Source organism: Cetorhinus maximus, chromosome 34 (genome assembly GCF_964194155.1).
Source record: "Cetorhinus maximus chromosome 34, sCetMax3.hap1.1, whole genome shotgun sequence".
NCBI lineage: Eukaryota > Metazoa > Chordata > Chondrichthyes > Lamniformes > Cetorhinidae > Cetorhinus > Cetorhinus maximus.
This window is the reverse complement of record NC_135912.1, coordinates 10,379,586-10,520,207: the sequence shown is the minus strand read 5'-3', so window position 1 is coordinate 10,520,207 and position 140,622 is coordinate 10,379,586. Positions and strand designations below refer to the sequence as shown.

Here is a 140,622-nt window from a genome sequence, read left to right as displayed (position 1 = left end):
CTCAGGGGGCGGGGGCAAGGAGCCGGGCACCGCCCACACTGAGGGAGAGGGAGCGGGACCCAGCTACTGTCAATCAACCCCCTGGGGGGAGGGACCCAACTACTGTCAATCAACTCCCTGGGGGGAGGGACCCAGCTACTGTCAATCAACCCCCACAGTGGGGAGGGACCCAGCTCCTGTAAATCAACTCCCCCCGGTGGGAGGGACCCAGCTACTGTCAATCAACCCCACAGGGGGAGGGACCCAGCTACTGTCAATCAATCCCACAGGGGGAGGGACCCAGCTACAGTCAATCAACCCCAGGGGGTGGGACCCAGCTACTGTCAATTAACCCCCTGGTCGGGAGGGACCCAGCTACTGTCAATCAAGCCCCGGGGGGGAGGGACCCAGCTACTGTCAATTAACCCCCCGGGGGAGGGACCCAGCTACTGTCAATTAACCCCCCCGGGGGAGAGACCCAGCTACTGTCAATCAACCCCCCCAAGGGGAGGGACCCAGCTACTGTCAATCAACCCCCCCAGGGGGAGGGACCCAGCTACTGTCAATCAACCCCCCCCAGGGGGAGGGACCCAGCTACTGTCAATCAACCCCCCCAGGGTGGAGGGACCCAGCTACTGTCAATCAACCCCCCCAGGGTGGAGGGGACCCAGCTACTGTCAATCAACTTGGGAGGGACCCAGTTACGGTCAATCAACTTGGGAGGGACCCAGCTACTGTCAATCAGCCTCCGGGTGGAGGGACCCAGCTACTGTCAATCAACTTGGGAGGGACCCAGTTACGGTCAATCAGCCTCCGGGTGGAGGGACCCAGTTACGGTCAATCAGCCTCCGGGGGGAGGGACCCAGCTACTGTCAATCAACTTGGGAGGGACCCAGTTACGGTCAATCAGCCTCCGGGGGGAGGGACCTAGCTACTGTCAATCAACCGGCCCGTCGCCAGGCAACCATCCTTCCGCGTCCTGATGTCTTCCCAACCGTCCCAGGGACCACTCACTCACTCACTACCTCACTCACTCACTACCTCACTCACACTACCTCACTCACTCACTATCTCTCTCACTCACCCACTCACTCACTCACTACCTCACTCACTATCTCACTCACTCACCCACTCACTACCTCACTCACTCACTACCTCACTCATTAACTCACTCTCTCACCCACCCACTCACTCACTCACTACCTCACTAACTACCTCATTCACTATCTCACTACCTCACTCACTCTACCTCACTCTCTAACTACCTCACTCACTATCTCACTCGCTACCTCACTCACCCACTCACTCACTACCTCATTCACTCACTACCTCACTCACCCACTCACTCACTACCTTACTCACTTACTCACTACCTCACTCACTCACCCACTCACTACCTCACTCACTACCACACTCACTCACTACCTCACTCACTCACTAACTACCTCAGTCACTACCTCACTCACTAACTCACTACCACACTCACTACCTCACTCACTACCGCCCTCAATCACCCACTCATTCACTACCTTACTCATTAACTCACTCATTACCTCACTAACTACCTCACTCACCACCTCACTCACTATCTCACTCACTACCTCACTAACTACCTCACTCACCACCTCACTCACTATCTCACTCACTACCTCACTCACTACTTCACTCACTATCTCACTCACTCTAACTACCTCACTCATTATCTCACTCACTCACTACCTCACTCACTACTGCACTCAATCACCCACTCACTCACTCACTACCTTACTCTAACTCACTGACTCACCCACCCACTCACTCACTCACTACCTCACTCACTCACTACCTCACTAACTACCTCACTCACTCACTACCTCACTCACTCACTACCTCACTCACTCACTATCTCACTCACTATTTCACTCACTCACTAACTACCTCATTCACTACCTCACTCACCCACTCACTAACCCACTCAGTAACTCACTCACTACCTCATTCACTACCTCACTCACTACCTCACTCACCCACTCGCTACCTCACTCACTACCTCACTCACCCACTCACTACCTCACTCACTACCCCACTCACTACCTCACTCACTCACCCACTCACTACCTCACTCACTACCTCACCCACTCACTACCTCACACTCCCTCACTCACTCACCCACTCACTACCTCACTCACTGCCTCACTCACTCACCCACTCACTCACCCACTCACTCACCCACTCTACCTCACTCACTCACCCACTCACTACCTCACTCTACCTCACTTACTCACCCACTCACTCGCTTAGCACTCACTCTCTCATTCACTTAATCACGCTCTCATTTATTCACTCGCTCACTTATTCATTCACTTATAAACTTATTAGTCAGTCATTCACTCACTTAGCCAGTCACTCAGTCACTCATTCACTCATTCCCTTATTCATTCACTCACTCATTCATTCACTCACTCACACTCACTCATTCATTCACTCACTCACTCACTCACTTATTCACTTATTCACTCACTCATTCATTCATTCAGTTACTCACTCACTCAGTCACACTCTTTCATTCACTCGCTCATTAATTCACTCACTCACTCATTCACTCATTCGTTCACTATTCGCTCAGTCACTCACTCACTTATTCATTCATTCACTCACATAATCACTCTCATCCAATCATTCATTCACTCTCACTCACTCATTCACTCACTCATTCACTATTTATTCACTCACTCACTTACTCACTCACTCACAGTCACTCACTCATTCACTTACACTCCCACATTTATTCACTCACTCATTCAATCACTCACACACTCAATTATTCATTCACTCATTCATTCACCCATTCACTCATTCACTCACTCACTCACTCACTCACTCACTCACTCACTCACTCACTCACTCACTCATTCATTCATTCACTCACTCACTTATTCACTCACTCAGTCACACACTCACTCATTCATTCACTTAATCACTTATTTGTTCACGCACTCACTCGCTCAGTAACGCAATCACTTATTCACTCACTCACTCACTCACTCACTCACTCATTCGCTATTTCAGTTATTAATTCATTCACTCACTCATTCATTCACTTATTCATTCATTCATTCATCAATCTCTCACTCACTCAGTCACTCTCCTATATTCATTGATTCTCATTCACTCACTCACTCACTCACTCACTCACTCACTCACTCACTCGCTCACTCACGCACTCACTTAGTCACTTATTCACTCACTTACTTACTCACTCACTTATTCACCTACTCACACTGACTCTCTCACTCACTCTCACTCACTGACTGATTTATTCACTCACTCACTTATTCATTCGCTCACTCATTCACTTACTCCTTCAGTCACTCACTCACTCATTCATTCACTCATTCACTTATTAATTCACTTACTCATTCACTCAGTCACTCACTCATTCACTAACTCGTTCACTTACATTCCCTCACTTATTCACTCGTTCACTCATTTACTCACTCACATTCACTCAGTCACTCACTCGTTCTTTCATTCACTCACTCATTAACTCAGTCATTCACTCTCTTATTCACTCAGTCACTCACTCACTCAATCGTTCATTCACTCATTGACTCACTCACTCAATCGTTCATTCACTCATTGACTCACTCACTGAATCGTTCATTCACTCATTGACTCACTCACTAATTCACTCAGTCACTCTCTCACTTATTCACTCACTCAGTCACTCACTCATTCACTCACAGTCACTAACCCGTTCACTTACACTCCCTCATTTATTCACTTGTTCACTCATTTACTCACTCACTTATTCACTCACTCAGTCAATCACTCACTCATTCATTCACTCACTCAGTCACTCACTCATTCTCTTTCACTTATTCATCTATTCATTCATCACTTATTCACTCACTCAATCACTCACTCGGTCAATCTCGTCCTTTCATTCATTCACTCTCACTTACTTATTCAGTCACCCACTCTTTCACTCACTCACTCACTCGGTTACTCTTGTCCACTCAGTCATTCGCTCTCACTTTCTCAGTCACTCACTCACTCAGTCACTCAATCATTCACTTACACTCACTCGCTTATTCACTCACTCGGTCGCTCTCATCCATTCATTCATTCACTGTCATTTACTCATTCACTCACAGTCACTCACTCTTTCACCTACACTCACTTATTCACTCATTCACTTATTCAATCACTCATTTACTCACTCATTCATTTACTCACTCTGTCACTCACTTATTCACTCACAGTCACTCACTCATCCACTTGTTCACTTATTCATTTGCACTCCTCACTCATTCACTCACTCATTCACTTATTCATTCATTCACTCGGTCACTCTCATCCATTTATTCAGTCACTCTCAGTCACTCACTTGCTCACTCACTCACACATTCACTCACTCACATTCACTCTCATTCACTCATTCACTCACTCACTCATTCATTCATTCACTCACCCACTCATTCAGTCACTCATTCACCATTTCACTCACTCATTCACCCTCTCATCCACTCACTCGCCCAGTCACACATTCACCTACTCACTCATACATCCATTCACTCACTCACTCACTCACTCACTCATTCACACATTCACTTACTCATTCACTCATGCACACATTCACTCACTTTTTCATTCACTTATTCATTCACGACGGGATTTTCTGTGCCCGCTGGCATTGGGAGTGTTTGGTGGTGTGAGCGGGCACCATGGTGTGATCAGTTTCACGATGGCGTGAAACCAGTTTGCGCTCGTCCGTTCAGCCGGCCAATGGCAGGCTGCTTTCCCCACCATCAGACATTGGGAACCTCGTTGTATTACAGCAGCAAATCAGTATAAGGCCAGCCCACCGGACTCATCCCCCCTCCCCCCTCCCGTCTAATCGTCCGCCCACGTCAGCGGGAAAACACACCAACGTGTTTCACAACAGCATATATAAGGCGTACTCCTGGCAGGCTGCACTTCACTCAGGACTTCAATGTTTGTTTCCCTACCTCGCTTCGGGCAGCACTCGCAGTCATCAGCGCCAGGCTTCACCGACAGCACCACATCACTTTTAGGGGGAGCTCACGGGCAGGTCTCTACCTACCAGATCAGCCATATGTGGGTGGCTTTCCAATGACTGCAGGGCAAGGTCTTGCTTGGGGAAGGGGGAGAAGTGGCCTTGGGCAAGGGAAGAGGCTGCAGGACGAGGGCTGTACAGGGTGAGGGGGGTATCTCATGGTGTGCTTGGGGGACACATGTTAACCTGTGCAAGTGGCCTCAAGATGGAGAGGGCTGAGGAGGCAGTCTCCAGAGGAGATGAGGCCAGATGGAGATGTGAGGGTGTGTGTGTGAGAATGGGTGGTGATGTCCCTTGAGCTGACAGTGAGTGAGATGCCAGTGAATGTGTGATGGGTTTGAGTGTATGAGTTTAGAGTGATGAGATGGTTGCCATATCATGGCTGCATGGATGAGATAATTCATCCTGTATCACCATTGGATGGCCAACCTCCTCTGTGCAGCATTGGCACTGACCACCACTGCCATTGCCTCCCAACCCGGAGTTGCAATGTAGCTGCCCCTCCTGCGGCCAGAGCGGGGCCTGCATGGCATCCAAAGGTGCTCGAGGGCTGCAGTCAGCTTGCCTTTCGGGGCCATGTCTTCTTTGCTGCAGTCCAGGGCTAGAAGCACTGAGCACGGTTGTACTTTAAATGTGATGCCTGGCGTGATGATGTGGTAAGGTGACTGCGTGGCAGGCGAATGAAATACCTTGGAAATGGTGTGTGTGCACTATACATAATGCAGCGGGCTTGGGGTGTCACAGCACTCACTCATTCATTCACTGACTGACTCATTCATTCACTCACTCACTCATTCACTCACTGACTGACTCATTCATTCACTCACTCACTCATTCATTCACTGACTGACTCATTCATTCACTCACTCACTCATTCACTCACTGACTGACTCATTCATTCACTCACTCACTCATTCACTCACTGACTGACTCATTCATTCACTCACTCACTTATTCTAAACCCTGGAACTCCCTCCCTAACAGCACTGTGGGTGTACCTACACCACAGGGACTGCAGCGGTTCAAAAGGCAGCTCACCTCCACCTTCTCAAGGGGCAATTAGGGATGGGCAATAAATGCTGGGCCCAGCCAGCGATGCTCACAATCCATGAACAAATAAAATTAAAAGGTCCCTCAGCCCTTCCTAACTTAGGAACAGGAGGAGGCCATTCAGCCCCTCAGCCACTTCCATCATTCGATTAGACAGGGGCTGTTCGGGATCTTCATTCCATTTACCCCAACTTCGTTGTTTAACCCTGAGTACACTTGCCTAACAAAAATCTATCAATTTCATTCTTGAAATTTGCAACTGACACCCCAAGCTGAGCAGATTTATTGGGGTGGTGGGGCGCTGGAGAGTTCCAGATTTCCACTCCCCATTGTTTGAACGAGTGCTTCATGACACTACCCCAGCTAAACAACCCTTGAGTTGGGAGGAGAACACTGCACTGCTCTCCCATCATAGCATCGAGCTACCTCTTTATTCAGCTCCTGGGCTCTGACCTCTGCCTGGGCCCTCTCTCCTGGATCCAAGGCTCTTTGTAGACAAATCTTTTTCAATAACAATCTCCCATTTGCCTTCTATCAGGTTGAACTTATCCCCGTATATCCCACTTCACTAAGCCCTGCCACAACGCGGAAAACCCATCTCCACTGTGCTGTTTCTTATCGTCATTAGAATGGTGCAGCAAGGAGGAGACCACTCGGCCCATTGTGCCTGTGCTGGCTCTTTCAAAGAGCTCCCCAATTAGCCCCACACCCTCCCTGCCCTTTCCCCTATTGCCCTGCTCGCTTCTCCCCTTTAGCTATTCCTCCAATTCCCCCCTTTTGAAAGTTCCTATTGAATCTGCTCCCACCGCCCCTTCAGGCAGCGCCTTCCAGATCACAACAACTCCCTGTGTGAAAAAAAAATTTTCCTCATCTCCCCCTCTGGTTCTTTTCCCGATTCTCTTCAACCTGTGTCCCTCTGGTTACCGACCCTCCTGCCACTGGAATTATTCACCCTATCAGATCACTTAGAATACCCCAATATACCAATGATTTCTTTACCATTCCTTCACCATGAGCCATCTCTTCAGTGGTCAAGGTCTGCAAAGCCAGAAACACCCTCAATCCCCTTCAGCTTGCTGTGTCCGACCACTTACCCTGCTACTTCTGCATTACCTTGCCCCTTTGCAGATGTTACCAAGATCCTACTTTCTGCACCAGTAGCACTGGAGAAGTACCACCAGCCAGATTGGGGGGTGGGCAAGGAAGGCGGTCCTCCAGACAACCCACCTACCCCAACCCTCCCATCACCACCTGACCCACACGTGGCAGAGTCTGCAGATCGCACATCGGGGCTGATCAGCCCACACCTCAGGACCCATCGAACCCGGAGTGGAAGTGAGGGGTCCTCGATCCCGAGGGACTGCCTAGCGAGAGACTGGGAGACGGGAAAGAACCTAGGGGCGAGGGTAATAGAATTGAGGGATATGGGGAGTGGGCAGGAAAGTGGGGCAGAAGATCGTCCATGATCTTATTGAATGTTGGCGTAGGTTCAAGGGGCTGAATGGCCTCCTCCTGCTCCTGTTTCTGACATTCACAATCACACCACATGTTAATAAAACCGTGAAACACCAAATGGTTCATTTCCAAGGGGATTGGAATTAAAAAGCAGAGAGATTAAGTTAAACTCGTATCGGACCTTAGTTAAAACACACTCAGGAGTTACTGGTTGGAAGTTTTGTCCCTGTTGGTGTCCGGCGCTATGGCAGGAATGAGTGAACAATATGACGGGAAGGCTGAGAGTTGGTTTCTCCTCATCATTTACAATCCGTTTACAATCGTCCGCTCCGCCTGTCAATGACGGGCCATGTTTCCCATTGCCGGACGTTGGGAACATCATTGTAATACACCTGCATATCAGTATAGGCCCAGCTCACTGGATTAACCTCCCCCAACGCCACCCCCCCCAGGACAAATTTACCACCCACATTGGCAGGAAAACACGCTGGTGCAGAACACGTCTGACCAACTGTGACGTGCAGAAGTCAGGACTTACTCACTTAGGGCCTTGCTCAGATTGTGGGCACCCAAGGAGCAGAAGATGATAAGTCCATTAGACTATAAGACATAGGAGCAGAAGTATGCCATTCGGCCCATCGAGCCTACTCTGCTTTTCAATGAGATCATGACTCATCTGTTAATCAACTCCACTTTCCTGCCTTTTCCCCATAACCCTCGGTTCCCTTACTGATTAAAAATCTGTCTATCTCAGCCTTGAATATACTTAATGACCCAGCCTCTCCAGCCCTCTGTGGTAAAAAATTCCACAGATTCACCACCCTCTGAGAGAAGAAATTCCTCCTCAACACAGTTTTAAATGAGTGCCCCCTTACTCTCAGATTATGCCCTCTGGTCCTAGACTCTCCCACAAGGGGAAACAACCTCTCAGCATCTACCCTGTCAAGCCCCCTGAGAATCTTATATGTTTCAATAAGGTCGCCTCTCATTCTCCTAAACTCCAATGAGTACAAGCCCAACCTGCTCAACCTCTCCTCATAAGAAAATTCCTCCATACCCAGGATCAACCTAGTGAACCTTCTCTGGACTGCATCCAATGCCAGTGTATCTTTCCTTAGATAAGGGGACCAAAACTGTTCACAGTATTCTAGGTGTGGTCTAACTAGTGCCTTGTATAGTTTTAGCAAGACTTCCCTATTTTTACACTCCATTCCCATTGAAATAAAGGCCAACATTCCATTTGCCTTCCCTATTATCTGCTGAACTTGTCTATGAGCTTTTTGAGATTCATGCACAAGGACTCCAAAATCCCTCTGTGCTGCAGCTTTCTGCAGCCTTTCTCCATTTAAATAATATTCAGCTCCTCTATTCTTCCTGCCAAAGTGTATAACCTCACACTTTCCCACATTATATCCCATCTGCCAAGCTTTTGCCCACTCACTTAACCTGTCTATATCCCTCTGTAGTCTCTTTGTGTCATCCTCACCACTTGCCTTCCCACCTATTTTTGTGTTATCCACAAACTTGGTGATAGTACATTCACTTCCCTCATTCAAGTCATTAATATATGTTGTAAATAATTGTGGCCCCAGCACTGATCCCTGTGGCATTCCACTAGTTACAAGTTGCCATCCTGAAAATGCCCCCCTTATCCCAACTCTCTGTCTTCTATTAGTTAGCCAGTCCTCTGTCCATGCTAATATACTACCCCCAACACCATGGACTCTTACCTTATTAAGTAGCCTTATGTGTGTTACCACATTGAAAGCCTTTTGGAAATCCAAATATATTACATCTACTGGTTCCCCTTTATCTTTCCTGCTTGTTACCTCTGTCACGACTCGCTAGGGATGGTGCAGTGTAATATCAAGCTGCACTGTTCCCAGAGCCACAACAAATCTGAAAAGTTTGACCAAACAACCAGGTTGCCCCAATTCTACCTGGCTGTTTAATCTAGGTTAACAGAGTATGAGCACCAGGTTTATAATCTTAATAAGTAAATAACTGTTTATTGAACAAATTGTCTTTAACTAGTGACAAAATAAAGAAATGTGAACTGCTAATTTCTAACTCTATATCCTAAACTCTATCCCTTCTTAAATCCCTATACACACACATTCAAGATACATAAAAACATGGGTTTTAAGGGTGGGATAAAACAGTTCAATAGCACCAATCCCAGAGTACAGGATTCGATGGTTTGATTTTGATCGATGTCTTCCAAAATTCCTTTCAGTTCTTGTTGATGACACAAGGTGGTCTTCCAGCACTTTCACTGTTTAGTTCATTAGTTGAGCTCTTGCCTTTCAATGTCTCTGACAGTGATTTTCCCCTTTGCCTCTTGATAGGGGTTTTCAGAGAGACAGCAGATTATAGAGATATGAGAAGAAAAAGCCAGCGAGCTATTATTGTAGGATTACTGGAACCTTCCACATGCAGGAGAAATTTTTGAGGTTTTAGGTCTTGTTCCTTTCAGGCTAGAAGCTATTCAGCTGCACTGCCCTCACATAAAACCAGGTCATCTGGTCAGGAGCCAATTAAAACGTCGTTGCCAGGCAGCTCCCTTGGTCCAGGACTCCTTTCTGGCATCATCCTGTCTTTCATGGCACACTCTGTTCCAGGATTGCAACATTGTATATATATCTCTCACCTGTTCCAGTGGACATGTCTTTCAATCTACAGCCATTGTAATGTTAATCCCCAGTCCAACAGAAAATAAAGATATATGTTCTTTACACCTCCTCAAAGAATTCTAATACATTTGTCAGGCATGATTTCCCCTTCATGAAGCCATGCTGACTCTGCTTGATTAGATTATGCATTTCTAAATGCTCTGCTATTACATCCTTTACAATAGACTCTAACAATCTCCCAAAGATAGATGTTAAGCTAACTGGCCTATAATCACCTGTTTTTTGTCTCCCTCTCTCTTTTTGAATAAGGGTGTTACATTGGCCGTTCTCCAATCCTCTGGGACTTTTTCCAGAAACTAAGGATTCTTGGAAGATTACTACCAGTGCATCCATTATCTCTGCAGCTAATTCCTTTAATATCCTAGGATGCAATCAATCCGGTCCAGGGGACTTATCGGCCTTTAGCCCCATTAGTTTCCCTAGTACTTTTTTTCTAGTGACAGTTATTGTATTTATTTCCTCCCCTGCTTTTGCCCCTTGATTATTTAGTATTTTTGGAATGCTATTAGTGTCTTCTACCGTGAAAACTGAAGCAAAGTATTTATTCAACTCCTCTGCCATTTCCTGGTTCCCCATTATTATTTCCCCAGCCTCATTCTCTAAGGCACCTATGTTTCTTCCTTTTTATATATTAAAAGAAGCTCTTACAGTCCGTTTTTATATTACTTGCTAGTTTACCCTCAAAGTTTATTTTCTCCCTCTTTATTGTTTTTTAGTTATCTTTTGTCGGTTTTTAAAACTTTCCCAATCCTCTGGCTTACCACTAATCTTTGCCACATTGTATGTCTTTTCTTTCACTTTGATACTATCCTTAACTTCCTTGGTTAACCACGGTTGGTTTATCCCCTTCCTAGAATCCTTCTTCCTCACTGGGATATACCTTTGTTGTGAGTCATGAACTATTTTCTTAAATATTTGCCATTGCTCATCAACTGTCTTTTCTGTTAAAATCCTTTCCCAGTCCACTCCAGCCAACCCTGCCCTCATTCCTTTGTAATTACCCTTATTTAAGTTTAGCGCAGTTGTTTCCAACCCAAGTTTCTCACTCTGAAACTGAATGATAAATTCTACCATGTTATGGTCACTGTTTCCTAGGGGATCTTTTACTCTAAGATCATTTATTAAACCTGCCTCATTACACATTACCAGATCCAAAATAGCCTGAACCCAGGTTGGATCAACAACATATTGTTCTAGGAAACTGTCCTGAATATGCTCTATGAATTCTTCCTTGTGGCCAATTTGATTTTCCCAATCTACATGATTAATGTACTGCCTTTTTTACATGCCCTCATTATCTCCTGATTTATTCTCTGTTCTACAGTATACTGTTAGGGGGCCTATAGACAGAGTGTACAAACATATAAAAAAACAGCAGCAAATAGGGTCAAAGGAGGAAAATGGTAAAAAGGCAAAATTAATGGCCCTTTACTTAAAGGCACGTAGTATTCGTAACGAAATAAATGAATTAACGGCATAAACAGAGGTTAATGGACTACTACCATTATTACTACTGCTATAGACTACTCCACCAGTGTCATCTTCCCCTTGTTATTTCTTACCTCCACCCGTATGGATTCTACATCTTCCGATCCAAGATCATTTCTTGCTATGGCACTTATTCCATCTCGTAACAAAGCTACCGCACCACCTTTTCCTTCCTGCCTGTCCTTTTGAAAAGTTACATAGCCCTGAATATTTAGTTCCCAGCTTTGATCTCCTTGCAACCATGTCTCCGTAATGGGTATAAGATCATGCCCATTAGCCTCCGTAATCAGCTCAGATGGACAAAGTATAGACAATTAGTGCATGGCAGCAGAATCAAAAGCAGGAGAGAGAGCACTCGCAGTTGCATTGAGAGGAATGATATGGTGCAGGATCTTCACAAGGGTGTTCGCCGCTGACCTCACCATCACCACAGGCACAGTCCACATCCTGAATGTCTTGAACATACTCAATGACTGAGCCTCCACAACCCTTTGGGGTAGAGAATTCCAAAGATTCACCACCCTCTGAGTGAAGAAGGTTCTCCTCATCTCAGTCCTAAATAGCCTACCCCCTATCCTGAGACTGTGCCCTCGGTTCTAGACTCACCAGCCGGGAGAAACATCCTATCCACACCTACCCTGTCAGGCTCTGTAAAAATCCTGTAAGTTTCAATGAGATCATCTCTCATTCTTCAAAACTCTAGTCACCTCAATGCCTCCTCATAAGACAATCCCGCCATCGCAGGGATGAGTCTGGTGAACCTCGGTTACAATCCCGCTATAGCAAGTATATGCTTCCTTAGATAAGGAGACCAAAACTGCACACCAGTCTCCAGGTGCAGTCTCACCAAGGCTCTGTACAATTGCAGCAAGACATCTTTCCTCCTGTACTCAAATCCCTTTGCAATGAAAGACATCATACCATTTGCTTTCCTAGTTGCCTCCTGCACCTGCATGTCAGCTTTTAGTGACTCATGAGGACCCCAGATCTCTCTGGGCATTAACACTTCCCAGTCTCTCACCATTTAAGAAACACTCTGCATTTCTGTTCTTTCAATCATAGTTTTTTAAAAATCATTTATGGGATGTGGGTGTCACTGGCTGGGCCAGCATTTATTACCCATTCCTAATTGCCCTTGAGAAGGTAGGGGTGAGCTGCCTTCTTGAACCGCTGCAGTCCATGTGGTGTAGGTACACCAACAGTGCTGTTGGGGAGGGAGCTCCAGGATTTTGACCCAGCGACTGTGAAGGAACGGCGATATATTTCCAAGTCAGGATGGAGAATGACTTGGAGAGGAACTTCCAGGTGGTGGTGTTCCCATGTATCTGCTGCCCTTGTCCTTCTAGGTGGTAGCGGTCGTGTGTTTGGAAGGTGCTGTCGAAGGAGCCTTGGTGAATTCCTGCAGTGCATCTTGTAGATGGTACACACACTGCTGCTACCGTGTGTCGGTGGTGGAGGGAGTGAATGTTTGTGGATGTGGTGCCAATCAAGTGGGCTGCTTTGTCCTGGATGGTGTCGAGCTTCTTGTTGTGAGAGCTGCACTCATCCAGGCAAGTGGGGAGTATTCCATCACACTCCTGACTTGTGCCTTGTAGATGGTGGACAGGTTTTGGGGAGTCAGGAAGTGAGTTACTCGTTGCAGGATTCCCAGCCTCTGCTCTTGTAGCCACAATAGTTATATGGCTAGTCCAGTTCAGTTTCTGATCAATGGTAACCCCCAGGATGTTGATAGTGGGGCATTCAGCGATGGTAATGCCATTGAACATGAAGGGGCGATGGTTGGATTCTCTCTTGTTGGGGATGGTCATTGCCTGGTACTTGTGTGGCATGAATGTTACTTGCCACTTGTCAGCCCAAGCCTGGATATTGTCCAGGTCTTGGTGCATTTGGACAGGGACTGCTTCAGTATCTGAGGAGTCGCGAATGGTGCTGAACATTGTGCAATCATCAGTGAACATCCCCACTTCTGACCTTATGATGGAAGGAAGGTCATTGATGAAGCAGCTGAAGATAGTTGGGCAGAGGACACTACCCTGAGGAACTCCTGCAGTGATGTCCCGGGGCTGAGATGATCGACCTCCAACAACCACAACCATCTTCCTTTGTGCTAGGTATGACTCCAACCAGTGGAGAGTTTCCCCCCTGATTCCCATTGACTCCAGTTTTGCTCGGGCTCCTTGACGCCACACTCAGTCAAATGCGGCCTTGATGTCAAGGGCAGTCACTCTCACCTCACCTCGGGAGTTCAGCTCTTTTGTCCATGTTTGAACCAAGGCTGTAATGAGGTCAGGAGCTGATTGGCCCTGGCGGAACCCAAACTGGGCATCAGTGAGCAGGTTATTGCTAAGCAAGTGCCACTTGATAGCACCGTTGATGACCCCTTCCATTACTTTACTGGTGATTGATAGTATTCTGATGGGGCGGTAATTGGCCGGGTTGGATTTGTCCTTTTTGTGTACAGGACATACCTGGGCAATTTTCCACATAGCTGAGTAGATGGCAGTGTTGTAGCTGTACTGGAACAGCTTGGCTAGGGGCATGGCAAGTTCTGGAGCACAAGTCTTCAGTACTATTGCTGGAATGTTGTCAGGGCCCATAGCCTTTGCAGTGTCCAATGCCTTCAGCTGTTTCTTGATATCACGTGGAGTGAATCGAATTGGCTGAAGACTGGCATCTGTGATGCTGGGGACCTCCGGAGGAGGTCGAGCTGGATCATCCACTTGGCACTTCTGGCTGAAGATTGTTGCAAATGCTTCAGCCTTATCTTTTGCACTGATGTGCTGGGCTCCTCCATCATTGAGGAGGGGGATATTTGTGGAGCCTCCTCCTCCAGTGAGTTGTTTAATTGTCCACCACCATTCACGACTGGATGTGGCAGGACTGCAGAGCTTAGATCTGATCTGGTGGTGGTGGAATCGCTTAGCTCTGTCTATCACTTGCTGCTTAAGCTGTTTGGCACACAAGTAGTCCTGTGTTATAGCTTCACCAGGTTGACACCACATTTTGAGGTATGCCTGGTGCTGCTCCTGGCATGCCCTCCTGCACTCTTCACTGAACCAGGGTTGATCGCTGGCTTGATGGTAATGGTAGAGTGGGGGATATGCCGGACCATGAGGTTACAAATTGTGTTCGAGTACAATTCTGCTGCTGCTGATGGCCCACAGCGCCTCATGGATGCCCAGTCTTGAGTTGCTAGATATGTTCAAAATATATCCCATTTAGCACGGTGGTAGCACCACACAACACGATGGACGGTGTCCTCAATGTGAAGGTGGGAATTCATCCCCACAATGACTGTGCGGTGGTCACTCCTACCGATACTGTCGTGGACAGATGCATCTGCAGCAGGCAGGTTGGTGAGGATGAGGTCAAGTACGTTTTTCCCTCTTGTTGGTTCCCTCACCATCTGCCGCAGACCCAGTCTAGCAGCTATGTCCTTTAGGACTCGGCCAGCTCGGTCAGTAGTGGTGCTACCGAGCCACTACATGGACATTGAAGTCCCCCCACCCAGAGTACATTCTGCGCCCTTGCCACCCTCAGTGCTTCCTCCAAGTGGTGTTCAACATGGAGGAGCACTGATTCATCAGCTGAGGGAGGGCGGTACGTGGTAATCAGCAGGAGGTTTCCTTGTCCATGTTTGACCTGATGCCACGAGGCTTCATGGGGTCCGGAGTCGATGTTGAGGACTCCCAGAGTAATTCCCTTCTTACTCTATACAACTGAGCCGCCACCTTTGCTGGGTCTTTCCTACCTACATACCGGTGGGACAGGATATACCCAGGGATGGTGATTGTGGAGTCTGGGATATTATCTGTAAGGTACGGGTATAACTACTTCAGGCTGTTGCTTGACTAGCCTGTGAGACAGCTCTCCCAATTTTGGCACATCCTCCTCACAGCTTAGTCCCTACCCAGCCTGGTGTCATCAGCAAATTTGGAAATATTACATTTGGTCCCGACATCCAAATCACTTATCTAGATTGTGAACAGCTGTGGCCCAGCACTGATCCTTGTGGTACCCCACTAGTAACAGCCTGTCATCCTGAGAATGATCCGTTTATTCCTACTCTCTGCTTTCTGTCTGTTAACCAATTCTCAATCCATACTAGTATATCTTCCCCAATCCCCATGTGCTCTAATTTTATTCGCTAACCTCCTGTGTGGGACCTTGTCAAAAGCCTTCTGAAAATCCAAATACACCACATCTACTGGTTCTCCTTTATCTATGGTACGAGTAACATCCTCAAAAAACTCCAAAACATTTGTCAATGCTTTCCCTTTCAGGAACCCATGTTGACTCAGCCCAATTTTACCACTCTTTTCTAAATATCCAGTTATCACATCCTTTAAAATATATTCTAACATTTTCCCGACTATTGATGTTAAACTAACAGGTCTGCGGTTTTCCATTCCCCCTCTTCCTCCATTCTTAAATAGTGGCGTTACATTTGCTACTTTCCAGTCCGCAGGAACCTTTCCAGAATCTATAGAATTTTGAAAGATAATCACCAATGGATCCATTATCTCACTAGCCATCTCCTTCAACGCTCTGGGATAAAGCTCATCTGGTCCCGGGGGTCTATCAGCCTTCAATCCAGTTAACCTTTCAAGTACTAACTCTTTACTAATATTAATTCTTTCAGTGCCTCTGTTTCACAAGTCTCTTGGTCACCTAGTGTTTTTGGGAGATTTTCTGTATGTTCTTCCATGAAGACAGACACAAAGTAACTTTAATTTCTCTGCCACTTCCCTGTTCTCCATTATAAATACCCCTGTCTCTACCTGCTGTGATACGGGGTGATTTTCATATGTAAATGAAGGATTGACACCTCTGACCGAGGAGGCTAATTTCTTTATCGTTCCTGTCAAACCAGTGTTGGTGCCCAAGATCTGAGGCATGTCTCTTGGATTGTAGCTTTGATCTTGCCCCGAAGCCTTTCACATGGGGCATCATTGGAGCCTGGGAGAGGAAGGCGGGAAGAAAGTGGCACCTGGAATTGTTCCCTTCTTTTGATATCCTGGAGAATGTGGGTGTTAAATCTTCTCCCGGACTTTTGGTGGCGTTTTGGTCTTTGGCTGCCAGGCTTATGTTCATGTCGGACCATCCAAGTCAGCGGTCTGCCCGGCAATTGGTTGCACCCCACATGACATGGGTGATGGGCACATCCTTCCCCTCCTGTACCGGGACACTGACATAGTCCAGGAGGTGCCAATGCTTGGATTGGCAGTGTTTCCATGTTGTCTTATATTTATCTTTCTGTTGACAGGGTGTCTTTGTGAGGGTGAAACCAGGTTCTGAAGGAGGAGACCATTGGCATTTGATTTCCTCACCCCTTCTTTCCCGGTGGTACTCTTCCTTATGGTGTGGTTTAATGCCAACCCTGACATTAAAATCTCTCAGTAGCATCAGTCTGCCTTGTTTTAGGATGGTCACAGAATCCAGATCTGTGTAAAAGAACTCCTTGGTTTCTTCAGTAGAATCGAGTGTGGGACTATATTAACACCGATAGTCGTGGCCCATTGGTTACCTTTACGCTGTAGGTGTAAGGTGGTGGGAAGGATACTCTCTACTCAAATCCAAAGATTAAATCAGAGAATGATACGTGTCATCATGAAGAAGTGGGAGATAGAGAAGGGCCAATGGAATTCAGCAGGCAGGCACGCCATGCACAGCTCCTTCCAGGCCATCAAGACCATTCATGGCCCAAAGACAAACAGTCCCTTCCCCCCTCCGAGCTGAAGACAGCAATACTCTTCTCAAAGAGGATTCAGCCATCCAAGACTGTTGGAGCAATTCTCAATCGAGAGTCAACTAAACCATGAAAACAATCTCTCAATAGCTTAAGTAATACCAAATTTGGGTACGCTGCCAATAGTTGCTGAGATACAAAAAGCTATTCAAGTGATGAAGAATAACAAGGCATGTGTGGTCCGGACAACATTCCTGTAGAGATCTATAAAGGAGGCACTCATGGACTCTACTCAAACTCTCAGACCTTTTCATAAAAGGCCTCCCTCAATGCCATCATTATTTCACTCTTCAGGAACTGTGAAAAATCAATTTGTGGGAATTATAGAAGCATGTCCTTTCTTTTTCCAATGTGGGAAAATTCTCACATAAATCTTCCTGGACAATGTCCTTCTGTCAGTGAAGACATCCTCCCAGAGACCCGTGGTGGTTTCTGGCCACTCAGAGGAACCACAGACGTCATTGTCCATTGACAAATCCAAGAAAGGTACCTGGAACTACACAAAGAGCTTTACATGGTCTTCACTGATCTGTCAAAGGCCTTTGACTCCACCAGCTGTGAGGCTCCTTGGAAAGTCCTCCAGAGATTTGGAAATCCAGCAAAATTTGTTACTGTCCTGCGACTCCTGTGTGGCAGTATGTCCTTTGCTATGGATTGGAGACCTAGCCTTTTCATATCTGGATGGGTGTCAAGCAAGGCTGTGTGATTGTGCCATTCTCTTCACTGTCTGCCTCAGGCTGCTCATGGGACTCATTCGTGACCAACTTCCACCAGTCATGATTGACTTTCAACTCGTCAGGAAGCTTTTCAACCACAAGAGGCTGACAGCCAAGACTAAGGTGGCCCCCCAGCACATACATGACTGATGATATGCCAACGACTGTGCAGTTGTGGCCTACACTGCCAGCAACGTTCAGACTAGCCCCAAACTCTTCAACTCCGCATACAAAAAGGTTTGGTCTCTCACTCAGCATCAGCAAGGACAAAGTCCTTCTCCAGCCCCCACCCACGCCCCTATCCCGTCAACACCAGACCAGCACCCACGTCTCCAGCCATCCCTGCAATTGACCGGGGAGACTCTAGAAGCCGTTGATCTCTTCCCATGTCTCAGTAGCCACATTTCTCAAAAGGTCACCATCGAAGAGGAGATCCAGCATCCAAAAGGCTGTGCCAGTGCAGCCTTCCAAACATTGTGCAACTGGTTCTTCAACAACAGAGATCTCCGTAAGAGGACAAAGGGTTCAGGCTGCAACACTGTTGTTCTCACTGCCCTTCCACATGGGTTTCTGCCAGTGGTGTCTCTGTGGGATACTCCAAGTCAAGTGGGAAGACAGGCAAATAAACTCCAGCATCCTCACTGAGCCCAATTCCCCCAGCAGCACATCCATGTGTAACCAAACCACTGGCCTGGTCACTGCACCCAGACACCAAATAATCGGCTTCCGAAGCAGATCCTCCTTTCCCAACTTAGGTATGTTACCCGATCTCAAGGAGGACAGAGAAGATGTTTTAAGGACACTCTGAAGGTGCCATTGTCATTGGTGCATGGGGGGAACTTGCCGTTAACAGTGGCATGTGGTGGCACCTTACCCAACAAGCTGCAGTCAGAGACTGACCACATAAACTCTGCTGTGGAGAAGGGGCAAAAGCGGAAGAAGAGAGAACAGAACCCTGACTCCAGAAGCTCTCCCCCACCCCCTCCGTCCTCATGGAAACCCTCGTCCTCTCTGTGGCTGCAGGATTGACCTGCTGACTCATCTGAGGACACACAAATCATGAAGCCTGGCAGACGTCATTCTCATTTCGAGGGACTGACAACGATGAAGTCAACTCTCTCCATAGTCCTTCACCATCACTCTCTTCCTATCCTTCTCCTTAGGCAGTCCCTCGGGACCGAGGATGACTTGCTTCCACTCCGGTTCGATGGGTTCTGAGGTGGCTGATCAACCCGATATGCGATCTGCAGACTCTGCCACATGTGGAGGAGGTGGTGCTGGAAGGGTTGGGTAGCTGAGGTATTTGGAGGTTCATGCGCACCCTCTGACACCTCGATATCACCCCTGCGATCACGATGAAGGCTCTCGATGTGTTCAGTGCCTTCCCGAATGAACCTTCTCCATTTCGGTCAGTCACAGGCCAGGGACTCCCGTGAGTCAGCGGATGTTTGACCTCGTCACAGATGATTTGAGGACATCCCTGAAGCGTTTCCGCTGTCCTCCTGGGAGTCTCCTGCTGTGACTGAGCTCTGAGAAGAGCAGATGCCTCGAGAATCTGGTGTCAGGGATGAGAACAACATGTACAGCATTCTGACTCTCTCTGTCGGCCATCCATGTCACTCATTCTCCGTGGTCCTTATCCTGCTCTCTCTATAGCCTTCTTCACTTTTCATTTTTATTAATTTGTGGGTTGATGGTGTTGCTGGTCAGGTCAGCATCTATTGCTCATCTCTATTTGCCATTGACTCCATTAACTGAGTGTCTTGCTCGGCCATTTCAGAGGACAGTTGCTGTGGGTCTGGAGTCACACATAGACCAGACTGACTAAGGACGGCAGATTCCCTTCCCTGAAGGGCATTAGGATATTAGGTGGATTTTTACAATAATCTGGTAGTTTCGTGGTCAATATCACTGAGGCCAGAATAATGAACAATTCCCTAGCTGGTGGGCTATCTCTGGATTCCACAATCACAACGCTACTGTTCTCTGTGCATTCCCCCCCCACCTCTCTCTTTCGCTACCCTCTCCCCCTCTCTTTCTCTCCCTCTCCCTCTCTTCCTCTGAAAGAGATAATCTCTTCCTTTTTCCAATCTGTGAACAATACAAAAAGAAAGAAAATAAACTGTATTTATACAACATCTTAGCGGCTGATAAAGAACCTTTTTGAAGAGGTGTCACTGTTGTAGTGTTGGCAGCCAATTTGCATGCGGCAAGATCCCAGGAGCAAGAATGGGATAAACGACCATGGTTTCAGCTGTTGGTTGAGGGATAAATGTTGATCCAGGATTCCAGAACCTCAGAATTCCTGATTAAATGAGTCCAGTGACGGTAATAATATAAAAACAATAGCGTCTTGTCCCTGAGACATGAAAGGGATCACAAACTGTTTAAATCAAACCTTGCTTTTTTGCTTATTTGAAAAGTGGACCTTGCTGAACCAAAAGATGGCTGCTACAGGTCACATGATTCACAAATTGGCTACAGTTTCTGGAAATTTCCAACAGCGGTTACAGCATAAAAGCTCAACCCTCATCCTTCTGGAATCTCACACCTTTCATCGTGAGGACACATTACAATCAATGAAACCAGGGACCTGCAGGCAATCTGTCCCCCTGGCCTGGTCCAGGGAGAACCATCAAAACTCGTTATACTTGCAGAGGCGCTAAAAGCCACCATCTATCTCCTTAGGTGAACAATGGATTTTGACAAGAGGCATAGAAACTGCTTGTTAGCCTGCAACTGACTCATTAATGGGCAACAACACATGACCTAAGCTTTCTGGCCTTTGGAAAGTTTTAGTGTTACATTTCCAGACTCACAACTCAGTCTGTTGTTTAACCTCCAGCCTGAAAACACCACAGCAGGACTCCAGGCTGACCAACAGCCTGCATCAAGTCAAAGTCTCCTCAACGTCTGTTTCTCTGGGATGATTCCTGCTATCACCTGCTGAACAGCCTAGTCTCCGTATACCAACCTCCAGTGAGAAATGAGCCCCTCTGAGGGTATTTCCCCCTCAGTGGTGATGTTGGAGAGAAATATAAAGCTCCCTGAATTGCCAAGGCACTGTCGAGTGGAGTGAGAGGAGGATACATGACTGTCCCCCTCCATCAGGTCCCCCTACAATGTGACCTAGTCTCGGGTCACTTAAGTGACTTGGGCCGGAAGACTCAAGTGCCCAGTTAACACACCTAACCAAAGAACAGTGGGAGGATGTGACCACCCTGCTCAGACAGTGTAAAGAACTCTCTAAGCCCAGAAGAAGAAAACAGTTTGGACCAGTTGAAACCTCAACTGGTTGAACTGGCGCCCATTGGTAACTAGCTGGTCTCAACTGGATTGTAATGGAAGTGACGAATGAGGTGGCAATTCTATTGGACTCTGGAAGTCCAGTAGGAGTTTCCAGTTTTTGAGTGGTGACCAGTCTAGACACCAGTACTCTGAGCCAGCTTAAGCTGGTATTGCACTCGTTGTCAATTTTACGAAAGTGAACATATGTTTCTCTCTCATCCCTCTTTATCCCCCCACTACCCAGCACCTCCCACAAACCAGCACCCCCAACCCCACACCTTCCCCACCACTTCCCACCCCCCCGCCACTCCCACCTTCCACCTCCCACACCCACCCCCCCTACTTCCCACCCCGAACCCCCCACTCCTAGTCCACAATGTGGGGGGGCACCGCACTAATTAAACAAAGCCCCCACTGGCTGAGCCCCAACAAGCTGGGTCAGGTCAGGCAGGAGACCCAGTACATGCTGGATGATGATATAATTGAGCCTAGCCAGAGTAATAGGAGCTCGCCCATTGTATTGGTCCAGAAGCCAGACGGGTCAAAACTGTTCTACACTGATGACTGGAGAGTAAATACACGATCCAGGGCCGACTCCTACCCAAATGCATGCCTGGAGGATTGTATAACCAAGGTGGGCCACAAGGCCTACCTCAGCTAAACCGACCTTTGAAAAGGGCACTGGCAAGTTCCCATGATGTCCAGGGCGAGAGGAATCTCAGCCTTTGTCACTCCGGGTGGCCTATAGCGATGAAAGGTCATGACCTTTGGCTTTAAAAATGCCCTTTCCGAGGTTGACCAGCCAGCTAGGAGCTGGACCCAGCAATTGTGCAGTGCACCTGGATGACTTGACCACTTACAGCAACACCTGGAATGACCTCTTTGACCACCTGGAGGCAGCGTTCCAGAGTCTGAAAAGGGCAAACCTGGTAATGAGCTTGGCGAACGGTGAGTTCACAAAGGCCAAGGTGACGTACCTGGGACAGGTAGTGGGACAGGGGGAAACGTGCTACCCCACGAAGCCAAAGCATGTGCCTTCGTTGGTTTCCCTGCGCCCAAAAACCCAGAGGGAAACCAAGTGTTATCTAGGGATGTGTGAGTTCTACAGAAAGTTTGTGGCATCCTGGTTGCCCCAGTAACAGAAGCACTAAAACATTTCTCAGAGATGGTGCGGACAGAGGTGGCTCGGTGCCTTTTGAAAAATTGAAAGCCTTCCTGTTAAACAATCCCACCCAACCTGCCTCAGACTTCAGTAAACCTCCCAGAGTGCCCATCGACACCAGTGATCGAAGGGTAGGAGCATCCTACTCCAGGGAGATGTTTCCGGACTTGAATGTCCCATCGGCTATTTTTCTAGAAAGCTCAACCAACGCCAGAAAAGGTACTCCCCGGCCAAGAGAGGAGCCTTGTGTCCCCTTCTAGCTCTCCTTGGTTCACCACGGGCACTGAGAGACCCCGCCCCAGCGCACACAGGCCACAATCCTTTGAAATCCCTAGAGCAGTGACCAATGCCAGTCAGTTCCGCTGGAGTTCACTCTCACACCCCTTTAACCTAAACATTACCCACGTCATGGGAAAGGACCATATCAGCACTGACTTCCTATCCCGAGTTTAAACAGTCAGAATGCAGCAAGGAACTGGCATTGCACTTGAGTGTTTGACTTTCAAGTGTGAATGGCACAATGAATGTACGCCTCTTCACTCTTTTTTTTTCCTTTTGCAAGACCACATATTAAAAAAAAATGAAATAGAATTCATTGTTTTCTCAGAGAGAGGAAGGACTGACATGTTCCTAAGACGTGAAAGAGATCATAAACTGTTTAAATTAAACTCACCTTGTTTGCTTATTTAAAAAGTGGACCTTGCTGAACCAAAAGATGGCTGTGACAGGTCACATGACTCACAGGTTGGCCATAATTCCTTGAAATTTCCAACAGCACTTACAGGACAAAGGTTCAACCCTTGTGGAATCTCACGCCTCTCATTGTGAGGACACTTTACAATCGATGAAACCAGGGACCTGCAGGCAATTTGCCTCCCCAGCCTGGCCCTCTAATAAACGGAGAGCCATTGAAACTCGTTATACCTGCAGGGGCGCTAAAAGCCATCATCTATCTCCCAAGATGAACAGTGGATTTTGACCAGAGGCATAGAAACTGCTTGTTAGCCTGCAACTGACTCATTAATGGGCAACAACACATGACCTAAGTTTCTGGCCTTTGGAAAGTTTTAATGTTACATTTCCAGACTCGCAACTCAGTCTGTTGTTTAACCTTCAGTCTGAAAACACCACAGCAGGACTCCAGGCTGACCAACAGACTGCATCATGTCAAAGCCTCCTCAGCGTCTGTTTCTCTGGGATGATTCCTGCTATCACCTGCTGAACAGCCTAGTCTCTGTATACCAACCTCCAGTGAGAAATGAGCCCCTCTGAGGGTATTTCCCCCTCAGTGGTGATGTTGGAGAGAAATATAAAGCTCCCTGAATTGCCAAGGCACTGTCGAGTGGAGTGAGAGGAGGATACATGTCTGTCCCCCTCCATCAGGTCCTCCTACAATGTGACCTAGTCTTGGGTCACTTAAGTGACTTGGGCCGGAAGACTCAAGTGCCCAGTTAACATACGTAACCAAAGAACAGTGGGAGGATGTGACCACCCTGCTCAGACAGTGTAAAGAACTCTCTAAGCCCAGAAGGAGAAAACAGTTCGGACCAGTTGAAACCTGAACTGGTCTGAACTGGCGCCCATTGGTAACTAGCTGGTCTCAACTGGATTATAATGGAAGTGACGAATGAGGTGGCAATTCTATTGGACTCTGGAAGTCCAGTAGGAGTTTCCAGTTTTTGAGTGGTGACCAGTCTAGACACCAGTAGTCAGATCCAGCTTAAGCTGGTATTGCACTCTTTGTCAATTTTACGAAAGTGAACATATGCTTATCTGTCATCCCTCTTTATCCCCCCACTACCCACCACCTCCCACAACCCAGCACCCCCAACCCCACAACTTCCCCAACACTTCCCACCCCCCCGCCACTCCCACCTCCCACTCCCACACCCACCCCCCAACTTCCCACCCCGACCCCCCCACTCCTAGTCCACGACATGGGGGGGCACCGCACTAATTAAACAAAGCCCCCACTGGCTGAGCCCCAACAAGCTGGGTCAGGTCAGGCAGGAGACCCAGTACACGCTGGATGAAGATATAATTGAGCCTAGCCAGAGTAGTAGGAGCTCACCCATTGTATTGGTCCAGAAGCCAGACTGTTCGACACTGATGACCGGAGAGTAAATACACAAACCAGGGTTGACTCCTACCCAATCCCATGCCTGGAGGATTGTATAACCAAGGTGGGCCACAGGGCCTACCTCAGCTAAACCGACCTTTGAAAAGGGCACTGGCAAGTCCCCATGATGCCCAGGGCGAGAGGAATCTCAGCCTTTGTCACTCCGGGTGGCCTATAGCGATGTAAGGTCATGACCTTTGGCTTTAAAAATGCCCTTTCCGAGGTTGACCAGCCAGCTAGGAGCTGGACCCAGCAATGGTGCAGTGCACCTGGCTGACTTGACCACTTACAGCGACGCCTGGAATGACCACTTTGACCTCCTGGAGGCAGTGTTCCAGAGTCTGAAAAAGGCAAACCTGGTAGTGAACTTGGCGAACGATGAGTTCGCAAAGGCCAAGGTGACGTACCTGGGACAGGTAGTGGGACAGGGGGAAACGTGCTACCCCACGAAGCCAAAGCATGTGCCTTCGTTGGTTTCCCTGCTCCCAAAAACCCAGAGGGAAACCAAGTGTTATCTAGGGATGTGTGAGTTCTACAGAAAGTTTGTGGCATCCTGGTTGCCCCAGTAACAGAAGCACTAAAAAATTTCTCAGAGATGGTGCGGACAGAAGCGGCTCGCTGCCTTTTGAAAAATTGAAAGCCTTCCTGGTGAACAAACCCGCCCATCCTGCCCCAGACTTCAGTAAACCTCCCAGAGTGCCCATCGACACCAGCGATCCAAGGGTAGGAGCATCCTGCTCCAGGGAGATGTTTCCGGGCTCGAATGTCCCATCGGCTATTTTCTAGAAAGCTCAACCAATGCCAGAATAGGTACTACCCGGCCAAGAGAGGAGCCTTGTGTCCCCTTCTAGCCTTCCTTGGTTCACCACGGGCACTGAGAGACCCCCCCAGTGCACACAGGCCACAATCCTTTGAAATCCCTAGAGCAGTGACCAAGGCCAGGCTGTTCCGCTGGAGTTCACTCTCACACCCCTTTAACCTAAACATTACCCACGTCGTGGGAAAGGACCATGTCAACACTGACTTCCTATCCCGAGTTTAAACAGTCAGAATGCAGCAAGGAACTGGCATTGCACTTGAGTGTTTGACTTTCAAGTGTGAATGGCACAATGAATGTACGCCTCTTCACTCTTTTTTTTTCCTTTTGCAAGACCACATATTAAAAAAAAATGAAATAGAATTCATTGTTTTCTCAGAGAGAGGAAGGACTGACATGTTCCTAAGACGTGAAAGAGATCATAAACTGTTTAAATCAAACTCACCTTGTTTGCTTATTTAAAAAGTGGACCTTGCTGAACCAAAAGATGGCTGTGACAGGTCACATGACTCACAGGTTGGCCACAATTCCTTGAAATTACCAACAGCACTTACAGGACAAAGGTTCAACCCTTGTGGAACCTCACGCCTCTCATTGTGAGGACACATTACAATTGATGAAACCAGGAACCTGCAGGCAATTTGCCTCCCCAGCCTGGCCCCCTAACAAACGGAGAGCCATCGAAACTCGTTATACCTGCAGGGGCGCTAATAGCCACCATCTATTTCCTAAGATGAACAGTGGATTTTGACCAGAGGCATAGAAACTGCTTGTTAGCCTGCAACTGACTCATTAATGGGCAACAACACATGACCTAAGCTTCTGGCTTTTGGAAAGTTTTAATGTTACATTTCCAGACTCGCAACTCGGTCTGCTGTTTAAGCACCAGCCTGAAAACACCACAGCAGGACTCCAGGCTGACCAACAGCCTGCATCAAGTTAAAGCCTCCTCAAAGCCTGTTTCTCTGGATGATTCTTGCCATCACCTGATGAACAGGCCAAGTCTCTGTATACCAACCTCACCTCACCATCAACTTTAAAGGAATCCTTGAACTCCTGCTTCAGCTAACTGAACCCTCCTGAACTGTAGCTCCTTCGTGAAGGACCCCTCACTGGACTCTGACTTTCCAGACTCTGGCAATCGTGTAAACTGATATCTGTATCTGTGGTGCTTTTTCTTTTAAGTTACTTATAGTTGTAAAAACTCCTCTTTCCTATCTTCTTATTGTGTGTGTGTGTGTGTGTGTGTGTGTGTGAAGTTGCAACCATCCCCCGGGTTTGAATGCGTGAATAAACTATACTTCTGATATAACCCTAAAGAGAGTTTGCTGCAAGTCACTTTACAAATTAACCTCACAAACACGCCACAGCCTATTTCAAAAATTAGAACACCTCTGCTTACGGACAGAAAATAAAGGAGTTCAGTTTTGCTTCCCTTGTCCATAACAATATGCTGGTTAAAAAAAGGAAAATGAATCAAATTTAAATGCACTAATTACACTTGTTGTGGTTAAAATGTTTGAGTTGAGTTTGAAATGGGCTTTTCCCATTTGCTTGTCTTTTTCGCCCTCTAGTGGTACCACAGAGTCACGCCCAAATCATATTCTTCCAAACTACCCCTGCTTTCGCCCATTCGCAGGAGCACAAACCTCCATCAAATCTCTCCTCAATCTCCTTTGCCCCAGGAAGTACAACCGCAGATTCTCCAACCTACCCTCGTAGCTAAATCCCCTCCTCTGCACCTTCTCAAGGACCCTGACATCTTGACCGGAATTGGATGTGATACCCTATTTGTGCCCTGACCAAAGCTTTTGTAAACCTTCAGCGTGACTTCCCTGCTTTTGTACTCCAATTACGAAGTCCAAGATCCCATATGCTTTGCTAACCGCGCTCTCAATGTGTCCTGCGATTTTTAGAGGTGTAAACATCTTCATGTATGAAATTGTTGTGTCAGAATGTCAGTAAAACCAATCGGAAAGGCATTTCAGTCTACGAGCATGAGGACAATGGCGGACAGGGGAAACACCGTGTGCCTCATCCACCATACGATGGGCGTTGCCCAGTGTATCACAGCATGGAAACTCTCCCATCTGACCCAGAACCAGATAACCTCCCAGAAGAGGTGAAAAACACAGGTTAAAATTAGAACGAGAGGCCATAGCTTTAGGCTATGGAGGCGGTAGATTTAAATCGGAGATGAGGAGGAATTACTTTTCTCAAAGGGTCGTGAATCTGTGGAATCCACTACCTCAGGGTGCAGTGGGTGCCGGGACGCTGAATAAGTTTAAGGACAGATTTTTAATTAGTAACGGGTTGAAAGGTTATGGGGAGAGGGCGGGAAATTGGAGTTGAGGCCGAAGTGAGATCAGCCATGATTGTATTGAATGGCGGGGCAGGCTCGAGGGGCTGAATTGCCTCCTCCTGCTCCTAGTTCTTATGTTCTTAAAATCCCAGGCTAACGTTGGGCCAAAAATCTGAGAAATTATTCTCCAGCTGCAAACCTTAAGCATTGAAACCAGTCCCGGGAGGTATACCCATTGTCCCCATGAAACAATCAGGCTCTTGCTTGAAGGGTTAAGTTGATTGTCTACATTTCACATCCAATATCCACGGTTACATATTCGCCCCATTTAAAGATTGTTGCAAAAAGTAGGTTGTGTTGACCTCATTTCCATACAGTGGGCTATCTAAGCCCAGGCCCATTATTTTGAAGAGAGAGAAACAGAGTTAATGTTTTGAGTCCATATGACTCTTTTTCAGTCATACGGACTCGAAACGTTAACTCTGTCTCTCTCTCTCTCTCCACAAGACACTGTCAGACCTGCTGAGTGTTTCCAGCAGTTTCTGTTTTTATTTCAGATTTCCAGCATCCGCGGTATTGGATTTTTAATCCCGTTATTTTGAATAAGGCCAGGGTACAAGAGAAGCTTGCCCAGAGAGATTAATGTGGCTAAACACACTTGACTAAGGATTGAGGGAGGCAGCAGCTTTTAAAGGGCTGCCGCTCACTCTCAACAAGCGCGTTCTCAACAGTGCAGCAATGGGTAAGCCTCTCGTCTTGCGTTTTCTAACGGCCAGCCAGGAAGGACAAGGAAAAACTTCCATGTATACAGAGCCTTTCATGCCTGCAGGATGTCGCAAAGCGTTTTGTAGCCACTGAAATAATTTTGGAACGCAGTCACTGTTGGAAGAAACACAGCTGCCAATTTGCGCACAGCAAGAACCCACATATAGCCATGTGACGATGACCCAAATCGTCATTTTTTTTTGCTTTTCGTGGTTTATTTATGGGATAAATTTTGGCCAGGGCATTGGAAAGAGTTCCCCCCTGCTCTTCTTCCAATAGCAGCCATGGGAGCTTTTGTGCCATCTTAGGTGAATGTCTCAGCCAAAAAGACAGTTCAGCGCTCTCTGTCTGGCGCTGGGAGTGTCGGACTAGATTCTGGGCTCAAGTCTCTGGTTTCTGGGGGTTCAAAACGCTCCACCTTCTGACTCAAAAGGTGAGAGAGGGCACTACCCACTGAGCCACGGCTAGCCCCAAATTTTGCTTTCTGTTTGTGGGATCTCGCTGTGCGCGAATTGGCTGTTACGACTGACTTACAAAACTGAGATATGCGCACCTCAAAGAGCACTGCATTGCGGGCAGGACCCCGTTTGGGATGTAGAAGGTGCCACCTAAATGTAATTTCGTCAACGCCGATAAGCTAATGCTGATGAATGTAGTTTCTGAGCTGGTTCGCAGGCGAAAGACGGGGTTAACGAGCTTTCTCCCTGCTCCCAGCCTCGAATGATGGGAAACCTAAATAAATATCCTTCTTTCCCAGTGGGAACCTGTGCGTTAAACTCCAATTTTATTTTAAAGTCAAAATTTATGTAATCTTTTAAAAATTTCAAAAAAATACACGAAGGTTAAAAATGCTATTGCTGGAATAGATTTAAGTTTAAAATGTGATAAATGAGTTTTGGTAAATTAAAGGTTTAAAATGCTACAGAGATGCTTATTTATAATAAATTAAAGTTTAACATGCATTAAATGAACATGTTAAAACAAATTGAGTTTAGAAATGCAATAAATAAACTTTTCGAGAAACAGATTTACTTGGGGTTTAAAAATTCTATTCAATTAAGGGTTAAGAATGTGACACATGAACTTTTATTGAACAAATTAAGGGTTTATTGTGGGAACTAATGTTAAAACCTCTTGGGAGGTGCATAGGTTTTGAATTTGCGGTCGCGCTTTTTTTATGGACCCGGAGGGCATCCGTCCACCCGCAGGCCCGCCCCTATCCCCATTAGCTCCGCCCCCGCATGTCCCGCTGACCGAGCCCCGCGCCTGCGCACTGAACACAGCAACCACGCTGGCTCCGCCCCCCCCACCCACCGACCGAATCCTGTGGCCCATCCGCCCCATTGCACACGCCCCCACTCCTCCAGCCCCACAAGCTCCTCCGGCCCCGCCCACAATGGGAGAAATGGCATTCCCCAGTGGCTCCACTGTCCCGGCCCCTCCCCGTCTGGCCACGCCTCCTCTGCTCCAGCCCCGCCCTCTCCATTCCAGCCCCCTCGCCACCAAACCCGCCCCGTCTCCACCAAACCCGCCCTATCGCCTCTCGTCCCGCCCCCTGTGCTCCAGAACCGGCCATTCCATCCAGCCCCGCCCCCTATCCTAAAGTCAGGCCCCCTCACTGCGACGGCCACTTTCCTCCAGCCCCGCCCCATGCCCTCGGCCCCGCCCTGTCCTCTCGGCCCCGCCCTATCAACTCAGCCCCGCCCCATCCTTTCAGCCGCGCCCACTCTCCACCTTCAGGCCTGGTACAACTCCAAAGGTCCCGCCCACTAACTCCAGCACCGCCACCTTGCCTCCCAGACACACCCACTCCCCACCAGCTCCGCCCTCTTTCCTCCAGCCCCACCTTCTGCAACGATGCCCTCCCCATCCACACACGCCCCATGCCCTCCAGCCGCGCCCCCTCTCCTCCAGCCCCGCCCCTCTACTTCCGCCCAGGCACATCTCTCCCAGCCACGCCCTCCAGTCCAGCCCTGCCCCCTTATTCCTGCCCCAACCCCTATACCCCAGTCCGGCCCTCTCTCCACCAAACCCGCCCGATCGCCTCTCGCCCCGCCCCCTATGCTTCAGACTCAGCCATTCCATCAATCTCGCTGTCTCCCCTCCAGCCCCGCCCCCTCTCTTACTGCGACGGCCAATTTCCTCCAGCCCCGCCCCCTCTCCTCCAGCCCCTCTCCCCTAGCCCCGCCCCCTCTATTCCAGCTCTGCCCCTCCCTACCAGCCCCGCCCCCTCACCTCCAGCCCTGCCCCTCTCTACCAGCCCCGCCCCCTCTCACCCAGCCCCGCTCCCTCACCTCCAGCCCCGCCCCCTCTCCTCCAGCCCCGCCCCTCTCCTCCAGCCCCGCCCCCTCTCCTCCAGCCCCGCCCCCTCTCCTCCAGCCCCGCCCCCTGTCTTCCAGAACAAAAACAAAAGTACCTGGAAAAACTCAGCAGGTCTGGCAGTATCTGCGGAGAGGAACACAGTTAACGTTTCGAGTCCGTATGACCCTTCAACAGAACTAAGTAAAAATAGAAGAGAGGTGAAATATAAGCTGGTTTAAGGGGGGTGGGACAAGAAGAGCTGGATAGAGGGCCAGTGATAGAGATAAAAACAAAATACTACTGCGGATGCTGGAAATCCAAAACAAAAACAGAATTACCTGGAAAAACTCAGCAGGTCTGGCAGCATCGCCCGTCCCCTCCAGCCCCGCCCCTTCACCTCCAGCCCCGCCCCCTCTCCTCCAGCCCCGCCCCCATCCCCCAGCCCTTCTCCACCTCTTCCAGTCCCGCCCCATCCGCTCCAGCTCCGCCCCCTCTCCTCCGGTCCCGCCCCCACCCCTCCAGCCCCGCCTCCACACCTCCAGCCCCGCCCCCACACCTCCAGTCCCGCCCCCTCCTCCCTAGCCCCCGCCACCTCTCCACCAACCCCGCCCGACCACATCCAGACCCGCCCCCTTCCACTCCAGCCCCGCCTGCTCCGCTGAAGCCCCGCCTCTACAGGCCCCGCCCCCACCTCCCCCGCTGATTGACAGGGTAATGGCGGCGCGGCGGCGCCGGCTGTGAGGGAGAGAGAGAGAGAGAGAGTGAGAGACACCCGGAGAATCGAGCCGCCGCCCGCCCGCCCCCCCCCCCCCCTCACCACCGGCATGTCGGCCACGGCGCGCCGCAAGCAGGAGGAGAAGCACCTGAAGCTGGTGCGGGAGCTGGGATCCCGGCCCCACAACCGGCAATGCTTCGAGTGCGAGCAGCGGGGCCCGACTTACATCGACATCACCGTCGGCAGCTTCGTCTGTACCTCCTGCTCCGGTATCCTGTGAGTAATCTAGCCCGGGGATTGGGGCCTAGTGACTGTACAGGATAGAGTCTGTACCCCCTGCTCCAGTATCCTGTGTGTAATCTAGCCCGGGGATTGGGGCCTAGTGACTGTACAGGATAGAGTGTACCCCCTGCTCCGGTATCCTGTGTGTAATCTAGCCCGGGGACTGGGGCCTAGTGACTGTACAGGATAGAGTCTGTACCCCCTGCTCCCCTGCCTTAAATGCCTGTTGTATGTGGAACGAAATAAACGCATTAGCTGCACTGCTTGAGGTTACTGGGTATGACCTTATAGCCATTGTTGGGACTTGGTTACCAGGAGGTCAGGGCTGAATATTCAGCAGAGTGTGATTTTAGGAAAGGACAGACAGGAAGGACAAGTTGGCGGGGCAGCTCTGTTAGCCCCGGGTGGATTAAGTACGATGGCGAGAAACGGCCTTGGATCGGATTGGATCCTGGGGTGGCGGTGGCAAAGTGGCATTCCCACGATACCAGCTTCCCGTAGACCCCGGGGGGGGGGTGGGTTTACTCCTCTTGGGACCCGGGGGGGTTACTCCTCTTGGGACCCGGGGGGGTTACTCCTCTTGGGACCCGGGGGGGTTACTCCTCTTGGGACCCGGGGGGGTTACTCCTCTTGGGACCCGGGGGGGTTACTCCTCTTGGGACCCGGGGGGGTTACTCCTCTTGGGACCCGGGGGGGTTACTCCTCTTGGGACCCGGGGGGGTTACTCCTCTTGGGACCCGGGGGGGTTACTCCTCTTGGGACCCGGGGGGGTTACTCCTCTTGGGACCCGGGGGGGTTACTCCTCTTGGGACCCGGGGGGGTTACTCCTCTTGGGACCCGGGGGGGTTACTCCTCTTGGGACCCGGGGGGGTTACTCCTCTTGGGACCCGGGGGGGGTTACTCCTCTTGGGACCCGGGGGGGTTACTCCTCTTGGGACCCGGGGGGGTTACTCCTCTTGGGACCCGGGGGGGGTTACTCCTCTTGGGACCCGGGGGGGTTACTCCTCTTGGGACCCGGGGGGGTTACTCCTCTTGGGACCCGGGGGGGTTACTCCTCTTGGGACCCGGGGGGGTTACTCCTCTTGGGACCCGGGGGGGGTTACTCCTCTTGGGACCCGGGGGGGTTACTCCTCTTGGGACCCGGGGGGGTTACTCCTCTTGGGACCCGGGGGGGGTTACTCCTCTTGGGACCCGGGGGGGTTACTCCTCTTGGGACCCGGGGGGGTTACTCCTCTTGGGACCCGGGGGGTTCAGGTCCCACCACTAGCAGATGATGAAATTTGAATGGGGTGAAAATCTGGCATTAACAGTGAAACCATGAAACTGTTGCCAATGGTTGTAAAAACCCAACCAGGTTCACTAACGTAATTTAGGGAATGAAATCTGAGTAATAAGGGATGGGCTATCAATGCCAGCAATGACTGCATCTCATGTGTGAATAAAAACATGTCATTTCTATGTGGGTGGAGGTGAGAAATGACAAGGGGAAGATGAAACTGGTTGGAGTAGTCTATAGGCCCCCTAACAGTAGCTATAATGTAGGATGTAGAATAAATCAGGAGATAATGAGGGCATGTAAAAAAGGCAGTACATTAATCATGGGTGACTTTAATCTTCATGTCGATTTGGAAAATCAAATTGGCAGAGACAGCCACGAGCAAGAATTCATAGAGCGCATTCAGGACAGTTTCCTAGAACAATATGTTGTGGATCCAAACAGGGATCAGGCTATTTTGGATCTGGTAATGTGTAATGAGGCAGGTTGAATAATAAATGATCTCAGAGCGAAAGACCCCCATGGTAGAATTTATCATTTCAGTTTGAGAGTGATAAACTTGGGTCGGAAACAACTGCGCTAAACTTAAATCAGGGTGATTACAAAGGAATGAGGGCAGAGTCGGATGGAGTGGACTGGGAAAGGAGTTTAGCACAAAAGACGGCTGACGGACAATGGCAGACGTTTAAGAAAATAGTTCATGACTCACAAGGAACATATATCCCAGTCAGGAAGAAGGATTGTAGGAAGGGCGTAAGTAAACCAACCGTGGTTAACCAAGGAAGCTCAGGATAGCATCAAATTGATAGAAAAAGCATACAATGCAGCAAAGATTAGTGGTAAGACAGAGGATTGGGAAAGTTTTAAAAACCAACAAAGGATAACTAAATAAACAATAAAGAGGGCCTAGTGACAGTCTGTATGTACCTGATAAAGAGTGAACCCCCTGCTCCGGTATCCTGTGTGTAATCTAACCCGGGGATTGGGGCCTAGTGACAGTCTGTATGTACCTGATAGAGAGTGTACCCCCTGCTCTGGTATCCTGTGTGTAATCTAACCCAGGGATTGGGGCCTAGTGACAGTCTGTATATACAGGATAGAGAGTGTACCCCCTGCTCCGGTATCCTGTGTGTAATCTAACCCGGGGATTGGGGCCTAGTGACAGTCTGTATGTACCTGATAGAGAGTGTACCCCCTGCTCCGGTATCCTGTGTGTAATCTAACCCGGGGATTGGGGCCTATACAGGATAGAGAGTGTACCCCCTGCTCCGGTATCCTGTGTGTAATCTAACCCGGGGATTGGGGCCTAGTGACAGACTGTATATACCTGATAGAGAGTGTACCCCCTGCTCCGGTATCCTGTGTGTAATCTAACCCGGGGATTGGGGCCTATACAGGATAGAGAGTGTACCCCCTGCTCCGGTATCCTGTGTGTAATCTAACCCGGGGATTGGGGCCTAGTGACAGACTGTATATACCTGGTAGAGAGTGTACCCCCTACTCTGGTATCCTGTGTGTAATCTAACCCGGGGATTGGGGCCTATACAGGATAGAGAGTGTACCCCCTGCTCCGGTATCCTGTGAGTAATCTAACCCGGGGATTAGGGCCTAGACCTCAGCATATACATTATCCAGCCAACGCGTATGCTCCTGTGAGTAAACAGGGCCAGGACTGGGCTTTGAGTCTGGAAAACCTATTTACTCTGGGCCTGGGGACTGAGCCAGTTAATGTGGACAGTGAACTTATAGATTCTATATGCAATATATCCTGAGGATACTCATTATGTACATTATATAGTATATATACTATACATTGCACAGTCATTATCCTCTGTGTGATGGTCATATATACAGTGTACCATGTACAGGATGTGTGCACAGTGTGCAATGTATACAGGGGATATGTTCGGTATACTGAGTTGCATGCCAGACCATATCCACTAAATTAAGTCTAGCATGTATATGCTGTATACTCAGTTATACAGAGCCGTGAGAATGTAGCAAACACACAGGCATGAGTTTTCTGAAGTTAGCACATATACAAGGAATATACTGTGCGTACAATGATTATAGTACATATACAGGGATAATATACAATATATTATATATATATCATATTGCGAATATGTACTGGACTGAAAATATAGTGAAAATGTACATTATACTGAGAATCAGACATTTACAACATCTAGCATTTGTATAGTGTCTTTAACACACTGGAACCTCCCAAGCAGCTTCACAGCCATTATCCAACAAAATTTGATACCAAGGTATGGAATTATTAGGACAAATGCTTGCCCAGGGAGGAGGGTTTTGAAGAACATCTTGAGGGGGTGAGGGGCGGCGGCGGGTGGGGGGGGCATAAGGGGTGGTAGATGATGGTGTGGTCACCAATGCTTTGGAGTGATGGAAAATCGGGGGATGTTCAAGAGGCCAGAGTTAGCAGAGCACAGAGATCTCAGAGATCTCAGAGGTCTGTGAGGCTGGTGGAGATTACAGAGATAGGGAGAGGATGAAGCCACGGAGAATTTTAAAGTCGAGATGTTCCTTAATAGGTAGCACACGCAGGTCATTGAGCACAGGGGTGATGGCTGAGTGGGACTTGGTGTGAGTAAGGACCATTTGTCCAGAAAAATGACGTGGAAATGAAATGGGACAAAAAATTGATTCAGTTGGGATGCTGAAGTTTATAGGAAGTTGAAGGATGTACAGATATTGCACTGCCCTGTCATTACTTACAGTGCTGTCACCGCCATTTTCATGAAATCTCGTGGAGTATGAAATTTTCATTCTGTGTCCACTCAAACTCACAGCAAGAGCCAGGTGGTGTCTGGAGAGGGTGCATTGAGCCAGGGTGGAACACTGGTGAGTATGGCTCTCGCACCAGCAATGTGACCTGACAGAGTGTGGCTAGAAGTAGACATTATCTCCGTAGCTTCACATCCATTCAGGCCAGCAGTTCTTTCTTTAGAGGAGTACAGAGCTGCTGTTCCGATTCTTGACATTGATGTGATTGGGCATAAGGGCTGAATGTGTGATAACGCTATCGGGGGAAGTTGCAGAAGCACTTGCTTTGAACCAAGATACATCTGGTTCTGAACACAGGAGCAGCACGTGAACTAGGGCAGTGGGACATTGGTGTATGCAGGAGGGCAGGATCTCCAGGCATATGTAAATGAAACCATGAAATCACTTTCACCTGGATGTGTCAGAGTGACATTGAATGCAGTTTGTCACCAGGAATAGGTCATAACTACATAGTATGTGATCTACAGTCAGAGAGAGAGAGAGGGCGGGGGAGAAGAGAGAGGGCGGGGGAGAAGAGAGAGGGCGGGGGAGAAGAGAGAGGGCGGGGGAGAAGAGAGAGGGCGGGGGAGAAGAGAGAGGGCGGGGGAGAAGAGAGAGGGCGGGGGAGAAGAGAGAGGGCGGGGGAGAAGAGAGAGGGCGGGGGAGAAGAGAGAGGGCGGGGGAGAAGAGAGAGGGCGGGGGAGAAGAGAGAGGGCGGGGGAGAAGAGAGAGGGCGGGGGAGAAGAGAGAGGGCGGGGGAAGGAGGTGCAGAGAGAGAGAGCGCGCGTGTGTGTGTCTAGAAGGAGAGAGGGGGACAGAGTGTGTGAGAGAGACAGAGAGTGAGTGACAGGGAGTAATAGAGAAAGATAGAAGCGGGGGGGAGAGAGGGCGTGCGTGAGAGAGAGAGTGACAGTCAGGGAGTAAGAGAGAGATGGAAGCAGGGAGAGAGAGAGAGAGTGTGAGGGAGAGAGTGAGTGACAGGGAGCAATGGAGAGAGATAGAGGCAGGGAGATGCGACAGGACAGATTGAGGAGGGAAAAATAATGACTTCAGATAAATGTAAATCCTCCTTGATGTTGTTTGTGTTCAATAGCAGAAACTTGCATTTCTACATTTAACATAAAACTTCCCAAGGAGCTTCATAGGAGCGATTATCATCCAGAATTTGACACTGAGCCATATTACATCTGAACATACAAACGAGCAGGAGGAGGCCATTCGGCCCCTCGAGCCTGCTCCGCCATTCAATAAGATCATGGCTGATCTGAATGGAACCTCAACCCCACATTCCTGCCTACCTTTCACTCCCTCCCCCTTGCTTATCAAGAATCTATCTACCTCTGTCTTAAAAGTATCCAAAGGCTCTGCTTCCACCCACCCTTTGAGGAAGAGAGTTCCAAAGATTCGTGATCCTCTGAGAGAGAAAAAAATTCTCCTCCTTTCTGTCCTAAATAAGCGACCCATTATTTTTAAACAGTGGCCCGAGTACTACGTTCTCCCACGAGAGGAGACATCCTCTCCACTTCCACCCTGTCAAGACCCCTCAGGATCTTATATGTTTCAATCAAGTCGCCTCTCACTCTTCTAAACTCCAGTGGATACAAGACTAGTCTGTCCACCGTTTCCTCATAAGACAACCCACCCATTCCAGGTATTAGTCTGGTAAACCTTCTCTGAACTGCTTCTAACACAAATAGATCCTTCCTTAAATAAGGTGACCAGTACTGTACACAGTACTCCAAATGTGGTCTCACTAGTGCCCTGTATAACTGAAGCATAACCTCCCTATTATATTCAATTCCCCTCGCAATAAATGATAACATTCTATTACCTTTCCTAATTACCTGTTGTACCTGCACACTAGTCTTTTGCGATTCATGCACTAGGACACCCAGATCCCTCTGCATCTCAGAGCTCTGCAAACTTACCATTTAGATCATATGCTTCTTTTTTATTTTTTAAGCTAAATGGACAACACCACATTATACTCCATTTGGCAGATATTTGCCCACTCACTTAACTTATCTATATCCCTTTGTAGCTTCCTTATGACCTCTTTACAACTTATTTTCCTACCTATCTTTCAGTCATCAGCAAATTTAGCAACCACTTCACCCAAGTCATTTATATAAATTGTAAAAAGTTGAGGTCCCAGCACTGATCCCTGTGGCACACCACTCGTTACATCCTGCCAACCAGAAAAAAACCCCATTTATGCCAACTCTCTGTTTCCTATTAGCTAGCCAATCTTCTATCCATGCCAATATGTTACCCCCGACTCCACGAGCTTTTATTTTCCACAATAACTTTGATGTTGCACCTTATCAAATGCCTTCGGGAAATCTTAATATAGTACATCCACTGGTTCCACTTTATCCACAGCACATGTTACTTCTTCAAAGAACGCCAATAAATTGATTAAACATGGCTTCCCTTTCACAAAACCATGCTGTCTCTGCCTGATTATCCTGAATTTTTCTAAGTGCCCTGCTATAACATCCCATTGCTATTTGCTACTTGCTATTAGCTATGGGCCCTGACAATATTCCAGCAATAGTACTGATGACTTGTGCTCCAGAACTTGCCATGCCCCTAGCCAAGCTGTTCCAGTACAGCTACAACACTGGCATCTACCCGGCTATGTGGAAAATTGCCCAGGTATGTCCTGTACACAAAAAGCAGGACAAATCCAACCCGGCCAATTACTGCCCCATCAGTCTACTCTCCATCATCAGTAAAGTAATAGACATCAACAGTGCTATCAAGCGGCACTTGCTTAGCAATAACCTGCTCACTAACACTCAGTTTGGGTTCCGCCAGGGTCACTCGGCTCCTGACCTCATTACAACCTGGTTCACACATGAACAAAAGAGCTGAACTCCCGAGGTGAGATGAGAGTGACTGGCCTTGACATCAAGGCCGCATTTGACTGAGTGTGGCATCAAGGAGCCCTAGCAAAACTGGAGTCAATGGGGATCAGGGGGGGAAACTCTCCTGATGCCACACACTGGTTGGGGCCGTACCTAGCACAAAGGAGGTGGTTGTTGGAGGTCAGTCATCTTGGTTCCAGGACATCACTGCAGGAGTTCCTCAGGGTAGTGTCCTCGGCCCAACCATCTTCAGCTGCTTCATCAATGACCTTCCGTCTATCATAAGGTCAGAAGTGGGGATGTTCGCTGATGATTGCACAATGTTCAGCACAATTCGCAACTCCTCAGATACTGAAGCAGCCCATGTCCAAATGCAGCAAGACCTGGACAATATCCAGGCTTGGGCTGACAAGTGGCAAGCAACATTCATGTCACACATGTGCCAGGCAATGACCATCTCCAACGAGAGAGAATCCAGCCATCGCCACTTGACCTTCAATGGCATTACCATCACTGAATCCCCCACTGTCAACATCCTTGGGGTTACCATTGACCAGAAACTGAACTGGACTAGTCATATAAATACTGTGGCTACAGAGCAGGTCAGGGGCTAGGAATCCTGCGACGTGTAACTCACCTCCCAACTCCCCAAAGCCTGTCCACCATCTACAAGGCACAAGTCAGGAGTGTGATTGAATACTCCCCACTTGCCTGGATGAGTGCAGCTCCCACAACAATCAAGAAGCTTGACACCATCTTGGACAAAGCAGCCCACTTGATTGGCACCCCATCTACAAACTATCACTCCCTCCGCCACCGACGCACAGTAGCAGCAGTGTGTACCATCTACAAGATGCACTGCAGGAATTCACCAAGGCTCCTTAGGCAGCACCTTCCAAACCCAGGACCACTACCATCTAGAAGGACAAGGGCAGCAGACACATGGGAATAGCATCACTTGGAAGTTCTCCTCCAAGCCACTCACCATCCTGACTTGGAAATATATCGGCCGTTGCTTCACTGTCGCTGGATCAAAATCCTGAAACTCCCTCCCTTACAGCACTGTGGGTGTACCTACACCACATGGACTGCAGCGGTTCAAGAAGGCAGCAATTAGGGAAGGGCAATAAATGCTGGCCCAGCCAGTGAAGCCCACATCCCATGAATGGTTAAAAAAAAATTCCAATCTATTGAAACCTTCCTTGAATCTAGGGAATTTTGGAAAATTAAAACCAACTCATCAACTATCTCACTAGCCACTTCTTTTATACCCTAGGTTGAAGTCTGTCTGGACCCGGGGATTGTCAGTCCGCAGCTCCAACAATTTACTCAGTACCACTTCCCTGGTGATTGTCGTTTTCCCGAGTTCCTCCCTCCCTTCCATTTCCTGACTTACAGCTATTTCCGGGATGTTACTTGTGCCCTCCAGAGTGAAGACTGATGCAAAATACCTGTTCAATTCATCTGCCATCTCCCTACTTTCCATTATTAATTCCCCAGTCTGACTTTTTATAGGACAATGTTCACTTTGTTAACTCTTCTTTTTTAAATAGCCATAGAAACTCTTACTATCTGTCTTTATATTTCTAGCTAGCTTTCTCTCGTGCTCTAATTTTCCCCTCCTTATCAATCTTTTGGTCATTTTTTTACTGTTTTTTTAATATTCTGTCCAATCTTCTGACCTGCCACCTGTCTTTGTGCGATCATATGCTTTTTCTTTCAGTTTAATAATCTTAATTTTTTTAGTTAACCACGGATGGTGGGCACTCCCCTTAGAATTTTTCTTTTTATTTGGAGTGTAACTATTCTGTGTATTTTGAAATATCCCCTTAAATGTTCATCACTGCATCTATTGACCTGTTCCTTAACTTAATTTGCCAGTTCACTTTAGCTAGCTGTGCTTTCATGCCCTTATAATTGCCCTTATTTAAGTTTAAAAGACTAGTCTTGGAACCAGTCTTCTCTCCCTCAAACTGAATGGAAAATTCAATCATATTATGATCACTGTTACCTAGCTTCACTTTCAGGTCATTAATTAATCTTGTCTCTTTGCACAATACCAGGTCCAGTATAGCCTGTTCTCGGGTTGGTGCTGGACCATGCTATTCTAAGAAGCTCCCTCAAAACATTCTACGAATTCCGCATCTACTCTACCTTTGCCCATCTGATTTCTAGATTAAAATCCCCCATGATTATTGCCACACCATTCTGACAAGCACCCATTATTTCTTCCCTTATACCCCGCCCTACCGTGTGGTTATTGTTAGGGGGCCTGTACACCACTCCCACAAACGACTTCTTGCCTTTTATCATTTCTCATCTCTACCCAAACTGTTCCCACATCTCAGTTTCCTGAACTTGGGTCATCCCTCTCTAATGTGCTAATACTATCATTAATCAACAGAGCTACCCCTCCACCTTTTCCTAGCTTCCTGTCCTTTCTAACTGACACGTACCCTTCAATACTCAGGTCCTGATCTATGCCATCCTATACTCGGGCAGGTTACAGAAAGCTTGGCCGAAGAGGTAGGTAGGAGATGGCAGATGAATTGAACAGGTATTTTGCATCGGTCTTCACTATAGACGATACAAGTAACATCCAGAGAGAGAACAGAGGTTTGTGGGGGGAATCCCAGGCCTAGACCCCAGGCCCCAGGCCACCAATTCTGCCCTCTTGAGCATCCCTGATTTTAAAGTTAAAGAATTGAAGGAGTGTGGTGATCGCGAGGGACAGTAATGCTGGCAGAATTGTCAGAGATGGGAAGGGTGAGACCATGGAGGGATTTAAAAACCAGGATGAGAAGTTTAAAACAGAGCGGAGACGGACAATGTCACAGAGGTGGAAGCAATCAGTCTTGTTGATGGAGAGAGTACAGGGTCAGAAACTCAGCTCAGGGCCCAAGAGGACACACGAGCTGTGGGACAGTTCGGTTCACCCTCAGGCAGCGGAGAGAGAGAGGCAAGGCACGGTGTCTTGAGACTGAGTGATGTTTAAGTTGGCCTGTCCCTTTAAAGCCCCACGGTGAGTTCACTGACGTTAACTGTCATTCGGTGAGGAATTTCAAGGTCACAAATTTCCTGTTCCAGATCTGGTAAAGTGCATAGGAAGCAAAAACCTACAGAGAATCTGACTATACGCACGCAGCTCCCACATGAAGAGTTGTCAGTCTTTCAAGTTTCGATAAATACCTCTGACACTTTAAGTGGAACGCGTGAAGCGTGACAGAATTTCCGAATGTGATCTAGACTGAAGATTGTGTCTGAAACTACTGACGGAAGTGATAGAACAGTGCAAAGAAGGAGGCTGTCAGCCCACCGAGTCTGCGCCAGCCCTTTCCCCATAACCCCTGCAATGTTTTTTCTCCGCTAAATGTTTATCCAGCTCCCTTTGGAAAGCTAGCATTGAATCTGTATTCATCAGCCTGTCAGGCAGCGAATTCCAGATCCCGGCCATTTGGATCTTTCCTCGTGTTCCTTTGCCAGTCATCTCAAACCTGTGCCCTCTGGTTATCAGCTATTGGAAATGATTTCTCTTTACTTTCTCTTTATCTCGAGGCGTTGTGATTTTAAACACCTTTCAGAAAAGTCCTGCTTTCCTGTGTGCACACTGCTCTCAATGGGAGGTGAGGAGACTTACACAGGCGCCACCACTGGCATCTGTGGAGATACCCCCTTATCGCTGTGAAGGGCCAAACTTGCATTTGTTTCACATTCTCACATCCCAAAACTCTTTGCAGCCAATAAAGTTAAGTCTGAGATCGATGAGCTTTTTATCAGAAGGTTTGAAGGGATATGGGGCAAAGGCGGGTATATGGAAATGCTTAACATATGAGGAACGTTTGAGGACTTTGGGTCTATACTCGATGGAGTTTAGAAGGATGAGGGGGGGGATCTGATTGAAACTTACAGAATACTGAAAGGCCTGCATAAAGTGGACGTGGGGAAGATGTTTCCATTAGTAGGAGAGACTAGGACCCGAGGGCACAGCCTCAGAGTAAAGGGAAGACCTTTTAGAACAGAGATGAGGAGAAACTTCTTTAGCCAGAGAGTGGTGAATCTATGGAATTCATTGCCACAGAAGGCTGTGGAGACCAGGTCATTGAGTGTATTTAAGACCGAGATAGATAGGTTCTTGACTGGTAAGGGGATCAAAGGTTACGGGGAGAAGGCGGGAGAAAGGGGTTGAGAAACTTCTCAGCCATGATTGAATGGCGGAGCAGACTCGATGGGCCGAATGGCCTAATTTCTGCTCCTATGTCTTGTGGAGTTAGGTCACAGGTCAGCCACAATCTCTCGGACTGCCAGAACTGGCTCAAGGGGCCAAATGGCCTCTTCCAGTTCCTATTAAGTCCTTTGAAGCCCAGTCGCTGATGTTACGTAGAGGAAGACACAGCCCATTTGTGCATAGCAAGATCCCACAAGCAGTCAGTGAGGCACACGGGCAGCTGTTTAAGGGTGAAATGTTGGCCAGTGGCAACAGGACAGGTTTCCTTTGCTTCCAGTTCGTCTGATGGGCACTATCTCCAGCACGGCGGCACTCTCTACTGCAACAGACCTCGTACCCAAATTGGAAGCAGGATTCAAACCCCTCCTGACTCAAACTGACACAGTGGCGATGGGACTCATATCTGGTGCAGCTGAATCTATTAATACATTCAGCGCTAGCCTGTGATGCGCTGTTATCTTGAGAGCTAATTTATTTAGTCCACAATATGACTCATGCCATAGACCATTTATTTTTAATTGCATGACTTTCGGAAGCCATGAGCTGTTAACAATGTCAGGTGTGACGGTCCTGGATATCTATCCTGTTGCAAGATCAGGTGATAGGAACGTCTGTCTGGCGAGTTTCTAGCATTACTTGGAGTCCTTGGTTATATCTCTGTGGTTACGCACTTTAACCCATTTTATGTCTGTGTCAGTGGCTTTGTGTTATTTAGCTGTAGGCATTTATTTTTCAATGTATCTAACCATACCTTAAGAATTCTTGGAAAACAGAGAAAATACCATTTTACCTGACCAACCAATCTGTTTTTTCTGGTATTACTTGTAATGTTCTCCTCTGAAGGCCGTCTTTCCATCCTGGGATGCAGCCCCAGAGGTACTGAGTGCCCTCCTGTACCCATCTCCTAACTCACTGTAATCTCTGTTCACCCATCAATCTCCATGCTGTTGACCTACATTGGCTCCCAGTCTGGCCTTGCACAATTTTAGATTCTCATCCTTATGTTCAAATCTCTCCTGTGACCCTCCCTATCTCTGTAATCTCCTCCCAGCCCCTACAATCCTTTGTGATAACTCTGCGCTCCTCCAAGCCTGGCCTCTTCAGCATCCCCAATTTCCACCATTGGCGGCTGCTGCCTAGGGGCCTTGAGTTCTGGAATTTGCTCCCTAAACATCTCTGCCTCTCTCTCCTCCTTTAAGACCTACCCCTTTGGCTGTGTTTTGGTCACTTGTCCCTAACCTCTCCCTGTCTGGTTCAGTGTCAAAGCTTGTTTAATGATTGTTCCTGTGAAGCACCCTGGTACATATGTTAAAGGCAGGTTGTAGTGTGTGTGCGTGTCATAAGTGTGCATGTGGAAGTTTATATGTACATAAATCTGTGACAGTCTGTCCTAGTCTGTCCTCACCCATTGTGCAGATAAATAGCAGCCAGGAGCTAGGGGAACCTGGACTTATCCTTCTCTCCTCCTTAACCCACGGACACCAAGGCCAATCGTAGTTGACCGAGGTCAGACTTGGGAAGTCGAATCTTCGCCAGTCCCTGAGCCACACAGCTCAGTCATTCACTGTCTTCAGCAGCTGCGGCACGATAGAGGCTGTGGGTTTCCCGCTACTGTGTGGAGTAACTCAAAAGTGGAAGGGAATGTATAATGCCTAATGGGAGGGACCTGTTTTTTAATCCTTGGACACTAACATTGCATCAGTCACCTGTAAACTGTACCCCAGGACACTCAACTCTGCTGGGCGAATGAGGAATTAGTTAATCATCGATTTGCTGCTTTGGAAAGACCTGAGGGTCGATGGATTGGCTCTTGGAATTTATTCACCATTATTGTTTTTTTCCACTTCCCTTAAGCTGTCTTTCGCGTTGCATTGCTGCCTGGTAGATTAGGCAAAAGCCGTTTATGTTTTGACCACCAGCACCCTGCCCCTCCAGCCAGCCGCTGATGCAAGCGCAGCCCCTGGTCCAGGACGTTGTGGGTTCGAATCCTGCTCCAGAGCAACAGAATCTCAGCTGACACGCCCTGCGCAGTCCTGAGGGAGTGCTGCACTGACAAGGGGCTGTCTCTAGGACAAGACGTAAAACTGAAACCCCCGCCTGCCCTCTCAGGTGGATGGAAAAGCTCCCACTATTTTGAAGGAGAGCGGGGTTTATGTGAAGCATTAAGCGTGTTGGCCAACATTTATTCCTCCTCCAAAGCCTTGAGCAACCAAATGATCCTGGTCAGTATCACGTTGCTGTTTGTGGGAGCTTGCTGTGTGCAAATTAGTCACCACATTTCCTACATTTTCCAATGAAAGCTGGAGCGAGTCCCTGGGGACTCGGGCAGAGAGCATGGGCTGTTTTATTCAGTTTTATCTCTTCAATTCCCCTACCCACCATCTCCTTCGAAAGCTAAAACCTCTCAGCCAAAAAAGGCCAGACATTTGAGTGTGGACAGGCAATTAAGCTGTAGCTCTAGTTAATCTGTGCTCCTCCAATTCCGGCTTCTTGGTCATCCCCAATTTCCATTGCTTCACCATTGATGGCAGCTGGCTGGGCCCTAAGCTCTGGAATTCCTTCTGTGTACCTCCCCACCTCGCGCCCGTCCCCATCCCTGCCCTCGCCCCCGTCTGCTGTCCTTTCAGTTGTTCCCGAAAATGTACCTCTGTGAGCAAGCTTTTGGTCCCCCTGTTCTGATACCTCTCTGCGGCTGTGTGCCAAAATTAGTTTGATAGCGCTGCTGTGAAGCACTCGTGGAAGTCAAACTTTGTTTGCAAGCTCCCACTAACAGCAAACGCGATAGTAACAGCGGATCAAGAAGGCAGCTCACCACCACCTTCTCAAGGGCAACTAGGGATGGGCAATAAATGCTGGGCCCAGCCAGCGAAGCCCACATCCCCGTGAATGAATTAAAAAAAAAGATCGTTTAGTTGTTTAAAGTGTTGGGGGAGTAGAGGCCTATGACGATCCCCTACCCTGGTGCCCCCAACCCCCGACAGCATTCCCTCAGCACTGGAACTGAGAGCCAAGATTCTGGCGCTCCAGTTACTGATTTGAAGTTTGACTCCACGACCTTCTGACCCGGAGGTGAAAAGTGAAACCGTTGACCCAATGCGGCCACATCACCCATACTGACAAATCCAGGCCAAGACTGGACACGAAGAGGGTCCTGTCCTCATCTGCAAAGTCCTTCTGAAGGCACTACCCAAATTAACAGCAGTTTACACTGCCACCCATCCTGTCTGCTGAAGGCCCTGACTCTGGTTTGGGGGCTGAGGGATATTATTAATCTTTAATGCAGAGGTTTGTTTGGATCTGGGATACCCAGTGGGGATACCTCAAAGAGAGGTGGAAGCAGAATGCAGAACATCATTTAAAAACTGAAGTGCAGCAATTTGAAGAAGGAGAGGTTAATAATGAGGAGGAAAGGCCTCGATGGATAGCTCTTTGAAAGGGCCAGCAAAGGCACAGTGGGCTGAATGGCCCCCTTCGGTGCTGTAAAAGAATGTGTACACATTCTGAGCAATATATTCCAGTGCTTGATAAATGCTTTGCAAATATGCAAGGGGACTGTGTGGATTATAAAATGTTGTTGAAGGAGATTTTACAACAGCCTTTGTGGTCTGTCGTTCTGCGAGCTGATTACATAACACATTTCTTAAAAGGGGCTTTTTTTTCCCCCCTGTTTGCAGGAGAGGCCTCAATCCCCCACACCGAGTGAAGTCCATCTCCATGACAACATTCACTGAACAGGAAATTGAATTCCTTCAGTTGCATGGCAATGAGGTGAGTTCAGAACGTGGTGGGAGCTCTTTGTGTGTGGGTGGGGGAGGGAAGAGGAGGTGGAGAATTGGGGTCATTAAAGGCATTAAATTATTGAAGGACCTGGCCAGCAGCTTGTGTAATGCTTCCCAAGCTGTGCAAACCATTGTACAGTGCTGAACTTTGCTGCATGATCAGGAGTTATTAGCACCCCCCACCCACGGCCCACCCCCGAATATGGAAGGGGAGAAACTGTCACAGCTCTGACTCCTGATTAATGCCATTAAAATGCCACGATTGGACAGTGAGTGGATCATTCTTATCCAGGCGTGAGATCTGCCATGATTGCTCTATGAATTATGCTGTGTTAGTTACCCTAGATCAGGTTAAGATAGGACGAGTCTGGCTGTAACGTGCAGAATGATGCTGACAAGGTGTAGATGTGCATTTCTTTTCTCTCTCCTTTGCTAATGGTGGCAGACTTTTGATGGTGTACGGTTCCGCGGGTACTGGCACCCTCGGGTACCTCGCCCAAGATGTGAGGACAGGCACAGAGAAGGATAGGAAAAGGAGCAGGCCATTTAGCCCCATGGACCTGTTCCGCCATTCAATTTAGATCATGACTCTGACCTGTATCTGAACTGCATCTTACGTGCCTTGGTTCCATAACCCTTACATCCCCTTACCCAAGAAAAATCTATCAACTTCAGTTTTGAAATTTTCCATTCAACCCCAGTCTTAGCAGTTTTTTGAGGGGGGTGGAGGGGGGGAGAATGTTCCAGATTTCCCCTTCCCTTTGTGTGAGAAAGTGCTTCCTGACATCGCCCCTGAACGGCCTGGCTCGAATTTTAAGGTTCAGCCCCCACCAGAGGGAATAGTTTCTCTCTAACGGTCCTGTCAAATCCTTTAACCATCTTAAACCCTCTCGATTTGATCACCCCTTAACCTTCTACACTCAAGAGGCTACAAGCCTAGTCTGTGTAACCTGTCCTCGTCATTTAACTTTTTAGTCCTGGTGTCATTCTGGAATCTGCACTGCACCCCCTCTAAGGCCAGGATATCCTTCTGGAGGTGCAATGCCCAGAACTGAACCCAGCTCTCCAGATTGGGGTCTAACCCAGAACTTTATATAAGTGTGACTGTGAATACTGACAGACTTTGGCAGTGACTCTGATCAGCTGCTGTTCTTTCCATGTGACACCTTTTTGTCTTTTCATTTTCTGTTGTTTCATTTCCTTATTCCGCCTGGCACTAGTACTTCTTCAGCTTCACAGGGTGGATACAGAAAGATTTCAAGCCTAGATTGTGCTCGTAATTTAACCCTTTTAGCCCTGGTGTCATCCTGGTGAATCTGGACTGCACCCCTTCCAAAACCAGCATATCCTTCCTGAGGTGTGGTGCCCAGAACTGAATGGGCAGGCATTAATGCCCCTCTGATTTTTCCCACACAAACACCCGGCAGTCAGGCAGCCTTATTTGCTTTGGGAACAAGCACGTTCCTCTTTAAGTTTAGCATCTCTTGCATTTCCTTCTTAATGCGTTCCTGTAAACAACACTGGGTGTCTGAGCTGCCTGTAGCTTGCGAGCGTAGGCACGCAAACCCCTGAAGCCTGTGTGACCCAGTTCTACTTGTGCTTGTAGTTCCCACTTGCCAGTTTGTTCTGTTTGAGTTTCTTGGGCCTCATTTTGGTGCCGACTGGTTCTGAGTGCGATTGCTGAATAACCCCAAACCTCTCCTTCCTTGGCAGAGGTATAGAATATAAAAGTAAGGATATAATGTTGGAATTGTATAAAACACTGGTGAGGCCACAACTGGAGTATTGCGTGCAGTTCTGGTCACCACATTACAGGAAGGACGTAATAGCTCTGGAGAGAGTGCAGAGGAGGTTTACAAGAATGTCGCCAGGCGTAGAAAAGTGTAGCTACGAGGAGAGATTGGATAGGTTGCGGTTATTTTCCTTAGAACAAAGAAGGCTGAGAGGTGACTTGATTGAGGTGTACAAAATTATGAGGGGAATAGATAGAGTGGACAGGATAACATTGTTTCCCTGGATGGAGGATTCTAGAACCAGGGGACATAGATTCAAGATAAGTGGCAGAATGTGTAGGGGGGGACATGAGGAAGAACTTTTTTACGCAGAGGGTAGTGGGTGTCTGGAATTCGCTGCCCAAGTTGGTGGTAGAGGCAGAAACTCTAAACTCTTTTAAAAAGGACTTGCATCTGCACCTGAAGTGCTGTAAAGCTGCAGGGCTATGGACCGGGTGCAGGAAGGTGGGATTAGAAAGGGCACCTGGGTGTCCTCGGGCTGGCATGGACAAGATGGGCCGAATGGCCCCATTCTGTGCTGTAACTTTTCTATGGTTCTAAGTCACTACACCAGAATCTGTTGGTATCAGCAATTTGTGACCAGTGCAAGCCAATAGCAACTGTTACCATTCCAATGCAGTTGACCCATGCCCGGTGAAACAGTCCACTTACAATTGGAAGCTCTCCCTCCCCATGAGCTGAAACACAACAGTTCACACAAAATAACTGGAATTGTAGCCCAAAAAGTGAACAATAGACACTTGTTTCATTGGGGCATGCAAAAATGATACAGGTTGCATATGTATGTTCCTGATCTCGAAATCAGCTGCAATTACCATAATAATGTGGCACATAACTCTGGCTAAAGCTATGAATCAAGTTTATTTAGAAGTAAGTTTACGCCAAACAAAAGAACATTTTAACAAAAAAAATTAAAATAACAGTTAATCAGAACTGGCAATCAAAATAGATTTTGAAGCTCAGTTAGACAGAATAACTTGAGTGTCACAGAATCACAGTGCAGGAGAGGCCCTTCAGCCCATCGAGTCTGCACTGACACGTGAGAAACACCTGACCTACCTACCTAATCCCATTTACCAGCACTTGGCCCATAGCCTTGAATGTTATGACGTGCTGAGTGCTCATCCAGGTACTTTTTAAAGGATGTGAGGCAACCCGCCTCCACCACCCTCCCAGGCAGTGCATTCCAGACCGTCACCACCCTCTGGGTAAAAATATTTTTCCTCACATTCCCCCACTAAACCTCCTGCCCCTCACCTTGAACTTATGCTCCCTTGTGACTGACCCTTCAACTAAGGGTAACAGCTGCTCCCTATCCACCCTGTCCATGCCCCTCATAATCTTGTACACCTCGATCAGGTCGCCCCTCAGTCTCCAACGAAAACAACCCAAGTCTATCCAACCTCTCTTCATAACTTAAATGTTTCATCCCAGGCAACATCCTGGTGAATCTCCACTGCACCCCTTCCAGTGCAATCACATCTTTCCTATAATGTGGCGACCAGAACTGCACACAGTACTCCAGCTGTGGCCTCACCAAGGTTCTATACAACTCCAACATGACCTCCCTACTTTTGTAATCCATGCCTCGATTGATAAAGCCAAATGTCCCATATGCTTTTTTCACCACCCCACTAACATGCCCCTCCGCCTTCAGAGATCTATGGACACACACGCCAAGGTCCCTTTGTTCGTCAGAACTTCCTAGTGCCATGCCGTTCATTGAATACTTCCTTGCATTGTCCAAGAAGAAGACCTCTGATGGTGGAGTAACTCTAAACAATCGGCTTGCATCTGTTACCCTCCATTCATTGACTCGTTTCCCATAAAACTCCAAAAAATTAAACAGCTATTATTCTCAAACACTACACTGCTTGTTTAGCAAAGATCAAAGGACGATTGAGGCGCCAAACTGTATGAACTGACTTTGCATATCAGGCTGTAGAAATGATACCTTGGGAATAAGGAGGTCATATATCACTTGGAAAATAAGAATCGAAGTAGGGTAGAGGAACCAACACCAACTCCCACAAATAGCAATGTGATAATGACCCAGATCTTCTGTTTTTCAGTGATCTTGGTTGAGGGATAAATATTGGCCAGGCCAGCAGGGAGAACTCCCCTGGCTGTCTTCCAGTTGTGCCCTGAGATCGTTCACGATCATCTGAGAGGACAGAAGGGGACTCGGTTAATGTCTCATTTGAAAGATGGCACCTCTGACAGTGCAGCACCCTTCAGTACTGCACTGGAAAAGTGGGCCTGGATGTTGTTCTACAGCCTCTGGAGTGGGGTGACCCGGAGGTGAGAGGGCGACCTAGTAAGCCACAGCTAATGCTCAATGGTTCTCCTCTCAGTATAAAAGCACTGGATCAATATTTGAGACACTGAGTCTCACAACAGCTACATCCTGCGTCAAACCGTGCTTAACCCTTGTATCTTAATGGGACCTCCTCAGGTTACTTGGAGCTGCTATTTGACTCAGGGTTTGGTATTGGTTTCAGTAACTTTACCTACAGTACAGTATCAAATTGTTTGTTTAAGGTAGTAGGGATGAGAGGATTGTGCCAGTGCATTTGAGCCCTGGTTTTGCTAAGAGTGATATTTGGAACTCTTCTGACAAGCGAATTCGGGTAACATTCGCTGATTTAAATTCCCCTCACCAGTTTGCAGTGCAGCTCTGAGACTCTGGGAGTACCATAGCTTGGAGGTAGGAGCCGTTGACCTCCGCATTTCACTGTTCTATTTTGTGCACTTGTGGTTTTCCTTCATGTGCTAGTTTGGGCTGACCTGCGTGAAGCCTTTGTATGTGGGAGATTACAGTTCTTTGTTCATTGTAAAAAGACAACTGTTTTCTATGGGATAAAATATGGGTTCTGAAGAAGAGTCATATTGGACTCGAAACTCTTGTTTCTCTCTCCACAGATGCTGCCAGACCTGCTGAGTTTTTCCAGCACTTTCTGTTTTTATTTCAGATTTTCAGCATCTGCAGTATTTTGCTTTTATTGACGTGTTTTCTATGTCCTGGGAAGTGGGTGACTGGTTATACCCGTCTGCAGTTGCCCTGGCAAACCGATGGTGGCCCATGATTTCCTCTGCAGTCAGTGTGGTTGATGGTGGTTGGGTCAGGAACTCCAGGATACTGACCCAGTGGCATTGAAGAGCATTTGTTGTGTTGTTTCTGGGCTTTCAAAGAAGCATATAATGCAAAAGTTTTGGGCTCTGCTCAGTAGTTTGTGAGAAGCAGTCGCCGCTTGGCGAGTGTTAGATAGAACGACTGCATTAATGTAGCGTCCTTCATGATCTGAGGACATCCCAAAGTGCTTCACAGCCCATGAAGTATTTTTTGCAGTGCAGTTACCGTTGTGATGCAGGAAATGTGGCAGCCAATTTGGGCACAGCAAGCTCCCACAAACAGCAATGTGACAATGACCAGATCAGCTGGTTTAGTGATGTTAGTTGGGGGATAAATATTGGCCAGTACATAGGTGAGGAGTCACTTGTTCTGCTTCCATATAGCACCTAGTCCACCTGAGAGGGCAGATGAGTCCTAGTTTAATATCTAACCTGGAAGTATGGATTCAACCCTTCTGATATCATTTGCACCAGGACAGGGTTCTTTGGGCTGTAGTGTGCCCGTGGGCACGAGTAAATTACTGACAATGGAAACGGTTGCCTGCTCTCCTAACCTAACTATATCGCTTTGCAACCTCTTTACAGCTTGCAATCTCGCCTAGCTTTGTATCATCAGCAAACTTGTACACATTACTCTCTGTCCCTTCACCTAAGTCACTATTAGAGATTGTAAATAGACGAGGCCCCAGCACTGACCCTGTGGCACTCCACTTGTCATAGCCTGCCAACTAGAAAATGTCTCGTTCATGCCCCCTCTCTGCTCCCTGGCCATTAACCAATTCTCTATCCATGCTAATACATCACCTTCAACCCAAAGAGCCCTTATCTTGTGTGTTAACCTGTTGTGTGGCACCTTGTTGACTGTTTTCCACCCAAATCCCACTCTATGTCAACATAAGTGACATTAGGGAGGATAGACCATGCAAGATGTCCATTTTATTTGAGTGTTATGATGACACATCCTTGTTTTTCTGGGATACTCGGGATGAGGCAGATGGATGGAATCTATGACCCACCATTTATATCTCTCTTCAATTCTGTACCAACTTTATTATAGATGAGGGAGGCCATTTAGCATAGAAACTATGACATGAAACTTTGTAAATGGGAGATTTCTAATTTTTAAACTGTGTCCCTGAGTCCTAGACTCCCCCACAAGGCGAAATAATCTCTCAGCATCCACCCTGTCAGGTACCCTCAGGATCTTACAGGGTTATGTTTCAATAAGATCACCTCTCCTTTTTTAAACTTCCAATGTGTATAGGCCCAACCTGCTTAATCTTTCCTCATCAGACAACCACTTCGTCCCGGGAAAGAGTCGAGTGAACCTTCTCTGAGCTCCCTCTAATGCAGTTATACCCTTTCTCAGGAAAGGAGACCAAAACTGTATACAGTACTCCAAATCTCACAAAGGCCCTGTTCAACTGTAGCAACCCTTCTCTACTTTTATATTCCATTCCCCTTGTAATCAACACCAACATCCCTCATCTCCCTTATCACTTGCTGTAGCTGCACACTAACTTTTTGTGATTCATGTGTCAGGACACCCAGATCCCTCTGTACCTCAGCATTCTGCTGTCCCTCTCCGTTTAAATAATATTCTGCTTTTCTACTCTTCCTGCCAAAGTGGGCAAGTTCACATTTTCCCACATCATACTCCATCTGCCAATTTCTTGCCCACTCACTAAGCCTGTCTAAATCCAGTAAGAAGTCTGCCTTTTAAGACCGAGATGAGGAGAATTTTTTTTCTCTGAGGGTCGTTAGTCTGTGGAATTCTCTTTCCCAGAGAACAGTGGAGGCCGGGTCATTGAATTTACTCAAGGCTGAGTTAGAGAGATTTTTGCCCGATCACCAAAAACTGACTCATTGGTTGCAACATCAGGGTCAATTTCTACACATCAACAGATGGTCAGATCATATTCAGATTTGAGGCTGAGTATCTGGCAGGTTCATGCAAGTTAGCAGTTGACATGTTCAGCTGTGTTACCACCGCAGAAGGCATTAGTGATAGCGAAGCGACTTGTGATAATGAAGATCGTGATGATTTCACATGTGACCACGAATCTTGTTTCACAAGAAGCGTTGAAGACAGAATTGGTGACAGACAGCATATTGCAGAATGTAAGGCAGTACCTAAAAACTGAGTGGCCTTGTGAAATAGAGGAAGAAGTGCTCCTGTACTACAGAGTACATAATGAACTCTCATTGTTTGATAACAACTGTATTGCGCACGGAACTTGAGCATTTACCCCAAAAGCACTTTAGCAATGTGTATTGTATCTTGCCAATGAAGCACATTTGGGTATTGTTAAGGTGAAACGACAATTTTGTGGGTGGCCAGCAATAGATTGCTGTATAGAAGAGCTTATTTGAAACTGCGTAGCTTGTACACTCTGACAAATCTGTTAAACCTTGTCTTGCGCATCAAAAACTGACCCCATGGCCAACAAAACCATGACAACTAACGCCCTCACGGGGAGGTTTGCTAGTGCTGTTGGGTGGGTTGGCCGGGGGATGGGAACCTGGGGGGAAACTCAGTGCAGAGGAGAAAAACTGGCAGTGGGAAGTAGTGAAGTATCAACCGATAACAAGGAGATATCAGAGAGTTGCATCAAGGTAGATAGAGTACTTGGAGAGTTTGATAGAATTAGAGTCGGCAACAGTAAGTCATTCAATGGGGCCAGAATAAATGGGAAAGTAAAAAGGCCTAAATCAGGGTTAATGTGCATGTATGTGAATGCACAGAGTGTGATTAATAAGATTGGTGAACTACAGGCACAAATTGACAAATGGAATTATGACATTATTGCTATAACAATGGATGTTGTGTACATGGATTTTAGCAAGGCGTTTGACAACGTCCCACATGGCAGATTGGTCAGGAAACTAAAAGCCCATGGGATTCAGGGTAATTTGGCAAACTGGATAAAAGGTTGGCTTTGTAACAGGAAACAAAGGGTAATGGTCGATGGATGCCCTTGCGAATGGAAAGTTGTCTCAAGTGGTGTTCCACAGGGCTCGGTATTGGGACCCTTGCTGTTTGTGTTATATATTAATGATTTGGATGTGAATGTGGGGGGCACGATTGGGAAATTTGCAGATGACACAAAGATTGGCTGAGTAGTGGACAGTGTAGAGGATAGCCATAATCTCCAAAACGATATAGATGGGTTGGTGGAGTGGGCGGTAAAGTGGCAGATGGATTTTAACATAGAGAAGTGTGAGGTCATACATTTAGGGAGGTCAAACAGTTACAGCGATTACACAATAAATGGGAATATACTAAGAGGGGTAGATGAAGTGAGAGATCTTGGCGTACAAGTACACAGGTCCCTAAAGGCAGCAGTTCAATTAGACAAGGTTATAAAGAAGGCATATGGAATGCTCTCCTTCATTGGCAGAGGTATAGAATATAAAAGTAAGGATATAATGTTGGAATTGTATAAAACACTGGTGAGACCACAATTGGAATATTGTGTGCAGTTCTGGTCACTATATTACAGGAAGGACGTAATAGCTCTGGAGAGAGTGCAGAGGAGGTTTACAAGAATGTTCCCAGGGTTAGAAAAGTGTAGCTATGAGGAGAGGTTGGATAGGTTGGGGTTGTTTTCCTTAGAACAAAGAAGGCTGAGAGGTGACTTGATTGAGGTGTACAAAATTATGAAGGGAATAGATAGAGTGGACAGGATAAAATTGTTTCCCTTGATGGAGAATTCTAGAACCAGGGGACATAGATTCAAGATAAGTGGCAGAATGTGTAGGGGGAACATGAGGAAGAACTTTTTTACGCAGAGGGTAGTGGGTGTCTGGAATTCGCTGCCCAAGTTGGTGGTAGAGGCAGAAACTCTAAACTTTTTTAAAAAGGACCTGGATCTGCACCTAAAGTGCTGTAAGCTGCAGGGCTATGGGCCGGGTGCAGGAAGGTGGGATTAGAAAGGGCACCTGGGTGTCCTCGGGGTGGCATGGACAAGATAGGCCGAATGGCCTCCTTCTGTGCTGTAACTTTTCTATGGTTCTATGGTTTCTAAGGGAGTTGAGGGTTATGGCGGGGGAGGACAGGAAAATGGGGAGTTGAGACCACAACCAGATCATCCATGATCTTATTGGATGGCAGAGCAGTCTCGAGGGGCCGAATGGCCTACTCCTGCTCTTATGCTCCTTTGTAGACTTTTCATGTCCTCTTCACAATGTACTTTACTACCCACCTTTGTGTAATCAGCAAATTTAGCCACCATACATTTGGTCCCTTCATCCAAGTCATTGATATAGATTGTAAATATTTGAGGCCTCAGCACTGGTCCCTGTGTCAATCCACCAGTAAGCTTGCCGACCTGATAATGACTCATTTATCCCTACTCTCTGCTTCCTGTTAGCTGACCAATCCATGCTAATATGTTACCCTGGCACCATGAGCTTTTATTTTGCACAGTTAGCTTTGATGCGGCATATTGTCAAATGCCTTTTGGAAATCCAAGTACGCCACATTCACAGGTTCCCCTTTATCCGCCTTGCTTGTTACTTCCTCAAAGGGCTGTAGTAAATTAATCAAACACCATTTCCCTGTCACAAAACCGTGTTGACTCTGCCTGTTTGTATTATGATTTTCTAAAGGTGCTGCTACCTCCTTAATAATGGATTCTAGCATTTTCCCAAAGACAGATCTAAAGCTAATTGGCCTATAGTTTCCTGCTCTCTGTCTCCCTCCTTTCTTGAATAGAGGTGTTGCGTTAGTGATTTTCCAATCCGCTGGGACCCTTCCAGAATCTTGGAATTTTCGAAGATTACAACCAATGCATCCACTATCGAGAGAGCCAGCATGGACTAGATGGGCTGAATGGTGTCCTCTGCTGTAATGACTCTTATCTTCAACTCGTTTTAAAAGCTGCCCTGACGCTACTGTCATCACAACCTAGTCACCCAATCTCTAACCTGCCCTCCTTTGCCAGGGCGCTCACCCAAGCTGCTGCCATTCAACCCTCTGCCCTTCACTATTCGACCCCATGCATTCAGGCTTCTGCCTTGCCCACAGTGATGAGACCAATCAGGCCTAACGTAACCGGGAACCTTCCAAGTGACTGCAAGCGGCTGGTTAACCATTCCAGCCTTGTCCCTATCCATTTAGCAGTCACGCTGCTGATGGTTCCCTGGGGCTAACAGGTTCCACCTTGAGCTTCAGCTGATGTGTTTGGAAAGCAGCCCAGTGCTTGCTCAGTTAGTTTTGTTTGGCTGCAGTGCCAGTTCCAGTGAAGCCAGCTTGCCTGGGACACCATATACGAGAAGCATTGAATAGTACATCACAGAAGGAGGCCATTCTGCTCATCGATTCTGTGCTGGCTCTTCTGAAGAGCAATCCAGTATGTCCTACTCCCCCCGTTCTGTCCCCATATTCCCCGCCCTTTCCCCATATTCCCACAATTGTTTGTCCTTTGAGTATTTCTGCAATTCTGCTTTGGAAGATACTCCTGAATCTAACCATATCTGCATCAGTTAGCATGTTCCAGATTCCAACCACTCACTGTGTGAAAACAGTTTGTCTTCATGTTGCTTCTGGTTCTTTTGCTGATCACCTTCAACCTGTGTCCCTCTGGTTATCGACTCTCCTGCTCTGGTTATCGACTCTATCGAAACTCTTCAGATCTCCTCTTGCTTTCTGTGCTAGAAGCAGAACGAGTCCAGCTTCTCCAGACTCTCCATGTCACTCTGGGATCGCTCATCCCTGTCAATAGAAGTTTACTGCACTGAAAGACTTCAACTTGTACCGTGCCTCAGATGGCAGACTTAATGTCTCACCCAAAAGACAGCATCTCTGATGTTGCAGCACTCCCTCACTGGGAGTGTTGCCCTAGAGGCTGGAGGAGTACGTGAACCTGCGACTATTCTGTCTGGGAGGTGAGGCAGGGCTACCAACGGAGCCATGAAGAAGGCTTTCACAGCCCATCATGGACTGCTGTCAGCACAAAACTAAACCCTCTGCCTCTCTCTCCCTCCCTGCCCCTCCAGACCCCTCCCTGCCCCTCCCGACCCCAGTTTTCTATCCATCTCAATACACTACCCCCAATCCCATGCGCTTTAATTTTACACGCCAATCTCTTATGTGGGACTTTGTCGAAAGCCATCTGAAAGTGCAAATAAACCACATTCACTTGGTCCCCCTCATCAACTCTACTAATTACATCCTCGAAAAATTCCAGTAGATTTGTCAAGCATGATTTCCCTTTCGTAAATCCATGCTGACTCTGTCTGATTATGCCACTGTTTCCAAGTGCTCAGCTATTAAATCTTTTATAATGGACTCTAGAATTTTCCCCACTACCGACATCAGGCTGACTGGTCTATAATTCCCTGTTTTCTCTCTGCCTCCCTTTTTAAATAGTGGGGTTACATTAGCTACCCTCCAATCTGTAGGAACTGTTCCAGAGTCTATAGAAACTCAGAAGATGACCACCAATGCATCCACTATTTCTAGGGCCACTTCCTTAAATACTCTGGGATGTAGATTATCAGGCCTCGGGGATTTATCGGTCTTCAATCCCATCAATTTCCTCAACACCATTTCCCTACTAATACTGATTTCTTTCAGTTCCTCCCTCTCACTAAACCCTGTGTTCCCCAACATTTCTGGTGTGTTATTAGTGTCCTCCTTTGTGAAGACAGAACCAAAGTATGTATTTAGTTGGTCAGCCATTTTTTTGTTCCCCATTATAAATTCCCCTGTTTCTGACTGTGAGGGACCTACATTTGTCTTCACCAATCTTTTTCTCTTCACATACCTATAGAAACTTTTACAGTCAACTTTTATGTTCTCCGCAAGCTTACTCTTGTACTCTATTTTCCCTTCCTAATCAATACCTTGGTCCTTCCTGGCTGAATTCTAAAGTGCTCCCAATCCTCAGGTCTGTTGTTTTTTCTGGCCAATTTGTATGCCTCTTCCTTGGATCTAATACTATCTCTAATTTCCCTTGTAAGCCATGGTTTGGCCACTTTTCCTGTTTTACTTTTGCGCTAGACAGAAATAAACAATTGTTGCAGTTCACCCATGTGCTCTTTGAATGTTTGCCATTGCCTATCCACTGTCATCCCTTTAAGTAACGTTTCCCAACCCATCATAGCCAACTCACACCTCATACCATCGTAGTTTCCTTTATTAAGACTCAGGATCCTAGTCTCAGAATCAACTGCGTCACTCTCCATCTTGATGAAGAATTCTATCATATTATGGTCGCTCATCCCCAGTGGGCCTCACACAACTAGATTGCCAATTATTCCTTTCTCATTACACAATACCCAGTCTAGGATGGCTTGTTCTCTCGTTGGTTCCTCAATGTATTGGTCCAGAAAACTACCCTGTATATATGCCAGGAATTCCTCCTCTACGGTATAGTTACTAATTTGATTTGCCCATCTATGTGCAGATTATGATGTTCCTTTATTGCATGCGTCTCTAATTTCCTGTTTAATACCATTCCCAACATCACCACTACAGTTTGGGGGGTCTCTATACAACCCCCACTAATGTTTTTTGCCCCTTAGTGTTTCTCAGCTCTACTCATACAGATTCCACATCGTCGGAGCTAATATCTTTCCTCACTATTGCGTTAATTTCCTCTTTAACCAGCAATGCAACTCCACCGCCTTTTCCTTTTTGTCTGTCCTTCCTAAATACTGAATACCCCTGGATGTTCAATTCCCATCCCTGGTCACCCTGCAGCCATGTCTCCGTAATCCAAGGTGGATTACGATGGTGAGAAGGTGGTGGTGAGCTGCCTTCTTGAACCACTGCAAGTCCATGTGATGTAGGTACATCCACAGTGCTGTTAGGGAGGGAGTTCCAGCATTTTGACCCAGCGACAGCGAAGGAACAGCGATATATTTCCAAGTCAGGATGATGAGTGACTTGGAGGGGAACTTGCTGGTGGTGGTGGTACTGTGTGTCTGCTGCCCTTGTCCTGAAGAGCTATGTCAAAGATTATTGCAGAAAATAAAAGCTCATGATGTAGGGGGTAACATATTGGCGTAGATGTAAGATTGATTGGCTAACAGGAAGCAGAGTGTTGGCATAAATTGCTGATCACGCAATGATAGATATGAAAGTAAATTGTGAAAAGGACGTAAGGAGGCTACAAAGTGACATAAATAGGTTAAGTGAGTGGGCAAAAATCTGGCAAATGGAGCGTAATGTGGGAAAATGTGAAATTGTTCATTTTGCATGTTATCTAAATGGTGAGAGATTGCAGAGCTCTGAGATTCAGAGGGATCTGGGTGTCCTAGTGCATGAATCACAAAAGGTTAGTATGTAGGTATAGCAGGTAATTAGGAAAGCTAATAGAATATCATCATTTATTGTGAGGGGAATTGATTACAAAAATAGGGAGGTTATGCTTCAGTTGTACAGGGCATTGGTGAGACCACATCTGGGGTATTGTGTACAGCACTGGTCACCTTATTTAAAGAAAGATGTAAATGTGTTCGACACAGTTCAGAAAAGATTCACTAGACTAATACCCGGAATGGGCGGAAAGGCTGGACAGGTTAGGCTTGTATCTGCTGGAGTTTAGAAGAGTGAGAGGCGACTTAATTGAAACCTTTAAGGTCCTGAGGGGTCTTGACAGGGTGGATGTGGAGAGGATGTTCCCTCTTGTGGGAGAATCTAGAACTAGGGGTCACTGTTTAAAAGTAAGGGGTCGCCCATTTAAGACAGAGATGAGGAGAATTTTTTTCTCTGAGGGCTGCGCATCTTTGGAACTCTCTGGAAGCAGAGCCTTTGAATATTTTTAAGGCAGAGGTAGATAGATTCTTGATTAACAAGGGGGTGAAAGGTTATCGGGGGTAGGCGGGAATGTGGGGTTGAAGTTACATTCAGGTCAGTCATGATCTTACTGAGTGGCAGAGCAGGCTCGAGGGGCTGAGCGGCCTCCTCCTGCTCCTAATTTGTATGTTCATATGTCGGTGGTAGAGGTTGTAAATTTGGAAGGTGCTGTCGAAGGAGCCTTGGTGAATTCCTGCAGCGCATCTTGTAGATGGTACACACACTGCTGCTACTGTGCGTCGGTGGTGGAGGGAGTGAATGTTTGTGGATGGGGTGCCCATCAAGCGGGGCTGCTTTGTCCTGGATGGTGTTGAGCTTCTTGAGTGTTGTGGGAGCTGCACTCATCCAGGCAAGTGGGGAGTATTCCATCACACTCCTGACTTGTGCCTTGTAGATGGTGGACAGGCTTTGGGGAGTCAGGAGGTGAGTTACTCGCTGCAGGATTCCCAGTCTCTGACCTGCTCTTGTAGCCACAGTATTTATATGGCTGGTCCAGTTCAGTTTCTGTCTCCTTGCCTCTCCTTTCCTCCCTGCGTCTCTCTCTCTCCCTGCCCCAGTCTTTCACTCAATCTCCCTCTCCCTCCCACCAACTCCTTCCCTCCCTCGCTCTCCCCCACCCTCCCTGCCTCTCTCCCCCCCCACCCTCCCTGCCTCTCTCCCCCCCCACCCTCCCTGCCTCTCTCCCCCCCACCCTCCCTGCCTCTCTCCCCCACCACCCTCCCTGCCTCTCTCTCCCCCCCACCCTCCCTGCCTCTCTCCCCCCCCACCCTCCCTGCCTCTCTCCCCCCCACCCACCCCGCCTCTCTCCCCCCGACCCTCCCCGTCTCTACCCCCCCTCCCCGCCTCTCCCCCCCCACCCTCCCCGCCTCTCTCCCACCCTCCCCGCCTCTCTCCCACCCTCCCCGCCTCTCTCCCACCCTCCCCGCCTCTCTCCCACCCTCCCCGCCTCTCTCCCACCCTCCCCGCCTCTCTCCGCACCTCCCCGCCTCTCCCCCCCTCCCCGCCTCTCCCCCCCTCCCCGCCTCTCCCCCCCCTCCCCGCCTCTCCCCCCCTCCCCGCCTCTCCCCCCCCCTCCCCGCCTCTCCCCCCCTCCCCGCCTCTCCCCCCCCTCCCCGCCTCTCCCCCCCCTCCCCGCCTCTCCCCCCCCTCCCCGCCTCTCCCCCACTCCCCGCCTCTCCCCCCCCTCCCCGCCTCTCCCCCCCCTCCCCGCCTCTCCCCCCCCACCTCTACCCCCCCTCCCCGCGTCTCCCTCCCCACCCTCCCCGCCTCTCCCCCCCCTCCCCGCCTCTCCCCCCCCTCCCCGCCTCTACCCCCCCTCCCCGCCTCTACCCCCCCTCCTCGCCTCTCTACCCCCCACCCTCCCGCCTCTCTCCCCCCCCCACCCTCCCCGCCTCTCTCCCCCCCCCACCCTCCCCACCTCTCCCACCCCTTCCCTGCCTCTCTCCACCCCCCCCACCCTGCCTGCCTCTCTCCCCCCCTGCCTCTCTCCCCCCCCACCCTCCCCACCTCTCTCCCTCCCTGCATCTCCCCCCCCCACCTCTCTCCCCCCCCACCCTCCCCGCCTCTCTCCCCCCCCACCCTCCCCGCCTCTCTCCCCCCCACCCTCCCCGCCTCTCTCCCCCCCCACCCTCCCCGCCTCTCTCCCCCCCCACCCTCCCCGCCTCTCTCCCCCCCCACCCTCCCCGCCTCTCTCCCCCCCAACCCTCCCCGCCTCTCTCCCCCCTCCCACCCTCCCCGCCTCTCTCCCCCCCCACCCTCCCTGCCTCTCTCCCCCCCCACCCTCCCCGCCTCTCTCCCCCCCAACCCTCCCCGCCTCTCTCCCCCCCCACCCTCCCTGCCTCTCTCCCCCACCACCCACCCTCCCCGCCTCTCTCCCCCCCCACCCTCCCCGCCTCTCTCCCCCCCAACCCTCCCCGCCTCTCTCCCCCCCAACCCTCCCCGCCTCTCTCCCCCCTCCCACCCTCCCCGCCTCTCTCCCCCCCCACCCTCCCCGCCTCTCTCCCCCCCCACCCTCCCTGCCTCTCTCCCCCCCCACCCTCCCCGCCTCTCTCCCCCCCAACCCTCCCCGCCTCTCTCCCCCCCAACCCTCCCCGCCTCTCTCCCCCCTCCCACCCTCCCCGCCTCTCTCCCCCCCCACCCTCCCCGCCTCTCTCCCCCCCCACCCTCCCTGCCTCTCTCCCCCCCCAACCTCCCTGCCTCTCTCTCCCCCCCACCCTCTCTGCCTCTCCCCCTCTTTCCCAACCTCACTGCCCCTCCTCCTTCCCCTTCCTCCCTAACCCCTTTCCCTCCATCCCTGCCCCCTTCCCTATCTCGCTCTCTCCCACTGCCCCTCTCTCTTTCCTTTGTTGCCCCCCCTCCCCCTCACCCTCCCTCACTGCCCCTCCCCTCCCTCTCTCCCTCCCTCACTGCCCCTCCCCCTCTCTCTCCCCCCTCCCTCACTGCCCCTCTCCCTCTCTCCCTCCCTCACTGACCCTCCCCCACCCTCTCTCCCTCCCTCACTGACCCTCCCCCTCCCTCTCTCCCTCCCTCACTGACCCTCCCCCTCCCTCTCTCCCTCCCTCACTGACCCTCCCCCTCCCTCTCTCCCTCCCTCACTGACCCTCCCCCTCCCTCTCTCCCTCCCTCACTGACCCTCCCCCTCCCTCTCTCCCTCCCTCGCTGCCCCTCCCCCTCTCTCCCCCCTCACTCTCCTCCTCCCTCACTGCCCCCCTCCCTCACTGCCCCTCCCCCTCTCTCTCCCCCTCCCTCACTGCCCCTCCCCCTCACTGCCCCTCCCCCTCTCTCCCCCCCTCACTGCCCCTCCCCCTCTCTCCCCCCCTCACTGCCCCTCCCCCTCTCTCCCTCCCTCACTGCCCCTCTCCCTCCCTCACTGCCCCTCTCCCTCCCTCACTGCCCCTCCCCCTCCTCCTCCCTCACTGCCCCTCCCCCTCTCCCCCTCCCTCGCTGCCCCTCCCCCCTCTCCCTCCCTCACTGCCCTCCCCCTCGCCGCCCCTCCCCCTCATTCCCTCCCTCACTGCCCCTCCCCCTCCTCCCCCTCACTGCCCCTCCCCCTCTCCTCCTCCCTCGCTGCCCCTCCCCCCTCTCTCCCTCCCTCGCTGCCCCTCCCCCTCTCTCCCCCCTCGCTGCCCCTCCCCCTCTCTCCCTCCCTCACTGACCATCCCCCCCCTCCCCCTCCCTCGCTGCCCCTCCCCCTCTCTCCCTCCCTCGCTGCCCCTCCTCCTCTCTCCCTCCCTCGCTGCCCCTCCCCCTCCCTCCCTCACTGCCCCTCCCCCTCTCTCCCTCCCTCACTGCCCCTCCCCCTCACTGCCCCTCCCTCACTGCCCCTCCCCCTCACTGCCCCTCCCCCTCTCCCCCTCCCTCGCTGCCCCTCCTCCTCTCCCCCTCCCTCGCTGCCCCTCCCCCCTCTCCCTCCCTCACTGCCCTCCCCCTCGCCGCCCCTCCCCCTCTCTCCCTCCCTCACTGCCCCTCCCCCTCCTCCCCCTCACTGCCCCTCCCCCTCTCCTCCTCCCTCGCTGCCCCTCCCCCCTCTCTCCCTCCCTCGCTGCCCCTCCCCCCTCGCTGCCCCTCCCCCTCTCTCCCTCCCTCACTGACCATCCCCCCCTCCCCCTCCCTCGCTGCCTCTGCACATTCAGTTTCAAATAATCATCTCCTGAGCTTCAAAAAGCCTCAGTTGTCCCTGTGCGGGTCGATCAGTGTTTGAACACAGTGCCTCACTCCACAAACACCACATGTCCTGTTTAATATTTTACATCGCCAAACCTGTCTTACAAAATTCCATTGAGATCATCACATACTTCACTGTGCTACGCAGCTGAATATTGAGGGTTTCTGGATCCCAGTTGAAACTAAATAATCAACGGCCAAGTGAAAGTTATTTTTGAAAAATAAAGGAAAGCTTCTGGAAAAATAGCCCTTTTATTGTCCCCCTTTGGGTTAAAGAATTTACAGTTTGCATCATAGCCGACATGTCATTTAAGACTTGGTTTGAGGTCAGTGCTGTGTGTACTTAATAAACAGGCCAATGACAACACCAACAAGAAGCTGCATTTATATGGAGCCCTTAGCATAGCAAAATGGCCTAAGCTGCTTCACAGGACTGTAATCAGACAACATAGAACCAGAGGACACCAATTTAAGGTAACTGGCAAAAATTGAAAAATATTTTTACACAAGTGGACGTGTGTAAATGATGCACTGCCTGAGAGTGTGGTGGAGACAGGGTTAATCGAGTGGTTAGGATCTGGAATGCACTGTCTGAGAGTGTGGTGGAGACCGGGTCAATCGAGGGGTTAGGGTCTGGAATGCACTGCCTGAGAGTGTGGTGGAGACAGGGTCAATCGAGTGGTTAGGGTCTGGAATGCACTGTCTGAGAGTGTGGTGGAGACCGGGTCAATCGAGGGGTTAGGGTCTGGAATGCACTGCCTGAGAGTGTGGTGGAGACAGGGTCAATCGAGTGGTTAGGGTCTGGAATGCACTGTCTGAGAGTGTGGTGGAGACAGGGTCAATCGAGTGGTTAGGATCTGGAATGCACTGCCTGAGAGCGTGGTGGAGACAGGGTCAATCGAGTGGTTAGGATCTGGAATGCACTGTCTGAGAGTGTGGTGGAGACAGGGTCAATCGAGTGGTTAGGATCTGGAATGCACTGTCTGAGAGTGTGGTGGAGACAGGGTCAATCGAGTGGTTAGGGTCTGGAATGCACTGCCTGAGAGTGTGGGGGAGACAGGGTCAATCGAGTGGTTAGGATCTGGAATGCACTGTCTGAGAGTGTGGTGGAGACAGGGTCAATTGAGTGGTTAGGGTCTGGAATGCACTGTCTGAGAGTGTGGTGGAGACAGGGTCAATCGAGTGGTTAGGATCTGGAATGCACTGTCTGAGAGTGTGGGGGAGACAGGGTCAATCGAGTGGTTAGGATCTGGAATGCACTGCCTGAGAGTGTGGTGGAGACAGGGTCAATCGAGTGGTTAGGATCTGGAATGCACTGTCTGAGAGTGTGGTGGAGACAGGGTCAATCGAGTGGTTAGGGTCTGGAATGCACTGTCTGAGAGTGTGGTGGAGACAGGGTCAATCGAGTGGTTAGGATCTGGAATGCACTGTCTGAGAGTGTGGTGGAGACAGGGTCAATCGAGTGGTTAGGATCTGGAATGCACTGTCTGAGAGTGTGGGGGAGACAGGGTCAATCGAGTGGTTAGGATCTGGAATGCACTGTTTGAGAGTGTGGGGGAGACAGGGTCAATCGAGTGGTTGGGATCTGGAATGCACTGTCTGAGAGTGTGGTGGAGACAGGGTCAATCGAGTGGTTAGGATCTGGAATGCACTGTCTGAGAGTGTGGTGGAGACAGGGTCAATCGAGTGGTTAGGATCTGGAATGCACTGTCTGAGAGTGTGGTGGAGACAGGGTCAATCGAGTGGTTAGGGCCTGGAATGCACTGTCTGAGAGTGTGGTGGAGACAGGGTCAATCGAGTGGTTAGGGTCTGGAATGCACTGTCTGAGAGTGTGGTGGAGACAGGGTCAATCGAGTGGTTAGGATCTGGAATGCACTGTCTGAGAGTGTGGTGGAGACAGGGTCAATCGAGTGGTTAGGGTCTGGAATGCACTGCCTGAGAGTGTGGTGGAGACAGGGTCAATCGAGTGGTTAGGGTCTGGAATGCACTGCCTGAGAGTGTGGTGGAGACAGGGTCAATCGAGTGCTTAGGATCTGGAATGCTCTGTCTGAGAGTGTGGTGGAGACAGGGTCAATCGAGTGCTTAGGATCTGGAATGCACTGTCTGAGAGTGTGGTGGAGACAGGGTCAATCGAGTGCTTAGGATCTGGAATGCACTGTCTGAGAGTGTGGTGGAGACAGGGTCAATCGAGTGGTTAGGGTCTGGAATGCACTGTCTGAGAGGGTGGTGGAGACAGAGGCAACCCAGTGGTTAGGGTCTGGAATGCACTGCCTGAGAGTGTGGTGGATGCAGAGTCATTCGTGTGTTTCTAAAGCGAATTGGATAAAATTTGCAGGGCTAAGGGGAAAAGGCAAGGGAATAGTGCTTACCTGAGTTGCTCTTGCAGAGGGCCAGCATGGACATGATGGACTGAATGGCCTTTCCCTGTGCTGGTCCCATTTTACAAATTTGACACTGAGCCACACAGGTAGATATTAGGGACAGGCGTCTAGAAACTCAGTCAAAGAGGCCCGTTTTAAGGAGCATCTTAAAGGAGAAGAGAGAGAGGTGGAGAGGTTTAGGGAGAGAATTCCAGAGCTTAGGGCCCCCCAGGCAGCTGAAGGCCCAGCCACCAGTGACAGGACAATGGAAATAGTGGGGGGATACGTAAGAGGGTGGAAATGGAGGAGTGCAGAGACTTTGGTGGGATGAGGCGCGGGAGGAGGTTACAGAGATTACATGGGGAGGCGCAAGTAGTGGAAAGATTTGGAAACAAAGCTGAGAATTTTAGAATTGAGATGTTGCTGGACTGGGAGCCAGTGCAGGTCAGTGAGCACATGGGGAGATGGCGAACGGGACTTGATGCAAGGTATGACACGGAGAACAGAGTTTTGGAAGAAAATTGTCATTTTAACAGTGGGTAGAAGCAGAGAATGCAGCCCCCAGGCGCTCTCAGATATTCGTACCCCTGCCGATTTGGCCAATCACTGAGAACAACCCATTTATTTTGCTCATTCCTTCCCCCTCTTGACTGCCCGTCTCAGTTCCATGATGGTGTCTGCCTTTCAGTACCCTGTTTCAGGCCAGTCTCCCAGCTATTCGACCATGGAGCGGGGTGACGTGCCAAAACCGAAACTGACCGTGCGATCTGCCTTTACAGCCCCGGGGCCAGTGGACAGAAATCTCCGGCCGGGTGTTCCTCATTCCCGCCCAAGCAGCTGGTGGGGTGGGGGGGTTGGAAGGGGGCGGGGAGGTACTCCCCAACTGTAATGTTCTGCAGGAGCCCGAAAACAGCTTTCACAATTAACAATGACACTCCCCGATTCAAAGAGCGACCACTTCAAATCCAGGTGTTGTGGCTGCCCTGTTTCAGGAAAGCTACACCTGACTGTCCCCTGTCTGCTGTTGCCCGCCTTCACCTTACTTTCCGCTGATGCCCGCTGTCTACCAGCCCGGCTGATTGGCTGCTCCGTGTAGCTCTCTATGCAGATGGCAGGACAAGCTGCACTTTAATACCTTTTGACTGCCCGACTTTCCGAATCTCTCCCCCCACCAGCACCTGATTTGCTCGGCGCTGCCTGATTTTCCGACCTCTCCCACCTCATGGCGTCTCCTGCTGCATCATTCACTACTTTCCAGCAGAGTCCCAATACCCGACAGGCGGCACATTCAGCTCTGCAGAAAGCAGCCACGTCAGTAGCTGCATGTGTTCTCCATCGTTCATGTACAGTACAGCAGTGACTGTGCTTCAGAATCACTTCATTGGCAATGAGGTACTTTGGGATCGCAGCGCGGACATGAGAAATGTCTTATAAATGCACCTCTCCCCTCCCTTTAATGGTTTATTAAAGTCAGCTTCTCTCTCAGCCAAAGGGCAGGTTTCACAATCAATTTTAAATAAAATGCAAAAAAAAAATGTTAACTTTCAGGCTAAAATTCATCAGTAGCATTGCAGTCAACAGCATCACCTCCGTTTCACCGGGCAGCCATTACTTCTTTGGGATTACCTTTTTGCTTGAACCCTTCCTCCTTTTGAACCCTTCCAAACGCCTCTTTCCTGGAGTGTAGCTGTACTCCTGCGCCATGCCGCACAGAGGTTCAAGATCAGTAATAGCCCTCTTAAGAGCGTCTCTGCCGATCCAGGTGTCGGTGTCTCGAAAGGACCGGAGATCCAGGCGGTAGAGATCATTCAGGCAGACGCCCCACCGTTTCCTCGTCTCCTCCGCCTGTGTCTGCCCCTCCTGCTGCTGCTTCTCTCCCTGCCCACCAGCAGCCCCAACTCTGGCCCCTTGCACCCCTCACATCTGAGCCTGCCCCCCTCCCCCCCCAACCAGGCCCAACTCTGCCACCAGGGCAGCTGACCTCGGTTGTTGAGTCATGCACCCCCCCCCCCTGCTGCTTGGTGCTGTCCTGCTCTTCCCCCATCTTGGTTCAGGCTCAGCACCAAGCCGTCGTTGGAAACTTCAGGCTAGGCAGAGCTGCTGGCCGAGCCTGAGTTTCTTGTCGGCCGCAGCCACCATCACTGCCTCGCCTGTGCTGACTTCTGGTGTTTGAACATGTAGGGGGAGGAGAGTAACCTTCCCCCCTCCCCTGAGGGTACTCATTTGTCTCCTACCTCGCACCAAGTTCCATTCACCCAGCATCACCTGCGCTTGCTGATCCACACAGGCGCCTCCTCAGAGTTAAAATTCCCCTCCTTCTTTCCAAATCCCTCATGGTTCACTCCTCCCTGCCTCTAACCTGCTCCAGCGCTGCAAGCTTCTCAGATGTCTGCTACCCTCTAATTTCAGCCTCTTGCCATGTCCCCGATTTCCCCATCGCTCCACCGTTGGCGGCCGTGCCTTCAGCTGCCTGGGGCTCTGCAATTCCCTCCCTAACCCTCTCCGCCTCTCTCCCCTTTTCATGTCACTCCTTAAACCTTCGCTTTTGGACCAAGCGCTTGGTCACCTGTCCTAATATTTCCTCGTGTGGCTCTGGGCTGCCTTGTGAAAAACCTTGGGTGTTTTACTATGTTACAAGCGCTATATAAATGCACATTGTTGAAGCTCTTTAATTAACTTTAATAACCTCAGCTGATCAAGGTGAGAGATAGGGCGTGAGTAATGGAAAACTTCGCATTTCAAGCACTCCATTTCAGCATCAAACACTCCCAGTCTGAGTAAGAAATTGAGTATTGGCCACAGGAATGTGGATATTGACTGATAATCTTTCTGAGGGATGTTGATTCAGGGATAAATGTTAGCTCTCCTTTGAATAGTGTCCATGAGATCTTTAACATCCTCCTGAGTGGACAGACTGGTCCCTCGGTTCAAGATCTTATCCGAAAGAGAGCACTTCAAAGAGCGTAGCACTCTCTCAGGACTGCATTGGGAGTGACAGCCTGGAATTTTGTCCTTGAGCCTTTGCACTTGAACCCTCGACTTTCTGACTCAGAGGGGAGCTAAGGCTGAGTTAGGTGCGTCCAGATAGACTTAAACAATAAACTTCAATGAGGACAGCAAACCCGTAAGTAAGAGCAGAAAGACTTCATTTATTTAGCACCTGATCACACCCTCAGAACATCCCAAAGTGCTTCACAGCCAGAGAATTACTTTTGTAGTGACTTGGCTGGAGGAGGTGACTGACAGTCAGTGAGCGGGCCCCTAGCCAAGCTGTTCCAGTACAGCTACAACACTGGCATCTACCCGGCTATGTGGAAAATTACCCAGGTATGTCCTGTACGCAAAAAGCAGGACAAATCCAACCTGGCCAATTACCGCCCCATCAGTCTACACTCGATCATCAGTAAAGTAATGGACAGTGCTATCAAGCAGCACTTGCTTAGCAATAACCTGCTCACTGATGCACAGTTTGGGTTCTGCCAGAGCCATTCAGCTCCTGACCTCATTACAGCCTTGGTTCAAACATGGACAAAAGAGCTGAACTCCCGAGGTGAGGTGAGAGTGACTGCCCTTGATATCAAGGCAGCATTTGACCGAGTGTGGCATCAAGGAGCCCTAGCAAAACCGAAGTCAATGGGAATTGGGGGAAAACTCTCTGCTGTTTGGAGTCATACCTAGCACAAAGGAAGATGGTTGTGGTTGTTGGAGGTCAGTCATCTCAGTCCCGGGACATCACTGCAGGAGTTCCTCAGGGTAGTGTCCTCGGCCCAACTATCTTCAGCTGCTTCATCAATGACCTTCCTTCCATCATAAGGTCAGAAGTGGGGATGTTCGCTGATGATTGCACAATGTTCAGCACCATTCGTGACTCCTCAGATACCGAAGCAGCCCATGTCCAAATGCAGCAAGACCTGGACAATATCCAGTCTTGTGCTGACAAGTGGCAAGTAACATTTGCGCCACACAAGTGTCAGGCAATGACCATCTCCAACGAGAGAGAATCCAGCCATTTCCCCTGATGTTCAATGGCATTACCATCACTGAATCCCCCACTATCAACACCCTTGGATTACCATTGACCAGAAACTGAACTGAACTAGCCATATAAATACTGTGGCTTACAAGTGCAGGTCAGGGGCTAGGAATCCTGCGATGAGTAACTCACCTCCTGACTCCCCAAAGCCTGTCCACCATCTGCAAGGCACAAGTCAGGAGTGTGATGAAGCTTGACATCATCCAGGACAAAGCAGCCCCGCTTGATTGGCACCCCATCCACAAACATTCACTCCCTCCACCACTGACACACAGTAGCAGCAGTGTGTGTACCATCTACAAGATGCATTGCAGGAATTCACCAAGGGTCCTTCGACAGCACCTTCCAAACCCAAGACCTCTACCATCTAGAAGGACAAGGGCAGCAGATAGATACCTCCCTAAACCTCTCCGCCTCTCTCTCCTTTAAGGCGCTCCTTAAAACTGACTTCTTTAACCAAGCTTTAGGTCACCTGTCCTAATAGCTCCTTTTGTGGCTTGTCATTAAGTTTTATATGGAAACGCTGCCTGTGAAGCCCCTTGGTATGCTTTACAATGGTAAACAATTGAATTTCAAGCTCTTTAATTAAATAAAATATGCTTAACAAGACTAGGTTATATAGTGCTTGGAGGAAAGGAACACTTTGCATTTCAGGCACCCAGTTCCAGCATCAAACACTCCCAGGACAGGTACAGCACGTGGTTAGATACAGAGTAAAGCTCCCTCTACACTCTCCCCATCAAACACTCCCAGGAAAGGTACACCACGGGGTTAGATACAGAGTAAAGCTCCCTCTACACTGTCCCCATCAAACACTCCCAGGACAGGTACAGCATGGGATTAGATACAGAGTAAAGCTCCCTCTACACTGTCCCCATCAAACACTCCCAGGGCAGGTACAGCATCGGGTTAAATACAGAGTAAAGCTCCCTCTGCACCGCCCCATCAAACACTCCCAGGACAGGTACAGCACGGTGTTAGATACAGAGTAAAGCTCCCTCTACACTGTCCCCATCAAACACTCCCAGGACAGGGACAGCACGGGGTTAGATACAGAGTAAAGCTCCCTCTACACTGTCCCCATCAAACACTCCCAGGACAGGTACAGCACGGTGTTAGATACAGAGTAAAGCTCGCTCTACACTGTCCCCATCAAACACTCCCAGGACAGATACAGCACAGGGTTAGATACAGAGTAAAGCTCCCTCTACACTGTCCCCATCAAACACTCCCAGGACAGGTACAGTCCGGGTTAGAAGTAGGGAATTCTCAGCGAGCAAAGTGTTTTAGACTCTGAAAAGAGTCTGTCTTTAGCTCTGAAGAGTGCTGACATGCGGGCCCACGAACAGAGGAGATTCTCATCTATCTGTTCACGGGTGGACTTGAATCAGGATCCCAGAGGTGAAAGCTGCATACAACAGCCAGTTCTCTCCCTGCATCCCTGCCCCATCACCCACCCTTTCTTTTAAATCTTCAAGATGCAGCCTGGAATGAGAGGGAGGAACTGTATCTCTCTTCATCACTCCCTCACTCAGACACGCATACTGCAGTGGCCTCAAATTTAAAATTCTCACCTTTGCCCCTCCCTAACCCTAATTTGCTCCAGCCCCCAACCGTCATTCCATTTCTGCCCTCTTGTACCTCCTTAATTTTAATCAGTCCACCATTTACAGTAAGGCCTTCAGCTATCTGCATCATAAAATCTGAAGTACCCTCCCTCAATCTCTGTTTTTCTCTCTCGCTCTGTCTGTCTCGCTCTGTCTGTCTCGCTCGCCCTCCCTTGCTCGCCCTCCCTCGCTCGCCCTCCCTCGCTCGCCCTCCCTCGCTCGCCCTCCCTCGCTCGCCCTCCCTCGCTCGCCCTCCCTCGCTCGCCCTCCCTCGCTCGCCCTCCCTCGCTCGCCCTCCCTCGCTCGCCCTCCCTCGCTCGCTCGCCCGCCTGCCCTCCCTCGCTCGCCTTCTCTCTCTAAACTGAAGAAGAGCTGGTGAGTTCTCAGAGTCCGGGTCCACACTTGCTCCACAAACAACATCGCAAACCGATTATCTGGATTACGATGCATACAGCGGCTGACCAGCCTGCCAGTATTCCCTGGACCTGCATGAGCTGATTGGACAAGGCAGTGACACCTGTAAAAGTGTACAAAAGCATCGGGGAAGCAGAATTGAGAACCAGAAAAGAAAATCAAACAATTCAGGTCCGTAAACTGGAGACGAGGAAGGATTTCAAAAGGAAATTGGATGGGTGCTTAAGGGAAGTAAACTTGCCGGGATACGGGGATAGAGCGGGGGAATGGGACTGACTGGATTGGTGAACAGAGAGCCAGCATGGATTTGATGGGCTGAATAGCTCTCATGTTTCAGTGACTTGAGTTGCTGGTTATTTTAAAGAGTGATATTTGACTTGAGGGCCTGTCAAGGAGTTAATGTGCAGCATGAGCTGTCCTGTTTCAGGCATTCGCTAACTCCTGATGACACCTCTGGAGACACCCAGCCTTAGGAACTAACAGGTGTGTCAGCAGTGTCTTTACAAATATGAATTGCTCGACTTCTTTTTGGTTCTCATTTCCTTCCCTGCCCAGAGGCTGGGAATCCTGCAACGAGTAACTCACCTCCTGACTCCCCGAAGCCTGTCCGCCATCTACAAGGCACAAGTCAGGAATGTGATGGAATACTCCCCACTTGCCTGGATGAGTGCAGCTCCCACAACACTCAAGAAGCTCCAGGACAAAGCAGCATCCACCCCCATCCACCACTTTAAACATTCACTCTCTCCACCACCGACGCACAGTAGCAGCAGTGTGTGTACACCATCTACAAGATGCACTGCAGCAATTCACCAAGGCTCCTTCGACAGCACCTTCCAAACCCACGACCACTACCATCTAGAAGGACAAGGGCAGCAGACACATGGCGACACCACCACCTGGAAGTTCCCCTCCAAGTCACTCACCATCCTGACTTGGAATTTTATCACCGTTCCTTCACTATCGCTGGGTCAAAATCCTGGAACTCCCTCCCTAACAGCACTGTGGGTGTACCTACACCACATGGTCTGCAGCGGCTCAAGATAGCAGCTCACCACCACCTTCTCAAGGGCAATTAGGGATGGGCAATAAAAATGGTGGCCTAGCCAGCGACGCCCACATAGGTTCCAGTACCTTGTGCAATCAGCTCATGTAGGTCCAGAGAGAGAGTGTTGGCAGGCTGGTTGGCTACAGTGTGCATCGTAACCCAGGTAATCGGTTTTAGTGATAAAAGCAAAATACTGCGGATGCTGGAAATCTGAAATAAAAATAGAAAATGCTGGAAAAGCTCAGCTGATCTGGCAGCATCTGTGGAGAGAGAAACAGCGTTGATGTTTCGAGTCCGTATGACCCTTCTTCAGAGCTACAGAGAAGTAGAAATGTGATGAAATTTATACTGTTTAAGGCGGGGTGGGGCAGGTGGAGCTGGATGGAAGGACAGCGATAGGTGGGGACAAAGGAGAGACTGACAAAGATGTCATGAGCAAAAGGACAAGGGGAGTGTTAATGGCAGTGGTAAGGAGGTGCTGATTGTAGCATTAAGGTCAGAAAGCAGAATGTGATAATAGCAGGCAGGACAAGGGAAAGCACTCTGGAAAGAGCAACATGAACAAGTAACTGATGGCCCTTGTGGGGTTGGGGTGGAGGGGCAGTGGTGGGAAAAAAAAAGAGATCGAAAATGGGATCAGAAGGGATAAAAAAGGGGATAAAACAATGAATAAATGAATGAAAATAAAAATAAGTGGATAAAAATAAAAATTAAGTCAAAAAAAGGGATTAAAAGGGGGGTGAAGATGGAGGAGAGAGTTCATGGTCTGAAGCTGTTGAACTCGATGTTAAGTCCGGGAGGCTGTAAAGTGCCTAGTCGGAAGATGAGGTGCTGTTCCTCCAGTTTGCGTTGAGCTTCACCGGAACATTGCAGCAAGCCAAGGACAGACATGTGGACATGAGAGCAGGGTGGAGTGTCGAAATGGCAAGCGACAGGGAGGTCTGGGTCATGTTTTAGCAACGTTGGTTGTGGAGTAAGTGTTGACCCGGACCCTGAGAACTTAGTGCCATCGGGATCTTTCACTTCCACCCGAGGGGGCAGATGGAACTTCAGTTTAAGGCCCTCGTCTAGAAGAGGGCACCTCTAACACCACAGCGCTCAGGCAGAACTGCCCTGCCGAGGCCAGGCTGCATTTTCAGCTCCCTGGCGTGGGCCTTGAACCCATGACCCCCTGACTCGGAGGCTAGCGCCTGAGTCATGGCTGACACGCGGTGATTAAAGCAGCAGGGGCACTGTTACTGTCAAGAAGCTGAAATTAGCTGACTCATTGCAGACTGGAGCCTTGAGGTCTGTGATTCTCAAACCCTGTCTTCAGTGCGAATGCAGCAAGTGGGTGTGTCCCCAGTTGCGAAAAGCAAAGAGGAAATTTCTGTTGACAACTGGAGAACTGGAGGAAATCCTGGCCACAGCCAGAGTACACACTTGCACTTTGTACTCTCTCCTTTCTCTCTCTCTCTCTCTCTCTCTCAAAATCTTTTTCTTTTACTTCCTCCCAACCTTTTGATGGTGCCCTCTTCCTCTCTCTCTTGCAACCTTCCCTCTCTCCTGCTCTCTCTCTCTCCCCCCTGCTCTTTTTCTCTCTTGCCCATTTTTTCCCCCTTTCTCTCCCCCCCTCCGCCACTCTTTCTTTCTTTCCCTTTCTCTCCCCTTCCCTCTCCCTCCAACCCTCTCCCCCTCACCCCTCTCTCCTCTCTCTCTCTTGCCCTCTGTCTCCCTTTAGGGAAGGAAACCTGCCGCCCTTACCCGGTCTGGCCTACATGTGACTCCAGACCCACAGCAGTGTGGTTGACTCTTCACTGTCCTCTGAAATGGTCAAGCCAGCCACTCAGTTGGACAGAGCTGGGCAATAAATGCTGGCCTTGCCATCTACATTCCGTGGATAATTTCTTCAAAAATTTTGCAGAAGTCCTGGTAGCTTTTTTTTGTGTGATGTTGGTTGAGGGATAAATATTGATCGGGAAACCTTCTTTAAAACAGTGGCTGTGGGATCTTTCAAAACCTTGATTTAACATCTCATCTGGAAGACTCGCTCAGGACTGCACTGAGCGTGTTGCCCTCGATTATGGGGCGCAGGCCTCTGGAGTGGGCCCGCCCGGCCTAGTGGGCCTCTGACAGACACTGTCTCGGCTTAGAGTTAACTAATGACTGCTGGGAGCTTCAATGAGCGTCCTAGGCTTGTAACGCAGGTTTGGGAAGGGACATAGGAGGGGGACACAATAGCTGCAGGGGACAGCATTAAGAAAGGACAAACTTCCATTTCTGGTGTGTTTGCAAATAGGACAGCCCAATTTGTGCACAGCAAGATCCCACAGACAGGGAATGCGGGCCAGTGTTCTGACCTTGGTGATGGTGACTGAGGATAGGGCGTTGGCCAGGACAGTGAGAGACCTTCCAGTGCACAATGGGCTCATCTGTACACGCCTGAATGGGGGCTTGGGGAATGGGGGTGGTGAGGGGGTGTGGTGGTGTCTTGTTTTAACAGCTCATGCGAAAGCAGGCATCCACCCTCAGCGGTGCAAGGTCGGGGGGGGGCGGTCAGTCTCCATAACGCGCTCAGTTCCATGGCGGGATTCCCAGTGGCCAGCTGCTATGTTGGACAGGACCACTGCAAGATTGTAGAGCGTTGGAGACTGAAGGAGGGAGCAAGTTGTGTGGTTCCAGTGATTCGACCTCAGCCAGGATGCAGGAAGGAGGGTCCAGTGTGTGGGAAACAGTTGAAAGCTTCTCCCTGGGGTAAGCAAGGGGACTTTAGCAGCTTCCTGTGGGAGGTACAAACAGTGACACCTGCAGTCGGGAAAAAGTTATCAGGTGTTTGCAGCTCAGAAATGAGGAAGTTGTGATGAAAATTACTTCATAGACGCTATGAGATTTGAGTTAGGATAGCGGTGAAGATTATTGAAGGTGGAATTGTAAATGGGTTCAAAATATCACCCAATAAACCACTGGAAGCAAGGAGCACAGGCTGATTGTTCATTCAGAGGATTTACATAGACGCACTGTCACCAGGTTTACACCTTCCACACACGCACACACCCGAATTCCCAGCAACTTTCAAATTGCCTTCTTCAATGTTTAAAACAAAAGTGAGGTATTGCTGAGATTCAGAACGAAACCAAGGAATTGCTGGAGAACATTCAATCAGGTCATGCAGCAGAGACACAAACTCATCACTGCAGGCCAAAGGCCTTGGTCAGAACTGCTTTGAAGCAAGTGCAGCTCCAGGGTTAAGGGGAGGGCAGGGCGAGAGGAGTCACAAGGGAGGCCTGTGAATGGGTGAAGGAATGATAGTGCAGGATTAAACTCTTATCTTAGGGGAGGCCGGAGATGAGAGTTTTTTTCTCTCTCAGGGCCGGGAGTCTGTGCAACTCTCTTCCCCAGAGAGTGTTTATATCGGGGACTGGGGGAGCCGGGTGTTTATATTGGGGGCTGGGGGAGCCGGGTGTTTATATTGGGGACTGGGGGAGCCGGGTGTTTATATTGGGGACTGGGGGAGCCGGGTGTTTATATTGGGGACTGGGGGAGCCGGGTGTTTATATCGGGGACTGGGGAAGCTGGGTGTTTATATTGGGGACTGGGGGAGCCGGGTGTTTATATTGGGGACTGGGGAAGCTGGGTGTTTATATTGGGGACTGGGGGAGCCGGGTGTTTATATCGGGGACTGGGGGAGCCGGGTGTTTGTATTGGGGACTGGGGGAGCCGGGTGTTTATATTGGGGACTGGGGGAGCCGGGTGTTTATATCGGGGACTGGGGGAGCCGGGTGTTTATATTGGGGACTGGGGGAGCCGGGAGTTTATATTGGGGACTGGGGGAGCCGGGTGTTTATATCGGGGACTGGGGGAGCCGGGTGTTTATATCGGGGGCTGGGGGAGCCGGGTGTTTATATCGGGGACTGGGGAAGCCGGGTGTTTATATCGGGGACTGGGGAAGCTGGGTGTTTATATTGGGGACTGGGGGAGCCGGGTGTTTATATTGGGGACTGGGGGAGCCGGGTGTTTATATTGGGGACTGGGGGAGCCGGGTGTTTATATTGGGGACTGGGGAAGCTGGGTGTTTATATTGGGGACTGGGGGAGTCGGGTGTTTATATTGGGGACTGGGGAAGCTGGGTGTTTATATTGGGGACTGGGGGAGCCGGGTGTTTATATCGGGGACTGGGGGAGTCGGGTGTTTATATTGGGGACTGGGGGAGCCGGGTGTTTATATTGGGGACTGGGGAAGCTGGGTGTTTATATTGGGGACTGGGGGAGCCGGGTGTTTATATTGGGGACTGGGGGAGTCGGGTGTTTATATTGGGGACTGGGGGAGTCGGGTGTTTATATTGGGGACTGGGGGAGCCGGGAGTTTATATTGGGGACTGGGGGAGTCGGGTGTTTATATTGGGGACTGGGGGAGCCGGGTGTTTATATTGGGGAGTGGGGGAGTCGGGTGTTTATATTGGGGACTGGGGGAGCCGGGTGTTTATATTGGGGACTGGGGGAGTCGGGTGTTTATATTGGGGACTGGGGGAGCCGGGTGTTTATATTGGGGACTGGGGTAGCCGGGTGTTTATATTGGGGACTGGGGGAGCCGGGTGTTTATATTGGGGACTGGGGGAGTCGGGTGTTTATATTGGGGACTGGGGGAGCCGGGTGTTTATATTGGGGACTGGGGGAGTCGGGTGTTTATATTGGGGACTGGGGGAGCCGGGTGTTTGTATTGGGGACTGGGGGAGCCGGGTGTTTATATTGGGGACTGGGGGAGTCGGGTGTTTATATTGGGGACTGGGGGAGCCGGGTGTTTATATTGGGGACTGGGGGAGTCGGGTGTTTATATTGGGGACTGGGGGAGCCGGGAGTTTATATTGGGGACTGGGGGAGCCGGGTGTTTATATTGGGGAGTGGGGGAGTCGGGTGTTTATATCAGGGACTGGGGGAGTCGCGTGTTTATATCGGGGACTGGGGGAGCCGGGTGTTTATATCGGGGACTGGGGGAGCCGGGAGTTTATATTGGGGACTGGGGGAGCCGGGTGTTTATATTGGGGACTGGGGAAGCTGGGTGTTTATATTGGGGACTGGAGGAGCCGGGTGTTTATATTGGGGACTGGGGGAGCTGGGTGTTTATATTGGGGAGTGGGGGAGTCGGCTGTTTATTTTGGGGACTGGGGGAGTCGGGTGTTTATATTGGGGACTGGGGGAGCCGGGTGTTTATATTGGGGACTGGAGGAGCCGGGTGTTTATATTGGGGACTGGGGGAGCCGGGAGTTTATATTGGGGACTGGGGGAGCCGGGTGTTTATATTGGGGACTGGGGGAGTCGGGTGTTTATATTGGGGACTGGGGGAGCCGGGTGTTTATATTGGGGACTGGAGGAGCCGGGTGTTTATATTGGGGACTGGGGGAGTCGGGTGTTTATATTGGGGACTGGGGGAGTCGGGTGTTTATATTGGGGAGTGGGGGAGCCGGGTGTTTATATTGGGGACTGGGGGAGCCGGGTGTTTATATTGGGGAGTGGGGGAGTCGGGCGTTTATATTGGGGACTGGGGGAGCCGGGTGTTTATATTGGGGACTGGGGTAGCCGGGTGTTTATATTGGGGACTGGGGGAGTCGGGTGTTTATATTGGGGGCTGGGGGAGCCGGGTGTTTATATTGGGGACTGGGGGAGTTGGGTGTTTAAATTGGGGAGTGGGGGAGTTGGGTGTTTATATTGGGGACTGGGGGAGCCGGGTGTTTATATTGGGGACTGGGCGAGTCGGGTGTTTATATTGGGGACTGGGGGAGTCGGGTGTTTATATTGGGGACTGGGCGAGTTGGGTGTTTATATTGGGGACTGGGGGAGTCGGGTGTTTATATTGGGGAGTGGGGGAGTCGGGTGTTTATATTGGGGACTGGGGGAGCCGGGTGTTTATATTGGGGACTGGGGGAGCCGGGTGTTTATATTGGGGACTGGGGGAGCCGGGTGTTTATATTGGGGACTGGGGGAGCCGGGTGTTTATATTGGGGACTGGGGGAGTCGGGTGTTTATATTGGGGACTGGGGGAGTCGGGTGTTTATATTGGGGACTGGGGGAGCCGGGTGTTTATATAGGGGACTGGGGGAGTCGGGTGTTTATATTGGGGACTGGGCGAGTTGGGTGTTTATATTGGGGACTGGGGGAGTCGGGTGTTTATATTGGGGAGTGGGGGAGTCGGGTGTTTATATCGGGGACTGGGGGAGTCAGGTGTTTATATTGGGGACTGGAGGAGCTGGGTGTTTATATTGGGGACTGGGGGAGTCGGGTGTTTATATTGGGGACCTCGGGAGTCGGGTGTTTATTTTGGGGACTGGGGGAGTCGGGTGTTTATATTGGGGACTGGGGAAGCCGGGTGTTTATATTGGGGGCTGGGGGAGTCGGGTGTTTGTATTGGGGACTCGGGGAGCCGGGTGTTTATATTGGGGACTGGGGTAGCCGGGTGTTTATATTGGGGACTGGGGGAGTCGGGTGTTTATATTGGGGACTGGGGGAGCCGGGTGTTTATATTGGGGACTGGGGGAGTCGGGTGTTTATATTGGGGAGTGGGGGAGTCGGGTGTTTATATCGGGGACTGGGGGAGTCGGGTGTTTATATTGGGGACTGGAGGAGCTGGGTGTTTATATTGGGGACTGGGGGAGTCGGGTGTTTATATTGGGGACCTCGGGAGTCGGGTGTTTATTTTGGGGACTGGGGGAGTCGGGTGTTTATATTGGGGACTGGGGAAGCTGGGTGTTTATATTGGGGACTGGGGTAGCCGGGTGTTTATATTGGGGACTGGGGGAGTCGGGTGTTTATATTGGGGACTGGGGGAGCCGGGTGTTTATATTGGGGACTGTGGGAGCCGGGTGTTTATATTGGGGACTGGGGGAGTCGGGTGTTTATATTGGGGACTGGGGGAGTCGGGTGTTTATATTGGGAACTGGGGGAGTCGGGTGTTTATATTGGGGACTGGGGTAGCCGGGTGTTTATATTGGGGACTGGGGGAGTCGGGTGTTTATATTGGGGACTGGGGGAGTCGGGTGTTTATATTGGGGACTGGGGGAGCCGGGTGTTTATATTGGGGAGTGGGGGAGTCGGGTGTTTATATTGGGGACTGGGGGAGCCGGGTGTTTATATTGGGGACTGGGGGAGCTGGGTGTTTATATTGGGGACTGGGGTAGCCGGGTGTTTACACTGGGGACTGGAGGAGTCGGGTGTTTATATAGGGGACTGGGGGAGCCGGGTGTTTACACTGGGGGCTGGGGGAGCTGGGTGTTTATATTGGGGACTGGGGGAGCCGGGTGTTTATATTGGGGAGTGGGGGGAGTCGGGTGTTTATATTGGGGGCTGGGGGAGTCGGGTGTTTATATTGGGGAGTGGGGGGAGTCGGGTGTTTATATTGGGGACTCGGGGAGCCGGGTGTTTATATTGGGGACTGGTGGAGTCGGGTGTTTATATTGGGGACTCGGGGAGCCGGGTGTTTATATTGGGGACTCGGGGAGCCGGGTGTTTATATTGGGGACTGGGGGAGCCGGGTGTTTATATTGGGGACTGGGGGAGCCGGGTGTTTATATTGGGGACTGGTGGAGTCGGGTGTTTATATTGGGGAGTGGGGGGAGTCGGGTGTTTGTATTGGGGACTCGGGGAGCCGGGTGTTTATATTGGGGACTGGGGGAGCCGGGTGTTTATATTGGGGGCTGGGGGAGCCGGGTGTTTATATTGGGGACTGGGGGAGCCGGGTGTTTACATTGGGGACTGGGGGAGTCGGGTGTTTACATTGGGGACTGGGGGAGTCGGGTGTTTATATTGGGGACTCGGGGAGCCGGGTGTTGACTGGCCGGCACAGCAAGATCCACCTCGTCTCTGCTCCGAGTGAGCCACTGACCCTGAGAACTGTGGCTAATCTGGAGAATGGAACGGAGGCAACTTGAAGCCACAGTCCCAGTAAAACGGCTTTAAACAGGTGGTCCACAGGGATCCTCCAGCAGGGTAGTCGTGTTTGTTCAGAAAGAAGTGTCTGTGCTCATGTTTACACAGCAGGTTGGGTAACATTGTTCTGGAGTGAATGTTTTTGTAAATGAACTCTACAAGGTCAGTTGGAAGTTCAAATTGTTCACACACAGTATCAGGTTCCCACATAGCCTTGTGGTTGTTGCCATACTTGCATGGGGTAGTGTTCTACCCAGTCCACAAGGTCCCACTGTCTGTTCCCAGCTACAGCTGAGGCCTTGCCATTTGCTACCGTGTCATGAGGTGGGTGTGGATGAGAAACGATAGGCTGGGGTTCCACTTCTGATGACCCCCTCCCCCGCAATGCATTCCCGCTGGTGAGAGCTTGTAAATTGTCGAATCTTGCAGCACAGAAGGTGGCCACTCTGCCCATTGTGCCTGTGCCAGCCCTTTGGAAGAGAGCGAGCGGGCGAGCACTGTGGCTCAGTCTGGAAGTGACAGCAGTCGAGGAGGCCCTGGGCTGTGGCCTGGTTGAATATTGAACCATTGCCGCTGGTATGAATGTATTTACTGCCAGTAAGTAGCAGAACTCCTGGGCTTTTCACATCCATGCTTGGCAGCTCGGGAGGACCTGAAACTCAGGAGTTAATCATCAAACATCCCCATACGTACAATCCGATTTGACTTCAATAAAACTCAGCAGACCAGCACTGATTCCTGCTAAAACTCTCCATTATTGAACACTTACTCCTGGGGGTGTAATTAATACTGGCCAGTGCAAACCCGCAGCTCGATGAAAGGCCTGAGTGAGTTTTTTTCCCTTGACGTTCTCCCCTGAATGTCACCCTGACTCAGCAAATCATGTAGAAATTTAAACTCACTGCTCCACTTCTCACTCGAGCTGCTTCGATCTCAGGAAGTCAAAACTTTTCCTTCATTTCCAGAAATATTTAAAGCTCAGGGTTAGCACCCGTTGAAAGCGCTTCCTGATTTACCGAGCCTTCCCCTTTTTTTAACCCCCAGTTTTGCTGGTGGTCTGCACTCCAGCCCTTGACCCTTCACCCTGACTCCGCAATGAAGATGAATGGCTAATGCCCAGTGGGTGTTCCTGGCAGTGTTGACGCAGGAACCTCGCTCTCAGGGCTGCACCAAAGTACCACATTCAATGCTTTCCACATTACTCTTCCCGAAGCAAATAAGTTTTGTACAGAAGCTCTTTCAGGCTGAGCCTGCCTTCTGCTTTGGAATCCCTGGAATTACCCGCCCCGGCGACTTCATTCATCTCCCTCGCTTGGATTCACGCATTTACCTAGCGCCTTTGACGTCGTAAAACCTACCAAGGTGCTTCACAGGAATGGTTACCAGGCAAAACTTGGCACTGAGCCGTGTGAGGAGATACTGGGGACAGGTGACCAAAAGCTCAGTCAAAGAGGGAGCTTTTAAGGGGTCTCTTGAAGGAGGAGAAGAGAGAGAGGCAGAGGTGTTTAGGGAGGGAATTGCAGACCTTAGGGCCTCAGGCAGCTGAAGGCACGGCCGCCAGTAGTTGGCTAAAAGAAATCTGGGTTTGATGAGGACAATTGGAGGAACACACAGCTCTTGAAGGGTTGTAGGTGGGGGAGTGTTTATATGCTGAGGAGCTGTAAGTAAAATGCCGCTTTTGTCTGTTCTGTGATAGCACTGTCTGTGCCCTGGGCGCTGTATCAGTGCAGTTTGTTCTGCTCTCAGTTCAAAGTGTCGCAGGGGTGAAGTGAGAGTCCTCATTGGCATCCGCTCCCGTACTGCTCCTTGCCAGTGGCCATTGGCTCTCTTGCCCCTACCACAGCGTCCAGATGCTCGTTTCCCGGTTCAGCAGCCCTCGTACTTTATCTAAATCTCCTCCAGTCCACGCCTACCGCCCTCCCAACCCGGAATTACTGCTTATTCCCTGCTCCCTCTCTTCCTCCAAGTCCGATCTCTTGCTCTTCAGAAACTCTCTGGAGAAACCACTCCATCTCACTGCCAGAATTCGATCCTCTAGAATCCTGCAAACCTCTCACTTTGACTGCGTTGGTGGCCTGGGGCCAATATTTATCCCTCATCTAATACCCGGTGGTCATTATATTGCTGTTCGTGGGATCTTGCTGTGCACGAATTGGCCACTGTGTTTTTACATTACAGCAGTCATGAAACTTCAAAAGCGCTTGATTGGTGGTAAAGCACATTGGGATGCCCTGGGGTGCTATATCAATGCATGGCTTTTGCTCCCCGCCCTGGTAATCTGGGGTGGGGTTTCCTGTGCACCAGGCACCCTTTTTGCCCATCGTTTCTGCAGCAGCAGCAGGGCATTCGACTTTGGCGGGTGGGTGGATGGAGTGGGGCATTGCTGAGGCGCCTGACCCCACCCTGACGCTCACGTACACTTTCCATCTCATCGTTCGAGAGCGATCGGGAGCTGGAACCCGAGCTGAGATATGGGTTACACGTGCCTGCGCGTATCTGTGTACATGGATGGAAAATGTAATCCTTGTGTTTGGTTCCGTGCAGGTGTGTAGGCAGATTTGGCTGGGCCTCTTTGACTCTCGATCGTCAGTTATCCCGGATTACAGGGATCCACAGAAAATCAAGGAATTCCTACAGGATAAATATGAGAAAAAGAGATGGTGAGTAATGATGCGATACAGAGCCCCGATACAGAGCGCCATTCCAGTAAGCCCAGCTGCCTTGGCTCTCTCTATTTGTTTCTGTGTAATTTAGATCCAGGTTTAATGAGAAAGAGCGTCTCAGGGAACACCTAGAAGTGCATCTCAGCTATAAATCCACTCCCCATTTCCCACCTCCTCCCTCCCACCCAGGCCGCACTCACTAATGATCACCCCGTCTCCCAAAGGTACCGCTTTTCACTGGGATACGGATGCCAGGAAGCCCTCTGCTGCCTTGGCAAATTAACCATTCTTTGTGTGAACCCGGACTACTACCTGACTGCGCTGAGCATCACAAGCAAGGCCGATCCTGATCCCGTGCTCCTCCAGTCACCAGTCATTCCACACTTGCCAGCTGGAGTCACTGGATAGAGGCTGGGGAGTCGGAGCAGAAGCTCCCGATGATTCCCCACCCCAACCCCCTTCCGCCTCCCCTAGCCCACCCATGAACCTGGCTGAGCCTGGAATCTTCCTGATTTAGTATCTTTTGGTGAGAGGGTCAGTCATGTCTCAGTGGGTAGCACCCACCTCTTGAACCACAAGATGCCGGATTCAGTTCTCAGTCCAGGTCTTGAGCCCAGAAGTCAAGGCTGACACTCCGGTGCAGTGCTGAGGGAGTCCGGCATTGTCGGAGGTGCTGTCTTTTGGATGAAATTTTAAACTGAGGCCCCATTTGCCTCCTTGGGGAGAACGAGAAAGGTCCCACGGCACTGTTTCGAAGAAGAGTTAGGGGGGTTATCCCTGGTTTAATAAAAGCAAAACACTGTGGATGCTGGAAATCTGAAATAAAAACAGAAAGTGCTGGAAAAACTCAGCAGTCCTGGCAGCGTCTGGGGAGAGAGAAGAAGAATTAACTTCAGAACTGAAGAAGAGTCATATTCAACTCGAAATGCTGACCCTGTTTCTATCTCCCCCAGATGCTGCCAGACCTGCTGAGCTCTTCCAGCATTTTCTGTTTTGGTTTGAGTTGGCCAATATTTATCCCTCAATCACCATCACAAGTGACAGATTATCAGGTCATTACAACATTGCTGTTTGTGGGATCCTGCTGTGCGTGAATTGGCTGCCGAGTTTCCTACAGCAGTAATGACACCTCATAAAAGATGTACATTGGCTGTAAGGCACTTTGCAACGGGCCATGGTTGTGGAAAGCGCTATATAAATGCAAATCTTTTATTTCTTTAAATGCTGCCTTCATAAGAGGGAGGTTTGGCTGCAGATCTGACAATTTTTTTTTATATTTGTTCATGGGATATGGGCGTCGCTGGCTGGGCCAGCATTTATTGCCCATCTCTTATTGCCCTTGAGAAGATGCTGGTGAGCTGCCTTCTTGAACCGTGGCGTAGGTGCACCCACAGTGCAGTTCGAGAGTTCCAGGATTTTGGCAGTGGGGTAGTGGCATTGTCACTGGACTCGTAACCCAGAGACCCAGGGTAATGCTCTGGGGGCAAGGGTTTGAATCCTGCTGCAGCAGACGATGGCATTTGAATTCAAAAGTTAAATCTAACGATGACCATGAAACCATTGCTGATTGTTGTTTTTAAAAAAAAAAGCCAGTCTGGCTCACTAACATCCTTTAGGGAGGGAACCCTTACCCGGTCTGGCCTACAATGTGACTCCAGACCCACAGCGATGTGGTTAACTCTTAAACGCCCCTTTGAAATGGCCGAGCAAGCCACTCAGTTGTATCACAATCTGATGAATCCTGCACTCAATTTCCGGCCATGTTGTGAACCAGAGGGCGCAGTGTATTTGTGGCACCCGAAGTGTGACGTTTACAGAAACAGCACACTCTGCGTGAGCTCTGTTGCATGTACCGACCTGTCATATATCAAAAAGCAATATGAGAATTTGGAATTACTGAGTGAATGCTCTGTGCTGCAAGCGAAATGGGATAACGTGTAGCGAGGGTAATATGTTGCGGTTTCGAGAGCAGGTTGCATCGCCGTCCTTGCTAAACTCGGTCTCTGCTTACAGGTATGTTCCTCCAGAACGGGTAAAGGTGTCTGGAGCCACGTCTGCTACCACCTCCCTTAGCAGCAGGAGCAGCACACCGGATGTCAAACCGCTGAAGACCCTCATGGGAGAATCGACTCCAGCCCTCAACGTCACGAAAAGTGCCAGCCAGGTACCAGGGGTGGGAATATTGCAACGTTTCTCAGCTAAAGAGCAACAAACAGCAACTTTGCATTTCTTATAACGCCTTTAACATAGTAAAACATCCCAAGGCGCTTCACAGGAGCGCTTATCAAATAAAATTTAGCACCGAGCCACCTAAGGGCATATTAGGGACAAGTGACCATAAGCTTGGTCAAACGTAGGCCCCAAGGAGTGTACTGAAGGAGGAGAGAGAGGCGGAGAGGTTTGGGGAGGGAATTCCAGAGTTTAGGGCCCCAGGCAGCTGAAGCCATTGATGGAAATCAAGTGGCCAGAATTGGAGGAGCGCAGAGATCCCGGAGGCTTGTGGGACTGGAAGAGATTACAGAGATAGGGAGGGGAGCCAGGTCAGGGAGGGATGTGAAAGCAAGGCTGAGAATTTTAAAAAAGCTGCCCCCTGTTCTCCCGAGATACACTGACAGTACTGGAGAACGGTTTAGCGTTCTCTGGCAGACCCTCAGTACCTTGTCTAAGTGGCTGTTCTTAATGTGTAAGCTTTATATCAGCTGGCTATTTGACTGTAAAGGGCATCACAGCCCGTCCCAATCCTGTCCTCACTTGGGATAGTAGATAGAGTCATGACAATTGGCCTCATGTGGCATTGATGTGAATGCCCAGTGCTAGGTCAGCTGACTCAGCAGGGACTGGGGATTGCATGTGGTGTTTCCTGCACCGTATGACTCAGTAGCACAGGAATTGAGAGAATCTGGGCAGAAACAACCAGCTCAGTGCGTACGCTGGTGAGCTCAGTGCGTGGCAATCTCACCTCTGAGCCGGAAAGCCGGGGATTCAATCCCAACCCAGAGACTGAGACCATAACCCAGGCTGATACTCCAGTTACTCAGCCATAACCCAGGCTGATACTCCAGTTACTCAGCCATAACCCAGGCTGATACTCCAGTTACTCAGCCATAACCCAGGCTGATACTCCAGTTACTCAGCCATAACCCAGGCTGATACTCCAGTTACTCAGCCATAACCCAGGCTGATGCTCCAGTTACTCAGCCATAACCCAGGCTGATACTCCAGTTACTCAGCCATAACCCAGGCTGATACTCCAGTTACTCAGCCATAACCCAGGCTGATACTCCAGTTACTCAGCCATAACCCAGGCTGATGCTCCAGTTACTCAGCCATAACCCAGGCTGATACTCCAGTTACTCAGCCATAACCCAGGCTGATACTCCAGTTAGGCAGCCATAACCCAGGCTGATACTCCAGTTACTCAGCCATAACCCAGGCTGATACTCCAGTTACTCAGCCATAACCCAGTCTGATACTCCAGTTAGGCAGCCATAACCCAGGCTGATACTCCAGCTACTCAGCCATAACCCAGGCTGATACTCCAGTTACTCAGCCATAACCCAGGCTGATACTCCAGTTACTCAGCCATAACCCAGGCTGATACTCCAGTTACTCAGCCATAACCCAGGCTGATACTCCAGTTACTCAGCCGTAACCCAGGCTGATACTCCAGTTACTCAGCCATAACCCAGGCTGATACTCCAGTTGGGCAGCCATAACCCAGGCTGATACTCCAGTTACTCAGCCATAACCCAGGCTGATACTCCAGATAGGCAGCCATAACCCAGGCTGATACTCCAGTTACTCAGCCATAACCCAGGCTGATACTCCAGTTACTCAGCCATAACCCAGGCTGATACTCCAGTTACTCAGCCATAACCCAGGCTGATACTCCAGTTACTCAGCCATAACCCAGGCTGATACTCCAGTTACTCAGCCATAACCCAGGCTGATACTCCAGTTACTCAGCCATAACCCAGGCTGATACTCCAGTTACTCAGCCATAACCCAGGCTGATACTCCAGTTACTCAGCCATAACCCAGGCTGATACTCCAGTTACTCAGCCATAACCCAGGCTGATACTCCAGTTACTCAGCCTTGACCCAGGCTGATACTCCAGATAGGCAGCCATAACCCAGGCTGATACTCCAGATAGGCAGCCATAACCCAGGCTGATACTCCAGTTACTCAGCCTTGACCCAGGCTGATACTCCAGTTAGGCGGCCATAACCCAGGCTGATACTCCAGCTACTCAGCCATAACCCAGGCTGATACTCCAGATAGGCAGCCATAACCCAGGCTGATACTCCAGTTACTCAGCCATAACCCAGGCTGATACTCCAGTTAGGCGGCCATAACCCAGGCTGATACTCCAGTTACTCAGCCGTAACCCAGGCTGATACTCCAGCTACTCAGCCTTGACCCAGGCTGATACTCCAGTTAGGCGGCCATAACCCAGGCTGATACTCCAGTTACTCAGCCATAACCCAGGCTGATACTCCAGTTAGGCGGCCATAACCCAGGCTGATACTCCAGTTACTCAGCCATAACCCAGGCTGATACTCCAGTTACTCAGCCTTGACCCAGGCTGATACTCCAGTTACTCAGCCATAACCCAGGCTGATACTCCAGTTAGGCAGCCATAACCCAGGCTGATACTCCAGTTAGGCGGCCATAACCCAGGCTGATACTCCAGTTACTCAGCCTTGACCCAGGCTGATACTCCAGTTAGGCAGCCATAACCCAGGCTGATACTCCAGTTAGGCAGCCATAACCCAGGCTGATACTCCAGTTACTCAGCCATAACCCAGGCTGATACTCCAGTTAGGCAGCCATAACCCAGGCTGATACTCCAGTTACTCAGCCATAACCCAGGCTGATACTCCAGTTACTCAGCCATAACCCAGGCTGATACTCCAGTTAGGCAGGAGTGCTGCAGTTTTGGAGGTGCTGTAATTCAGATGAGACGTTAAACTAACCCTCTCAGGTAGGAACGTAAAGGTACCAAGGCCACTATTGGAAGAAAAGCTCAGTGAACTTTCTGCTCAGTGTCCTGGAGCAATACTTATCCCTCAACCAACTCTGGCCATTGTCTCATTGCCCTTTGTAGGATCTTCCTGTGTGCAAATTGGCTGTGATTCCTAACAGTAACTGTAAAGAGCTTTTGGGTATCCTGAGATGGTGAAAGATGTGATGGATATGCCAAGTTCCATCTCTTGCCTTAACAACCCACTGTGGCACCAGAACTGGCAGCAACTGGGGCACAAAGTTCATAGCAGCTGAAGGTTACCAAACTCTCACCCACAGTTTTGACTGCCTATTTGTAGCATCGCGCTCGTTCCCTACCTACCCAAAAGGGAATTAAATGCTGCTCCCCACTGCCCAGCTAGTGTGGTACTCAGCTGCGTGGGTCTGATAAATATCAGGTTCACAAGAGCAACCTCTTGTGCCCCATTTCCAATTCAATTAGATGGTTGCTGATTTATACCTTTACTCATCCCATTCCCTTGCCCTCTGTTTCAGATCCGACTGCAGCCGCTCCATGAGCTCAAACCACGCGCCCCCCGCCCCGCCCCGCTGCTTCCAGAACCTACGCTTTTAATCTCTTACCTGAGGCATCCCTGGGATGTAGGAGTGTAATATATACATGCACAAATTGGTTAGTAAAGTGTATGGGATTCTGGGTTTATAGGTAGGGACACTGAGTACAAAAGCAAAGCAGTTATGATAAACCCGTGTAAAACACTGGTTCGGCCTCCGCTGGACCCTGGCATCCAGTTCTGGGCACTGCATTTCGGAAGAAAGATTCATAAGAATGGTTCCAGGGATGAGGGACTTCAGTTACGTAGGTAGATTGGAGAGGTTGCGGCTGTTTTCCTTGGAGGAGAGAAGGCTGAGAGGAGATTTGATGGAGGGGTTCAAACTCATGAGGTGGCTGGACAGAGTAGATAGGGAGAAACTGTTCCCATTGGCGGAAGGATCGAGATGAGGGGACAGATTCCAGGTGATTGGCAAAAGAAGCAATGGCGACATGAGGAGAAACATTTTCACACAGTGAGTGGTTAGGGTCTGGAATGCACTGTCTGAGAGTGTGGGGGAGACAGTGTCAATCGAGTGGTTAGAGTCTGGAATGCGCTGTCTGAGAGTGTGGTGGAGACAGGGTCAATCGAGTGGTTAGGGTCTGGAATGCACTGTCTGAGAGTGTGGTGGAGACAGGGTCAATCGAGTGGTTAGGATCTGGAATGCACTGTCTGAGAGTGTGGTGGAGACAGGGTCAATCGAGTGGTTAGGGTCTGGAATGCACTGCCTGAGAGTGTGGTGGAGACAGGGTCAATCGAGTGGTTAGGATCTGGAATGCACTGCCTGAGAGTGTGGTGGAGACAGGGTCAATCGAGTGGTTAGGGTCTGGAATGCACTGCCTGAGAGTGTGGTGGAGACAGGGTCAATCGAGTGGTTAGGGTCTGGAATGCACTGCCTGAGAGTGTGGTGGAGATAGGGTCAATCGAGTGGTTAGGATCTGGAATGCACTGTCTGAGAGTGGTTAGGGTCTGGAATGCACTGTCTGAGAGTGTGGTGGAGACAGGATCAATCGAGTGGTTAGGATCTGGAATGCACTGTCTGAGAGTGTGGTAGAGACAGGGTCAACCGAGTGGTTAGGATCTGGAATGCACTGTTTGAGACTGTGGTGGAGACAGGGTCAATCGAGTGGTTAGGATCTGGAATGCACTGACTGAGAGTGTGGTGGAGACAGGGTCAATCGAGTGGTTAGGATCTGGAATGCACTGTCTGAGAGTGTGGTGGAGATAGGGTCAATCGAGTGGTTAGGATCTGGAATACACTGCCTGAGAGTGTGGTGGAGACAGGATCAATCGAGTGGTTAGGATCTGGAATGCACTGTCTGAGAGTGTGGTGGAGATAGGGTCAATCGAGTGGTTAGGATCTGGAATACACTGTCCGAGAGTGTGGTGGAGACAGGGTCAATCGAGTGGTTAGGGTCTGGAATGCACTGTCTGAGAGTTGTTAGGGTCTGGAATGCACTGTCTGAGAGTGTGGTGGAGACAGGATCAATCGAGTGGTTAGGGTCTGGAATGCACTGTCTGAGAGTTGTTAGGGTCTGGAATGCACTGTCTGAGAGTGTGGTGGAGACAGGATCAATCGAGTGGTTAGGATCTGGAATGCACTGTGTGTGGTGGAGGGGGGGTCAATGATGGCTTTCAAAAGAGAATTGGATGATTATTTAAAGAGAGAGAATTTTCAGAGCTACGGGGATAAGACAGGGGAGTGGGACTAGGTGAATAGCTCTTGTAGAGAGCTGGCACATACACATTGGGCTGAATGGCTGCCTTATGTGCTGTGCCATTCTGTTATTCTATAATTCTACAAAATTAATCAAGTGAACCTTTGTTGCACTTCCTCCAAGGCAAGAATGCCTTTCCTTAACCTCCTGCTCTTATCTACATGACTTGCTCTATGGTTGTCTGTACTGGGCTAGCAGTGTCCACATTCTTCCAGGGATGATTACTTTCTAGGGTGTCGGATGAACCATCCTGCAGTGCTGTGGAATTCCTTTTAATATCCTACTAAGCAAGCAGAGGAGACCTCGGTTTAAAGTCTCATGTGAAAAGCTGGAAGTGCGGCGCTGCACTGAAGTATCAGCCTCGGTTATGTGCTCCAGTGCAGAAGTGGGACCTCCGGACTTGCAGTGGGGGCTGCTTAAATGGGGACAAACTGACTCTCGAGCAGACAATGCTGGTGTTATACAGCCGCTCCTCCTGCACCTTGTGGAGAGAGTGCAGATTTCAGCAGATGTAGAGCTCTACACCACAGGAGGAAGCCATTCAGCCCTTCATGCCTGTGACAGCTCTTTGAAAGAACTGCCCAATTAGTCCCACTCCCCAGCTTTTACCCCCATAACCCCGAAAGCTAGCCCTCTTCAAGTTACCCCTCTAATTGCCTTTTGAAAGTTCCCATGGAATCTGCATCATCCACCCTCTCGGGTAGTGCATCCAAATCACACCTCATTGTATGAAATAATCTCTTTTTATGAATGCTCTCATTTTCCCTCTGTCTCGTTTGCTAATTATTTTAAAACTGTGTCGCCCCAGTTAGTGGCCCACTTGTCAGTGAAAACAGCTTCTCCCTCCTTGCGGTATCGAAACCCCTCATGATTTTGAACCTCTCTGATCAATGCCCTCTTAACCTTCTCTGCTCCAAGGAGAACAATCGCAGCTTCTCCAGTCTCTCTCCACATGAACTGAAGCCCCTCATCCCTGGTCCCATTCTGGTACCGTGACTCTGGCATCCACCCTAAACTTGAACCCACAACCTTCTGACTCAGAGGTGAGAGTGCTACCCACTGAACCATGGCCGACAGGGAGGGAGAGATTGATGCTGGGCATTCTTGAACTGTTGTTGAGCAGTGAAACCCCAGAACACTCAGTCAATGTGTAACACATGAATTGTCACGAGGATTCAGACTTGAACAGAATAATAATGCAGGCAAAGGTATCAGATTATAAAATTCTCAGATGAATTTTTTGTACTCTGCTCTGAAATCACAGGGGTGTGAGTAGCACACTGATAGCTGATGAACAGGCAAATAACACCATGCAGGACCCATCAAAACTTACAAACTGACCTCTTTCAGTTCAGTTGTGTCCCCATTTTATAAACACCCCACTGAAGCTGAATCCTCCCAATCCACAGGACAACTGGCCCCTCTTTCCCTGAACTATGAGATCAGAGATTTACACACCCAGTTGTCTGGGTGATAACCATAGAGCTGAATCGCCCACAGCTTTGCCCTCCAATCACTGTACTTTGACCCACAGAAAAGCTGGTCTCTTCCACCCAGGCATTCCGTGCTTAACTTAACCATAGAAAAAACCCACACTTCCCCTCTCCTCCACTTTAACCCAACCACGAGATTAAAGGGTTACCTGTCCCCTGAACGATACTCACAACCTCTAGCCCAATTGGCCTATTCTAGTTTCTAGAGCCACTGATCAGGCGACCAGGGGAAAAGATGTAACTTCTGACGTTTTGGCCAACGTCTGGCTGTACAGCGAGCACCTTTCTTATACCCCTCTGTACACGTGTTCAGAACATGTGGCAATCAGGGATTGGTTACCTCCTGGGTGGCCGGCTCTATTAGTGGTCAAAGTGATGTCACCCCTCGTGGACAAGAGTCCCTGTGAACTGTTTCAAAACACCCTTTTTGACTGTGACAAGACTCCCAAAGAGGCCTACCATTCCACATGTTCGATAAGCATCATCAGGTGTACCTTTTATCCTGTTTCAAGGGTCCACGCTCCCCTGACCACAGTGATAACCGATGAGATCAGAACGAGTCTCGAGATTCCCGCCAGTGTTTTGATAATCGTAACCCATTGTACCACTGGAATGTTTACCATAAGGCCAGACCCATACCTGACCTCATAATAACAGGCTTTCGGGCAAATTATTGCCTGGATCCTGCCTTAAGAGTGCAGCACGTACAGGTCATAAGATATTTCGCACGGCATTTCTGCACGAGTGAATTGACCATTACTATTTTTCACTCACTTAACCCTTGTGTTCCCACAAAGATTAAGCTAGCAAGCTCAACAGTGGCCAATTTGACTTCATATATCACGCCTTATTCCCGTACCACAACAGGCATAACCATGGTATGCATCCTAAAATTCACCAGTTACTTCATTTCAGGCTTTTCAGCCCATATTACCAGACTAACTTGATCTTTCCTTCTCTGTAATTCACAGGTATCATCACTTAGAACCTTCCGGCACAGAAAGAGGCCATTCGGTCCATCGTACCTGTGTCGGCCCTTTCAAAGAGCTGTCCAATTCCTCCCACTCCCCCCCCCCACCCCCCTGCTCTTTTCCCACAGCCCTGAAAATATTCCTTTTCTCCTTTTGAAAGTTCCTATTGCATCTGCTTCCACCGCCCTTTCAGGCAGCGCCTTCCAGATCACAACACCTCGCTGTGGAAAAAAGAATTCTCCTGATAGTGGCCCTTTTCAAACATGACTGTGCCTTTCTCTCTCCAGCTGCTGATGGCTCCTGTGTGTAACTTCAGCCCTTTCTGTTGAAACGAGAAGCACTTCCAGAAGCTCAGAGCACAGATACTGGCAGCCCCAGGGGCCTTGAACTGAAGCTAATGAAATTGTTTGACTGTCCCCGGACAGGGAATGGAGACCTTATTAATCATCACGTTATCTTATCATAAAAGAAAATGTTAAATTCTTGTTTAAATTTCTCACCGTTAAGGAGTTCAGTGATGCTGGGCAGAGAGCATTCCATTGCAATCAGCCAGTATTGGCGTCAGGCATTGCAAGGAAGAGTGCAGCAAGGCAAAGTTGCCGATTGTTCCTCCCTCTTCTCTGCCTCAGCTCCCATCTCTGCCAAATGCCTTCTCCCCTCCCAATGCACCAGCTTGATAAGTTTCCTGTTCCGTGCTAATTATCCTGTGGCCTCGCCAATGACCCCACAAAACCCAGGTTCGCAACTCCCAGTGCAGTACTGAGGGAGCGCCGCACTGTCTGTTGAGTTAGATACAGCTCTTGGGGGCGAAAGGGATCAAAGGGTATGGGGAGAAAGCGGGAGCAGGCTATTGAGTTGGATGATCAGCCATGATCATAATGAATGGCGGAGCAGGCTCGAAGGGCCGAATGGCCTACTCCTGCTCCTAGTTTCTATGTCTGAGGTACCATCTTTCGGATGAGATGTTGAACTCCGGCCCCCGCCTGTCCTCTTGGGCGGACAGAAAGATTCCATGACCGCTATTGGAAGAATTCGGGATGTTCTTACCCAGTTTCCCAGGGCCAATACTTAACCTCAGTCAACGTTGCTTAAACAGTCAGACGACCTGGCCATTTTTCTTGTTGTTTGTGGGATCTTGCTGTGCAATAAACTAGCTGCACCTTATAACAGTGACTACGTCTCAAAAAAAGCACCTCATTGGCTGTGAAGCGAATGAGGGTGTCCGGAGGGCATGCAGGGCGCTATATAAATGCAAGCCCACTCCTTATTTCTTTCAGCGAGATTGTTGTTCCTACCCTGCGGGTGTATGTGTTCCCAGAGCTAAGCTGAGCCTGTAAGACTCGGTGCAGGCTCCTTACAGCCAGCAGGCTAATTTGTACCCAGGTTACAGGGTAAAAGGGACAGTGTTTACCTGTACATTCAAATGGAATATCCAGATTACTTCACCCGGATGTGTTCGACATGATCCTTGGTATGCTTTACTATGTTAAAGGCACTATATAAATGCAGGTGGTTGTTCCCATTGAAAAAAAAGAACTTACATTTCTATAGCACCTTTCACAACGTGTGGATATCCCAAAGTGCTTTATAGCCAATGAAGTGTGGTCACTGTTGGATTGTAGGAAACACGGCAGCCAATCCACGCCCTGCGATATCTCTCAAACTGCAGTGTGGCGATGACCAGATCAGCGGTTTCCGTGATTTTCAGTTGTGGCCCCAGGACACTGGGGATGGCGTTCCGGTTTGTAGGCCACAAAGTTCTGAGTTTCACATCCCCTTCTCTTCTCTCTCTTCCACCCCTCCATCTAGATTGCCAGCCAGGCACCGATGCAGCAACAGAGTCAGCAGCCGGCAAAGAAGTCACAGCTGGATCTCCTGGCAGACATTGGAGGTGATCCTTTTGCTTCCCCAGCGCCCCAGCATGCTGCCACTCAGGCCTTTGGGGCCTTCCCTGGCTTTGGAGGTAAGATTTTGTGTGTTGAACTGAAGCAGGAAAACAATTTCCCTCTCCCCACCCCTACTGCCCCCACCCCCTTGCCTCGCAGCTCTTACCACCAGCAGTTTCCCCTCTGAATGGTGCTGGGTGCATCTGTCCGGGCAGTGCAGGTCTACTCTACCATGAAGTGACAATTGCGCTTGAACCTGATGATGTTGTTGTCCCACGCATAAACACAAGGAGCAAGTGTCAGATATAGACAAGATCAGGCTGAGCACTGACATTCCTCCCACGGCCGAATGACTTGCTAGTGCTCACCAGATTCCAGAAGGGGTCACTTATTCTTTTATGGGATGTGGGCGTCGCTGGCTGGGCCAGCATTTATTGCCCATCCCTAATTGCCCCTTGAGAAGGTGGTGGTGAGCTGCCTTCTTGAGCCGCTGCAGTCCATGTGGTGTAGGTACACCCACAGTGCTGTTAGCGAGGGCGTTCCAGATTTTGACCCAGCAATAATGAAGGATGGTAAGTGGCTTGGAGCGGAACTTCCAGGTGGTGGTGTTCCCATGTATCTGCTGCCCTTGTCCTTCTAGGTCGTAGGGATGGAAGGTGCTGTCAAAGGAGCCTTGGTGAGTTGCTGCCCTGCCTCTTGTAGATGGTACACACTGCTGCTACTGTGCGTCGGTGGTGGAGAAAGTGAATGTTTAAGGTGTTGGATAGGCTGCCAATCAAGTGGGCTGCTCTTTTCTTAATGGTGTTGAGCTCCTTGAGTGTTGTCGGAGCTGCACACATCTAGGCAAGTGGAGAGTATTCCATCACACTCCTGACTTGTGACTTGTAGATGGTGGACAGGCTTTGGGGAGTTAGGGGTGAGTTACTCGCCACAGGATTCCTAGTCTCTGACCTGCTCTTGTAGCCACAGTATTTATATGGCTGGTCCAGTTCGCTTCTGGTCAATGGTAATCCCCCAGGATGTTGATAGTGGGGATTCAGTGATGGTAATGCCATTGAACATCAAGGGACGATGGTTGGATTCCCTTTTGTTGGAGATGGTCATTGCCTGGCACTTGTGTGGCGCGAATGTTACTTGCCACTTGTCAGCCCAAGCCTGGATATTGTCCAGGTCTTGCTGCATTTGGACCTGAGCAGCTTCAGTATCTGAGGAGTTGCAAATGGTGCTGAACATTGTGGAATAATCAGTGAACATCCCCACTCCTGACCTTATGATGGAAGGAAGGTCATTGATGAAGCAGCTGAAGATGGTTGGGCCGAGGACACTACCCTGAGGAACTCCTGCAGTGATGTCCTGGAGCTGAGATGGCTGACCTCCAACAACCACAACCATCTTCCTTTGTGCTCGGTATGACTCCAACCAGCAGAGAGTTTCCCCCTGATTCCCATTGACTCCTGTTTTGTTCGGGCTCCTTGATGCCACACTCGGTCAAATGCTGCCTTGATGTCAAGGGCAGTCACTCTCACCTCACCTCTGGAGTTCAGCTCTTTTGTCCATGTTTTGACTGAGGCTGTAATGAGCTCAGGAGCTGAGTGGCCCTGATGGACCCCAAACTGAGTGTCAGTGTATTGCTGAGTAAGTGTTGTTTAATAGAACCGTCGACAACACCTTCCTTCACTTTGCTGATGAAAATTGAGAGCGAGAACCCTGTCTGATTTATTTTTTTCTCAGAGTAACAGTGTTCAGGAGGGACATATTGACCTCGGAGCACAGATTCACCAGAATGACACGCAGGTTAAAAGGGTTAAATTAAGTGGACAAGTTGCATAAGCTATGTGTATATTCCCTTGCATTTAGGTGGTTGAGTGGGTGACCTAACGAGGTCCTTTAAATGATAAAGGGATTCGATAGGTGATGTTTGGGAAACCATTTCGCTCCAAGACATGGTTCTGAATGGAGAGATTTGAACTAACCGTCCTCACACGTGATGAACTCCCCATGTATATAGGGATAAGTGTCAAATATAACGCTCATGTGATTTCAGACTCATCGACTACATTAAGCAGACAAAGGTTCGAGGTTATTTTACAGCTAGATATGTTACTTGTGAGACCTTAGTGAAGATGTCCTGCAGTTACAGCAGTTTCTTTTCTCTTCCAGCTCAACAGACTGCACACCCGGGTTTCCCGGGCTTCAATGCGTTCAGCGGCGGAGGCTCGGCTAATGTCGGAAATTTCCCACCGGCCAATCAAGCCCCTTTCCAGGTTCAGGCCGCAGCATCAGGTATGGCACCTTTTAAAGTTCACATATCCCCTGGTGTGCGGGATCTTTAAAATTTATCAAGGAGTTCCACAGGGTAGGCGTAGAGAAGCTGTTTTCGTTTGCGGAGGGGACCGGAACTAGGGGCCATAAATATGTCATGAACATGAATAAGCCCAATGGGGAATTCAGGAGAAACTCCTTTACCCAGAGAGTGGAGAGAATGTGGAACTCGCTCCCACAGGGAGTGGTCGAGGTGAATGGTATCGATACATTTAAGGGGGAAGCTGGATAAACACATGAGGGAGAAAGGAATAGAAGGATAGGCTGATAGGGGGATGTGAAGAGGGGGTGGGAGGAGGCTCATGTGGAGCAGAAACACCAGCACGGAGCAGATGGGCCGAATGGCCTGTTTCTGTGCTGTATATCCTATGATACGTACAAACATCTGTAGCACTTGGTCTCAAACGCACACATGTATACATTCTCTGACACGTGCACACACCGAGAAGAACATCTTGCATCGAAATGTAATCAATAGCCCTGAGGTGCATCACCTAATGTATGTAAAATTAGACATTGAGCCACATGACCAAAAGCTCAGTCAAAGAAGTAGGATTTAAGGAGCTTCCTAAAGGAGGAGGAGAGAGAGGCGGAGAGGTTTGTGGGGGGAATTCCAGGGTTTGGGGCCCAGGCGCAGCCGCCAATGGTGCAGCGATGGAAATTGGGAGGCACAAGAGGCCAGAATTTGTTGGGTGTTTTGGGGCTAAAGGAGATTACTGTGGTAGGGAGAGGGGAATGGATGGTGAAGCCCTGAAGAGATTTGAAACCAAGTATTATAAGTTTCTGAAAGCGAGACATTGCTTGACCGGGAGCCAACGTAGACTAACAATTACTGGGGTGATTGGGGAATGGGACTTGCTGTGAGTTAGGACATGGGCAGCAGAGTTTGGAAAGGTCTCGATATTGCAGAGCAATGTAGAAGACCAGCCAGGAGTGCACTGGAATAGTCAAGTCTGGCGGTAACAAAGGTATATGGATGATGCTTTCACAGCAGATGAGCTGACGCAAGGTTGAAGGTGGGTGAAGCGATGAAGTTGGGAATAGGAGGTCTCAGAGTTGGTTGCGGGTGTGTGGTTAGGAAGCTCATGTTAGGGTCAGATATAACGCCGTGACTGTGAACAGCCTGGTTCAGCCTGGAGAGAGCTGCCAGGGAGAGTTATGGAGTCAGTAGCTAGGGAGTGGAGTTAGCTACCGGGGACCACAGGCAATGACTTCAGTCTCCCCGGTATTGGAGGAAATTTATGCCCATCCAAGAGAGGATGAGTGGGATAATTCAGAAATGGAGGAGGGGCCAAGAGAGATGAAGGGGAGGGCGGAGAGCCAGCTATCGTCAGCGTACATATGAAAACTGATCTCAGATGATGTTGTCGGGGGCAACATACACAATCTCGCATGGCGGGGACAGTGGTGTCGTAGTAATGTCATTCGATTAGTAATCCAGAGGCCCAGGCTAATGCTCCAGGGACACAGTTTCAAACCCCGCAATGGTGGCTCATAGAACTTAAATTCTAAAACTGGTCTCAGCACTGGTGACCTTAAAACTATTATCAAAAAACCCGTCGGGTTCACTAATGCCCTTTCGGGAGGGAAATCTGCCATCCTTACCCGGTCTGGCCTGTATGTGACTGCAGACCCACAGCAATGTGGCTGACTCTTAACTGTCCTCTGAAATGGCTGAGCAAGCCCCTCAGTTCAAAGCACTGCCCACATCCCATGAAAGAATAATGGTTAAAAAAACAGGTTCTTACAGATATACACACATTCGGTCACACGCTTTAATTCATTCACATTCATGCAAATACTCACACATATACATAACTCTGAGGTACACATAGAGACACACCCAGACACAAAAACACACACTGATTATCAGTGTTCTTTTTATTATTCGTTCAGGGGATGTGGGCATCATTGGTACGACCTGAATTTATTGTGTGTCTTTAATTGCCCTTGAGAAGGTGGTGGTGAGCTGCCTTCTTGAACCGCTGCAGGTACACCCACAGTGCTGTTAGGGAGGGAGTTCCAGGATTTTGACCCAGCGACAGTGAAGGAACGGTGATGTATTTCCAAGTCAGGATGGTGAGTGACTTGGAGGGGAGCTTCCAGGTGGTGATGTTCCCCATGTGTCTGCTGCCCTTGTCCTTCTAGATGGTAGTGGTCGTGGGTTTGGAAGGTGCTGTTGAAGGAGCCTTGGCGAATTCCTGCAGTGCATCTTGCAGATTGTACACACTGCTGCCACTGCGCATCGGTGGTGGAGGGAGTGACTGTTGAAGGTGGTGGATTGGGTACCGCTCAAACAGGCTGCTTTGTCCTAGATGCTGTTGAGCTTCTTGAGCATTGTTGGAGCTGCACTCATCCAGACAAATGGATTTTGCACACTTAGTAATCGGATCAGTTTTCTGAATGTGGAGGTGTTCCCTAGCCAGGTGGACAAGGTCTCCCTGTAATATCTGTGTCTCTTTTACTTCAGCCCTGGGAGCCTTATGTGTGTGAACACCAAGCATAGACTGGATCAGACTTGCTTGTGATTCTCATTGCAGTTGAATATCCCACATGAAAAGCACTGCTTCCTTCAGCATGAGCAATATTTTCCCGCCTAGCAATGGAAACCTGTGTGAATTTTATTCCACCCTATAGCCAGCTTCTTAACTCAGAATAGCTGGCTGTTTAACCAGGGAGGGCATCACAACTGACAGCGATCCTATCCTCACCTCAATTCCACTCGCTGCCATTTTCTTAGGAGGGGTGAGGATGGTGCCACTGGATAGTGACCCGGAGTGGGACACTAGGAATATTGTGTAATCCCTTTACTGCTGCCCTGTTGAGATCAGTTAACTTGATAACCAGGCTGGTTAACTGTTCACTCAGCGACATGGCACCCTCCTGCCTGAGTTTATCAGGGCAGCTGTAGCTGAGACACTCAAATTATTGGTAATCTGACAGGTCTTACAGCCAGAACTAAATTGTACCGCTGTTGTGGCAGCGCTATAACCTTGAAGACTGCAGCAACCCTTTACCATCACCGGGTAGCTGGAGGTGGGCAACAAATGCCAACTTGGCTGGTAATACCACATCCTGAGAACATTTAGCTGAATGTTCGGCTGTGAAGTTAAGTTGGTTACTAGCCAGCAGTCATCATTAACAAGCTGGGCAGCCACTCCATTAGGACCAGGATCACTGGTTTTCAGCTTTCTAAGGGTGGAAATAAATGTACAGGGTCACAGATCGCAATCCCAAAATGATGGTAGAGATCCCACCAAATTTAATTGTTGAATCACTAGAAACCGTGAGACCTAATTGAACCCAAGCGCTTGCAGAAAACCAACCACAGCACTCTCCACATAAGGAGAGCAGAGCCATTTGGAACATCCTAAACCAACTTGCCTGATCAGGATTGGCAATGTCTGCCGGGTCACTTTGGCAGGTTTGAATGTGCCTGATGGTGTACCCCTCAATGATAGGCATTTACCGTCGTCGGTCTGGATGGGAATGCAGCACGCTGGCAGTGAGCGTTTGTCTATTGACGGGGATGGTCCTGGTTTGACCCCTGCTCCACTCGATTCCTCATTCCACCTGAACCTCTCGAGAAACCCCCTCCCACCCCTGCCAGGAAATTACAGGTAGGCATCAGCCTCACTCTGAAAGAAGAGGTGCCCACAAATAGGAGCAGCGAAGTGAATTGTGCACAACACAAAAACAGAAACACCTGGAAAAACTCAGCAGTGAATTGTGCGTTTGAGGTGGTATCTAGTCAGAAGATGCTGCTTCACAGAGAGACACTCTCACTCTCCCCCCAATTAACCTCCTTATTGAGACGAGGAATGGAAGAATGCAGGATCTGTTCACGTGCAGCCTCAACACTTCTCAAAGAGTTTGACTCCATCTCGGAGAATATTTGAGGCATGCTGCTTTCCAGACTACGCCGTCAGGCGTTTCGGCAAGTCCTCGGAAGGAAATGAGGAGCTGGGGCAGGAAACACAAAGTGACTTCTGCAGCTCTGGCCTTGACCTCCAGCAGCTCCTGCTGCAGTCTCTCTGAAGAGTGTTTTTCTCCCATTCTGTTCGTAATTCTGCTTTCCCAGATTACTGGGGTAGGGGTGGGTTGGGGGGGTGGTTTCAGGGAAGAGAGCTTGCTCAAGGTTAACCCCCTGTCCACCCAAATATCCAGCCCCTGAGGTCTCCCAGTGTTTCACTGCCAACTGAAGAGACCTGAAGGTGGCTCAGGCATGGCTTTGCCAGCTTGTTCCTAACCTGAGTCGTGAACTATGGGCAGGAGTCTACTTGCCAAGTCTGTGTGGTACTGAGCATCAGTCCTTCAGCACAATGACATTGTATATGGAAACTTTCAACGATCGATCTCTTTCCTTTCCCATTACATAGGCACTGACTCTCGCTGGGTTTAGACTTCAACTAACTCACTGCACTGTCCCTCACCCCCATTAGCCTAGTAAGGAAAGGCGGAGAGAAAGGGAGGGCGACTGTAGCAGCCCTTAAACATTCACTCCTTCTACCACTGGCAAACCGTAGCAGCAGTGTGTGTACCATCTACAAGATGCACTGCAGGAACTCACCAAGGCTCCTTCAACAGCACCTTCCAAACCCACGACCTCTACCATCTAGAAGGACAAGGGCAGCAGATAGATGGGAACACCACCACCTCTAAATTCCTCTCCTAAGTTACACACACGCCACCCTCACTCGGACAAGTATCATCTCTGGGTTAAGATCCTGGAACTCCCTCCCTAACAGCACTGTGGGTGTACCTACACCACATTGTCTGCAGCGGTTCAAGAAGGCAGCTCACCACCAGCATCTCGAGGACAGCAAGGGGCAGGCAGGATATAAACGCTCACAATGCCAGAAGGAATTTTTAAGAAGGGAGTGAATATTGATAGCACTGCCTGGCCGTGGGTGCATATTGCTGGGGGGGCCAGTCTGACTGTTGGCGCTGTGCTCAGTTGAATCCGTGCACTTTGTTGAGTTCTGCACTTAATCAGTACAACGCAGCCTGTCTACTTGTCTGACCGCATCATGTTACTCTTCACTAATTGTCTACACTGGAAGGAGATTTCTCACCACCCCTCCTGATGGTGTTGGTAAGTGCCAGGGTTAGGGTTAACATCCTGTGGAATTGTATAAGGGAAGTGCCACACAGTTGGCCACCTTTGTACAGCTCCACTCGACAGTGCTGACTGCACCACGTTACACATCCCAAGCAAAGTGCTGGATGATGATGTTCCTCCCACATATTGACAGTGCAACTACAAATCTAGCTCAATTACATTGAGTGGTATGATATAAAAAAAACCTGCTGACTCCACATAAACTGAGGATTAAACATAAGACCTTTGGCCCTGTACTTTGCAGTACCAACTTTGACCAGTCAAAAGTCCAAGAGAGTAATTGAAATAATTCGGAGTCCAAGGTGTTGTAAGTTTGAGACCTGTATTGGCAAATGTGTCTGGATCAGTGAAGGGATGGGTGAATCAGCTGCTTCTCCCAGTCCAGTTTGTAAACAAACACTTCAGTACCTCTACCACCTCCTGCAATCCCTTGGCACAACCTTAGACAGGGAGAGTTTGCACTGTTGACCACCATCAAGTCTCCTTCCCCCATGTGGACATTGGCTGTCTTGTCCCCACGGTTGAATAGCTGCTGACTTGGGTGAAGTGCTGGAGTTGCAGCCAGCCCTTGTGACTGCCTCCCCACCCCCTGGCCCCTACCCACCTCCCGGCAAGAGGCAGCGGCCTCCTGGAGAGATATGGGGAGGTGGTGGGATTGATGGGCAGGGCAGCGGACAGAGCAGTATCCCTGGACCCAGAACCCGAGAACCTGCATCCTTTGGAGAGGTGGGGAGAAAAATGAGTGCAATCCTTTACCCCGGCCATAAAGGGTTGACTGATGGCTCACTTAACGAATGGTCATTTACTGAGCTTTGTCTGACTACTAATTCCCTGAAATATTTACCGTGGGATTGTAATCGCCATCCAAGAATTGAGATTAAAGTGATGCTGCCTTACTTTTCTCTGACACAGCGAGTAACTATTTGACGCGAGTGTTTTATGAACTGGGCTGATCTGACTGGGTGACTCTGTCTGTGAGAGTGCCTGGGTGGCAGTGTGTGTGTGTGCGGGCGCGCAGTGCTTTGGGCCAGGCGTATCTGCGTGAGTGATTTCTTCACCACTTGACTTTATTGTTTTTTCCCAGTCTTGTGGGCAGGGAGTTGCACTGGCAAACTGAGCCTGAGATGAGCTTGTGCAGCCAGGTTAGCGGGGGTCGGGGGGGGGGTGAAATCCCATCTGCGTGTCACGATATTTCGATGTAACCGCTTCCGGTGCCGTGAGGGCTGTGACATATAGTGAGCAGGCTGGTTCCCTGTGGGTTTAAAGCAGATGTTGGAGACTTGGTGCCCATATTGCAATGGCTGGAGAACGGTGAGGAGGGACAGAGTAAATCCAGGGCCACCACACGGCTTAACCGTGTCAGAGTTAACACAACACCCGGCTTCCCACAGACCTAGTTTTGATTCTACTGGATATCAAACCCTGTAAGCGGCTCGAAGTGGTGTGAACGTTGCACTTGGAGACTTGGCAAGGTAGTGCATGCCCACCCTGCAAACATTGTGTTTGGTTCTTGTGTCAGTTTTTTTCTTCTCTCTCTCTCTCTCTCTCTCTCTCTCGTTTCGTTTCCGTTTTCGTTTAGTTTTTTTTCCCTCCCATTCCTTTTTGTTTTCTTCATTTGCAACAGGTGGTTCGAGCAGCGCTAACTTTGCAAACTTTGACACCTTCCCAAAATCTTCCAGCAGTAGTTTCGGATCCTTCACTAGCTCTCAGGCCACGTCCGTGCCCGCAAGTTCGACGGCTGCCACCGCCAGTAAACAGGCCGCCTCACACGCCGACAAATACGCGGCGCTCGCAGATTTAGAAAGCATCTTTAATGCCCCTAAGTCCACTTCAGGTAAGCTACAGTGAAATGGTGGTGGGGAGGAGTGGGGTCGGGGGGGTGGGGGGAGGAAACGGTAAGAATTCTAGACCCAGCAGGTGAGGGCGAGGGCGTGCGTGCAGGTTCGGAGCTCCCCCCAGTCCTGTTCCAGATCAGCCCCGAGTGAGCTGCCCGCGAGCCACGAAGTGAATTCGGAGAGCAGGTTCAGAATACGATGGGCCGACTGGCCTCCCCGCCCCCACTACGCTGTAGCGATTCTGTGAAGTCAGGGCACAGAAGGTCCTGTCTTGAAATAGGAAGGGAGCTGCGGCCAGAGTTCGCATTCGATTTGAACATAACATCTGTAGCAGTGGTTGGAAGCAGTGCTCCTTAGCTAAGGCTGGCTCTTCCACTGAAATGGGCTTCTTTAAAGGACGTCAGTGGTGGTGGCGGGGGGGTGTTGTAGGTGGCTGGAATCTGGAAGAAAGGCTACCTAACAAGACAATCATCCCTGGTAAGAATGCGTCAGACCAGTTCTGTCCTTTGGATGAAACGTCACTGTTTATTCAGTCCAGTGGTATTGACACAGGCGTTACTCTATCCTGTAGCACAGTCAGTTCCATCAGCCTGTCATTGTCCCTCTCAGGCACACTGGGCAGCACGGACTGTCATTGAAGAAATCACTTCACTATCAAAACTCGATTTTGCTGCCCTGATCAATAATTAAAAAGAAAAGGCAAAATATTGCAGATGCTGGAAATCGGAAGTAAAACAAAACCGACTCAGCAGGTCTGACAGTGAGTGACCACCGGAGCTAATCTTTCAGATCAGGTGAAGGGACATCGACCTGAAACATTAACTCTCTCCCTCTCCACACACGCTGCCAGACCGGCTGAGTGTTCCCAGAACTTTCTCTTTTTGTAATAAGGAGTCTTTGATCTCCCATTTTGGCAGGTGAAGGATTGGCTGGGTTTTATCAGCAGGAATTCCGGAGAGATTCCTCCACAGGCACTGATGCCTGTATTCCTCTTCATGTAGACAGCTGCGCTCCAACCTCAGCTGTTTCAACAGCGCCGGAAAAATGATTTCATTTCTTTCTGCAGACGCACACCTCCGAGTTTTGGTGCATCGAATTTCCCGTCTCAGCACCTGGTCAATATTGTCACACATTAGCTTTGTCAGCCTCTGACTTTACATCTAGTTTCATCCTTTTGTTCTCCTCTCTACTCCCCGTTTCAATGCCGTAGTTATCTTGTGTGTAACCATACTGCTGACATAGCTCCACACCCATTCACACACCCGTTTTGCTTATTGATCCCATCAATTCTGTTCCCTTCTTTTCTCTCCCTTTTCCTCTTTTCTCTTTACCATTCCTTGCTACCCTGCCCCCCTTTTGGACCTCTACCCTTGGGTGCTCGACTTCCACAAACCCTGATACTTCTTCACCCATTGTAGCCGTCCCAGATTTCTCTCCCACTTTAAATAATCCTTCAGCTTCCCCCTGTGGCTCTCTTGGCACCCTCCAAACAAGCCACTGATACACTCAGCGCTGCCTCCCAATGAGCAGCAACCCCATTTGTCCCATCCCATCCTCTCTCCCTCTCTCTCTTTGCCATTGGTGCCTGCCAGGGGCTATCCCTGCCAACCTCTTCCCCGTTCCTTTCATTAATCCCAATTCTAACTCTGTGGGCTCTGCCAATAGGTGGACTCTCACTTCTCCTCACTACATCTCCCTCCAGAATGTCCACTCACTTGTGAACAAGGCCCTTTCTGTCCATGAGCTTATTGTGGATGATCACATTGATATTATGGCCTTGTCGGAGACCTGGCTGAGGGGTGATGGCACCTTTCCTCTTAATGAAGCTTCCTCTGACCATACCTTCCAGCGCTTTCCTCTCAAACTGCTGCAGTTTTGCTGTAGCCCTTAGCTCGAAATCACACCTTGGCCTGTCTGGCATCTTCTCCTCCGTTAAGCATCTCACCTTGTTCCACCGCTCACGCCTCTGATTTAAAATCCTTCTCCTGTACCGTCCACCCAAATATCACACCAAGTTGCTCACTGAGACACCTTCCCTGCTTTCCTCTCTCAGCCTCTGTACCGAGTGATTTCTCCTGCTCAGTGATTTTAACATCCACCTCAACTCTCCTTTCTCTCCCTCTCCTCTGAGTTCACTGCACCAGCTTCAATGCCCTTGTCCTGTCTAGAACTATTACTCCCTCTCACCCTGTTCATTCCCCCTGCTATACCCCTCATCCCCACCACCTTCAGTCTGAGGAATACAGATTTGAACGTCTTTGGCAAACAATTGGTTTAACCATTTGGCCGGACCAACGAAGAATTATCAGGCGATTCTGGCCATCGCTAAAACTGCCCACGTTCAAAGCTCACTCAGGGATGTAAAGATAATCCCTGCTAACTTTACTGCAGGTCTCTCCACCATCCCTCCCCAGCCTACCTGTTACCTTTACTGCTAATCTCTCCACTATCCTCCCCTCTCTCCACCATCCTCCCCTGCCTACCTGTTACTTTTGCTGCCAATCTCTCCACCGTCCTCCCCTCTCTCCACCATCCTCCCCTGCCTACCTGCTAACTTTACTGCCACTCTCTCCACCATCCTCCCCTCTTTCCAATATCCTCCCCTGCCTACCTGCTACCTTTACTGTCAATCTCTCCACTATCCTCCCCGCCTACCTGCTACCTTTACTGCCAATCTATCCACCATCCTCCCCGCCTACCTGCTACCTTTACTGCCAATCTATCCACCATCCTCCCCTGCCTACCTGCTACCTTTACTGCCAATCTCTCCACCGTCCTCCCCTCTCTCCACCATCCTCCCCGCCTACCTGCTACCTTTACTGTCAATCTCTCCAATATCCTCCCCTGCCTACCTGCTACCTTTACTGCCAATCTCTCCACTATCCTCTCCTACCTACCTGCTACCTTTACTGCCAATCTCTCCACCGTCCTCCCCTCTCTCCACCATCCTCCCCTGCCTACCTGCTACCTTTACTGCCAATCTCTCCACTATCCTCTCCTGCCTACCTGCTACCTTTACTGCCAATCTCTCCACCGTCCTCCCCTCTCTGCACTATCCTCCCCTGCCAACCTGCTACCTTTACTGTCAATCTCTCCACCGTCCTCCCCTGCCTACCTGCTACCTTTACTGCTAATCTCTCCAATATCCTTCCCTGCCAACTTGCTACCTTTACTGTCAATCTCTCCACCGTCCTCCCCTGCCTACCTGCTACCTTTACTGCCAATCTCTCCACCGTCCTCCCCTCTCTCCACCATCCTCCCCTGCCTACCTGCTACCTTTACTGCCAATCTCTCCAATATCCTGCCCTGCCAACCTGCTACCTTTACTGCCAATCTCACCACCATCCCTCCCCTGCCAACCTGCTGCCTACCTCCTCTCACCTCCGGCAATGAGTGTGAACAGCTCATGGGCTTTCACGTCAGGAAGGTTGGGGCCATCCATTCAGCTGATTCTGCTGTTTCCCTCCTTTCCCCTTACCCACCAGGTCAAACTCCCTTAACGTTGCCTAACGCTGTCCTAGCTCGGACCTCACATCTTTCTCCGGATTCCACCACAATTCCTGCAGTGACCTCTCCATGGGACCCGCTTCCTGCTCTCTGTCTTTTTCTGACCAAGCTGCTGTCTACTCAGCTTCCTTTCTTAGATCCCATGTTAGCTGAGACAGTAAATGATCCTCAGATACTGTCTCCCTCCATTTCAAATCTGCTGTCATCACCCCTCCTCAAAAAACCTGCTCTTGACTCCTCATTGCATGCAAACAACTGCCTCATTTCCAACCTCTTTCCCCTCGAATCCTTGAACGAGTTGTTGCCTTCCCAATCCGTGTCCATCTTTTCCACAATTCCATACTTAAATCCCACCCCCCCATCAGGTTGCCAGTCCTGAAATGACCCTTGTTATAGTCACTAATGACATTTTTTATGATAAATTTGATAAACCATTCAACCTGTTTGCAGCCTTTGACGTTGTTAACCACACCATCCTCCTCCAACGCCTCTCCGCTGTCGTCCAGCTGGGTGGGACTGCCCAAGTTTGGTTCCATCCTTGTCTATCTAAGAGTAGCCAGAGGATCAGCTTCAATCCCCAAGCATCTTGACCACCTCCTATTTCTCATTTACATGATACCCATTGGCAATGTCATCCAAAGACGCAACATCAGCTTCCACAATGTATGCTGATGGCCCTCAGCTTTACCTCACCACCACCACCCCCGCAGTCTCTGATTTATCGCACCGCGTGTCCAACACCCAGTATTGAATGTGTAGAAATTTCTTCCAAGCCAAATATTGGGAAGACTGAAGCCATTGCCTTAAGTCCTTGCCACAAACACCATTCCCTGTCCAGCAATGACATCCCTAGTTGCTGTCTGAAGCGGAGACAGATTGTATGTGTTTGACCCTGAGCTGAGTTTCTGACCACGTGTCCACACCATCACCAAGACTGCCTACTCCCACCACCATAACATCGTTCAACTTCATTCCTGCCTCAGCTCATCTACTGAAAACCTGATCCATTCCTTTTTTACATCTCAATTTAACTATTCCGATACTCTCCTGACCAGCCTCCCATCTTCTACCCTACGTAAACTTGTGCAACAATTCTCATTGATCCATCACCTCTGTGTTTGCTGTATATACACTGGCTTCCCATTAAACGATACCTTAATTTTAAAATCCCTCACCCTTGTTTACACGTGGTGTCGCCCCTCACCCTCCCTATCTCTAACTCCTCCAGCCACACAACCCTCCGAGATCTCTGCGCTCCTCCAATTCCAGCCTCTTGCACATTCCCCATTCCCAACGCTTCACCATTGGCAGCCGTGCCTTCAGCTACCTCAGGCCGAAACCCTGGAATTTCTTCCTTAAACCTCTCTGCCTCTCGCGCTCTCTCTCTCTCTCCCACTCTCTCGCTCACTCTCCCTCTCTCTCTCTCCCACTCTCTCGCTCACTCTCTCTCCCACTCTCTCGCTCACTCTCCCTCTCTCTCTCCCACTCTCTCGCTCACTCTCCCTCTCGCTCACACTCCCTCTCGCTCACTCTCCCTCTCGCTCACTCTCCCTCTCGCTCACTCTCCCTCTCGCTCACTCTCCCTCTCTCTCCCTCTCGCTCACTCTCCCTCTCGCTCACTCTCCCTCTCGCTCACTCTCCCTCTCGCTCACTCTCACTCTCGCTCACTCTCCCTCTCGCTCCCTCTCCCTCTCGCTCACTCTCCCTCTCGCTCACTCTCCCTCTCGCTCACTCTCCCTCTCGCTCACTCTCGCTCTCGCTCTCGCTCACTCTCCCTCTCGCTCACTCTCCCTCTCGCTCACTCTCGCTCTCGCTCTCGCTCGCTCTCTCTCTCGCTCGCTCTCCCTCTCGCTCGCTCTCCCTCTCGCTCGCTCTCCCTCTCGCTCACACTCCCTCTCGCTCACTCTCCCTCTCGCTCACTCTCCCTCTCGCTCACTCTCCCTCTCGCTCACTCTCCCTCTCGCTCACTCTCCCTCTCGCTCACTCTCCCTCTCGCTCACTCTCCCTCTCGCTCACTCTCCCTCTCCCTCTCGCTCACTCTCCCTCTCCCTCTCGCTCACTCTCGCTCTCGCTCACTCTCGCTCTCGCTCACTCTCGCTCTCGCTCACTCTCCCTCTCGCTCACTCTCACTTTCCCTCACTCTCCCTCTCGCTCACTCTCCCTCTCGCTCCCTCTCCCTCTCGCTTTCTTTCTTCCCATCCGCCCCCCCCCAGACGCTCCTTAAACCCTCCCTTTTCCTCTTTTTGATAAAACATTTGGTCATCTGCCCTCATGTCCCTTTGTGTATTGATTTTTTTATTAATATGGTTCTTGGAACATTTTACTATGTTAAATCCATGATATAAATGTAAGTAGTTGTAGGTTGGGCAAGAGTTTGATTGGGTCCTGACTATGTACTCCCTCCTGTAGTTGAATAGCGATCCAGCCTTCTCTCTTGAACGCCTGATGCTCATTTGAGGCACTGGAGATCAGTTGGCATCGGTGGGACTGTCCCATCACACTTTGGGGAGAGAAACTGGGGGAGGAGTGAAGGGTAAAAAGCTGCGCGCAGACCTGAAGCAAGAATAGAACGACGGGGCGATGGGGAATGGGGGCGGCTCCAGTCCAGATCTCCTCCGGCATTACCCCACACGTGTACAAGTGCCGGCTTTTTATGTCCTCTGCTTGAAAAGAAATCTCTTTGACCCATCCCTCGTGTGCTTTGTGAAAACACAAGTCCTGTTCCGCCTGGAAGCAGCCATCGTCCCTCGAGGTTTTAGCTCTCCCGTCATCGCTACCCAAATTTGCTGCTTCCACTGTTGGCCGAGGCTTGTAACCCTGAGCATGGGACCTTTACCTGGACCTAGGGTGTCTCGCAAAGGGGCTGGGCCGACCTCTCCCTGTTATCCTAAGACATGGAGTGATTCCTGGCTAATAATACTACTGGGTGCCTCCTGAATGGACATAATCCCCCAGTTGGTTTTTCCACTCCCATCCCACACCTGCTGAATTCAATTGTAGACCTTCAACTGCTGTGATGGCTTGAGACATCAGTCCAAGATGAGGAGAGAAGTAACTGGGTATTCTGTGTAGCTCTGTCCAACACCATGCAGTGCAGCTAACCACCAGTTGCATTTTGGCCTCATTGCGTTGTCCATCCTGCTTTTTGTTCAGAGGATGCAAGTTCCACCACTTGTTCATTGCACAAGTTTGGCCTGTTTACAGGGTGGTTCGCTTCTGGCACTCCGTCTGTGACACACAAAGTGCCTTGCTCTCAAAGGACATGCCGTAGCTGTTTGTCAACCGCGTGACCATGACCTTGGCTGTCCCTGACCCTGCAGGAGCACAGTTAAATGATCTTAAGGGGATTCCTGTTTGACAAATGTATTAGAGTTTTTTGAGGATGTAACTAGTAGGGTAGATAAAGGGGAACCAGTAGATGTTGTATACCTGGATTTCCAAATGGCGTTCGATAAGATGTCACACAGAGGGCTAATAGGCAAAATAACAGCTTGTGGAGTTGGGATAATATATTAGCATGGATAGAGGATTGTTAGTGGATAGAAACAGAGAGTGGGCATAAAGGGGGCTTTTTCAAGTTGGCAGGCGGTGAATAGTGAAGTGCGGTAAGGATCAGTGCTGGGGCCTCAGCTGTTTACAATCTATATTAATGACTGAGATGAAGAGACAGAGGGCAATGTATCTAAGTTTGCTGATGATACCAAGTTAGGTGGGAAGGTGAGCTGTGGGGAGGACACAGAGAGACTGCAAAGTGATGTAGACGGGTTAGGTGAATGAGCAACAAGATGGCAGGTGGATTATAATATAGGGAAATGTGAAGTTATTCACCTTGGTTGTAAGAATAGAAAAGCAGAATATTTTCTAAAAAGTGAGAAACTTGTAAGTGTTGAGGTTTAAAGAAACTTGGGTGTGTTTGTACAAAGGATGCAGAAGGTTAGCCTGCAGTTGTAGCAAACAATTAGGAAGGTAAATGTCATGTTGGCCTTTATTACAAACAGATCGGAGTACAGGAATAAAAAGTCTTGCTCCAGTTGTACAGGGTTTTGGTGAGACCGTATCTGATGTTGTGCGCGCCATTTTGGTCTCCATATTTAAGAAAGGATTTACTTGTATTGGAGGTGGTACAGAGAAGGTTCACTGGATTGGTCCCTGGGCTGAGGGGGTTGCCCTATGATGAGAGGCTGAGTAAATTGGGTTTATATTCTCTGGAGTTTAGAAGAATGAGAGACAATCTGGTGGAAATGTACAAGATTCTGAAGAGATTTTGAAACATAGAAACTAGGAGCAGGAGTAGGCCATTCGGCCCTTCGAGCCTGCTCCGCCATTCATTATGATCATGGCTGATCATCCAACTCAATAGCCTGCTCCCGCTTTCTCCCCATATCCTTTGATCCCTTTCGCCCCAAGAGCTGTTTCTAACTCCTTCTTGAAAACATACAATGTTTTGGCCTCAACTACTTTCTGTGGTAGTGAATTCCACAGGCTTACCACTCTCTGGGTGAAGAAATTTCTCCTCATCTCAGTCCTAAATGGTCTACCCCATATCCTCAGACTGTGACCCCTGGTTCTGGACTCCCCCACCATCGGGAACATCCTTCCTGCATCTACCCTGTCTAGTCCTGTTAGAATTTTATAGGTTTCTATGAGATCTCCATTCATTCTTCTGAACTCCAGCGAATATAATCCTAATCGACTCAATCTCTCCTCATATGTCAGTCCCGCCATCCCAGGAATCAGTAGGGTAAACCTTCGCTGCACTCCCTCTATAGCAAGAACATCCTTCCTCAGATAAGGAGACCAAAACTGAACACAATATTCCAGGTATGGTCTCACCAAGGCCCTGTACAATTGCAGAAAGATATCCCTGTTCCTGTACTCGAATCCTCTGGCTATGAAGGCCAACATACCATTTGCCTTCTTTACCGCCTGCTGCACCTGCATGCTTACCTTCAGTGACTAGTGTACAAGGACACCCAGGTCTCATTGCACATTCCCCTCTCTCAATTTATAGCCATTCAGATAATAATCTGCCTTCCTGTTTTTGCTACCAAAATGGATAACCTCACATTTATCCACATTATACTGCATCTGCCATGCATTTGCCCACTCACTCAGCTTGTCCAAATCACATTGAAGCATCTCTGCATCCCCCTCACAGCTCACCCTCCCACCCAGCTTTGTGTCATTTGCAAATTTGGAGATATTACATTTAATTCCCTCATCTAAATCATTAATATATATTGCGAATAGCTGGGGTCCCAGCACCGATCCCTGCGGTACCCCACTAGTCACTGCCTGCCATTCGGAAAAAGGCCCGTTTATTCCTACTCTTTGTTTCCTGTCTGCCAACCAGTTTTCTATCCATCTCAATACACTACCCCCAATCCCATGCGCTTTAATTTTACACGCCAATCTCTTATGTGGGACTTTGTCGAAAGCCTTCTGAAAGTGCAAATAAACCACATCCACTGGCTCCCCCTCATCAACTCTACTAGTTACACCCTCGAAAAATTCCAATACATTTGTCAAGCATGATTTCTTTTTCGTAAATCCATGCTGACTCTGTCCGATTTTGCCACTGTTTTCCAAGTGCTCAGCTATTAAATCTTTTATAATGGACTCTAGAATTTCCCCCACTACCGACATCAGGCTGACTGGTCTATAATTCCCTGTTTTCTCTCTGCCTCCCTTCTTAAATAGTGGGGTTACATTAGCTACCCTCCAATCTGTAGGAACTGTTCCAGAGTCTATAGAATCTCGGAAGATGACCACCAATACATCCACTATTTCTAGGGCCACTTCCTTAAGTACTCTGGGATGTAGATTATCAGGCCCTGGGGATTTATCGGCCTTCAATCCCATCAATTTCCCCAACACCATTTCCCTACTAATACTGATTTCTTTCAGTTCCTCCCTCTCACTAAACCCTGTGTTCCCCAACATTTCTGGTGTGTTATTAGTATCCTCCTTTGTGAAGACAGAACGAAAGTATGTATTTAGTTGGTCAGCCATTTCTTTGTTTCCCATTATAAATTCCCCTGTTCCTGACTGTATGGGACCTACGTTTGTCTTCACCAATCTTTTTCTCTTCACATACCTATAGAAACTTTTACACAGTTTTTATGTTCCTGCAAGCTTACTCTCGTACTCTATTTTCCCTTTCTTAATCAATCCCTTGGTCCTCCTTTGCTGAATTCTAAACTGCTCCCAATCCTCAGGTCTGTTGTTATTTCTGGCCAATTTGTATGCCTCTTCCTTGGACCTAATACTATCCCTAATTTCCTTTGTAAGCCATGGTTTGTCCACCTTTCCTGTTTTACTTTTGCGCCAGACAGGAATAAACAATTGTTGCAGTTCACCCATGTGCTCATTGAATGTTTGCCATTGCCTATCCACCGTCATCCCTTTAAGTAACGTTTCCCAATCCATCATAGCCAACTCGCGCCTCATACCATCGTAGTTTCCTTTATTAAGACTCAGGATCCTAGTCTCGGAATCAACTACGTCACTCTCCACCTTGATGAAGAATTCTATCATATTATGGTCGCTCATCCCCAATGGGCCTCGCACAACTAGATTGCCAATTATTCCTTTCTCATTACACAATACCCAGTCTAGGATGGCCTATACTCTAGTTGGTTCCTCAATGTATTGGTCCAGAAAAACATCCCGTATATACTCCAGGAATTCCTCCTCTACGGTATTGTTACTAATTTGATTTGCCCAATCTATATGCAGATTAAAGTCATCCATAATTACAGATGTTCCTTTATTGCATGCATCTCTAATTTCCCGTTTAATGCCATTCCCAACATCACCACTACAGCTTGGGGTCTATATACAACACCCACTAATGCTTTTTGCCCCTTAGTGTTTCTCAGCTCTACCCATACAGATTCCACATCGTCGGAGCTAATATCTTTCCTCACTATTGCTTTAATTTCCTCTTTAACCAGCAATGCAACTCCACCACCTTTTCCTTTTTGTCTGTCCTTCCTAAATACTGAATACCCCTGGATGCTCAGTTCCCATCCCTGGTCACCCTGCAGCCATGTCTCTGTAATCCCGACTATATCATACCTGTTTCCATCTATTTTCACGGTTAATTCATCCACTTTATTGCGAATGCTCCTCGCGTTAAGGCACAAAGCCTTAAGGTTTGTCTTTTTAACATTACTTGTCCCGTTCCCAATATTTTTCACTGAGGCCCTGTTTGATTCTTGCCCTTGATTTCTCTGCCTATCACTTTTCTTATTCCCCTTTCTGTCTTTTGTTCTTGCCCTTGATTCTCCCTCCTCTGACTCCTTGCATAGGTTCCCATCCCCCTACCATTTTAGTTTAAACCCTCCCCAACCACTCTAGCAAATATCCCCCCTAGGACATCAGTCCCAGTCCTACCCAGGTGTAACCAGTCCAGTTTGTACAGGGTGGACGCTGAGAGATTGCCTCCCCCCCTCCAACCCAGGCTGGGGAGTTTAGAACACGGGGAACAGTCTCAGGATAAGGGGCCGATCATTTAGGGACTGAGATGAGGAGAAATTTCTTCACTCAAAGGGTTGTGAATCTCTGGAATTCTCTACCCCAGAGGGATTGTGGATGCTCCATCGTTGAATACATTTAAGGTTGGGACAGACAGAATTTTTGCTGCTTCAGGGATATGGGGAGTGAGCATGGAAATGGAGTTGAAGCCCAAGATCAGCCATGATCGTGTTGAATGGTGGAGCAGGCTCGATGGGCCGAGTGGTCTCTTCCTGCTCCTGTTTCTTATACTCTTACAGAGTCAGAGAAAATTTATGGCACAGAGGCCACTCGGCCCATCGTCTCTGCCGGCCGAAAAATGAGCCACCTAGCCTCATCTCGCCTTCCAGCGTTTGGCCCGTAGCCCTGCAGGTTACAGCACTTGAGGTGCAAATCCAGACATCTTTTCAATGAGTTGAGGGTTTCTGCCTCTACTACCCTTTCAGGCAGAGTTCCAGACCCTCACAATCGACTGGGTGAAAAAAAATTCCTCATCTCCCCTCTATTCTTACTACCAATCACTTGAAAGTTAAGCCCCCTAGTCACTGACCTCTCTGCTAAAGTAAACAGGCCCTTCCCATCCACTCTGTCCAGGCCCCGGCCTTAATTTTCTACATCTCAATCGAATCTCCCCTCAGCCTCCTCTGTTCAAGGAGAACATCCCCAGCTCATCCAATCTCTCCTCATAACTACAATTTCCCAGTCCTGGCAACATCCTTGTAAATCTCCTCTGTACCCTCTCTAAATGCAATTCCATCCTTTCTGTGATGCGGTGACCAGAACTGCACACGGTCCTCAAGTTGTGGTCTAACTAATGTATTCGAGAGCTCCAGCAGATGCTCCCTCTGTGCCTGCAGCAATAGCTGTTGTGACCTTACGCTGACAATTCAGCAGTCTGCTGGTTAGGCTGTGGCCATTGTTAGGTAGAGTGTGATGGGAAGGCCTTACCCCAAACCTGGATACCTGAGCTCCTCTGCCTTCTGCATGTCTGCAACTGTTTTTAACAGTAACTCTTCTTGATAGGAGGCCAGGCAGATAGGGAAACTTCCTGGCTCATTTCCAAGCTGACTTGGCAGTGATGTGAGTGATAATTACTTAGAGGTGTTTTAGGGCTGAGGAGTACTGTTGTGACAACGTAGAGGGAGCTTTACTCTGTACCTAACCTATACTGTACCTGTCCTGGGAGTGTTTGATGGGGACAGTGTAGAGGGAGCTTTACTCTGTACCTAACCTATGCTGTACCTGTCCTGGGAGTGTTTGATGGGGACGATGTAGAGGGAGCTTTACTCTGTACCTAACCTATGCTGTACCTGTCCTGGGAGTGTTTGATGGGGACAGTGTAGAGGGAACTTTACTCTGTACCTAACCTATGCTGTACCTGCCCTGGGAGTGTTTGATGGGGACAGTGTAGAGGGAGCTTTACTCTGTGCCTAAACTATGCTGTACCTGCCCTGGGAGTGTTTGATGGGGACAGTGTAGAGGGAGCTTTACTCTGTGCCTAACCTATGCTGTACCTGTCCTGGGAGTGTTTGATGGGGACAATGTAGAGGGAGCTTTACTCTGTATCTAACTCCGTGCTGTTCCTGGCCTGGGAGTGTTTGATGGGGACAGTGTAGAGGGAGTTTTACTCTGTATCTAACCCCGTTCTGTACCTGTCCTGGGAGTGTTTGATGGGGACAGTGTAGAGGGAGTTTTACTCTGTATCTAACCCCGTTCTGTACCTGTCCTGGGAGTGTTTGATGGGGACAGTGTAGAGGGAGCTTTACTCTGTGTATAACCCCGTGCTGTAACTTGCTGTAAGTGTCCTGATGCTCACATTTGATGCATATAATCCTACTCTTAAGTGCACAAAAAGTAGTGTATTTGGATTACCATCTCTGGAAGCTCTGGTTAGCAAGAACTGTCTGTGACCTGTTTAGTCAGTCAAGGAGCGATTGGTTCCTATATGGGACAGGTATTATTTCACAGCTAACACGTATTGCTGACATTATTGACATGTGCTGCCATCTTCATAGGATTGGTGGGCGCAACTTGCAAAGTAAATGATTCTAATTTTGTCATGCAAAGGGAATGAAGGGTTCGGGAACCTTGAGTGAGGAGTTTTAAAGGCAACAGAGACTGAAGGCGTTGCTCGCGTTTGTCGAACTCTCGCTTGAACTTAATTAAGTTTCATTAAGAAGATCTGTAGATTGGAAGGAAGTTTAGCGATCCTTTGAGTTCTTTGTACCTCACTGCTGCATCACTCTGTAACTCGTTCACTTTTCACCGGCAAACAGTGTGTCCGAGAACCTTTCCAACTGAGTAATAATAGCTGTGTCGGATCTCACTACGGCAAATAGAAAAATCACATTCAGTCATACCTGGTCTTTGGTGGACTGCTGCCAGAGTCAAATGACCATGAGCCCTGGGGGAGTCTGGTAAAGCCTGACTGCATCACAAATTGCCCCGAGGGAACTGAAGTCGGCCCGGAACGTGCTGCGTTAAATTGCTCGATTCCCCTTTCTCATTGAAGGAGCCTAACCGCCGCTGAGTTGTGTTTATAGAAAAGAAAAGAAACCCCACAAAATACAATAGTGAACATTATCAGCATAATCCTGCACTTCTCCAAGCAGCAGGCCCACACAACTTCCAAAGCTAGGTAGGTGCACCTGATGCCAGCCTTACCAGGCCAAATAGATCTCCAGTTGGCATCCTGTCTTGGAAACCGAAATGTGGTTTCTGCTGTTTGCCAGCCTCCTGGTATCTGACAGACACTGAACCCGACTTCTGCCACCGCTGATCCTCCAACCCACTCAATGGCCCGCTATTGCTGCAATCTCCCACACCCCATTCAAACTCAAACCCCTTCCCATTCACTCCCACTGTACACAATCCCAATGGACCCAAACCCCTTCCCATTCACTCCCACTGTACACAATCCCAATGGACCCAAACCCCTTCTCATTCACTCCCATTGTACACAATCCCAATGGACCCAAACCCCTTCCCATTCACTCCCACTATACACAATCCCAACGGACCCAAACCCCTTCCCATTCACTCCCATTGTACACAATCCCAATGGATCCAAACCCCTTCCCATTCACTCCCACTGTACACAACCCCAATGGACCCAAACCCCTTTCCATTCCCTCCCATTGTACACAATCCCAATGGACCCAAACCCCTTCCCATTCACTCCCATTGTACACAATCCCAATGGACCCAAACCCCTTCCCATTCACTCCCATTGTACACAATCCCAATGGACCCAAACCCCTTCCCATTCACTCCCATTGTACACAATCCCAATGGACCCAAACCTCTTCCCATTCCCTCCCATTGTACACAATCCCAATGGACCCAAATCCCTTCCCATTCACTCCCATTGTACACAATCCCAATCCCAATGGACCCAGACCCCTTCCCATTCACTCCCATTGTACACAATCCCAATCCCAATGGACCCAGACCCCTTCCCATTCACTCCCATTGTACACAATCCCAATCCCAATGGACCCAGACCCCTTCCCATTCACTCCCGTTGTACACAATCCCAATGGACCCAAACCCCTTCCCATTCACTTCCATTGTACACAATCCCAATGGACCCAAACCCCTTCCCATTCACTTCCAATGTACACAATCCCAATGGACCCAAACCCCTTCCCATTCCCTCCCATTGTACACAATCCTAATGGACTCAAACCCCTTCCCATTCACTCCCATTGTACACAATCCCAATGGACTCAAACCCCTTCCCATTCACTCCCATTGTACAAAATCCAACGGACCCAAACCCACTCCCATTTTATAGAATCCTGAAATTACCCAGGATAATTAAAAATAATAGACTTTTGGTTCAGGGTATTAATATACAAAATCCGGATGAAAGCAAAAATCTTTCCTGTTCTTTGATGTTTAACATGAACACTGAATGCATTATTTAACCCACATTGAAGCCTCTCTCTCTCTCTCTCCACACCTCCCCAGGGGACAGCATCACATCTCAGAAGTTTAGCTGTAATTGTGCAAAACCTGGTTTTGCTTTGTTCTCGATTCATTAAATGACAATTCTCTCGGAATGAGCGTGACAGACTGGCTGTTTTCGCTTGTGGAAACATTGACCCATTCTGCCCATTCCATTGACAATGCAGGCTTAACTTACCAGCCTTGCCTATTGTTGGCTCACTGCTATTTTTGTCAGCACCTCACTGTGGCTTAGTTAGTTAAATGTGGAGTGACATTCCTGACTCTGTCACTGCTGCAGCTGAGACTGTCATCTATGCCCTTGTTACCTCCAAATTCGACTTGTTCCAATGCACTCGTGGCTGGTCTCCCCCCCTTCCAGCCTCCGTAAACATCAGCTCATCTAAAACTCTGCTACCCACATACAAATTTGCACCAAGTCCCCTTCACCCGCTGTGCTCAGAAACTTATACTGACGCCTGGCCCAGCGACAACATCAATTTTTAAACTTCTCATCCTTGTTTCCAAATCCCTGCATTGCTTTGCCTCCCTCCCTGCCCATCACTTCCAACCTTTCAGCCCTCCAAAATCTCTCTGCCCCTCTGGTTCCAGCCTCTTGTGCAATCTGGATTTCCATCACTCCGCCAACGGCCGTCTGGGTCCAAAGCTTTGGCATTCCCTCCGGAAAACCCTCTGGCACTCTGCCCTTTAAACACCCGCCTCCGGGAACAGCCTGTCCTGCTCTGTCCTTTGTGTCTCGGTGTCATAAGCTGTTTTCTAACGCCCCTGAGAAGTGCCTTGGCACATCCCGCTATATGGAAGCTGCTGTCTGATTGCATGTAGGTCCCAGGTTTGTGCTGCAGTAGGGCCATTGACTTGTGGCTTTGGAATTACCCTCAGCATAGCGGGCTAGGGTTGGGGGCGGGTGAGCTGGGGAATCGGCCGATCCTGATTCACACTCCGAAAGTCCTGCCGATCGATACTTGGCCCGCGCCAGGCAGGCCTGTGACCTTCTCAAAATGCTGAGTGACATCACGTAAGAGGAATGATCACTTGGGTGACGCATTGTGTGAGGGGAGATGGTGCCAGTGTTACTGCACCCCCAGCACCCGCAAGAGAAAAGGAACAGCGCCTTAACTTTGTTTCCTTCTTCACTGATGTTTCTGAGCAGCAGGCGGTCAGATGTCCAGCTTCAGTTTCACCTCTGCGGCGTCGACTGGACAGCCGACAGTCTCATCGAGCCAATACACAGGAGCTGAGTACAGCAGCGTCTTCAGTATGGGAGTGCCTTCAAATAATGCCAGTGCTGGCACTAGCAGGTATTATGCTGACCACTCTCTCTCTCTCTTTCTCTCCCTGCCTCTCCTATTCCCTTCGACCCTTCCTCTTGTTATTTATTGTGTTTGGAGAGGTGAGCGTTGTCAGTGCAGAGGGATTGAACACCTTGAGCCAGATCTTAGCCATGCACGATTGCACAAAACAGACGAGGACATCCAATTCTACATCCCTCGCCATCACTGTCCATTTCAGCACTGTCGGCAGAGCTAGTGTCTGTTTCACAACATCACATAAAGTCAACAGCTTCCCCATGGAGCTGTCCCCATCAAACACTCCCAGGACAGGTACAGCACGGGATCAGATACAGAGTAAAGCTCCCTCTACACTGTCCCCATCAAACACTCCCAGGACAGGGACAGCATGGGGTCAGATACAGAGTAAAGCTCCCTCTACACTGTCCCCATCAAACACTCCCAGGACAGGTACAGCACGGGATTAGATACAGAGTAAAGCTCCCTCTACACTGTCCCCATCAAACACTCCCAGGACAGGTACAGCACGGGGTTAGATACAGAGTAAATCTCCCTCTACACTGTCCCCATCAAACACTCCCAGGACAGGTACAGCACGGGGTTAGATACAGAGTAAAGCTCCCTCTACACCGTCCCCATCAAACACTCCCAGGACAGGTACAGCACGGGGTTAGATACAGAGTAAAGCTCCCTCTACACCGTCCCCATCAAACACTCCCAGGACAGGTACAGCACGGGATCAGATACAGAGTAAAACTCCCTCTACACTGTCCCCATCAAACACTCCCAGGACAGGGACAGCATGGGGTCAGATACAGAGTAAAGCTCCCTCTACACTGTCCCCATCAAACACTCCCAGGACAGGTACAGCACGGGGTTAGATACAGAGTAAAGCTCCCTCTACACTGTCCCCATCAAACACTCCCAGGACAGGTACAGCACGGGGTTAGATACAGAGTAAAGCTCCCTCTACACCGTTCCCATCAAACACTCCCAGGACAGGTACAGCACGGGGTTAGATACAGAGTAAAGCTCCCTCTACACTGTCCCCATCAAACACTCCCAGGACAGGTACAGCACGGGGTTAGATACAGAGTAAAGCTCCCTCTACACCGTCCCCATCAAACACTCCCAGGACAGGTACAGCACGGGGTTAGATACAGAGTAAAGCTCCCTCTACACCGTCCCCATCAAACACTCCCAGGACAGGTACAGCACGGGGTTAGATACAGAGTAAATCTCCCTCTACACTGTCCCCATCAAACACTCTCAGGACAGGTGCAGCACGGGGTTAGATACAGAGTAAAGCTGCCTTTATATTTTTGGAGGAAGTTACCAACAGCTAAATGTTTCTCCTGTTCTTATTTTGGTTTCAGTATCTCTGGGACGATGAGTGGGAGCCAAGTGCCTGCACAGCAAGCTGGTACCACCAGTGCATCCAGCTTTGGAGGTACCTTGATAAACAATTCACTCTTACAATCTATTCTCTTACCCTGCCTCTGCTGCCCGGTGTATATCGTTCCCCTCACCCTGGCCCACACCCCCTGACAGGGAGCCCATTTCCTTGGCTCACCGAGAGGGTGAGGATGTTAATTTGAGAAGCGACTTTGCCGCCCAGGGATTATGTTTGAAGTCTCTTGGGGTCGTGTCTGTGCTGTCTGCTTGGTTGCTCTCCCTGGTGAAACGAATTGTTCGCTGTGTGTCATTAACCTTCTCTCCCCCTTTTTTTTCCCCCTTCTCTCTCTCTCTCTGCCCTGTGGTTTAGCTTTCAGTAACCCATTCGCTGCCCCTTCTGCTACACCACAAGCTGCTTCTACCAACCCGTTCCAGACCAACGGAATGGCGCCAGGTGAGTCTCTGCCGTCTTTCCCTCTCTCATTGGCGGAAAGCGGTGCTGACCTTTTTGCCTTTACGGCCTCTCCGGCTCTCCTCTGCCTACTGCCCCCCACCCCCTGAGCACACCAGCCATCGGCAGGCTACAGCTCCCTTGGCTGCCTGCCACCCTTTCAGCCCCAACCTCTGCCTTTTCCCCTGCGAGCCCCCTGGAGGTTGGGTGGGCCACACGACCAGCAGCAGCGCAAGCGCGTGCCCCTCCGTGTGCTGGCACCCGGGGGCAGAGGACTGACAATAACCGCAGCTCCCCTCAAACCGCTGCCCTGGCTCAGATCAGCCAGCCCGACACAGATGACAAAAAAGGGAGGGTTTCTCATCAGAACATTTTAAAGTAATCCTGGTCCGCGCCAGGGGATCGTTCAGTGCTGGGGAAGCCATCACCGTAAACCTTCGTGCCAATTGAGCTGCCACGAGTTCCAGGGATATGGTACAAAACAGCTGGCACTACCCAGGGGAGCTGTTTTGTACACACCTCAAGCATGGAGAGAAGCAGACTCTAGAAACTCTTCACTCTGCCCGATACGTTTTTATCTGTCTGAAGAGGTGACCCTCTTCCGGAGTACTGCAGTACGGCCACAACAACAGCGGTGCGTTTATATAGCGCCTTTAATGTAACAAAACATCCCCAGGTGCTTCACAGCAGCTGCTCGGAGACCAAACCTGACCCATATATAACGTGATATTAGGACAGGTGACCAAAAAGACCAAAGTGGTGGGATTTAAAGTGGGAGAGATTTTGGAAGGGGATCCCGGAGTTTAGGGCCAAGGAGGGTGAATGTACGGCCACCAGTGGTAGACGGAAGGAAATCACCTTATTGACCAATGGCTAGTGTTTGTGAATGCTATACCCATGCTGCAGCATATTGTTGATAATAATGATGTACTGTGTTAGTATCATCAGTAATGGTTTCAGGATTCTAGTAAATTTGCTGTATTACCTGCTGCCTGTTAATGGCTGTGCTTTTTCTCCATTCGGGAAGTTGCCTGACAGTGCCACCTCGTGGCCAGAGCTTGTACCTACACCGTCACAGGCAGCTGTTTACATGCAGGAATTTTCTTTGCTGCATGTTTACAGAGGGGACTTGAAGAACAAATACTGTCTTAAAAGGGTGACCAAAAGCTGCTTATTGGGGTTACTGTCTGAGGCTATTGCCCCCCCTCACAGAGTGAGCGCAAGAAACCTTGTCTCAGCTGTTGCCTGCAGGGATGAGGCTTATTGTCCTGGTGCAGGGACTGAGGAAGTCACGGAGTTGAATGCCAACCCAGAGAGGCTGTAAAGGCAGCGAAGCTGAGCCTCCTCGCTCAGGCTAAGGCAGACGCAGGAGGCACAGGGTTCAGCGGGGCTCCTCAGCTGTGTGGGAGTGAGACAGCTTCTTGTGTGTTTGGGACTTGTCACCCCCTCCCAGGGTCAGGGGTCATAGGGGAGCCAGGGTGCTAGGCGCACCGAGCATTGTTTTGTCATTGGGTTTGCAGGGATGTGGCTGGCTATCGGAATACATTACAGCGTTTCCCTCAAATAAGTTACTTTCTTCAAAAATACGGGTAACCTTCCATCCATTGAAAACATTTCCGGAACTTCAGTGCATTACTGAGCGGGTCAGGGGGGCGGGGGGGAACGTGATGTCAAACAGCGACCTTTGCCCTAACGCCCGTTTTCTTTCTGTTCAGCTCTGATGTACGGCGGAGCGCCAGCAGGGTATGGACCTGTCCCGGCCACCTCGGTCCCAGGGGGCTTTGCTGGATTCCCGCAGCACCCCTTTGCGCAGCAGCAGCAACAGCAACAGCAACAGCAGCAGCAGCAGCAACAGCAGCAGCAGCAAGTCTTTGCTCAGCAGCAGGCCTACCCACAGCAGCAAGGCTACAGCCAGCAGCCGTCCTTCCTACAACAACAAGCCTTTGCCCAGCAACACAACGGTAACCTTGGTCATTCTGTAAACCCCCCTTTGGAGTCACTTGCCGTGTTAGGGAAACAACAACATAAAGAATAGAGGCAGGAACAGACCATTCGGCCCCTCCATTCAGTATGATCATGACTCATCTTCTACCTCAACACCACTTTGCCGCCCGCTCCCCATATCCATCGATTCCAAGCCTTGAATGTAGTCAGCAGCTCAGAGAGGATATATTGGTCTCGGGAGGGGGTGCAGGATTGAAAGGGTTAAATTGCCAGGACCACCAACTGTGGAACAAAGGAAATTAGGTAATTAAGGCATAACCTTCCCCTTTTATTGAGGGCCAGACCCAAACTGCATATATATCGTTGTGAGTGATGTTGGTGGAACAGACTGGGCTTGTAATCCCTCGAGTTTAGAAAGATTAAAGGGTGATCTAATCGAGGGGTTTAAGATGATTAAAGGATTCGATAAGGCCGACAGAGAGAGGAACTATTTCCTCTGGTTGTGGTGGGGGTGGGTGGGTCGGGGTGGGTGGGTCGGGCGGGGGGAGGGAAAGTCCGGAACAAAGTGGGTGGTGGAACCTTCAAACTCGAGCCAGGCTGCTCTGGGCAGATGTCAGGAAGCAGTTCACACAAAGGGGAGGGAAACCTGGAACACACTCTCCCCCCCGACCCCCCCAAAAAAAATCTGCCTAGGCTGTAGTCAATTGTAAATTTTGAAACAGAAATTTCTGGATTTTTGTTGGGTAGGAGTGCTAAATATCACAAAACCAAGGTAGTGGAATGGAGTTAAGATATAGGACAGACCTGATACAATTGAATAGCGGAACAGGCTCAAGGGTCTGCTCTTATGTCCATTCTCCTTCCATTTCAGCACCCAGCTGTTTCCCTGTCTACCCTAGCAGGAGGAATTAAGAAAGGCTGAACAGCCTTCCTGAATCTGTAGCTATCCTGGGATAGTAAAAAGGGTGGGGGAGCCTTCCTTTCTCAAGCTCAGGTACTTGAGCACAGACCTTAGCCTTGGTGGCCCCTGTAGCAGCGTCTGAAGTTTGCCATCTTCACTAATTTATCGACGGCTCTCCACCTCCAGCACCACATCGGTTACAACATGGTACCCGCCCATATCCTTCACTCACCTCCTAATCTAATATAGAATGTTGATAACAGTTTCTGCTTCAACCCCCAAACCATGGAGGTAAATTCCACAGCCCCTGAGCTCTCTCTCTGAAAAGAGAGTCTCTCCTGTCCCCTGTTCTAAATCTCTGACATTTAATCTTGTGTTCAAAGCCACTTGCACCTAACTTCTGAACTACTGTGAACAGCCTGCTAATGCCTTGTCCAGGCCCTTTATAATTCTAAGTGGTTCTAAAGTTTTGAGTGCGTTAATAGCTACACTAACAACCAATGTAAGATAACCAGTTGAGCTCATAACGCGGCTCATTTATACTTGCTAGAAGTGACGTGCATTCCTACACAGGGAGCCGTTTTCTGCAAACGAAATAAATATGTTCAAGCCGGGAGCTTGAGGAGCCTATAGTTCCCTGTTGTATTCTCCATGGCAACACCTCGGCCAATCAGAGTCAACTTGCCAGCCAATCACTGCCCTTTTCTCCTGTCATAGAAATTGTTGAGATTGTTTGAAATTTGTCATTCTTGCATTTGTCCTGATGAGTGCAAAGTGGAAAGCTTCGACCACACCTCTCTCTCCTCAGCAGGATTTAACGTGTTGCATCCTTCGAATGAAAGAGGGACTCAGTTTTTTTAAGCCTTTGTGTTTGTATACTTCTTGATTTTCTGTCCCTCTTCGTATGTGTGTTTGTGTATAGGAGCTGGTTTTGGTGCCTTTGGGCAGCCCAAGGCGATGCCGAGACTGATGGGGCCATTGATACAAGGAGGTGGAGCATCCAGCAACCCGTTTATGGTATGTGCCACACTGACTCCTTTCAAAGGGGAAAATGGTGAACTGATCGTCGTTTGGTAGAACCGAACTTGAGTATCGCTGAGAAAAGGGACAAGCTGTCAAAGCTTCTCCTCTTGCACTCATCAGGACAGATTCACAAGATCTCAAAGTGAACAACATCGTTCCCTTTACCATCTGGTGTTCTTGTGATTCTGTCCTGATGAGTGCAAGACGAGACGCTTTGACAGCTTGTCCCTTTTCTCAGCGATACTCAAATGGTAAACTATTCATTTTCAGCAAGCGAGAGAGAGAGAGAGAGCCATGACCAGCAGTGTGCTCAAGCCTGAAGTGTAGTGGCAATGAGACTGGATTAAGTAACTCCGAGCTGGAGAGCTCCCAATTCCACTCCGCAGAGCCGCGAGATCTGATTTATGGGCTGGCATCGGGGCAACAGGCGGGGGGAGAAAAAGTGACCATAAAAACTGTCAGGGTTGCCTGTAAAGCAGGTTCACCAAAGGAACCTGCCACACCCTACTCAGCCTGGCTCATGAGGCACGCTATTCTCGCACTGCACGGTCGACCCCGATGGGAATGCTTGGTTATAACAATTAAGCGAGAAGGTGACCCACCACCTCCTCAGTCCCTAATAGGGACGAGCAATAAATGCAGCCGTGCCCACACTTTGACTGAACTGCATCCAGCTCTGGTCACCACACTTTTGTTGTGAAACTCCTTGAGAGGGTGCGGAGGAGATTTAACCAGAATGGATCCAGGGATGAGGGATTTTAGCTCCAAGGTTAGGGTTGGGGAAGCTGGGGTTGTTCTCCTTGGAGGAAAGGAGGTTGAGGGGAGATTTGATCGAGGTGTACGAGATGATGACAGGGTTGGATAAGGTAGAAAACTGTTCGACAAGCTGATGGTACAAGGACTCAGGGACACAGATTTAAAGTTTTGGGCACTGGGAGGAAGAACGTTTTTACACAGCGATAGGTGATGACCCGGAACTCGCTGCCCACAAGGGTGATGATAGTGGGAGCGATGAAAGATTTCAAAAGGAAATTGGATGGGCAGTTGAGGGAAATAAACTTGCCAGGCTACGGGGATGAAGCGGGGAATGGGACTGACTGGATTGCTGTACCAAGAGCTGGCACAGACCTGATGGGCTGAATGGCCTCCTGTGTTGTAATGACCCTGAAGTTCAGGCCTGTGACTCCCCTTAGGGGTTTGATCACAGCTTCCCCGCTGTGTTTCTATAGGGAGTGTGGAGAAAATGGAAGGTGGGGGATGCAGGGGGGTGGTGGTGCTGGTCAGACCACAACAGTGGGCCACAGACAAGGGTTAGAACATAGCCATCCAGAGCAGGCGGAGGCCATTCGGCCCCTTGAGCCTGCTGCACAATTCAGTAAGATCATGGCGGGTCTCCTGCCTCCCAATCCACTTTCCTGCCCGAAAATCCTATCAGCCTCTGACTTGAACGGCTGAGCATCCACAATCTCTACCTCGGGGGGAGAGAATTCCAAAGATTCACAACCCTCTGAGTGAAGATATTTTTCCTCATCTCAGCCCAAAATGGCCGACCTCTTATCCTGTCCCCAGCCTGAGGGGGAAACAGCTTCTCGGCATCGACCCCGTCAAACCCTCTCAGAGTCTTATATGTTAGGGGACAATGAGATGAGCTAATAATGAGATTTCTTCTCTAAAAATTGAATTTAACAGCACAGAAACAGGCCATTCGGCCCTTCTGCTCCGTGCTGGTGTTTCTGCTCCACACGAGCTTCCTCCCACCCCCCTCTTCATCTCCCCCTATCAGCCTATCCTTCTATTCCTTTCTCCCTCCTGTGTTTATCCAGCTTCCCCCTTAAGCGGTGAGAATATCAGAATTTGGAGGGTTGGTCAGGAGAGGGTGATGCTGTAAAAGTCAGAAATACAGCCAGAGGTGCAAAAAAAGTCTTTGTCTTTAAAAGAGAAACCTGCCAAGGAAGTCAGGAATAGAATCCTTACCCAACTAGAGCCAGCCTAACAGGAGGATGGTGTCCCTGGTCACAGAGCCAGGTGGGCTAAATTTGGCCTCAGGATCCCCAGGCTGGGGATCAGCGGTGTAAAACAAGCAGTACCGCACCCCCGCCCCCTTCTTGGTCACTGACCCCTGTTGGCCGATGCGTGAGCAGAACAGGGTTCACCGGCGATGCCTTCCATGGTCAAATAGGCAGTAGTGAAGGCAGGCCATTTGGGCGAGGTGCTGGTTGGAACCTTGGCCTCCCACCGCCACCCGCCCACCATCCCAGCAAGAGCCGGGAGAGAAAAGGGGTTGGAGTGGCGGCTGGACATAAAAAATTCAGAGCAGGAGTAGGCCATTCGGCCCCTCGAGCCTGCTCTGCCACTCAAATAAGACCACGGCTGATCTGACTGTGACCCCCCCCCACTCCACATTCCCGCCTATCCCGGATAGACTTTGTTAGTGGGGTTAGAAATGTCACTGATAATCCACTGGTTAACAGCTAACGTATTTTTTTCCTTCCCCCCCCATCTCTCTCTCTCTCTCTCTCTCTGAAGACTGGTGCCCCACCTGGACAGTTTGCAGCAGGAAGCACATCCACCAACCCCTTCTTATAGTGACCTGCAATACTTCCAGCATGTGACTCTTCCAAAAAAACCGCCTTAAACCACAAGAGTCGACCAACAGCTGTAACATACTTAATGCCAGTACACACATTTCTATACTTTGAGGGAGGGAGGGGGTGGGGGTGGGGAGCAGAAGCATTGAAGTATTTCAATATTGTAATTGTTGTGCGTATTAGCAACCAAATACCAATGCAGGCTATATCAAGGGGGTGGGGGTCTCGGGGTGGGGGGTGGGGTGGGGGTGGGGGGGCGGTGGTCTCTTCACACAGCCTGGAGAAGGGAGGGGGGGAATTAGACACTTGGATGCAAGCGATGCCTCTGTCAGACAGCGTCGGCCTCTGCAGGGCCAGTGGACTGTTGTTCCTTTGCAGGGGGAGAGAAAGAGGGAGGGTAAAGGGTTATAAATGTGAGTTTCTGGGATGAGGGAGTCCCTTTGGACTCAACCCGGAGCTAGGTTGTTTAACAAACTGATTGACTACAGTTGGGGCAGGTTGTAGGGGATGGGGGTGGGGGTCCAAAAGCTTTGTCCCGATGGGGTTGGCACTGTGGGTTGGGGTAGGGCAGAGGGAGAGTAGGTGAGGGATGTTATAATCCCGTTCAATTGCGTCTATCTCACCGTTGCCAGTGGTTCGGGGTATCCTGCAGGAGGTCAGCACCTTCGCACAGTATATAAGGGGCACAGGCCAGCTACTGAGAAATTCATCGGTGCAGCCAGGACAAGGGGGTTGGCAGGAGGGGTGGGTCGTACGGGCACTGCAGTAGCGGGTGCCAGGTTGCTGAGGCTTGAAGACTCCCTCCCTCTCCTGTCAGAAGCTGTTAACTATCCAATGCCTAGACGGATTTCAGGTGAACCTTGACACTGGGGCTGGGATGTGCCCCTTGGGTGGGGTGGGGTCAAATAATCTCTTAGTGCGGGGGTGGTTTTGAACGTTTGGAGGCAGATCTTCAGAGCGAGGATGTTTTTTTTACATGTTTTGCTGCTGTTTGAAACCCCCCCCTTCACCAAAACCCAACACGAGAGAGCGAAAGAGGGCGGGGGGGACTGCTGACTTCTGCGGGGAGAATCGGCGCTGTTGTTCGTCGTTGGCCAAGGCCAGAGGAGAGAGCAGCGGGGTTTCGAGACTGGCGGGCACACCTTAACGCAGAGAACACACTCCGCTGTCTGCAGGGGGTCCCACGGCCTTGCTGTTTGCGATGGAAACTCGATGCCGGACTCTCACTTTATTCGCAGCATCTCCCATTTCAGTTCTCAGCCGGAATAGCAAAACAAACCCTTCCCCCAGTTTGTCCTCCCCCCACCCCCCGCCTCCCCCCCTAGTCCGGTGCTTGATGCCCACTTTGCATTTCCCCCTCCCACCTTCTCGCGACAGCCCCCCCTCTCTCCTCTCCACCTCAGCAATTTTTCCGTCTCAACAAGACACCTTTCCATTCCAAAGACTGCTGTAGAATAAAATGAAACCTGGCGGGGATTGGACTTGGGGAGTCAGTCCATCCTCTTGTTAACTGTTTGACGAGCTGCTCTGTTGGTATCTCGGGCTTGTTTCTGTGTCTTTTTATTTTTTAAAACTGTTACACCAATTCCGCTGTGTTCTACCGTTCATTCAAAATATATATTTTGTTCATCTACCGTTTGCATGATGCACCAATCCTCTTGATTTGGGTTCAATACTCCACACACACACCCGCCTACACCATTAAGAGTTATAGTACGCAGAAATCACAGCCCGTTCAGATACACTCGGGAAAGGCACCCTCCCCTCCCGCGTCCGATAGACGGGAAAGATCCCGGGTTTAAAAGGGAGGAAGGCTCCTCGCCACAACCGGTCATCTCCCGGCTGGTGCCCCGAAAACCACCTTGTCCTGGGCTACGCGATGAGTCACTTCCCTTCAGTGCGATTCACTGGTGTGAGGAGCACTTCGGATGGGGGGGCGTGGACCGAGGCAGCTTCAATTGTGGCTTTCACACGGACAATATGTGCAGGGCAACGCGGGAAGGGGGGGCGGACTGGGTGGGACTTGCAGAGAGCCAGCACGGGCTTGATGGGCCGAATGGCCTCCTTTTGTGCTGTGACCCGTTCTGCCATGTCCTGGAAACCGTGCCCTCCGTCCGCTGGTGGGAATGGCACCGGGTGGCATCAGCTGAGGGTAGCAAAGGGGTTACATGTGAAGCCCCTCCTGCCCTCTTCCCCCCCCTCAAGGGTTGGATAGCCTGTTGGTAGAACAGGGAAAGCGAGGAGCAGGAGTAAGCCCCTCGAGCCTATCATGGCTGACCTGATTGTGGCTTCCCCTCCCCCGGTAACCTTTGGCTCCCTTGTTAGTCAAGAATTGATCTACCCCTGTGTTAACAATATTCAGTGACCCTCTCCCTTCATCGTCCCCCTGGGGCACAAGAGGCCTTCGGCAGCCCTGACCTGTGAGAAAGGAGTTGGTGCCAGCCTAAAACCTGATTAATTCCTCGCCTCATAGCGAGTGTCTCCAAGCCTGTGATTGGAACTGGGGTGTGTCGCTTGATGCAATGGTAAAACTCCCTCAGCCTTATAGCTGCTGCCCAAGGCACCCTTCCTTCGGTGTGCCTCTGGACCAAAGTCATGTGATTGGGGGGGGAGGGATGGCTGGACTCCTGCAGACTTCAGTCGCTGGACATTGAGAAACTGGGCAATGGCTCTTCCCCGCCCCCATCACCACAACACCGTGCCCACCCTCCCCCTGTCACTTGAAGAAGACAAGTTAGAATGAATATTGATGATCAGTTGGAAGGGTGGCTGAGGTGGGGGGGGGAAATAGCTGTTTCTTCTGAGATTGCACCTCCTTCCTGTGTGTACCTGAGGAGCTAACCAGAGAAGTGCCTGCACTACCCACGCCACGGTACAGCCCTCGTGTCACAGAAGAAACCTGGTCAACCTGGGCCTTGCGACACAGGAGAAACCTGCACTGTACTCGCTGTGTGTACAGCCTGAGCCTAGTGTCACAGCAGGAGAATGCTTTATTATTGAAATTTGCAACATCTAGCAGCTAAATCTCCATTTAATGCAACCCTTGGTATCAGTTTTTAAAACATACTTTTCTCTCCCAGGTTTAGTGACGATGTACAATGGAATCCTCTCCTGTGTAAGTTTAAATTAAATTCTTCCCACAGCACATCAAGTGGAAGGCCTCGTGTCATCCCATTAAATGTTGCACATTGAGATATTCAAACCCTTTAAAACCAGGCTGTTAATTCACATGTAAATCTCCCTCTCGCAGTTGAACATGGTTTTATTTAACCTGTCAAGATGTTGACAGTCAAAGCCCCTACTCTGGAAATGTGTTAAAGCGAGGTGCAGGGAAAGGGTTATTCATCCTTGGGGTGTGGATGTTACCTGTCATTGGGGGCCTTGAGAAATTGGTGGTGATGGGTGACCTCCCCTGAACAGTAACAGCCCCTGTTGTGAGGGTGGTCTCAGAATAATGACCCAGTAACGGTGCTGGTACAGGTTACACAGCCAAGGCCGAACAGCCTTGGGCGATGATGCTGTTTGTATGTTGTGTACTAGTTTTGTTGAGCCAGAAGGGCAGGGTCAGGTACCAAGCCAGTGTCACCCTGAGCCAAGGTTACTGAACACACTGACCTTTATCTACCCAAACGGGTTAGTAACCTGGAAATAAGAGGGGAACAATGACTGTTTTAAAAAAAACATGCAAGATTGACAGGGTGGGAAAGGTCAGCAGGTTTGTCAAGCCTGATGGCTGCAGTGTCACAACCTCCCTCGAAAATAATCCCGAGGTGAAAAGACAAGATAAGCTCAGGACCAAAAAAATCACTCTGGAAAATTCCTCTCTGACCCTACCTCAGGCGATTGCGATCGGTCTCAGGAGGAGACCTCACAGACAGAGTGTTGTTGATAAGGACACAGTCTCTCTGACCCAGGCAGTAAGCTGGCCAGCTCCCTCTCTCGAAGATGTACAGAGAGCCCGGACCCACCGCACCAGCCAGAAACACCTTCTAAAGTTGGGGAAGATGCTGCTTTGGTTCTCTCTAACGTAGGAACCGTTCCCTTAGGTTGGAATATTGTGCACGTCACTCGTAACTTCAGACTTCACTTATAACTTTAAAATTCTTTCGAGTTATCAACAGTCACAGATTGCAACTCTTTCGAGTACAATCACAGTTCTTGGTTTCCAGGAGTGGGACATGAACCCACAACCCTCTGATTCAAAGGCGAGGGTGCTAACTTTAACAATCAAGCAAAATCAACAGAAATTAAACATGAATTAATGGGCAGATTGTATTCAATGGAGACTATCAATTACACTTTAAAAAAACTGATGATGCAACAGGGAATTCACTTCTGACACAGTTTTACTCAGTTCCACAGATAACAGGAATCATCAAAACAGGCACACTTCCACAGAACTTCCTTAGCTCACTTCGCAACAGTCCTGATGATGTAGGTTCGCCAGAGTCACCTTCAATAACACCCTGGTACTCGGTATGTCTGGCTCTGGCAAAAACTGAAATAGCGGCAGTAACTGCATTTTACTATCCCTGCAGCTAAACCCAGCTCACTTCTTTCTTAGCTGCCCCTCTCACACAGTTCTCCACAGCCACCACTGTTCTGACCATCTGACCTCTTAGCTTTGTTTTCTTGTCCCCCCCCCCAACGGACTTCCGTCTCCCTAGCAACTGAAGACCACAGCTTGATTCCTCAGAGGTCTGATGTCACAGCCAGGAATTCCAATTCACAGCCTCATGCCAAATTCCCAGAAACCCTGAAGCTTTGGCTTCTCTTTCAGTTAGGCACTTTCTCAAACTATACAGGTTTTAAAACCATCCCGCCACACAAATGGATTTCAGTTTCAGTATAGGCAAACATAAGGTCATGCCTTTTGGACCTAAAAAGGATAAAACAGGGTACTTTGTAAATGCTGAAAAACAGTGGAGGTACAAAGCGATGCCACCTTTGTATGCAGATCATTAAATGCCATGAACAGTTATTGAAAATAATCACAAAGGCTATAAGCATGCTGGAATCTGGAGGACTAGCACAAGGGGGTAGAAGTGAACCTATAACAGCTATAAGAAGCCCTGGTCTGGAGTACTGCATTCAGCTCTGGCACTGAATCTTTGGAAAGATATATTGGCCTTGGAGAGAGAGCAGTGTGGGTTTACCAGCATGATACAGGGACTCCCAAGAGTTAAATTTCAAGTAGAAATTATGCAAACCCAGGGTTGTATTCCCTAAACTTTAGAATGTTAAGGGGCGATTTGATTGAATTTTTCAAGATATTTAGGGAAACTGATGAGGTAGGCAGAAACTATTTCTGCTGGTTGGGGAGTCTAGGGCTAGGGGGCATAGTGTAAAAATCAGAGCCAGGAGTGAAGTTAGGAAACGCCTCTGCACACAAAGGGTGATGGAAGCCTGGAACCTGTCTGCAAATAGCAATTGATGGTAGATGGTCGTTAATTTTAAGTCTGAGATTGATGGGTTTTTGTTATCCAAAGGTATTAAGGGTAAATGGGGTTAAGTCACAGATCAGTCATGATCTCACTGATTGGCAGAGCAGGGCTGAATGGCCTTCTCCTCCTGTTCCTATGTTCCACTCTACAGCATGAAATCCCACTTCTGAAGTGCCTTGGAATGCAGTTCCTGTATTCCAGTTACAAACCTGTGTAAACTCTGCATGAGCTGTTTTAGCATCGTGCCTGTGGTAGGATAATATCCAGCATCGGCTCTTCACTTGGCCGTTTTCATCCTGAAAGTAAACTCCCCAGCAGCACTCATTGCTCCTTGCCAGCTGTATGAGACCTGCATGTGGAGTTAGCCTACCGTGGGCCCAGTGCAATCTATAAAGAGCTTGGCTAGTCTTGATAAGGGCTACAAAGGTCAGGAGAACAGTTATACAGGAACAGTCCACTGGTGACTGATGACATAGTTTCTCCTTTTCTTCCTCTCACCATGTTCTCATTTCCCATTGTCACACCAGTGTTTTCCAATATAAATTGCCATGTTGAGATTTCCCATTGAATTTTGCCTGTCAGCTTCTGTCCTGTAATTGTGCGCTCCAGCCGCTAGGTGGCTGCCTGTAGCTGGTCTCATTTCATTGGCACAATGTTTTGTCCCTATGGCCAGTGAACATGCAATTGGGTGTGTGACCGGGGGGGCAGGAGTTTTTAACTTGGCGTACGGGCATGTGCCCGACCTGCTCGAGTGTGAAATAGCGCGTGATGACTTGACTGGTCAGGGGATCAAAGGTTACGGGGAGAAGGCGGGAGAATGGGGTTGAGAAACTTATCAGCCAGGATTGAATGGCGGAGCAGACTCGATGGGCTGAATGGCCTAATTCCCGCTCCTATGTCTTATGAGGCTGGGCGAGCATCCCGATGCCATTCTGCGCTCGCGTGATATTTCAATTCACGGACGCGTGCAAAAGTCAGAAGTGCGCCCGCCGACCATTAAGAGGGCGACTAAACCCATTAACGTTCCAATTCACTCCGATTTTTCCTGGTCCTTACGGTGGGCGGACGGGTGAACCCGCCAGGCGGACTTTGCATTTTTGATGAAAACTCATCCAAGGGCGGGGTGAGGTTTCCGTTATTACATTTTTAAAAAGAAGGTAAGGGCAGAATTTCCATCGTGTATATGTTCAGGTGGCTGATTCTGATGTGTGGACGTTTTCTTTTTCTCTGGACTTTAAAATCTTTATTTATTGCTTTTTAATTCTTGAGCTCCCTGAGGCAGCTCTCTGCCTTCAGGGAGTTTTCATTCCACGCTCCTCCTCCCCATGCCCCGTGCTTACATCAGCGCCCACCCTCCTCCCGCCCTACCACCCTGGCAGCACCGAGCTTTTCAGCACATGTTTCACACTGGCTGGCCAGCGTAATTGGCCTGCCAGTGTGAAATCGCGGTCAGGGGGCCAATCGCGGGCATCGGTCCGTCCCCTGGCTGCTCCCGGGCCCACCCGATTGCGCCCAAACACCGACCTAAAAATTCTGCCCCTGGTTTCCGATGCTCCAAGAAAGGGATGGTAAACTAGATTATAGAAAACAAGAGCACGAATAGGCCATTCGGCCCTTCGAGCCTGCTCCGACATGGCTGATCATCTATCTCAATGTCAAACTCCTGCTCTCTCCCCATACCTTTTAGAATACAGAAATCTATTTCTTTCTTAAGTATATTCAGTGACTTGGCCTCCACATCCCCCTCTGTGGCAGAGAATTCCACAGGTTCACCACCCTCTGAGTAATAAAGTTTCTCCTCATCTCAGCCCTAAATGACCTACCCCGTGTCCTGAAGCTGTGACCCCTTGTTCTAGACCCTCCCCCAGCCAGAGGAAACATCACAGACAGAGTCACTGAATGTGACACTGAGGGTGCCTGACCTGTCACACTGAAGCAATATTGCAGGAACCTCTTCTGAAACAAACAGATTTCTACTGACAACTGCACATGCCGAAATATTTTAACTGAGCATTTTAAAACAAAAAATAAAATCACATTAAATTTTGCCAAGAGAAACAATACATTTGACCCGGCCTATGTCAGTGTTTCTGCTCCACACAAGCCCCTTCCTACCTGTTTCATCTCACCCTATCAATAGCTTTTGTTATATTAATTTCTCCCTCGTGTTTATCCAGCTCCCCCAACCATATAAGCTCCAGAGCCACTCACCCAATATCTACTACGGGCAGACCTCAGAAACCAGCCCTTTGAATAAAAAGAAAACTGCTAACAATTTCATAGAGTTGTCATTCAAACACGTTTTTGGAAAAACTCATTCCAAAAAACTGAAAAAAAAATTTAAATCCCTGTAAATGGTCAATCTGTTGTAAGAAAGCAAACATCTATTTCACAAACCAAATCAAAGGCAGGTAATCCTTTAATAAACTCTTAAAACTGAACCAAAATGTAATCACCCCACAACCCTGCTGAGAAAAGTGGTTCTGGTGCTTTTGAAACTCAGCCAAGCGTTCATAATGAGCTCCACTGTAATTACAAACCGGTGCGGTGCACACAAACCATTGCGGCTCGCAGACAATGCAGCTTATTGAAATTGCAAGCACGGACGGCTATTATTGTGTTCTAAGCTACACCATGTGGCCTGTCAATTAATGCACTCTAGCAGCAGGTGTCTTTTTATTTCACTCTAAGTGAAAGCTGCAGACATGTTATCAATTTTAAAGGGATATCTAACTTACAATACAGCATCTAACTATTGAAACGGAAAGAAGCTTTTTCTTTCGGCCTGTCAATGAAACGACCCCAGGAGTAGGCGACTGCTTTTTTCTGGTTCCCCACCTGGGACTGGGGATCTCCCCCATGGCTCACAACTGCCCCGAGAGGCCGTGAACCACGTATCCTTATGGAAGGGGCCCGACTCCACTAGAATTGCGGGGAGGGTTTAAACCACCCACTGCCGTAATTGAGTCGGCAAGGGTGCTACCCGCACCCTTATCCTGTGCCAGTGAAAATGGCAAGAAATGGGAATGAGGGTGGGCACCATGGATTCAGGTCCCATCCAGAATTTTAAAGTGTTCCTGAGTCACCCTGACTCGGAGATGATCCAGGCCTCAGGTTACATTTATGTGGAGAGATTACACAAACGAGTTTGTATTCCCTGGAATGTAGATGGTTAAGGGGTGATTTGATAGAAGTTGTCAAGATATAAAGGGGAACTGATAGTCTAGACAGAGAGAAACTATCTCCGCTAGCTGGAGAGCCTAGGGCTAGAGGGCAGAATCTATAAATTAGAGTCAGATCTATCAGGAGTGAAATTTGGGAACATTTCTACACACAAAGGGAGATAGAAGTTGGAACCTTCATCCAGAATAAACAACTGTTGCTGAATCAATTATTAATTTTAAATCTGAGATTGATTGGTTCTCGTTATCCGGAGATATTAAGGAATATGGGGCAAACATAGGTGAATGAAGTAAAGTCACAAATCAGCCACAATCTCATTGAACAGTGAAACCAGCCGAATGGCATCCCCCTGTCCTGCTGTCCAAGGAAGGCTGAATGGTGCCGGAGGTCTATGATCAACTTTGGGTGGAGGGGTAGTTGGGGTGGTCAAGGGTGCATGTCATCTTGCCACCTCCAAAGGTTGTCAAAATTGGGAATTACATTTTAGACCATAAGACCATAAGACATAGGAGCAGAAATTAGGCCATTCGGCCCATCGAGTCTGCTCCGCCATTCAATCATGGCTGATAAGTTTCTCAACCCCACTCTCCCGCCTTCTCCCCGTAACCTTTGATCCCTTTACCAATCAAGAACCTATCTATCTCGGTCTTAAATACACTGAAAATTACATTTTGAGAAGTGCAGGTTTTTATATGCTCTGTAAGCGAGGGGAGGGGACTGGCTGCTTTGCAAGGAAGCCAAGTTACAGGCAATTCTGTCACCTACCTTGCAACTGCTGACCTCCTGTCATGTGGCCTGCCAAGTGGCAGCTATGTTGGTGATATTTATTGGGCTGGGACGAGTTCCAAAATGAAGGAAAGATACAAACTGTCACCCTCCGAAACTCTTGGGTTCAACCTCCAACCGTTTGGGGAGAAAACAAGAGAGTGGGTGAACTCACTCAAGCTTTGAGTGTCCCCACAGCTGGCCGGTGAATTCATCCCCATTCATGAACTCCATCACCGAACTTTAACAACAGCCTGGGATCTCGAGAGACTGAGATTAAACATGTTAGGGACAACCAAGGCCCTTTAACCAGGGGTCGATCTCTGGAGCTTCTCTTGCACCACCCCAGGCAGTGTTACTTTGCAAATAGCTTCTGTTAAAATATATCCTTGTCACGCCCATTGGCAAGAGCTTTGTTTCTGTCCTTAAAACTGAGTTTGGATGATCAATAACAGTGTGGCAACTCAAAGTTCCCCATTTCTGATCCTATGGTGCATGACACATCTTGGAAAGGAGACAGCCTTCTCCATGTCAACCCTCATCTCCACCTCCCTCCATTGCATTGTCCCTCCGCACCTCCGTAAACCTCCATTCCATGCTACTCCGGAAAATTGCCTTCTACTTTTCTGACTCTCTACCTTGCCCCCCAACCTCCCCCGGTTCCCCCAACCCAACCTTGCATCCTGTCTGCTCTAATTCTGCTGGCTATGCTGTCAATGCCATCAGCCTCTTCCCAGTCCCTCCCTCTCACACTTGTAGGAGAAGAGTCTGGCACATCCTGGGTTAATGTGGGACTGGGTACAGTACCGCCCACACAGCGATGGAAGAAGCCACATGACCCAGACCTAGGCAGGAGGCAGTGGCATTGTGGTATTGTCACTGGACTAGTAACCCAGAGGATGAGGGTGATGCTCTGGGCACCTGGGGAGGTCCAGGGTGATGCTCTGGGGACCTGGGGAGGTCCAGGCTGATGCTCTGGGGACCTGGGGAGGTCCAGGGTAATGCCCTGGGGATCTGGGTTCGAATCCCACTATGGCAGATGGTGGAATTTGAATTCAATAAAAATCTGGATTAAAAGGATAATGATGAAATCATTGCCAATTGTTGTAAAACCCCATCTGGTTCACTAATGTCCTTTAGGGAGGGAAATCTGCCATCCTTACCCGGTCTGGCCTACTTGTGACTCCAGACCCACAGCAATGTGGTGGATTCTTAACTGCCCTCTGAACTAGAGTAATAAATAATGGCCCAGCCAGTGACACCCACATCCCATGAACAAAGGAAAAAATATATAAATGCCGGTTTGTAACACAGAACACCCTGGGGTAAGAGTTTGGCAAACTCCTCAAAGCAGAAAGTACAGATTGGTTGCAGTTCAGATTTTGGCTTTCGTGAAGTCTTTCCCAACTCATTATTAACACATTTGAAGA

At 49.5% G+C, this 140,622-nt stretch overlaps 1 protein-coding gene across 4 annotated transcripts; it reads left to right on the top strand.

Moving 5' to 3' along the window:
* The first annotated feature begins 31,634 nt into the window (after nucleotides 1-31,634).
* Nucleotides 31,635-131,438, top strand: LOC144671768 (arf-GAP domain and FG repeat-containing protein 1-like). Of its 4 annotated transcripts, XM_078533792.1 has the most exons (13): nucleotides 31,635-31,934; nucleotides 46,773-46,866; nucleotides 84,173-84,288; nucleotides 86,305-86,455; nucleotides 95,860-96,013; nucleotides 98,097-98,219; nucleotides 105,005-105,214; nucleotides 121,360-121,507; nucleotides 122,875-122,948; nucleotides 123,264-123,347; nucleotides 125,060-125,305; nucleotides 127,112-127,206; nucleotides 129,739-131,438. In XM_078533792.1, exons 1-13 carry the CDS (start codon nucleotides 31,768-31,770, stop codon nucleotides 129,796-129,798), a joined length of 1,722 nt encoding a protein of 573 aa, XP_078389918.1. In that variant the 5' UTR covers nucleotides 31,635-31,767; the 3' UTR covers nucleotides 129,799-131,438. The 4 variants fall into 4 exon arrangements, with proteins under 4 accessions (XP_078389918.1, XP_078389921.1, XP_078389919.1 ...); XM_078533795.1 differs by lacking the exon at nucleotides 105,005-105,214; XM_078533793.1 differs by lacking the exon at nucleotides 123,264-123,347 and having other exon boundaries at nucleotides 129,739-130,062.
* The last annotated feature ends 9,184 nt before the right edge of the window (nucleotides 131,439-140,622 follow it).

Excerpts from the sequence above, each read along its gene's own strand:
- LOC144671768 (XM_078533792.1), top strand. The coding sequence starts at position 31,768 with ATGTCGGCCACGGCGCGCCGCAAGCAGGAGGAGAAGCACCTGAAGCTG. Across the intron at positions 46,867-84,172 it reads TTCAGTTGCATGGCAATGAG|GTGTGTAGGCAGATTTGGCT; the intron begins GTGAGTTCAGAA and ends GGTTCCGTGCAG. Across the intron at positions 98,220-105,004 it reads GGTTCAGGCCGCAGCATCAG|GTGGTTCGAGCAGCGCTAAC; the intron begins GTATGGCACCTT and ends CATTTGCAACAG.